This window comes from Solanum dulcamara, chromosome 7 (assembly GCF_947179165.1).
Source record: "Solanum dulcamara chromosome 7, daSolDulc1.2, whole genome shotgun sequence".
NCBI classification, from domain to species: Eukaryota; Viridiplantae; Streptophyta; class Magnoliopsida; order Solanales; family Solanaceae; genus Solanum; species Solanum dulcamara.
Window position 1 is genome coordinate 59443028 of NC_077243.1, and position 144179 is coordinate 59587206.

The 144179-nt window shown below is 36.5% G+C and overlaps 1 protein-coding gene and 1 long non-coding RNA gene across 2 annotated transcripts; both read right to left on the minus strand.

The window, feature by feature from the left end:
- Nucleotides 1–57199: 57199 nt before the first annotated feature.
- Nucleotides 57200–73613, minus strand: LOC129894708 (universal stress protein A-like protein). Its single transcript, XM_055970367.1, has 4 exons — nt 73314–73613; nt 72341–72462; nt 72056–72174; nt 57200–57452 (listed from the first exon to the last, which is right to left on the minus strand). Exons 1-4 carry the CDS (start codon nt 73489–73491, stop codon nt 57344–57346), a joined length of 528 nt encoding a protein of 175 aa, XP_055826342.1. The 5' UTR covers nt 73492–73613; the 3' UTR covers nt 57200–57343.
- Nucleotides 73614–96895: 23282 nt separating this feature from the next.
- Nucleotides 96896–99309, minus strand: LOC129895243 (uncharacterized). Its single transcript, XR_008767730.1, has 3 exons — nt 99134–99309; nt 98153–98211; nt 96896–97225 (listed from the first exon to the last, which is right to left on the minus strand). It is a non-coding gene; the product is annotated as an uncharacterized LOC129895243 (long non-coding RNA).
- Between the last annotated feature and the right edge of the window lie 44870 nt (nt 99310–144179).

Below are 144179 nucleotides of genomic sequence, written 5' to 3' on the forward strand. Positions count from 1 at the left end.
AGACTTTCATAACGACTTAGTGTCGGTATAACTATAGAAAAAACTTTTACTCCTTGAATGTTAGTGCTGAAGAAGAAGGAAAAATCAAACACAATAACAAATTAAAAAAAAAATATATGAAACTGATTATGGTGAATTTTCTCTACTGCTCCAGACTCCAAGATTATAATTTAATATGTAGATTCTTAAGCTTGTTTAAACACTGATCATTCCATGGTTCTTTGCCGTTAGAATAAAATCAAGACTTATCAGATTTGATTTTAGTGTAGACGTTTCACATGATTTTGATGGATAACTTTTTCAAAGAGATGTATGAAATCTTGTAGAGATGCGTCTTCTTCCTAACGTTGAGGAAATTGACTATTCATTGATCATTTATTCCCATGAGAAATAGATGTGTGTGAGATCGCGCAATGGATAATGGGGAATGTGAACGACGTGTAGATGTAGGGTAGTTTAAGTAAGTTATTCTCATTTTTAGGTAGTTTTAGATTTCTCTTTCTTTTTTTAAAATATTGATTTATAGATTTTTGTTTTTTTAAAAAAAATATTTAAAATTTAAAAAATTGAATTTGTAACCGTAGATAACTTATTGTTTGTTTGAAATATATTTAAAATTTAAATGTAATAGATAACCATCTATGACGTAAAAACTGTCACAATTTGAATTTTGTATAAAAATTGTAAAAATTTAACTGACTGTAAAAAAAAATATAATATAAAATAACTACCTGAATTAATTTATAAAAAAAATATAAAAATTAAAGACAAACAATAACTAATTACTATCTAACTTAATTAATTTGTCATTAAATTACCGCATGTCTTGATATTACCCTATTACTTGGCATGATCCTAGGCTAGACTTATATATATATATATATATATATATATATATATATATATATATATATATATATATAATACGTAGATCCTTATTATTGTAGGTATTTAAAATGCCAAGTGACATCTTATTAATTATCCATTTGGCTAACTATGGAAATTTGTTTTTATCGTAAAAAATAACTGCAGAAATATAATTTTAAAATTTTAAAATGTAACTAATACCAAGTGGTGCTTAAGTAATTTTTTTGAACGTAAATTTCAAATACATATACATATTTAATTAATTTTAGAATGTTTACATTTTAGATTTTAAAAAGTATATTGTAACCATTTTAAAAACTATTTTCAAATTAAATTTTAAAATCAATATCTTTTAAAACTGATCAAGCACTCTAAATTCAAAACTGTAAACAATTAATATAAGCAATCTATAAAAAAAAATTGATATAAAAAAGAATTACAGAATTAGAAACGGGCTTAATAGATTATTAAATTAAAAAAATTATGTAAACAATGACATGTGTCTATTTTATTAATTTTTTTTTCTTGCAAAAATAGAAATTTTTAATTTTCAATAATTTTTTTAAAACTGAAAATATCTTTTAAAACTGATCAAGCACTCTGAATTCAAAATTGTAAACAATCAATATAAGCAATCTATAAAAAAAAAATTGATATAAAAAAGAATTACAGAAGTAAAAACGGGCTTAGTAGATTATTAAATTAAAAAATAATGTAAAAAATGACATATGTCTATTTTATTTTATATTTTGCAAAAATTGAAATTTTTAATATTCAATACTTTATTTTTAAAATTTTGAAAATTCAAGGATTTTTGTGGTGCGTGACACTTTTGTCTCTCCTATTCTATATTGATAGATTTTACTTGCAAGAGATCTAGATTTCTAATCTTCTTATTCACAATTTTTTACAATAAATTCTCTACCGATGTCTTGCATGATAATTTTTTTTAAAAGAAAATACACCCACAACAAAGTTTGAACTTGCATCCATACGGTGGTAAATCTGAGCTTTAACCATTGAGATCACGTTTAATATTTATACTTTTTTTATAAATATATATACAAATATATATGTATATACAAATTTTCACCCAAGATTAGCGGGTGGCGTGGCACCCCTCCGAGCCAGTGGCGGATCCAGGATTTTAAATAAGGGGGTTCAAAATTTAAATAACTAGACACACAAACTAGTCGAAGGGGGTTCGACATCTACTTTATATACATAAAAAATTATTTTAACCATCTATAAATAGTATAATTTTCCGCCGAAGGGGGTTCGGATGAACCCCCTCGACATAAGGTAGGTCCGCCCCTGTAAATCCGCCCTGCATGCAAGTCTTTTGGTGGCTCCAAACAGCAGCTTGATCAAATATTTGAGCTGACATGCATGCCAAGGGAGAGTTGCCCTGTCACTGTCTCTGCTTAATGTAGCGTAATTACGCACACATCGCACTTGATACTGTGACACAGAAGGCATTGTATACTTGCGTTGAGTATACATTGGTTCAAGGCCAAAAGTATTAATTCTAACAAAATTCAACATTGAAAAAAACTATCATTCGGAACAAAATCATGAACAACGACTCTTCTCGTAAAAGCTCTAGTTTTACTTGATAATCTTTGTCAGGTGCTATGAATAAGTGAAATATCCGTAGTCATAGCAGGGAAGGCACCAGCTTCATAATCTGTTACGTACCTTACCTAGTGTACTGCAATTGGGAAAATATTTTGAACTCATAGCTGATTTGAGGTGGCCATAGTCCATGACTCGATCAAATTAATTCGGTTCTTCGATTTCCCATCCGGTTCTTCCATTTTCAGTTTTAATATCAAATGAAATAATTTATTTTATTGTGTTATAATTAGTTTTCCAAACATCAACTCAAATAGAACTCCATTTTTAAACTAGGAAAATTACGCTCAATAACCTTGAAAATGGATAATTTTAAAGTTTTAACCCCGCTTATTCCATGAACAAACCTTTAAGATCAAAAGTTAAAAGAACAAAATCCTAATTATAGTTGGGCATTTGGTATTATATAGATCATTATTGAAATATTTTAGTTTTACAGTATTTTGTAGACTTCATATTGGCTTATTTTGAGTTCAACTACCAAGTCACTAACAAAATATCTATAAACAACAAATTTTCGAGCCGAGAAAAATAAATAATCAAGACCGAAAAATTGAAGTAACAAAGTGTAATATTTGATTTCAAAATGTAGTGCGTGTTACAATCTCTATGATAATCCTCTGATTCTTCAAATAATATGAAATATGTTGAACTTGAATTTGATTTAGAGTCAAGGGCTTGAATAGCTTGATCTTGAATCTTCGTCTTCAAATTTGGATTTGAATTATTCTTCATGAACACTTGTACGGTTATGACGAATAATAAATATGAACAAGTAACTTGATCTCGAACTTTTTGATATTTGCCTTTATTTTTGATCTTGAACTTGAACTTGAATTTGATTACTTGAACTTTGTAGTTTTGTAGAGAATTTGCGACCTTTGATCCACAAGCTCTCTTCTTGCTTCTTGTTCTTCAAAAACCTCCTCTCTGAGAATAATGAAGACCTCTATTTATAGTTATAGGGAGTAGTATGCTGATGTGATTTGATTGGTCGGTTTGAACTGGCCAATCAGATTCTTTTGGTGAATAACTTTAATTTGATTGGTCAGAACATGTCACTTATACATGTGACATTATTCTAGTGGCTCATTTAATTTGACTTAGATTGCGATATAACTTCGACACGTGACATGATTTTAGTGGCTTATTTAATTTGACTTGGATTGCCACATAATTTTGGCACATGACATGATTCTAATGACTCATTTAATTTGACTTGGATTGCCATATAACTTTGACACTTTGTGTAATTTTAGTAGCTCATTTAATTTGACTTGGATTGCCATATAACTTTGACACGTGGTGTGCTTTTAGTGGCTCATTTAATTTGACATGAATTGCCATATCATTTGGATTATTTTCTTGAATTTAATATAGTCCAATTTAATTTACGAATTTAAATCCAATAAAATTTTAATGCTTACAAATGCGCCCTAATTCAAGTCTTGTCGAAGTATTTTATACAAAGACTAGCTTTGAAGTATTAACTAAACGATAATTGTATGTCGTGCAATTTAATATGCACAATGAACATATTAAATTAATACGTTTCTCCAATTAGAGTGACATAGTTGGAATAAATAATGAGACTCCAATTGGAACTTGATCACGTGGCTAATGCAAATTCTTTTTACTAGATTTGAACAATTAGAATAGGATAGAGATCAACAAAATAAAGGGTAGGCATTTGCTAACCAAAAGTAATAATAATAATAATAATAATTCAATTAGAATTCAGAAAGGACTCACTCCTTTTAGAATACGGATAACCCAATTTTTTACAATTCCACAACCAATTAGGATTTGGAGAGAATAAATTTGTACCATTCCACTAGAGTCCTAACCCAAAAAGTAATTATAGTCACTTTGGGAGAAGGACTCTCTCACCGTCACTATTTGTCTATAAATAGACTATATCCTTTTATTTATTTTAATCATTGGCATTGACAATTTTGATGCTCCTTTTTGCATACACTCTTGAGTTCATCGTGCAGAATCAAGATATGAGGTACATTTTTTTTTGTTTTCTTCTTTTTATTTCTTTGTTCTTTTGTGTGTCTTTTTTTAATCAATAGAAGCAATAGTTGTATCTTATGGAGCCAATAATTTTACATCATCCTTGGCGAATACTTTACACCATCTGACTCGAAGGTGTCGCATTGTTCGAGCCAAAGACTTTATACTGTCTAAGGCAAAGATTTTACATAATTTGTGGCAAAGATTTTACACTGTCTGAGTCAAAAGACACCACATAATCCAAGCCAAAGACTTACACCATCTAAGGCAAAGACTTTACATGATTTATCGCAAAAACTTTACACCATTTGAGTCAATGACATGACATAGTCCAAGCCAAAGACTTTACACCGTCTAAGGCAAAAACTTTACATGATTTGAATTGAAGGTATCACATCGTCCAAGCCAAAAAATTTACACCATCTAAGGCAAAGACTTTACATAATTTGTGGCAAAGACTTTACACTGTCTGAGTCAAAGGCATTCCATAGTCCAAGCCAAAGACTTTACACCATCTAAGGCAAAGACTTTACATGATTTGTGAAAAAGACTTTACACCGTCTGAGTCAAAGACATCCCATAGTCCAAGCCAAAGACTTTACACCATCTAAGGCAAAGACTTAAAATGATTTGTGGCAAAGACTTTACACTGTATATGTCAAAGGCATCTCTTAGTCCAAGCCCAAAGACTTTATACCGTCAAAGGCAAAGACTTTACGCAATTTGTAAAGACTTTCCACCATCTAGATTAGGCATAGTTATTGATCAAAGAATATAATCATTCATTATTGAGATTCATGACCATGATTATTGAATTACTAATTTAAGAGATAATATATATATATATATATATATATATAGTTTTCACTCTTTTAAAAATCCTTTTGATTGTATTATATTGCACATTTCTTTAAGTATTTCTTTTACGTTTCAGCTTCAAGAGTTATTTACTCATATTGATACATTGACGTAATCGCATTAAGCTTGGATTTTTCCCTAAACATCGATGTTTATCACCTTGTGTATTTCGATAGTACGAGATATATATCATTGTATGAGAGAACCAAAACCAGGAGAGACTTAGTTTATCAGAAACCAAACTTCTTAATCTAAAACATATCCAAAATTTATAGCTCAAGTCCCTCAGGATCGTTCTAAACAAACTTCAAAAATAAATTTCACATGCAGAAAAGATGACAAATTCATATTTGCATGATCTTATTAAAATACTCATATCTCAGCGTAGAGAATCTGAAAAGAAGATTCATAGAACTAAAACATGTACAATAATTACATCTAATAGCTTTACGGATTTGTACGAATATTTCTTTGAAGTCAATTCAAATTCTGTCTTGATTGGCCATCTCTAATTCACACATTATATATGACAATCTACAAGAATATTGTGTTTCTCAAATAATAGTGTGCCCCATTTCTTTTGAACTTATGATACTAAACTTAGGATATAACTCTAAGCACCACGGACCTCGGCAAAGAGGGTCAAATGAGTCTATGTGTTTTTTGGATACTCATGCGACTGAACTCAGAATGTAATTCCAAGCGCCTACGTACCTCAGTAAAGAGGATCAAGTCATAATGTAGTTCTGAAAGAGTGATTTTTTATTTTTTATTTATTTTTTTGTGTCCTAACTTTTGCCTAGGCCGTCTCTTTCGAGATTTTCAACCTAGCGAACATTTTTTTTGATGTCGTGCATAATTTATACTCTTGTAGTCCAGGAGTAACATGTAGTTTATGCTCGTACCTTAAGGAGTGTGTTTCTTTTCTTCAAGGATAGTAGCTCTTTATGAATTTTCTATTAATGGGGCCAATGCACAATCCTTCTGAATCAACAGTTTGTAAGCGCCACTTGAGTATACTTCTTATACTACATATGGTCCATCCATTTAGCGTAGAACTTGCTTCCAGATTGACGAGAAGTAATAATGGGCCTTCTTACAACAAGAACTTGATCACCCACTAGGAAGCATATAAGACGAACCTTCTTATTAAAAGATCGAGCTAGACGTTCTTGATAACATTCCAGACTTTGTTGGGCCCCTAGTCTTTTTCCATTAAGATCCTCCAATTCTTCAAGGCGTAACCGAGCATTTTCTTCATCAGTGATTCCTTCTTGAATGGCAAGGCGTAATGATGGGATTTGACGCTCAAGTGGAAGGGCTACTTAACCTCCATAAACAAGAGAATAGGGAGTCTCTTATGTTGGCGTGCGATACATAGTCCTATATGCCCAAAGAGCCTCTTCCATTCTTTCATGCCAATCTCTCTTAGACTTGGAAATGACTTTATTCAATAAGTTGCAGAGTGTCTTGTTAAATGCTTCAATGAGACCATTAGCAGCCACATAATACATAGAGGAATTGCGGTGCTTGAAGACAAAAAGATCACATATCTTCGTTATTAACTTTTTATCAAATGGCTTGCCATTATCTATCAATATGTATCGAGGAATACCAAAATGGTAGATAATATTTACTCGAATGAAGTTAGAGACATTCTCTTTCATCACTTCTCTAAGAGAAACAACTTCTGCCCATTTTTGAGAAGTAGTCAGTTGCAACTAGGATGTACAATCCACTAGAGGACTTAGGCAATGGTCCAACAACATACAAACCCCAAGCTTCAAATGGTCATGAGGCAATAGTTTGGTGCAATACTTCTAGGGGTTGATGTATGAAATTCGCATGGAATTGACAAGATTTACATCTTCAGACATAATCCAAATAATCTTTCACCATCGTTTGCCAGTAATATCCCATCCTTTTATGTGAAAATGAAGTTTTGTCCCAGATTGATGCGCTCCACATACTCCAGAATGTGCTTCTTGCATAGCTTGAGTAGATTCATCTGCCCCTAAACATCATAAGAGAACTCCATCGAATGACCATCTGTAAAGTATATTTTTATAATAAAGAAAACAAGAAGCACATCATCGGATTTCTGTCCTTCTTCGAAAATTTTCTGGTAATATTCCATAACACAAATAATCTATTATTGGTTGTCGCCAATCTTCAATTTCAGCCTCCGAAGTGGCGATAACTTATCAAAATTCTTCTTCATGCTCATCTGGAGGTGGAGTTATCCATCTTTGGCAAATCATAACTTGTATTTCATCAGGAGATACTAATGCAGAAGCTAAAGCTGTCAATGCATCAACCTTCTTATTTTCCTTTCTTGGGACATGTTGAATAGTCACCTCTCCAAGCCATCCTATCATCTTTTGAGCATAATTTCAGTATGAGAGTAACTCAGGCTTCTTTACTTCATAATTACCCGAGACTTGATCGATCACCAACTTGAAATACCCAAAAACTTGTAGTTGTAATTGTTTCATATCAACGGCCATTTCAAGCCCAAGTAAGAGTGCTTCATATTCAGCAACATTATTGGAGTAGTGTTGTGTTAGAGTGAAGGAGTACAACAAAACTTCTCCATGGTAAGTGAAAAATACCACTCCAGCACTGGCTCCTTCACAATGTGAAGCACCATCAAAATACATCTTCTAAGGTGGATGAATTTCCACTAGCATTGCGTCTTTATCAGGTAATTCATCAGATAACTTCCAATCATTCGGAATTAGATGATTGAACAAGAATTTTACTAGAACTTGTCCTTTTACTGCCTTTTGAGATATATACACAATTTCAAATTATTGAAATTGGAGGTACCACCTTGATAGTCAATCACTTAAGAAAGGCTTAGACATGACAAACTTGATAGGATTCGCTTTAGAGACAAGTTGTACAATATGAGCTTGGAAGTAATACTTCATCTTCTGAATTGAGAATACGAGTGCCAGACATAACTTCTCAATAGGTGAATACTTGATCTCATTTTGTGTCATCATCCTACTCAAGTAATACAAGGCATTTTCTTTCCCTTCATTATTTTCTTGTGCGAGAAGTGCTCCTATAGACCTTTCTTGTGCTACAATGTATAAGATCAATGATTTTCTAGGTATAGGAGCTACAAGTACTAGAGGCTTCATCAGATAAGACTTTATGTTCTCGAAAGCATTGGTACAAGTATGGTTCCATTCAAAAGGAACATATTTCTTCATAAGGCAACTAAATGGTTGATATCTCCCAACCAGATTTGAGATAAACCTCCTTATATATGCTAATTTTCCCTATAAGCTTTTTAACTCATGAATATTTTTTGGCTCAGGCATATTCAAAATAACATCTATCTTATCTTGGGTCAATCTTGATTCCTTGATGCAGAACAATAAAACTAAGAAACTTTCCCGAAGTAACTCTGAAGACACATTTTAAAGGGTTCATTTTAAGTTGGTATCTTCGAAGTCGTTCGAATACCATTCTCAAATCTTGTAAGTGGTCATCACTCTTCCTTGATTTCACCACTAAGTCATCGATATAGCACTCAATATTTTTATGAAGCATGTCATCAAAAATATTCTTCATGGCTCATTGATAAGTAGACTATTTTTTAAACCAAAAGGCATTACTTTGTAGTAATATATACCTTTAGGAGTGCAAAATGCAGTAAGTTCTTCATCCCTTAGTGCCATACGAATTTGATTATATCCAGATGAACCATTCATGAAAGACATTGTCTCGTATCCAGTCGTGACATCAATCATAAGCTCAGGGATTGGAAGAGGAAATTCATCCTTAGGGCATGCATTATTAAGATCTCTAAAGTCGACACAAACTCGAATTTGGCCATTCTTCTTTCTTACAGGTACAATGCTTGAAATCCATGTAGGATATTTGACTTCACAAATCAAATCTGCTTTAATGAGCTTGTTAACTTCATTTTTTATCCAAGGAACTAGTTCAGGTCTAAAGCGATGTTAACTTGTTTAACAGAACGAGTGCCTCATTTCACAACAAGACGATGAACTGCAACTTTAAGGTCTAATACTGACATCTCTTTGTAACTCTAAGAAAATACATCCCTTAATTCCTTAAGCAGCTCAATATATTTCTTTTCTTCATTGTCATCCAATGAAGCACTTACATATGTGGGCCTTATATCATCATCAACCCAAAGATTTACTTCCTTTAATACATCAACAATATTCTTTACCCCTTCCTCGAGTTCAGGTGGCGCATCTTCACCATCTTTATCTTCTTGAGGATCACCATCATTAAAAGATATGTGATGGCATGCATGAATATCAACAAACCCATCCTCAATTTTGCATATAGTGAAGTACTTTCCTCGTTACAAATTATGATGTGATTTGATGATCCCACGCTTTCTTCATCTTCATCTCACTCCCTAGTGTGAACTATGGTATGAGTTCTTGCTCTCAGGACATCTTCACATGAAACTACAAGTTTTGTTTCTCGCCTCATTCTAGAAGGAATCAAACTGGGGTAATTCTTGGGTGAATTATGTTCTCGAGCATGTACCCGTTCTTTCATTGTTCTATAATTTCCTTGGCACTTGTATTTCTTCTTCATTGGTCCCAATGATCAAACAGTGAAGTTTTTGGAAATAATTCGATAAGCCGATCAAATGCAGAAACATTAGGAGTCATGCCACTAAGTCAATCAAACACATCAGGTTTCTTGTTGAACATCATAGGTTCTTCCACAGGGGTAATGTAGTTGATGCTCATCCTTTTTATAGAGATACGAACTGGCGAAGGTAGTTTGTAACCCAAGCTTTTGTGCGATTGCTTGACAACATACCCTTTCTCTATCATCATTCTTTGAGTTGGATTTAGGCCATGATTTTCCTTTTCAATAACTTCATTTGGAAGCTTTCCTACTTTAAAAGCTTCATTGGGATTGTACCTTGATTTCACCAACAACTTATACGCATTTGGGTCAAAATCCTTATTTGTACGCTTTTTAGGAAGTGATTCATATGAATCATAATTTAATGGCCTGACAAATCCTTCTATCATTTTTGAAGGTGATTTGATTGCATCAATTTGCTTGATAGGAAATGTTAACTTGCTACTCTACAACTCAGAGAGTGGGATCTTGACCTTTTTTGTCTTTGGGACATAGTGAGAAACAGGAATCACTCTCTTACTTGAAGATACCTCACTTATCTTAGGTACTTTACTCATATCTGAAAGCGTTTTATTCCTTTCAATCATGACCCTCACATTATCAGGTGCTACATCAACCTTTTTTGTGATATCAGCCTTTCTGATTGATATCGCGTTATCAACTTTGACTTTTTTAGAGACATGATTCTTTAAGTAGAATTTTGCATCAGCAAAGTGCGCTTCTGTCTCGGTGAAAGGTTCATCATCAGCAACTACCTTCTTTTGAACCCCATCTTCAAAGTATTTGAAACATTGATGGTAGATGGATGGTACCACTTTGTTCTCATGTATCTATGGCCTTCCTAACAAGATATTATACGAGGTATTTGAGTCAATAACATGCATCCATGCACTCGAACGCATATCTCCCATTGTTATATCTAATTTGACAACGCCAATGGCTCTCTGCCCCCTTGGTTAAATCCCTGAATCATCAGACGACTTTCAAACAGTTCATTTATCAAGATTTCAAATTCCTTCATAGTGCGAATAGGGAGAATATTGACCCCAGATCCATCATCTATTATGATCCTATTTACTTTAAGTTCACGTACAAAACCTACCATATATAAAGACGATTATGCAATACTTCACCCAATAAAAGATCCTCATTCGTGAATGTAAACTTCGCATCACAAGTGTCCACTTCTTCAGAGTGAGACTTGATAGTACCTTCATATGATGGAAGTAATGATGACAATGAGTCTTCTCCCGTTGTCTCTTGTTTATTAATGTTACAACACAAGGCCTTGGTGTCATAATAAAAAATCTTTTTACGGAATCAACTTGGCAAGAATTCCTCTAATGTCACCGGAGAACGTTGCTTTTGATAGTAATTCCCACCAACTCTTTACTTCTTCACATTTTTCTTTACCCTTTGAGTTTTAGGTAGTTTCTTCATCTTTGCTCTTATCACTTGCTTACTTGACTCTCTTTGCAAGCTTGTTTTACAACGTCTTCGTCGTTTCACTAAAATCCATCCTTTATCATCAGTATAAGCACCGCAAGATTGATTTTCCTCTAGAGGTTTATCTTCCCCTATTACTTCATTCATCAAAGGAATGAGCGATGATATGTTAACATCTATCGGTTTTAAGTTACCAAATTTAATCATTTTTTGTGGTGATGTGACTAGGACATCACCACCATCATGTATTTCAACAAAGTTGCAAACAACTATGGGATCGAGTGAACCAAAAGTGACAGAGACTTGATTTGAACTCTCCTTCTCGTCTTCAAGCAATATCTTTCCTTCACGGGCCAAGTCCATGATCTTTTCCTTAAAGATAAAATACTTTTCAATAGGATGTCCCATCAAACGATGATATTTGCAGTAATTTGGATAATTAGTCCTCCCAGCCTCATTTGGACGCTTCATTTCAGGTAGCTCAAAGAGTTTTAATGCTAGAAGCTCTTCAAATATTGCTGGAACATTTGAGTCCAACAATGGATACTCTTTTGCCTGCATTTCCTTCAAAGTTTGCTTTCTACCAGCATTATTCTGAAAAGTCGTGGTCTTCACCCTTTGATTCTTTCTTAGATTTGTATCCACTTTCAAAGGTACAGTATTAACATTCATCGAATCCTTATTTTCAAACTTAGGTGTCGATTTTCCTCCTTTCTTTACCTCCATTTTGTCTTTTTCCTTGCAAAGCTCATAAATAAGTGGTCCTTCAATTATGCTTGCAGACATGCTCAACTCCATATCATGAGCATGTGTGGATAGTTCCTCAAATGATTTGGGTTTAATACCTTGTAGGATATAACGAAGTCCCCAACACATTCCTTGAATACACATTTCTATTCTAAAAGTTTCACTAAGCCTATCCTTACAATTGAGGATTGCATTTCTCCATTGGTTGATGAACTCGATGACATGTTCATTTTACCATTGACATGTATTTGTGAGTTCAACCATACTCAAAGTACGCCTTGTGCTATAGAAACAATTGAGAAATTCATGCTCAAGTTGTTTCCAACTATCAATAGAGCTAGCCTCGAGATACGTATACCAGTCAAAGGCATTTCCTTGTAAGGAGAGCACAAATTGTTTGACCATATAATCTCCATATGTTCCAGCATTATTGCAAGTTTCAACAAAATGGGAAATGTGTTGCTTTGGATTTCCCTTTCTATCAAATTGTTGAAATTTTAGAGGTTGATAACCTGCAGACATCTTCAAAACATCGATTCTTGAAGTGTAAGGATTTGCATACGTAAATGATGACTTTGAAGACACGTCATACTTATCTTTGATGGTTCCCATAATGAAGTTCTTCAATTAATGAATGAGAATTTCTCCTTCAGCGGATACTTGCAGCTCATCACCCATATTTATTTGCTTTGTAACTGAATCTCCCTTTTCTTGTATCATGGGACATTTTCCAGGTGCATGACTTGATTCCCCCTCTATAATATTTTCAACTCTATCCGTCAACTTGACAATTCGATTATCCTGATCTTGCACATATTTTGTTAGACCTTCAATTGTATTTGTCAAACTCGCCAGTTGTTCTTCAATGGTTGAGGCGTTAGTCATCATCTCTTGGATGGCCGTTATGGATGATGGAGTAAAGCACAAATTTTTCCTCAAACTGAAATTTGTTTGAAATAAGTTACGTGGAGTGACTGGGGCATATCTAGTGATTAAGACATCATCTTCATCTTGAATAGTGCAATTCCTTGTGTTAAAAGGACTAAGTCGAGCCAACGTCTTTTCAACAATATCATCTATATTTTCTCTTTTTTCCAATTCATTCAGAAAGAATCATGCCCCTTTTGAAGATGGAAGATCAAAAATAGGAACTGATGCGGACGACACTTGAAGTGCTTGTTGTCCTAACAAGTTTGCTCTATTCTTAGTGATGGGTTCCAAACTTCCCATACTATTATCCAATATGTTCTCCACCTCAGAGGAAAACTTGGAATCAGTAGTCTTAGCAACAATAGTCCTGGAGTCAAACTTCTTAGATGTCATTTAAGTATTCTTGAAGTTTGATGATCGATGTAAAGAGATGAGAGGTAGAGATTGTCTCACTGGGTGTGCCAAAATTTGTAAACAACAAATTTTTGAGCCGAAAAAAATAAATAATCAAGACCAAAAAATTGGAGTAACAAAGTGTAATATTTGATTTCAAAATATTGTGCGTGTTACAATCTTTATGATAATCCTCTGATTCTTCAAATAATATGGAATATGTTGAACTTAAATTTGATTTAGAGTCAATGGCTTGAATAGCTTGATCTTGAATCTTCTTCTTCAAATTTGGATTTGAATTATTCGTCACGAACACTTGTACGGTTATGACGAATAATAAATATGAACAAGTAACTTGATCTCAAATATTTTGATATTTGTCTTTGTTCTTGATCTTGAGCTTGAACTTGAATTTGATTACTTGAACTTTGTAACTTTGTAGAGAATTTACGGCCTTTGATCCACGAGCTTTCTTCTTGCTTCTTGTTCTTCAAAACCTCCTCTTTGAGAATAATGAGGACCTCTATTTATAATTGTAGGGAGTAGTATGCTGATGTAATTTGATTGGTCAGTTTGAACTGACCAATCAGATTCTTTTGGTGAAGAACTTTAATTTGATTGGTTAGAACATGTCACATATACACGTGACATTATTCTAGTGGCTCATTTAATTTGACTTAGATTGCGATATAACTTCGACACGTGGCATGATTTTAGTGGCTTATTTAATTTGACTTGGATTGCCACATAATTTTGGCACATGGCATGATTCTAATGACTCATTTAATTTGACTTGGATTGCCATATAACTTTGACACTTTGTGTAATTTTAGTAGCTCATTTAATTTGACTTGGATTGCCACATAACTTTGACACGTGGTGTGCTTTTAGTGGCTCATTTAATTTGACATGGATTGCCACATCATTTGAATTATTTTCTTGAATTTAATATATTTCAATTTAATTTACGGATTTAAATCCAATAAAATTTTAATGCTTACAATATCATATTCGAAAATTTTAATCTTACTAATTTAACATTAGTTACAACGTCAAATATACATTTAATAATTTCATGTTATTATTAGAAATCATAATGTATTTAAAATCAGGATTTAAATAACTTGAAATACACTTTCTACGTGCAACATAGATTTCAAAAATCAGTTCATTATATGTACTTATAGTCTTATTTAAATATCATATATCTATGGTTTATATTTTTGATTTCTTAATGGATTTAAATCAACATATATCTAGTTCATTAATTGTTCATGCGGATCTTCTTAATCACTTCCGAAATATCTCCGATAAAGTGTTATACTATTTAACACCAATGAAAATAGTATCTCATTTTAGGTAAAACATTTGATGTATGCCTTTGTAGACTTGAAAAAATGAATAGCATGAATCAAGGGCAAGACAAATGGTAACCTAGAAGAGGAACACACTGGTATATTAGTGAGTATGGAATTGCATGATGATATAGTCAGGGGGATCGTTTCCCACATGCCCTTGAAGTTTGAAGATAAATGTAAAGTTCTATACAAGAATCTTAAAGGTAGGATTTTTAATCCTAAATTTTCTCAAAAATTGCAATTCATCTATCCATCAAATTGTTTATTCAGAAAATTCCATAAAATCTCATTAAACTTTATACATCCAATCATTCAATATCTGACGACTTTATCCTATGACATTCAGGGGCGGAGCTAGGTGATGGTCAGAAAGTTCCGTCGAAAAATTACATTATATATAAAAAGTTACATCTATATATTAAAGTTATATGCTATAAAACACAATCTTGAAGCGTAGTTCCATTCCTAATCATGGTATTTTATAAAGACTTTTTTCCCTTTTTACATATGGTCATTGCCCAGGGGCCACAACTATCTTAAATAGGATAAAAGTAAGCCACTTCACATATTTTTGTCTTCTTTGTTTTATGCTTAATTATAGTAAAGTTTTTTTTATTTATTAATTTGAACATATCTAATTTAATCGTCATTATGTATTTGAATTTATAAAAAAATTCTTTACACAATGTTCCCAATAACAATAAAGTTTATAAAATGAAAGGAAATGAGTCACGTGGTTATGAGTAATTTTTGAATAACATAAACAATATATACAATATCCATATAGTTACCTTATAATATTGACAAAATCCAAGTTAGTTACAATAAAAGGAGAGGCGACGTGAGCCTTGAGAGGCAGCAACCCTAATAAGTTCCGACTGATTCCCTCCGGTATGGACGCTATGGCCGCCGGCCAACCTTCTAGGGAAAGTCTGGCAATTCCACTTTCTTCTAATATTTCGTTCCCCATACTTCAGCAACCCAACATCCCAAGCCATACGAATTTACCTCTTACAAACCCTGTTGAGGGTAACATGCCTATAAGTTTGCCTATCGATGTGAGCAAGTCGAGTACATTTGGAGGGGTATAGTATTCTGATATTCTAAAAGCTAAAAGTGATGAGAAAAAACCCCATGATACAATTGAAATTATTCCTATCAAGAAGGTCTGTTATAACGATGGAGTCCCAAGAGTGGTATGGACTGAGGAGGAGGTTGACAGAATAAATGCAATAGAGAATCTTCAATATGCTATTGTGGGAATGTTTTTCTATGGATGGCCAGAAATTGATGACTTCAGAATTCAGGTTCAGAAACACTGTAACATCAAAGGAGAGTGCAAAATTGGGTTGTTAAGAAGTAGACATATTTTAATGAGATTTAATTGACAGGAGGATTTCATTAATATGATGTCTAAGCCTAGTTACTACACATTGTCTAAGGACGATTATTCTTACATGATGAGGCCTCTCCTATATGATGCAAAATTAAATATAGAGGAAGAGACAACTCAGGCGATGGCATGAGTTTCCTTTCCATATTTAAAACCTACTTATTTTGTTAAGGAATTCATATTCTCACTAGCATTAGAAATTGAAAAACTGTTACATCTAGACATGGACACAATAAATAAGACTCGACCTAGTTGTGCTAGAGTCAAGATACAAGTGAATTTACTTGAAGAATTTCCTAAATTTATAGAGTTGGAAGTGGTTAATATATAAATGAAGGTCTCCAGGGCGGAGAGAGTTAACATTCTATATGATATGTTGCCAAAGTATTGTAAACAATGCAAATTACAAGGTCAAGAAGAAACTGATTGCAGGGTTCTTCACCCTAAACTTCAAAAGTCTAAGCCAGTGAGTTAGGGGGGAGAAGATTCAAAGGTGACCGAAGTGACTTCCCCTTATCATGAGATACCTTTGATAAGGGTGGAAATACATCTAAAAAAATGGCATCCTACAATTATAAGAAGCAGGGGGTAAACATGAATAAGGATGAAAATGTAGAGGTACATACTGATAATTCTTTTACAGTACTAATGGATATGGGTACAAATAAGAAAAATTAATTATCACATGTAAAGAGTTCTTCAAATAATACATTGGGTACACAAGTAGATTATAGTAAAGTAGTAACACATGATGTGAACTTGAATGATGTGGAAATAATGAAAGGGAATGCAAAGAACACATCTAATATTTAACCAAAAACAATTGAATACCAAAGACTAGGTTACAAAGGCATTTGCCAAGATCAACAACAAAAATAGCTCCATTGAAGATGATTCTGATGACTATAACCAGGGTAAGAATAGAGATTTGACAAAGGTTGGTGGAGAGAATACTGAGGGTATGCAGGCAATGATAGATATTGTGGACAGAAACAAACTCCTATTGAATTATTGCAAGGAATATTGATGGAGATCAATTGAGGGAACAAGATAAGAATTATAGTATTGAAAGAAAAGAACAAGAAGAGCTTATTTATGATGTTTGTACCTAGGAGTTGAGAAGTGTACCTGATGGATAAAAGAATACGGTGGATCCAGCCGCTACAAATAATAATGATGAATAAGGTAATACATAACAAGAGGTGAAACATGTAGATAAGCAAAAGTAGCTCGTCAAGGCTTTAGCAATAATACCTGAAAGCAAGGAGTTGATGTTAATGAATGAGTTGGCTAATGCTACCTATCAAATACCACTACAAGCGGTCACTCTAAGTGAAAGGAGGTTTGCTCCTATACAATGTGAAAATCAACATATATTAGGGGAAGTTGACAAGCAAGAGGTTAAAGGAGTAATAATTACTACATTTGTTGGAAAGTCTATCCCAATGGAAATACTGCATGTACTGGTTTCTCATAAAAATACCACAAAAATCTTGCAGAGATTATAAAGGATAACATGTTCTCTGCTGAGGTAATAGAAGATATAAAAGAAGGGAGAAATGATAGTAATATGCAGAATGTTTGTAGAGAAGATGGAATATCTCCCGTGGTGGTTTCAAAAAGCAAGAAAGGCAAACAAAAAAGGAGATAATAGCAGTACTGTACCTACAAGGATTCAAGAAAAAAGGGTGGTTAAAGCAAGTTCTAAATGAGTTACAAAGCATTATTTTGGAATATTAGGTCTGTTAAGTCTCAACAGGGTTTCCATAGAGTTTAAATGCTACATAGACATCATAAATTTGGCTAATTGCCTTATTCGAACCATTTCAAGATACTTGGCATATTCAAAAATTTAAAAGAAGGTTAGGGATGCAATATGTGAATTATAATACGAATGTCCTAATTTGGGTAATTGTTAATCAACATATTTAGGTTAGTGTTATCTCAGATTCTAAGTAGCAATTGACACTACTTTAGCTTTAGAGGGTGACTCTCAAGTTTTGTCCATTATTGTGTATGCTAAATGTTCAGTTATGGAGAGATTAAGTCTTTGGGATGATCTGTATTCCTTAAGTCGTAATTATTCTTTTCCATGGACAGTGGAAGGTGACTTCAATGTCATTCTAGGCGATGAAGAAAATATTCGAAGGTTACCTATCTATCCTTATGAATATGAGGATTTTGCTTTCTGCATTAATTCCTATGATTTATCTGATATTAATTTTTTTGGAAATCCTTTTACATGGTGGAATGAAAGGGTGAATGAAGAGTGTATTTTTAAGAGGCTTGATAAAGGTGTTGTTAATCAACAATTACTTGACATTTATGACAGTATTGGTTTACAACACTTATCTAGAATTGGTTCTGATCATTCTCATTTATTACCATCTTCCAGGTTTAGTAATGTTCCTGTTGCTAAGACTTTCAAATTTTTAAAGTTTTCGATCAAGACAAATGACTTTAAAGAGGTAGTATTTCAAAACTGGTTTGCTGAAGATAATGATAATATTTTTGTCGAAGTGAAACACAAACAGAAGAGAACTAAAATGGCTTTGTCTAAATGGAGTAAAGAGTAGTTTGGTGATATTTTCAAGCAACTGTCTATAAGAGAAGAAATTGTAAGGATTAAAGAGGATTTATTTCATCAACATCCTTCTTGGTAATAGAACTATTCTTCAAAAGGCTCATGCTAAATTAAAACTATATCTTCATTATGAAGAGGAGTTTTAGAGGCAAAGAGCCAGTGCTCAATGGTTTGTTGAAGGGCATAAGAATAGAAGGTTCTTTCATTGTCTTGTAAAAGGGAGAAAAAAGATTGAAACTTAACAAAATAAGGAAGGCTGATGGATCTTAGGCTGAATTTGATGGTGATTGCTAATGAAGGTGTCTGTTTTTTTAATGGGCAATTATCTGTAAGAAGTTCCACTGATAATTTGCCATTGCTACAGTTCATTCATCCTCAAATTACTCAAGAATACAATGACTCTTTAATAGCACTGCTAGATGAAGTTGAGATTAAAAAAGTGGCGTTTGAACTTAACACTAACAGTGCATGTTGTCCTAGAGATTTTACTGGTTGTTTTTATTAGACTTGTTGGGATATAGTTTTCCTTGATATTAGCCTGTACCTTAACAAAGTCCATTACACATATTAATTTGGTCCTAATACAAAAAAAAGGATGTGATTCAAACCTTTGCTAATGTTAGGCCAATTAGTCTAAGCAACTTTTTGAACAAAGTTGTTTCTAGGCTTATTCATGATAGAATGGAAGGTTTACTGCCAAGGTTGGTCTCTCAAAATCAGTCTGGCTTTATGAAGGGTAGAAACATTACTGAGAATGTGTTACTTTCTTAAGAAATTGTGATTGACATTAGAAAAAGAGACAAACCAGATAATGTGGTCATCAAATTAGATATGGCCAAAGCATATAATAGGGTAGATTGGAGATTCCAGATCAAGGTTTTAGAAAAAATGGGTTTTGATTCTAAAATACTTGATGTGATTTGGAGAATTATTGCTAATAATTAGTACTCTGTATTGAAAGATGGTCAAGCTTATGTTTTTTTCATTCTACAGAGGGGGTTAAACAAGGAGATCATTATCACCTACCTTGTTTATTCTATTTGCTGAAGTCCTTTCTAGGGCCCTAAATCAGTTATTCCACAACCATGAATTTAAGGGATTTGGATGACCTAAGTGGAGTGATCCATTGAATCATCATGCTTATGCATATGATATAATTATTTTTCCTTCTGCTTACAAAAGATCTTTGCAGCTTATTATGGAAACTTTTTACCTCTATGAAGAACAATCAGGGCAACTTATTAACAAAGGAAAGTGACTTTTCTATTTGTATAGTAAGGCAACTCAGACTTCTATATAGGTGGTTGAAGAGGTTACTGGATTTGAAAAGGGAAACTTTCCTTTAATGTATTTGGGTCGTCCTATTGGTCGTGGAAAGAAGAAGAAAGTGTATTTCTCAGAGTTGATCAAAAAAATTCAGAATAAGCTTCAATTGTGGAAGGGAACACTTTTGTCATTTTGGGAAAAAATGGTCTTGAGTATTCATATATTGCAAAGTATTCCTATTTATTTACTCTTGTTACTAATCCTTCTAATTCTGTGATTCATGATATTCATAAGATGTTTGTAAAATTCCTATGAAACTTCAAGGAGTAGGGTAAAGCTACTCACTGGATAGCTTAGAATGATATATGTCTTCCTAAAATTGAAGGAGGTTTGGGTTTGAGATCTTTATTTGATATTTCTAAGTCTCTTTTTGCTAAGTTGTGGTAGAAATTTAAAACCTCTAATACTCTGTGGTCCAATTATATATGGAACAAGTATCGTAGGAGATATAGGCCACAAGTAGTGGAATGGAAAGGAAGGTCACAAGTTTGTATGATTATGATTCAGGCTAGAAATGTATTATATCAAAAGATTTGGTGGGAAATTAAAAGGGGTCACACTGAGTACCAGTTATTGCTAACAATCTTATAGATTATGTTTATACTCTTTTTTGAAAATTCCATCTGTCTAAGTACTTTAGTTAAGAAAATCCAAGATACCCTGTCATAGGCTTTTGCCATATCCAACTTCATTATAACATTTGCATCTTTAGTTCTTAGCCTTATGTCAGAGATAATTTCTTGGGTTAGTAGAATATTCTCCACTATACTTCTGTTTTTAATAAAACCAGCTTGATTGAGAGATATATTATCCATTATTTTGGAAACCAATCTCTCATGGATCAATCTTTAAAAGATTTTGTTCACAAAATTGCTCAAACTAATTGGTCTCATATCAGAGAAAGTGTTAACCATATCTTTCTTTGGTATTAAGATTAAATTAGTATGAGTGACAAACCAGGGCAATTCTACACCACAAAAGAAAGCTTTTATCATATTGGTGACATCTTCTTCAATGATTTCCCAGCAAGCTTGATAGAAAACACCAGTAAATCCATCAGGTCCTCCTGCACTTTCACTATTTAATTGGAAGACCACTGCCTTAACCTCTTCTTTGGTAGGTTCTGCTTCAAAACACAGGTTGTCTTCCTCAGAGATCATTTTGGGTAAGTGGTTAAGGATTTCATAGTCTTTTGGGTCTTCTTCCTTTGTGAACTGATCAGTGTAAAAATTGATGGCTTCTGTGATTATTCCCTCTTCCTCTTCTATCCAGTTCCCATCTTCTCCTTGAATTCTTCTTATCTGTATCCTTTTCCTTCTCCCTTGTACATGTGCATGAAAGAATTTTGTATTTCTGTCCCCATCATGAAACCACTACATCCCAGCTTTCTGTTTCCAGAATTCTTCCTCTAGATGCAAAAATTTGTTTAAGTCAGCCTGTACTTTATGCAAGTCCTGTCTATTGGTAGGTATTGGACAGTTCTGAAATTGGGTTTCCTTCACTTTGATAATCTCTTTAAGGGTTTCAATTTCATGAAATATATTCCCAAAGGTTGCTTTACTCCATTGTGACAAAGCTGCTTTCACCTTCTTCAGTTTATGGTGAAAAAGTATGAAAGGGTTTGCCATAAACTCAGCTGTCTAATTTTGTCTAATTAGTTCCATGAATCCTTCTTGTTTTACCCAAAAGTTTAAGAACTTGAAAGGTTTTTTGATGTTTCTATTGTCTCCTGTGTAAGAGATTAACATAGGAGCATGATCTGAACCATTTCTAATCAAATGTTTGATATCAACACTAGAATATTTTATTTGTAGTAGTTGGTTACCCAAACATCTATCCAGTCTCTTGAAGATACAGTCATCCCCATTTTTACCATTCCACCAAGTATATTTGTTGCCACTAAACCCCAAATCTGATACTCCACAATTTTGGATACATCCTCTGAAATCCATAATTTTATTAATGGTTACTAGTAGACCTCCAAGTTTCTCCTCTTGTGATGTTATTGTATTAAAATCACCCCCAATCATCCATGGTATGCTGACTGAGGTAGCTAAATCTTTCATAGAGTCCCATAACTCCATTCTTTCATTTTGAGTACATTTAGCATACACCAGGGTTACTAGTATCTCCTCTTGACTACCTCTAATCTTTAAATTTATGGTTAAATGTTGTTGATGATCCATTATTATGTGATAGTCCAAAATATCATCCACAAAAGCCCATATTTTACCAGATATATTGGCCATTGCATGCTCCATGCCAAATCTTCTTCTATATTCTTCTATCTTGTCCGAGTCTTGAAAAGGTTCCATTAAACCTATGAATCCAAAATGGTGTTTTTGATTAAGCTTTATCAACCTTGTGAAGGCTTTCATGGTATTGACTGACCTAATATTCCATATAAGAGCATTTATCATGATTTATTAAATTTATTAATCTGCCTTCTTGTATGTACTCCATTTCCAGGTGGTACACTTGCTTCCCTTGATATTTGTTTTCTTTCCTTCCCTCCTTTTTGAATATATTTGGTGATATATCTCCTGCTCTCAAAGCTGCTTCAAGATTGTGTTCTAAGGTATGTTCATCTAAATCTCTACTACTCCTTTCTATGTTTATTTTTGGTTTTATTGATATTTCTTGTTTCTGCTGTTCCTTATTAAGATCTTGGATTTTCTCTGTTCCTTCTACATTTATTTGACTGGTTTCCTCAGTTTCCATGTTGTTTGTAATATTGGTTCTCTCTTGCTGATTTTCCTTCTGTCTCTCCCCTTCCCACTAGTTGTGAATTTTTTTTGAATGCAAATCTTTGTTTTGACTATTGTTTTCCTTTTCTTGCTCTATTTGATTTAGATCAGGGGTCTGAAATTTTACCATGTTTGCATGTGCATCAGATGATTGTTCCCCTCTGCTTGTGGCTGTGGTCTTGCTGTTGTTCACACTGGACTGATTGGTGCTCTTGTTGTTCTGTTCATTCTCCTCATCTTGAAGACTTGATGTTGCATTTTCTGTTTGGAGAGTTCTTTTTGGTGTCTGTGTTTGTGGTTCCTCAGGTAAGATATCCTCCACAATGTCATTTACTATTTGTTGATCAGTTGATGATTCTAAGTGATTGTTGTGGTTTTCATGACCATTTTTGAAGCTGTCTCCTTGTGATACTTCTGTATCATTAGTAATATTGTCTGTTTCCTTTGTTTGGTTTTTGTGGGTATAGAAACTCTTCTCAATCCATGTTCTAGAATCTTCTTGTGGTACTTGTTCTTTATTCATATTATCTTGGTTTTCTGGGATCTCTTCTAGTGCTGCAAATGGATTGGTATTTGTCATGGTTGCCTCCTTAATTGGACTCATTTCCCCAATTATAATCCCTGATTTATCCTTTTTGTATTTGCTCCTTCTTTGCATCCATTCTTGTTTACCAGTAAAGTACCCTCCCCTTCTTCCATGAATGCCTTCTTTATTTTGTGTTTCTGTATCAATTCCTTGTGCATTTTCATTTCGGAAATCTTCTTTAAACTGTTTTTTCAATTCAGGGTTAAGACTTCTACATTCCTTCTCCTCATGACCTTGAAGTCTACAGTGCTTGCAATATTTTGGTAGGTAATCATAATTTATCCTTACCCATTTTGATTTTAGTATTCCTGATTCGCCCTCTTCCGCAATGTTAATCCTTTTTGGTAATGTTGCTAATAAGTCGACCTCAACTTTGATTTTTGTGCAGCTTGGTCTTGTCTTATTTGTTGTAGCCAGATCTACCGTTAGTGGTTTTCCAACTGCAGTTGCTATGGAGAAGACTGCCTCTTTAACAAAATAATTTGGTGGTAGTTCAGGGAAGCTTATCCAAGCTACAGCCTTTGATGTCTCCTCCTTTGGGTTTAACCATGGATTCCATATAAAAGATCTCATTTGGCAATACCTATCATGCACCTTTAGGTAATATATAGGGGTTGACATCATTTTAACATAGTCTTCCAGAAAATTTAGTCGGATCAGAATATGTCTTTCATCAAGTAGTCCTATAATTGGTACTCTTTTAATTCCACATTGTGTTGGAATTACCTTTCTTAATTCTTTAATATCAATGTTGTCATATGAAAACTTACCAATTACTGCATACTGTAGTTTCTCCTTCTCTATCATCTGCTGAATCTCATTGGATTTCCAAGCAATAAATGGTTCCCCGTTGATGTATGAGATCTGCTTTGGTGGTATTTTGACACTATCTGTTTCTGAGCTTGTGGGTTTGAAAAGATTGGCATAGGTTTGATTTTGATTGTTGATCTTTGACACTTCGGATTGTAGTATAGTAGGTTGTGTGATCAAAGTATTGTTCTGTGTTACCAGAGGAGGTCATCCCCCAGTTGATTCGTCCATTCCGGCCAGTGACTGCCTGAGTTTTGAAAGACCTCAAAGCGAGAGAAAAAAAGCATGAAATCTACATTCAAATAGAGAAAGCATCCAACTTTGTCCATAAGCTTAAATGGACAACAACATAACTACATTCAAATAGAGAGAAAAAAAGCATGAAATCTATAATGACCTTGAGGGTCATTTTTGAAATATTTGTGTGAAATTACCATTTTACCTCTATCATTAGTGCTTCAAGTTTTATTTATTCAGTTTGTGTGGTTGAATGTGTGAAAGTCCTAATAGTTAGTGAATTTGGTAAATTCTTAAGTTTTATAGAGTTAAGAGGTACAAAATGGTTTTCAGGACCAATCGAAGCTACGAGTCTCAAAATGAAATTTCGTCAGTTCCATCAGCCCCGAAATGTGGAAATTGGACTAGGGAGTCATCAGAATTAGATTTCAAGTTAATATGTGAATTTGAGGTTTGAAGTTGAAATATAAGGTTTTAAATGAGTTGGTTTAACTTCGGTCAACATTTTGAGATTCGAGCGTCAGATGAGAATTCTGTCAGTTTTGTTGCATAAGGAACGTTGAGTTTGGTCTAGTTGAACAATGACTTAGAGCCCCAGGACCTTAAACGTCATTTTGAGTTTTAGGGCCAAAAGTTGAATTTTAGGCCAATAAGAGGACCGGGAGGGTATTTTGATCAAAACAACTTTTTTTCAGAAATTTGATGATTTTATTGAGTTTGAATTGTCAAATTGTGTAGAGTAATTCGATTTATTTTTATTGGAATCCGAATAATTTCCGAGGGTTCAACCAATAGCATTTTGGATTGTGTTTCAGCTGTTGTTTCTGGTTTTGGTGTAGCTCTCCATTGTTCATCACGATCACGTCCCTAGGACACGCGATCGGAATGTGTCAAGGCCTTTGTTTTTACAATCACGAGAAGGGATTTTGCAATCACGATGGGTTGTATCTTTCCATGCCTTTTGCGATCGTGAGGTTTAATGGATCGCGATCGCAAAGGTCATTTTTTATCTGAACAATTTTAATTGGGAAAACCCCAATTTCCACCATTTTGGAGTTTCTTAGGCTTCTTGGGAGGATTTTGGAGAGAATTCTTCTGATAAATTCGTGGGTAAGTATAATTTCACTAAAATCTTTCATATTCCATTATTTATATCATGATTTCAACTCCTAAATGTTAGATTCAAACCCCAAAACTTCTTGTTTCTTCCCTAATCCTAATTTAAGGAAATTGGGGATTTCTAACTCATTTTTTACTCTATTTTATGGGCTTCTCAACCATGAGTTCCTTATTACTAGTAGAACATTTTTTTCAATCAAATTTTAGATTTGACCCTTTTCAAAATTTATCAATTTTTGGACTGTTTTACCCTCGATTTTGAAACCTATCAATATGGGTGTCATTGCACTCCTTATGATATGTTTTTTTCATTCTTGATAGTGGTTATCATTTTGGGTGTTAAATTCAAAGGTTGTTCATCCGATAGAGTGTTCGAGTGCAGTTTCGGCAATTGAGGTAGGTGTGGCTATCTTTCTTGGGGCTAAGTTGGGGTGATTAGTTAAATTCTATGTTGTAGACTTTGGGATGGGATTGTAGTATAGTTTGGGACTGATAAGTTATATTGTGATGCCCGCATGGGGACTTATATTTGTTGTGTAGCCCGTGTGAGGACCTTATTTGATATTCTATCTGTGATTGCGACTGTATAACTTATGACTTAACTGAGTAGAGGTGTGAAGAGGTTATTTGACTTGTAATGCCTGTCTGAGGGGTTGAGTTGAGGGTTTTGAGCTTGCCTGAGTATTGAGTTATTGTTGAGAAAGGGGTAAACACTTAATTTGATGTATTTCCTTCCCATTACTGTCCATTGAGGGCGAATATCATATTTGTATTAAGTTTTGAGAACTTTGAACCTTGTTCTACATATTGAGTTGAATATTACCTCCATGTATTATTTTATTATGATTGCATTCATCCTCATTCATACTATCATTGACCATTGGGAAGTTGAGAACTGTGGAAATCCTTTTGAGAAAGAAAATGTGACATATTTTGTATCCTTGCCCACAAGTAGGTGGCAAGCAGATGAGATATTAGTATCATGAGTCCTTGGCCACTAGATGGGTGGTGAGGTAGTTGATACATTGAGATTGTGATGAGGTATATGGTCTGTAAAACCCTCATGGGTCCTACCTGGTTGCACAGCTTGGTAGGTGTATACAACAGGTTGTGCGACATCCTTGATCACACCTCACCATTATATCATTACATCATCATAATGCATTGCATAGCATTGATACCTGTGATATTTGATCTATCTATTTTACTATGATATCAAACTGTATTTATGTATTTACTTTAATCAGGTTGTTTTATATAAATTGGCAGCAACTTAGCTAGAGTGGGACTTTTCTACGTGTAGATGAAAGTGTTCCTTAGTTTATTTCATAAATATTGATTAATTTCTTATACTCAGTCGGTTAATCCTACTGAGTACATGTGGATTGTAGTCACCCCTACTTTTGTGTCCCTTTTTGATGCAGATCCTAGTACGGATATCCGGTGTGGTAGTTGACCTTCTTCTCTCACAGATATTTTATCATTTAGAGTAGTGGTGAGGTCTTGGAATTTAGACCGCCATTATTTCTAGGTTTTATCTCTAGTTTTTATTATTATTCAAAAACTTATGGAGTATATCAGATTTGACCATTTTATTAGATGTTCTTTACACTCAGGTTTGGAGAATAATTTCATTGTTGTTGTCCTTTTGTTGTATTTAATTGTGGCCATAATTCCCTTTGGGTGTATGGTTTTACTTTTTGGATTACACATTGGGATAGAGTTTGGGATGTGTATCATCATGACCCCGACTTTTTGATCGTGATAAATCGGTATCAGAGTACTAGGTTCACCGGTCTTATAAGTTAAAGACAAGGGTGTCTAGTAGATTCTTGTGGATCAGTAGGTAGACTTTCGTACATATCTTTAAGAGGCTACAAGATACTTGTTAGGATAAATTTCTTCGTTTGATTCCTTTCGTGCAAGTTATCCATATCAATTATTGTATACCTCTAGTCTATTCCTTCTATGTAGATGGTAAGGACTAGAGCCAGAGTCAACGAGAGTGAGGCTGCACTTACTACACGAGCCCCAGTTCATGGGCGAGAAAGAGGACGTGGTAGAGTTAGGGAATAAGGACAAGTTAGAGGAGAGGCAGCTTCTCTGGATGAGCTAGAGATCCATCGCTTGAGCCGATATATAAGCACGAGGAGGATCTTGAGCAGCATACTAAGGAGTAGAGGCCAGCCCAGCCTCCTACGGTCCCCGATAGTGCTCCGATGCTTCAGGAGTTATTGATCAGATTTGATGGAACGATCGAGGAGAAGGCCTATGATTTTCTGACTAAGTGCCAAGATAGGTTGTTCAACCTGGTGTAAGACCCCAGAAATGTTAAAGGTCCTAAACTAGGAACCAAGGAAGAATTCCCTGAAAGTTGTAGAAAAATGGCTAAGAAGCTGACCACGAAATCCCTCACGGACCATGGTAAGCACCACGGACCATGGTGTGCAACTATGGTAAAGATTTAGAGACTCAAACTGCAGGGGATGAACCAGGATGGAGGACTACAGACCATGGTGAGCACCACAGGACGTGAAGCCCACCATGGTGATACCTCCTGAAAGTCCTCAGGAATTTTCCCAATTGAGGGCCCACGGCCACCCTTCATGGCCATTATGCGTTTCACGGATAGTCAAGGTGTTCGTGAAGAAAATTCAGAGACTACCCTAAAGGGTCCCTATGAAGTCCAGTTCCAGACAGTTTTTTTAAAAGAGGCATTCTAGTCTATCCCTATATTTTAAATCAAAATGATGTCGTTTTGAGGAATGAATTTCCTTATCCAAAGACTCTAAATCCTTCAAAGCCCTCACTTCTTTCACTCTAACTTCTGCAACACAAATCCTCTCCTCTCAAGTTCTTCAAAGGGCTTCAAGCCAAGACTAGGGTTTCCAAATTAAAGGCATTCAAGTCTCCTTTCTTCCTCAAGTATTCTTAGGGATTTTATTTCCCTCAAAAAATGTGGGTTTTCATCCATGGGTCCTTCCATCTATGGAGCCCAAATATTTTCTCAACCTTGCATTTCAATTCAAAATGATAAAATCTTATGAGCTTTTACATGATGACTTTAAATGCATAGATTATGATATATTTGAAGTTTTTTTTACATATATTGATAGATATTGACTCTTGATTTCATGAAGTTATGATATTATTAAAGTGCCTATATGAAGGCTTGAAAAGGGTTTTAAGACATATATGGTGAGTTTCTTTAAGAATGTGTAATTTATGCATTTCCATTACTCTCATGCATGCAAGAATTCTTTAAAGGCATTGAAATGTTTTTACAAAATGAACCCACCTAGTTTATTATAATTAAGCAAAGTTGAAATGAAGTTTGACTCCAAATGAATGTTATGAAGTAAATGCTTATGAAAGGGGGTCTTTATGAAATGATTGATTGATGAAAAGGTTTCTTAGCCAAAGTAATGTTTCAATATGAAAGGACGATCCTCACATTGAATCAAATGAAATGTTTAAGATTATGATATGATATGTATGATATCCCTATATGCCATCAATGCTTTTGAACATGTTTCCAAAAGGTATATCCAATTAGCATGGTACCCGAAATACCATCACTGATTATAGACCTAATTTTCTTATAAATCAAGTTTCATTAGTAGGATGGTAAATGGGGTGTGGCAGCTATGATGATTTTATAAACCAAAGGTTTTAATGAGTTATTCTACCAATTGATGTTTTAATGTTAAAGTTATATAATTCTTATGCTCTATTGATGTTCGAACTTTATTCTGTGGGATTTAACCTAGCATCGAATGTAGCATATAGATGGGGACTCGATCGAAAGGGTTCTTAAGTAAAGTCTCATGTTGCATTAACTATGTGCCACCATAGGAGCCCGTGTCGGCTAGGACTTTATGGCCATCAGATGTTAAAGTTAAAGTTAAAGAATGTTTAAAGTTGATCGAAGTTATACCTGGCAAGTAGTGTCCCCATGCCAACATAGAGGGATATGTTGGATTCCATGTAATAGCTCACATGGTCTTAAATGTCGGTTATGGCCACTTTACCATAAAATGAATGTTTTAAGGTTTCATATGATGATGTCTTATGCATGTATTCACTTATGCATATTGCTTACTCATGTCTCTCTCTTATGTTCTTTACTTCATAGCATATTCACATATTTAGTACATTCAAAGTACTAACGCATACTTTTGCCTATATAATATCACCATATAGGGACCGGCGTCACTTCTCACCCTCCTTCTCGTGGCTATGTTGATCATTGAAGGCTACCACTTTGGTGAGTTCCCATGATCTGGGAATGGAACTCCTACCTTATCTAGCTTATGTTATGTTTATACTCTTACGTTGAGTTTTGATATTTTTGACTAAATCTTGAGGGTGAGCTAGGGACATGTCTTAGCCTTTGTCAAGTCTTTAATGTAGAAGGTATGGTTGGACATAGAAAAAGATGTTATGTTGTCTTTGAGTCTTATTAAATGTGAATCCCCTTAGTCCCTATATCCTTTATGTTTTCGCTTGATTTGTTTATCCTTACTAATAAAATGATTAATGAATGCTAAGAAGCTTGGGTAAGGTCCCTCCGGGTGTCTTATTTACCATATCATGTCTAGTCCCTAGGCTTGGGTCGTGACAAACTTGGTATCTTGTTCATGGTTGTGAAATATTCCACAACTATGAATTGGAGATTATGGAACATTTAGGAAAGTCTTCACTTCTTTCAATTCATGTCATGCCCTAGAGTGTCCTAAGTTTTCCTCTAACTAACAATTGATTTTATGTACTTTAGATAATGACTCGTTGAAAAGCACCTCCAAAGTCAAGGGTTGACAATGAGGACCAAGCTCCTTTGGTTCCGGATAACCCACATCATAAGGAAAGGGTAACTAATGCTGAGTTCTACAATATTGTTATATTATTGGCTCAAGATGTATCCCACCAAAGGTATCAAGGTGTCCCTCATCCTCGAGTGCAAAATTTGGCCTCTTAAATTTTGGATTTTCAAAGGATGAATCTGCCTGAGTTTGATGGTTCTAAGCTAGATGAGGACCCTATGGAGTTTGTCGATGAGGTGTAACAAATTGTGTCTATCATGGGTGTGCCTTCAAATGAAAAGGTCAAACTAGTGACTTACCAACTAAAAGGCATGGCTCGAGTGTGGTATGAATAATGGATTGTTGAGAGTATTGAAGAAAGGGGACCGATTGAATGGGAAGAGTTCAAAAGTGTCTTTCTAGACCATTTCTTCCCCGTTGGAGCTTGGAGAGGACAAAATCCAAGAGTTCATCAACCTCCGTCAAGGGAGTATGAGTGTGAGGGAGTATGCCCTAAAGTTAAAAAAATTGTCGAAGTATGCTCCCTTCATGGTTTTCGACCCTTGGGCAAGGATGAGTAAGTATATTTCTGACATCTCAAGCTTGATGTCCAAGGAGTGCAAAATGGCCATGTTGGTCAAGGAGATGGACATCTCTCGATTAATAACTTATGCCGAACAAAATGAAGATGAGAAGTTGAGGGAGAGGTCTAGAGGGTTCAAGAAAGCTAGAGTAGATGGTGGAGGGTCCAACCATTAAAGATCCGATTATGGTAGCAATGGAAAAGGTCAAGGTGGGAAACGGTTTATGGGACAAGGTTCCACAAATACTCCTCCTTCCAAGTTCAAAATGGATAAGGGTCCTAATCAAATGGTTCCAAGAGATAATGTTGGCACCCAGCTTTTCCCCATGTAAGAAGTGTGGGAGAACCCACAAAGGGGAGTGTTTGGTGGGCTCAAATGCGTGCTTCAAGTGTGGCAAACCGGGTTATAATGCTTGGGATTGTAGAGGTAGTGGTGGTGGTAGGACTCAAGGCCAAGTTGCTCATAGCTAAAAAACTCAGGGAGGTGTCCAACGCCCCAACCATTTCTATGCTTTGCAGAGAGGCAAAAGGTTGAGGAAGCACCTAATGTTGTTACCGGTATGTTGAAGATCTTTACTTTTGATGTGTATGCATTGTTGGACCCTGGTGAAAACTTGTCATTTGTTACTCCATTCTTAGATAATAGGTTTGATATATTGCCCGAAATATTAGTAAAGCCTTATTTAGTGTCTACCCCGTGGGTGAGTCAGTTGTGTCTAGAAAGGTCTATAGGGGTTTTCCCATGTCCATCTCGCATAAATTCATTCCTTATGATCTTATAGAGCTTGACATAGTAGATTTTGATTCATCCTTGGGATGGATTGGTTACATGCATCTCATGCTTCCATAGATTGTAGGACTCCTCGAGTTAAGTTTTTATTCCCAAATGAGTCTGTTTTTAAATGGTAGGGTCGTGATTCGATAGTGAAGGGTAGGTTCATTTTGTTTCTTAAGGCCCGAAAATTAATTGCTAAGGGTTGTATTTACCATATAGTGAGAGTTAGGGATGTCAACTATAAAAGTCCTCTTCTTGAGTCAGTCCCCATTGTCAATGAGTTTCCCGATGTCTTTCCCAATGACTTACCCGATGAACCTCCCGAAAGAGAAGTTGATTTTGGTATCAATCTCCTCCTCAATACCCAACCTATCTTTATCCATCCTTACCGAATAGCCCCAAAATAATTGAAAGAGTTGAAGAAACAATTAAAGGACGGTAGAAAAGGGGTTCGTAAGGCCTAATATTTTGCCATGGGTGCTCCTGTGCTATTCGTAATAAAGAAGGATGGGTCACTTCGAATGTGCATAGACTACCGACAATTGAATAAGGTAACTATTAACAACAAGTATCCACTCCCTAGGATAGATGACTTGTTTGATCAATTGCAAGGGGCAAGTCACTTCTCCAAGATCGACCTTCAGCCCGGCCATCACCAACTAAAGGTGAGGGAGTGTGACATTCCCAAGATGGTATTCCGAATAAGGTATGGTCACTTCGAATTTGTGGTAATGAGTTTTGCATTGATGAATGCGCTGGTGATGTTCATGGACATAATGAATAGGGTGTTCAAACCTTACCTTGATACTTTTGTTGTGGTGTTCATTGATGATGTTTTGACATACTCTCGGAGGAAGGAAGAACATAAAGATCATATGGGAATTGTGCTCCAAACGTTAAGAGATAGGCAATTGTTTGCAAAATTTAGCAAGTGGGAGTTTTGGTTGAAGGAGGTGGTCTTTCTTGGTCACATAGTGTCCGGCGAGGGGATAAAGGTTGATCCTAAGAAAATGGAGTCGGTCAAGAATTGGCCTAGACCATTGTCTCCTTTGGACATTAGGAGCTTCTTGGTTTTATCCGGTTACTATAGAAGATTCGTTGAAGGATTTTCTTCCATATCTTCTCCTATGACAAAGTTGACTCAAAAAAGGCAAAATTCATATGGAAGAATGAATGTGAAAGGATTTTCCAAACTTGGAAAGATCGACTTACCTCCGCTCCTATTTCGACTCTACCGGAAGGATTAGAATAGTCGATGGACTAGATCGTTATAATAAATACCAATTTACCCTTTGTTCATTCCTAAACAGCAATACGGAGGATAGGGCACGACCTAATCTAAGAGTTTTTCCAAACCAATGATGAGACATCATTACAACTTAGGGAAAATCACATCCAGACTAACCCTTTTTTTACGTCAATGCTATATCTCGAGTTCTACTAACCCGAGTAAAATTTTCTATGGGATACTATGTTTCTCACATATCATGATATCACCTTTATCTTCTCAACTCTACACCTAAGACATCAAATACCTCTAAACTATATGGAATCTATTCTAACTTAAATCTTGTCAACTCTCACACTAAGGTGAACTTTACCTGGGCATTTACACCCTAAAAAATGCTACAACGAGCACATCATCCCCACTCAAAGAGAATTAACCACAAACTATCTCACGAATCAAACACAAGAATCAAAACACCCCAAATAAGTATGCAAGGATGCTCAGTTAAAATCAATAATTGAGCATCAGTCACATTTGCCGTCAATGATCTCGGCATCACACTCTCATCAAAAATGACCTTGGTAGCACACTTTCTACCTCATCACAGTATCTAGGAACAAACTGTAATCTGGCATGTTCACATAATTATGAAAAACCGATAAGTTCAAGCAATTCACAATCACAATGGAACTATTAAGGCCTATCATAAGAATCACATCAATGTCAATATCAAGCCTTTTCACATAAGGGCCTCTCATGGGACCTACAAGTACTTAACTTATGTCAGAATATGACATCCGATCCAATGTTTGTGTCGAAATATGACACCTGATCTAAATGTGTATCAGAACGTGACACCCGATCTAATTATGTGTCGAAATATAACACCCAATGTAATGACTTCCAAGGTCATTTTTGTGATTTTGCATGTTTTTACCATTTTACCCCTTCTCTTAGATTCTTTATAGATTATATGTGATATTGGGGTAAGAGGAACGCTTCCCAAGGTGCCCTAATTGAATTTTGAGGTGGTTTGGCCATTTTTTAGGCTTAAAGTTTGAAAGAGTTAATTTTAGTTAGCATCTGGAAATTCGGGCATCATATAAAAATTTTGATGGTTCCATCAGCTCCGTAAGGTCCATTTTGGTCTAGAAAGAAGATTGGTTTGGATTTTAGAGTATTCATTTTAATTTTATGCGATAGGTGTTTTAACTTTAAAATTTTGGCCAAGTTTGACGTTGGTCAACTTTTTGAGTTAACGTACTCGGATGAAACTTTTGTTAGCATAGTTAGCTCCGGAATGCCGATTTTTTACTAGAACGACCTTTGGTTAAGTTTCCAAATTACTCGGATTGAGTTTTTGGCTGATTGTGCATTTTGGAAGCTTTCTTTGGAAAGTATTGACTTTGTTTAACATTTCAATGAAACGACCTCCGTTGGAAAATTTATTGATTCTATTGAGTTTGGAATGCCATTTTTAATTGGGTAGCATAGTCTGTTTGCATTCGCAGAGTTCTGAATGAATTTCGAACCCCATCGGAGAAAAACTCCTTTCTCCAGAGTTCAGCACTAGCTGAACTGCTGGTGCGAGGATTTTTACTCTTCGCATTCGCGACCCAGGGGTCCACGATCGCGAAGGTCTAAGGCCCTAGGCATCAAAATTATGTGATTGATCATTGTGATAATGATGGGTTAGCTGGAGCAGACCTTGTGATCGCGAGGCCCAGCTCGCGATCGTGATGAGTAAATTTACTGATTTCAGTGAATTAAAGAGCCCATTTCCAACAGCTAAGTCCCATTTTGAGACATAGCCTTTTTGGGATTTTGAGAGCATTTCTTGACCATTTTTGATCATTTTTGTTTTGGTGCATTGGGGATTCTTGTAGGAACGTTTTGAGACCTTTTTTATCCTAAAAAGCTTGTAAGTTTCGCGTAAATTCATTATTTCTTGCCTTTTAACACTATTCTAGGGCTTAAAATTTGTTGGGTTGTTTAATCTCTTCCGGTGCTCGAAATTTGCCTATGTTGGGGGCAAGAGTTCCTTGAGTTATTTAGAACCTTGTGACAGAGTTGGTTTTTTAATTTCGTGCGCAGGTCTTAATGCCAAATTTTGACCCAATTTTAGTTTCATTTGTAATTATTGCAACATGGGTATCGTTGGCCTTGTTTTGATATGTTCTTCGCTAATTTAATAGAGTAGCATCATTTTAAGGCAGACCAGAAAGGAAAGACTCAAATTTAGTGGTTCGGGTGCAGTTTCAACTTTGAGGTAGGCTATGGCTTACTCTTTTTTAGACTTGGCTTGGCTAGAATTTGTATATTTTTAGTAATAATACATAATTAGGTTGGTGATTTAGGTGTTGATAGTCTATTGCAAAGTTAGGAGTTGATGATCATCGTTAGTGATTAGTTGGGGCTTTAGTCGTTGGATCCTTATTCTAGGTGATTTCTTTGCTTGTTTATATCGCTTAGAATCCTTAGAGCTTTCTCCTAAGTGATTTGAACATAGTATGTTGTTTGTTTGACTTATTTGGTTTTGGTTGCCGGTTGGTGTGACTTTGGTGTATGCTTATATCTTGCTAGCTTTAAATATTAAAATATTGGGCCCGAGGTCGTATTTTTGGTACACCGGAGTCTTGGGTTAGTGATTTGACACCTCTGACGGGACTTTTACTCAACTTGAGTGATATATATTTTTGACTTACTACTTTTATTGATTTGCCTTGCCGATGTTAAAAAACCTTTTTTAAAAAAGAATAAAATGAAAATTTTAAGATTTTTGATTTATAAATAAGTTTAATAATTTTAAGAATATACCGGTGATATTTTAATTATAGAAATTCTATTCAAAAGCTCGAGGCGTGAATTCTGGGTGGACCATTTATACATATTTTGGGTTATTATTATTATTATTATTATTGAGAAACTCGAGGTGTGAATTTTGGGTGGCCCATTGATACATATTTTAGGTATTATTATTATTATTATTATTGAGAAACTCGAGGTATGAATTCTAAGTGGCCTATTGGTACATAGATTGGGTATTATTATTAATATTATTCAGAAACTCGAGGTGTGAATTCTGGTTTGCCCGTGATTCGGGTCATGATTGAGTGGTATCAGAGCTTAGGTTCACCGATCCCACCATTATAGGAGCAAGTGTCTAGTAAGTCCCATGGATTGGTATGATTACATTCGTATCCAATCTTCGGGAGGATAGAGTGGACAAGATCTAGTCAGAGTGGACGAGGACCCCCTATGCCTATTGATAGAGCCCCAGCTAGGGGTAGAGATCGAGACCGACACAGAGGTCGGGGCAGATCTCAGACCACAGCACTAGTGCTGGAACCTAATATAGAGGTTGAGCAGTTCGAGCCTCAACCAGCGAAGGAGCATCCAACCCATCCTCCACCCGGATACATAGTTACACCAGTGTTACAGGATACTCTGGCCTGGATCCTCAGCTTCATAGAGGGCATGTCTCAAGCAGGGAAACTACCCAGCATATCTACTAGACCCTAGGTTCGAGGGGAGGCTCAGACTTTAGGGCAGCCAGGGGTATAGTATGATCCGGCCCCAGTTCTACAGCTTACTACTATAGCTCCTCATCTAGTGATTCAGCCTACACCTACAATTGTTCAGCACATGGTAGCTAGGTAGGTTATGACTGCAAAGGAGCAAAAGATGTAGGGAGGTTTACAGATTGGCCCCTCCTAGGTTTCTAGGTACCGCGGGCGAGAATTCCCATGAGTTTCTGGTTAGTTGCTAGGAGAGGTTGCATAACCTCGGGTTTTTAGAGTCTTACGGGGTCAATTACATTTCTTTTAAGTAGGATGGACTAGCAAATCAATGGTGGAGGTCTTATCTTAACTGCAGACCTGGGAGATTACCACCGATGTCATGGACTTAGTTCTCGGAGGCTTTCTTAGAGAAGTATGTACCCCGCAATTTGAGGGAGAGGTTGAGAGATGAGTTCACATCGCTGGTACAGGGATCGATGATGTTCACAGAATATGAGTCTCAATTTCATGAGCTCTCCAGACAGGCTACCATGATTATACCGACAGAAGAGGAGCGGGTACACCGATTTGTTAGAGGGTTAATGTTCACTTAAGGTTGGATAAAGAGTAGATGGTTGCAGCGGGCTATTTATTCTTGAAGATAGTAGACCATGCCCATACTATTGAGGCTATACATCATGAGGCCTTTGGAGGCAGCGACAAGAGGCCTTGCCACCAGGGCAGTTTCAGTGGATACCAGTCACACGGTAAGGGTTCCTTTAGCGAAGGCCATTCACAACGATATCCATCTAGTAGATCGGTACAAGCAGTGTTACATCTTATTGATGGTGGATCAGCAGGTGTCGGTGGTCAAAGTGGCCAGACTTCTGGTTAGTCTTCTTGGGGTCAGACTTTTGGGTATTTGGGCTATGATGGCCATTAAAATTTAGTTGGGACATCACAGAAAGGTTTATTTAGAGAGTCGTGCTATGAGTATGGTGTGATAGGTCAATTTTCCAGTGAGTGTCCTACTATTAGCCATCATAGATGCCAGATATGCTAGAGTCAACAGGATCAGCAGGTTCAAGCCCACATGGCCCAGTTCAACATCCCAAAAAGATTATGCAGGGTGGTAGAGGCGAGTCTCGGGGTACTAGGGGTAGTCCCCAGGCAGGACGGGCAGATGGTAGAGGTGGACATAATCATATGTATGCCTTTTTTAGTAGGACGAGGGTGGAGACATCATATGCCATCATCACAGGTATAATCTCGGTCTCTTAGCAGTCTGCCTATGCCTTATTTGATCTAGGGTCCACTTACTCATATGTGTCTGCCGATTATGCTACTCGATAGGATGTTTTATGTGAGCCATTGCTTATGCCTATGTGTGTAGCTACCCACTCGGGTGATTCTTTAGTTATGGATTGAGTATATTGATCCTGTGTAGTGACTATTATGGGGTATGATACTAGAGTGGACCTGATTGTGCTAGGTATGGTAGAGTTTAACTTGATTCTAGGCATGGATTAGTTGTCTACTCATCACGTAATTTTGGATTACTTCTCCAAAACCGTTACTTTATGTATCCCTGGTATTTCTTCGATCGTGTGGACAGGTGAAGTTAGTCATGTGTCGTGTGGTATGATTTCCTTCCTTAGATCTCAATAGTTAGTGGGGAAGGGATGTTTGGCCTATCTTGCTTGTGTTTGTAATACTAGTGCTGACACTCCTTCTATTGATTCTATTCCGATGGTCCGAGAGTTCCCTAATGTATTTCCGACTAATTTGTATGGTCTTCCTCCTGAGCGTGATATTGATTTTGGCATTGATGTTGAGTTGGGTACACAACCAATCTCCATTCCACCGTATCAGATGGCTCCAGTTAAGTTAAGGGAGCTTAAGGTGCAGCTGCGGGACCTCTTGAGTAAGGAGTTTATGAATCCCAGTGTGTCTCATTGGGATGCTCTTGTTGTATTTGTAAAAAAGAAGGATGGTACCTTGAATATATTTATTGATTACAAACAGTTAAATAACCTAACCATTAAGAATAGGTACCAGATATAGTAGATTAATAATTTATTTGACCATCTCTAGGGTGCAGCAGTATTCTCTAAGATAGACTTAAGGTCAGGGTATCACTAAGTGAGGATTAGGGAGTCAGATGTCACTAAGACTACTATCAAGACTCAATATGGGCACTGTGAGTTCTTAGTCATATCTTTCGTGTTGACTAATGTGCATGCCGCATTCATGGATTTGATAAACCATGTGTTCAGGTCCTACATGGACTGCTTTATCAATGTGTTTATTGATGATATTCTAGTCTACTCCGGGAGTAAAGAGCAGCACTAGTAGCACTTGAGGATAGTACTTCAGACCTTGCAAGATCAGTAATTATATGCAAAATTTACTAAGTGTAAATTTTAGCTTGAGTCTGCAGCATTCCTCAGGAACGTGGTCTCTAAGGATAGGATTATGGTAGATCCAGTGAAGATAGAGATAGTTCGTGATTGGGCTAGGCCCACTTCTCCTACCAAGGTTCATAGTTTCATCGGGTTAGCAGATTATTACAGATGATTTTTGCAGGATTCTCTTCTATTGCAGCGCCTTTGACCAGATTGACTTAGAAGAATATTCCTTTTTAGTGGTCTAACGAGTGTGAGGTGAGCTTCCTGAAGCTCAAAGCCTTGTTGACTTAAACTTTGATTCTTACTCTTCGTGTCGAGGGTCAGGGATTTATAGTGTACTGTGATGCTTCAGGTGTTGACTTGGGTTACTTTCTGATAGAGCAAGGTAGAGTTATTGCATATTCTTTAAGGCAGCTGAAGGTGCATAAGCGGAACTATCCCACGCGTGATATGGAGTTGGCGGTGGCAGTCTTCGCCTATCTTGCTTATGTCTGTAATACTATTGCTGACACTCTTTCTATTGAGTCTATTCTGATGGTCCGAGAGTTCCCTAATATATTTCTGACTAATTTTTCTGGTCTTTCTCCTGAGCGTGATATTTAGTTTGGCATTGATGTTGAGTTGGATACACAGCCAGTCTCCATTCCATCATATCGGATGGCTCCAGTTAAGTTGAGGAAGCTTAAGGTACAGCTGCAGGACCTCTTGAGTAAGGGGTTTATCAAGCCCAGTGTGTCTTATTGGGATGCTCTTGTTGTATTCGTGAAGAAGAAGAACGGTACCTTGAATATGTGTATTGATTACAGACAGCTAAATAAGCTAACCATCAAGAATAGATACCAGATATAGTGGATTGATAATTTATTTGACCAGCTCTAGGGTGCAGCTGTGTTCTCTAAGATAGACTTAAGGTCAGGGTATCACTAGGTGAAGATTAGGGAATCAGATGTCACTAAGACTACTATCAGGACTCGATATGGGCACTATGAGTTCTTAGTCATATCTTTCGTGTTGACTAATGTGCATACCGCATTCATGGATTTGATAAACCATGTGTTCAGGTCCTACTTGGACTCTTTTATCAATGTATTTATTGATGATATTCTAGTCTACTCCGGGAGTAAAGAGCAGCACTAGTAGCACTTGAGGATAGTACTTCAGACCTTGCGAGATTAGTAATTATATGCAAAATTTACTAAGTGTAAATTTTGGCTTGATTCTGCAGCATTCCTCAGGAACGTGGTGTCCAAGGATGGTATTATGGTAGATCCAACAAAGATAGATACAGTTCATGATTAGGCTAGGCCCACTTCTCCTACCGAGGTTCGTAGTTTCATCGGGTTAGCAGGATATTATAGATGATTTATGGAGGGTTCTCTTCTATTGCAGCGCCTTTGACCAGATTGACTTAGAAGAATGTTCCTTTCCAGTGGTCTAATAAGTATTAGGCGAGCTTCCTGAAGCTCAAAGCCTTATTGACTTCAGCTTCGATTCTTACTCTTCGTGTCGAGGGTCAGGGATTTATAGTGTACTGTGATGCTTCAGGTGTTGACTTGGGTTACGTTCTGATAGAGCAAGGTAGAGTTATTCATATTTTTCCAGGCAGCTGAAGGTGCATAAGCAGAACTACCCCATACATGATGTAGAGTTGGCGGTGGCAGTCTTTGCCTATCTTGCTTATGTCTGTAATACTAGTGCTGACACTTCTTCTATTGATTTTATTCCGATGGTCCGAGATTTCCCTAATGTATTTCTAACTAATTTGTCTAGTGTTCCTCCTGAGCATGATATTGATTTTGGTATTGATGTTGAGTTAGGTACACAGCCAGTCTCTATTCCACCCTATCGGATGGCTCCAATTAAGTTGAGGGAGCTTAAGGTGCAGCTGCAGGACCTTTTGAGTAAGGGGTTTATCAAGCCTAGTGTGTCTCATTGAGATGCTCTTGTTGTATTCGTGAAGAAGAAGGATGGTACCTTAAATATGTGTTTTGATTACAGACAGCTAAATAAGCTAACCATTAAGAATAGGTACTAGATATAGAAGATTGATAATTTATTTGACCAGCTCTAGGGTGCAACAGTGTTCTCTAAGAAATACTTAAGGTCAGGGTATCACTAGGTGAGGATTAGGGAGTCAGATGTCACTAAGACTACTATCAGGACTCAATATGGGCACTGTGAGTTCTTAGTCATATCTTTCGTGTTGACTAATGTGCATGCTGCATTCATGGATTTGATAAACCCTGTGTTCAGGTCCTACTTCGACTCCTTTATTAATGTGTTTATTGATAATATTCTAGTCTACTCCAGGAGTAAAGACAAGCACTAGTAGAACTTGAGGATAGTACTTCAGACCTTGCGAGATCAATAATTGTATGCAAAATTTACTAAGTGTGAATTTTGGCTTGAGTCTACAACATTCCTCAGGAACGTTGTGTCTAAGGATGGGATTATGGTAGATCCAGCAAAGATAAAGATAGTTTGTGATTGGACTAGGCCCATTTCTCCTACCGAGGTTCATAGTTTCATCGGGTTAGCAGGATATTACAGATGATTTATGGAGGAATCTCTTCTATTGCAGCGCCTTTGACCAGATTGACTTAGAAGAATGTTCCTTTCCAGTGGTCTAACGAGTGTGAGGCGAGCTTCCTGAAGCTCAAAGCGTTGTTGACTTCAGCTTTGATTTTTACTCTTTGTGTCGAGGGTCAGGGATTTATAGTGTACTGTGATTCTTCAGGTGTTGACTTGGGTTACTTTCTGATAGATCAAGGTAGAGTTATTGCATATTCTTCCAGGCAGCCAAAGGTGTATAAGCGGAACTACCCCATACGTGATGTAGAGTTGGCGGTGGCAGTCTTCGCCTATCTTGCTTATGTTTGTAATACTAGTGCTGACACTCCTTCTATTGATTTTATTCCAACGGTCCGAGAGTTCCCTAATGTATTTCTGACTAATTTGTCTAGTCTTCCTCCTGAGCATGATATTGATTTTGGTATTGATGTTGAGTTAGGTACACAGCCAGTCTCCATTCCACCCTATCGGATGGCTCTAATTAAGTTGAGGGAGCTTAAGGTGCAGCTGCAGGACCTTTTGAGTAAGGGGTTTATCAAGCCTAGTATGTCTCATTGAGATGCTCTTGTTGTATTCGTGAAGAAGAAGGATGGTACCTTAAATATGTTTTTTGATTACAGATAGCTAAATAAGCTAACCATCAAGAATAGGTACCAGATATAGTGGATTGATAATTTATTTGACTAGCTCTAGGATGCAGCAGTGTTCTCTAAGATAGACTTAAGGTCAGGGTATCACTAGGTGAGGATTAGGGAGTCAGATGTCACTAAGACTACTATCAGAACTCGATATGGGCACTATGAGTTCTTAGTCATATCTTTCGTGTTGACTAATGTGCTTGCCGCATTCATGGATTTGATAAACCATGTGTTCAGGTCCTACTTGGACTCCTTTATCAATGTGTTTATTGATGACATTCTAGTCTACTCTGGGAGTAAAGAACGGTACTAGAAGCAGTTGAGGATAGTACTTCATACATTGCGAGAACAGTAATTGTATGCAAAATTTATTAAGTGTGAATTTTGGCTTCAGTCTGCAGCATTTCTCAGGAACGTGGTGTCCAAGGATGGGATTATGGTAGATCCAGCGAAGATAGAGATAGTTCATGATTGGTCTAGGCCCATTTCTCCTACCGAGGTTCGTAGTTTCATCGTGTTAGCAGGATATTACAGATGATTTATGGAGGGTTCTCTTCTATTGAAGCGCCTTTGACCAGATTGACTTAGAAGAATGTTCCTTTCCAGTGGTCTAACAAGTGTGAGGCGAGCTTCTTGAAGCTCAAAGCCTTGTTGACTTCAGCTTCGATTCTTACTCTTTGTGTCGAGCGTCAGGGATTTATAGTGTACTGTGATGCTTCAGGTGTTGACTTGGGTTACGTTCTGATAGAGCAAGGTAGATTTATTGCATATGCTTTCAAGCAGCTGAAGGTACATAAGCGGAACTACCCCACACTTGATGTAGAGTTGGCGGTGGCAGTCTTCGCATTGAAGATTTGGAGGCATTACTTATATGTAGCCCATTGTGAGATATACATTGACCATTGTAGTCTTTATTACATATTCATCCCGAAGGACCTTAATTTGAGATAGCGCAGGTGGTTGGAGTTACTGAACGACTATGATATCACTATTCTCTATCACCCGAGCAAGGCAAATATGGTAGCAGATGCCTTGAACTGGAAGGCGGTGAGTTTGGGGAGTTTTGAATTCTTATTAGTTTAGGAGCGGCCTCTAGCTTCGAACATTCAATCCTTAGCTAACCAGATGGTTTGCCTTGATATTTTTGAGCCGGGCAGGGTACTTTCTTGTGTAGAGGCTAGGTTTTCCTTGATGGAGCAGATTTAGGCACAACAATTTGAGAACCCACAACTGAGGGTGATTCGGGATAAGGTACTCAGTGTAGAGGCTAGGAAAGCGACCTTAGATCAAGAGGGTATTTTGAGGATTGAGGGTCGTATATATGTTCCTAGAGTTGGAGATCTAGTTAGGCTCATCCTTGAGGAGGACCATTCTTCCAGATATTCCATTCATCCCGGTGCGGCAAAGATGTATCATGGCCTATGACAGCATTACTAGTGGTGTGGGATGAAGTGGGACATTGTAGCTTTTATGTCTAGGAGCTTGAACTGTCAACAGGTCAAGTTCAAGCATTAGAGGGCGGGTGGTTTGACCTAGCGACTACCCATTCCAAAGTGGAAGTTGGAGCAGATAGCTATGGAATTTGTAGTAGGGTTACCACGTACCTCCCGATGTTTTGATTCTTTTTGGGTTATCGTAGATCGATTAACCAAGTCTGCTCACTTCTTACTGGTCCTGACTACCTATACTTCACAGAAGTTGGCTCAGATTTACATTCGAGAGGTGGTCCAATTTCATGGGGTGCCGGTATCTATCATTTCAGACAGTCATACTTAGTGCACTTCACACTTCTGGGTCTATTTAGAAAGATTTGGGCACCCAAGTTGATCTCAGCACAGCTTTCCACCCCCAGACCGATGGGCCAGTCAGAAAGGACTATTTAGGTCTTAGAGGACATGCTACAAGCCTGTGTTATCAATTTTGGAGGTCAGTGGGATCAGTCTTTGGACTTGGTAGAGTTTGCCTATAGTAACAGCTATCATTTGAGCATCGAGATGACACTGTTTGAGGTATTATATGGTAGGAGATGTCGTTCCCCAGTAGGTTGGTTTGATGCATTTAAGGTTAGGCCTTGGGGAACCGATTTGCTGCTTGAGTTGATGGACAGAGTTCATATGATTCAGGAGAGTCTCTGTACTATCCAGTGTAGGAAGAAGAGTTATGCTGATTAGAAGGTGCGGCCCTTAGAGTTTATGGTTGTAGACCGAGTATTCCTGCGAGTGTCACCCATAAAGGGCATGATGAGATTCAGGAGGAGGGGTAAGCGAATCCCCAGGTTTATTGGCCCATTCGACATCTTAATATGGGTAGGGGAGGTAGCTTATGAGTTGGCCTTACCCCACCATTATTAGGTGTTCACCTTGTATTCCATATTTCTATGCTACGGTGGAAGATTCCAGATAAGTCTCATGTGCTTCAGTGGGATTCGGTTTAATTTGATAAGTCCTTGGCCTTTGAGGAGGATTCTATCGCTATTTTGGATAGGCAGGTCCATTAGTGAAGGTCCAGTAGAGGAATCATCCAATTAAGGAGGCTACTTGGGAGATCGAGAAGGACATGCAAACCCGATATCCTCATCTTTTCAGGCCACTAGGTACCTTTCTTCCTTGACTCTCGAGGACGAAAGTCCTTTTAGTAGTGGATGTTGTAATGACCTCCAAGGTCATTTTCGCATTTATGCATATTTTTACCATTTTACCCATTCTCGTAGCTTCTTTATAGCTTATATGTGATATTGGGGTGGGTGGCATGCTTCCCAAGGTGCCCAATTGAGTTTTGAGGTAGTTTGGCCATTTTTTAGGCTTAAAGTTTGAAAGAGTTGATTTTAGTCAGCATCTGGAGATTCTGGCATCATATGAAAATTCCAACAGTTCCATCAGCTCTGAAAGGTCCATTTGGGTCTAGTATGAAGGTTGGTTTGGGTTTTGAAATCTTCATTTTGAGTTTATGCGATTACGCATTTTAACTTTAAAGCTTTGTCCAAGTTTAACTTTGTTCAACTTTTTGAGTTTACGCGCTTGGATGAAAATTCTATCAGCGTGGTTAACTCTAGAATGCCGAGTTTGGTCTAGAACAATCTTTGGTTCGGTTCTGCAGGTGCTCGGAATCAGCTTTTGGCTGATTGTTCATTTTGAAAGCTTTCTTTGGAAAGTGTTGACTTTTTTCAACCTTTCAATGAAACGACCTCCGTTGGAAAAATCATAGATTCTATTGAGTCTGAAATGCCATTTTTAATTGGGTAGCATAGTTTGTTTGTGTTCATGGGATTTTGAATGAATTCTGGACCTCCATCGGAGAAAGACTCCTTTCTCCAAAGTTCAGCACCAGCTGAATTGGTGGTGTAGGGCTTTTTACTCTTCGTGTTTGCGACCCAGGGGTCTGTGATCGAGAAGGTCTGAAACCCTGGGCATCGCAATCACACAATTGACCATCACGATCGCGATGGTTTAGTTGGAGAAAACCTCATGATCGCAAGGCCTAGGTCGCGATAAGTAAATTCATTGTTTTTAGGGAATTAAAGAGCTCATTTCCAGCAGCTAAGTCCCATTTTGGGAGTTAGCATTTTTGGAAATTTTGAGAACATTTCTTGACCATTTTCGATCATTTTCATTTCAGTGCGTTGGGGATTCTTCTGGGAACATTTCTAAACCTTTTTCCGTCTAAAACCTAGTAAGTTTTGCGTAAATTTTATTATTTCTTGCATTTTAACACTATTCTAGGACTTGAAATAGGTTGGGTTATTTGAGCTCTTTCGGTGGTCAGAATGTGCCCATTTTTGGGGCACAAGTTCCTTAATTTATTTGGGACCTTGAGATAAAGTTGGATTTTCTATTTTGTGCGTGGGTCCTAATGCCGAATTTTGACTTGATTTTAGTTTCGTCTGTAATTATAGAAATATGGGTATCGTTGGCCTTATTTTGATATGTTCTTTGATAATTTGATAGATTAACATCATTTAAAGGTGTCTCAGAAAGGAAAGAGTCGAATTTAGCCATTTGGGTGAGGTAGGCTATGGAATCCTCTTTTGTAGACTTGGCTTGGCTTGAATTTGTATATTTTGAGTAGTAATGCATGATTAGGTTGGTGATTTAGGTATTAATAGTCCATTGGGAAGTTGGGAGTCGATTATCATCGTTAGTGATTAGTTGGGGCTTTAGTTGTAAGATCCTTATTCTAGGTGATTTCTTGGCTTGTTTATATCGCTTAGAATCCTTAGAGCTTGCTCCTAAGTGATTTTAACATAGGATGTCGTTTGTTTGACTTATTTGGTTTTGGTTGCCAGTTGGTGTGATTTCGGTGTATGCCTATATCTTGCTAGCTTTTAATATTGAAATGTTGGGCCCGAGGCCGTGTTTTTGTATACCAGAGTCTCGAGTTAGTGATTTGACATCTCTGATGGGATTTTTACTCAACTCGAGTGATATAAGACTTTGACTTACTACTTTTATTGATTTGCCTCGACGGTGTTAAAAACCCTTTTTTTTAAAGAATAAAATGGAAATTTTAAGATTTTTGATTTATAAATAACTGTAATGATTTAAAGGAAATACCAGTGATATTTTAATTATGGCAATCCTATTGAGACGCTCGAGGCGTGAATTCCGGGCGGCCCATTGATACATAATTTGGGTTGTTGTTATTATTATTATTATTATTATTATTATTATTATTATTGAGAAACTCGAGGTGTGAATTTTGGGTGGCCCTTTGATACATAACTCGGGTATTATTATTATTATTATTATTATTATTATTATTATTATTATTGAGAAACTCGAGGTGTGAATTTTGGGTGGCCCGTTGATACATATCTCGGGTATTATTATTATTATTATTGAGAAACTCGAGGTGTGAATTTCGTGTGGCCCGTTGATACATATCTCGAGTTATTATTACTACTATTATTGAGAAACTCAAGGTCTGAATTTCGGGCGGCCTATAATACATATTCGGGTTACTGTTACTATTACTATTACCATTATTGGGAAGCTCGAGGCATAAATTTCGGGCGCTTCATGATATTGTTGAGGATATTGAGCCTTAGCTACGAGTTTACATTCAGTATTCTTTCGATATTTTTATAAGATGAGATTATTGATGTGCTTACTTGATTGGTTGGACTTGGTTGACTGTCGTATGATTTTTCTCGTGCCCCTTTTCCTGTATTTGTAGTTTGTATTCTTCTCTTATTGTTATTAGTATCATCGTGCTGCTTATTATATATTTTATTCTTTTTGAGCTCGGTCGGCCTATGATGCCTATTGGGTACCCCATGTTTTGGTACTCCTACTACACTTTTGCATCTTTTTGATACAGTCCCCAGTTCGATCAACCCTCAGCTCGCGCCTGATCATCCGTAGCAGTGCCATTTTTGGATTGTGGTGAGCTTCCGGCATTCAAAGACTTGCTATATTCCCTCTTTTGCTCTGACTTGCATTTTGTATTTTAGACAGACAGATCTGTATTGTATATTTATATATATTGTCAGCTTTTGTACTTAGTAGCTCCTGTATATGTGACAACAGGTCCGGGGTTTGGTCTAGTGTGAGTTCATCATTTCTTTTGGTCACTATCAGACCTTTTGTATATTTTGTATCGTATTTATATATTTATGCCTTGGCCTGACTTTTCTTGGGTTATATTCCTTTGTTTCCTCCTTCTTATGTTATTAATTATTTAGTTAGATTGAGATTTGTCTTTCGTTTGTCTTGGATTTGGCATGCCTACTCAGGGGTTATGGTAGGCGTCATCATGACCTGAATTCGGATCGTGACACCTAATCCAAACATACTAGCCATCACTATTTCAAAACCATAGTCACATTTATTCCACCAAGAATAGGTTCATCACAAAACAGGCCAATAAGTGATCATTTCACATAAAATCTAGCATATTTTCTTTCATATACACGTATGCATACCATGAAGTAATTTAACAAGTACATGAAACATATATGGAAAACAAAACCATTACCTAACCCAGTAACATTACCCATATCAAATCAATAAACTTTATGCCCATTACCAAATAGGTTCTAAAAATACTAGACAACCATGACCTGTCACACACTTAAGAATTTTCTCCATTATCTTAGCATAAATAAACATGCACACTACATGGATCTATTGATCACCCATCTTAAATCAATAACATCATGATAACTAGAAATACCGTTTTAGAAACAACTAAAACATTAAGTTTCCATAAACTCAATCCAATAGATTATGAAAGATAGACATACAATTTAGCAACAACTAAAGTATTGAGTCCCCATAAACTCAATACAATAGTTAAAACAATCATGACCACAAATACAAAATGGCCTGGACTCTCAGTCTTAAGTCTTGACTTAATAAATACATTACATCGCATTAAGACCCTTAACATAATTTCAAAATCAACCCTAATAATGCATAGGCAAAATTTCAGCATCACATTGTTTAAAACCAGTTATGAACCATGTTAAAGAAAATATTTCATGACAACAAATTTGCTATTATGAAACAATAGCCCTTTTCTCACATAGTTCCCAGTCAATCCTGACTGTCCTGAAATCAGAGTTTCTCTACAGTCATAAATCATTCTTTCCCCTTACCATCTTTACCAGTGGTAAGTCCGCGCACAATTAAGATTTATATTTCCTCACATAAGTATATAATTTAACACGTCAGAAATTCATTTGTTAATCACATTAAAGTTTATCACTAGACCATTACACATAACCAAGTAATGACCCTTTTTCAGAAAATAAGTTCACAGAAACTTAAACAATCATATCCCAAAGAATTTCAACCATTTAGGCTAGAACCTTTACACAGAGATTTTTATCTTAGGCAACATAAAATTCACAACACATCGTACTATCCGTGCAAGGAAAATTCACACATCATATGATTCATGTAAGCATAATTCACACATCATCCATCATGCAAATATCACTATGCACAGTATCACAAACTCTGGAACCACATCACAAAAGCAAGTCAAACTCATTAAATTAATTTGCTTCATAGATGACCATTCATTGATCATCCATGCACTTACATAGCCTCTATGGCCAGATACCAATTGAAACCTTCTTGGTTTCAATTTTTCTTTCTTGTGTCCCTTTAGCCTCAATAACGACATAAAGTTTACTTTATTGAGATACCAATTAGACTCAACATATACCACAAGTGACAAACTACAATAAAGGAGAGAAGAAATGGAATGACTTCCTAGAATACTTCATACCTTCCCAAAGATTAGATGTGGATGTCACCACACTAATCCGTAAGAGTCTATTCCACACTTGCTCTTATACGAAGAGACCGATAAATTGGGTTCTGATACCAACTTGTCACGACCCAACCCATTGGGCCGTGCAGACACCTACTCTAACACCTAAATAGGAAAACCCTTACAATATATCATGCATAAGTTTAACAAAATACTATTAATAGTCCTAAAAGAGTAGTAAAGACACCATAAATTAATTTAACTATCCAAGGTTTATAACAAGAAACACTTAACACCCCTAAGGTACTAGTCTAAATAGGTACAAGAGTTTCTAAAGATATAAAGTATACATAGAGTAATGACACAGCTCCCACCATAAAGAAGGAAGAGTAGAAGTTGTTGGAGAATCATCTTCATTATCACCTAAGAAACATCACTGACCCTTTCGTGAATAGCCGGGACATTAAGGAACATCCAGAAAGCCATTTTGGAAATCGATCTGATTCTATCTCTTTTCGTTCCGTTTGAAGAAAGGAAGGATCCCAAGAATCGATCATGCCAAGTGGCATAGCAAGAGTAGAATTAGTATAAACAACATGTATTCGTAGGCTTATCGGTCAACCCGATACCCACCAAAAAATATAAAGAAATTAACAAGAAGAAAGCATGCTCTTAAGGGCATACACTCGTCAAACCTTTATTACTACTCTAATCATTCTCGATAACCTTATTAAAGTCGCTCAAGACTAAATCTCATCTCTTATAGTTGATCCGCTGCAAACTCTAATATAGATCAAGGCCTAGCAAACTCTAATATAGATCAAGCCTAAATCCCTTCTAATTGATCCGCTGAAAACTCTAATATAGATCAAGCCTAAATCCCAAGATTAGGATTATGAATTTCACAGTATTGGGATTGTAGGCCCATCACAACAACATATCAATCATCCAACCACAACAATTAAATGCATGGTAAATATCACAACATTACTCAGTCACTATTAAGGGTCTCTATATGATATAGACTAAACTATAACTTAAAGCGATAGGCAATCAAATCGGTTCATGGCATGAGATATTTCAACACTAAATCATTCACATTACTCAAGTAATTCACAAGAAATAATCAGCATAAACACACATAATTATCGATATAATCATTCACTAATAAGGAAGATAGCATTGGGGTAGAGGTCTACAATGTAATACTAAAGTATGACCGGGGGAGATATATGCTAACTATGGGTAGGAAGCAGGAACCATTATATAAAAAATTACATCCCTTTATATACATTATAAATCATAACCCACAGGTCTCAAAGATCTCCTAACAATCTAGCAATAGTCTATATTTAATACCGCAAGGGTCATTTGGCCTTCTAAATAGTTTTCACCAAGATTAACATTCAAGTATTGAACCTTTATCACTAGTTACATAATAATCATGATCCACAACATACATTCTCACTCTAAATATCAATTGACAATCTTTTAACCATCTAGACTCCATGCCCAAAGGCCTAGGCATTAAATCTCCCGTCAATCTATAATATATTAAGATATGGGAATGAATTTATAACTACTCAATTGAGAAAACTTATCCTACCTGGGCGCCAATTAATTTTAGAAGGCTTATAGTATTATCCTTGACTTTCGTAAGGAGAATCTATGAAGACGACCTGAAATCCATGGGTTGTAGCCTTCCTTGTGCTAGGAATCTCTTCTTCCCTTTTCTCCAATCCTGGAGAAGCTTATTGGGGGTTTCTAGGGTAAACCTTATCTATTTCGGCACTTAGGGGAAGAATGAGATAATAAAAAGATGCCTCCCTTTCATTCTGTCCCATCAAATCCTGCACTAGCGGCCCTAATCTAGTTTTGGCGGCCCAGCATGGACAGTGCTCATTAAAATAGGCATAATATTTTAGTCTGAACTCCAAATAAGGAAAATGTAGTGGAATTGGAAAGAAGACTCATAGATGTTTAATTTTATAGGTCATGGACTACCTAATTCATTATAAAATAAGATACATAGTCATTTGAAGTTAGCCCTAGTTTGAACTCAAGTCCAAAACTAAATTAGAAAGACACTTTCAACTCAACTTTGCGATAGGAGCATAGTACGACCTTAATTCAAAGATAATGCACTCGCATACTAAGAAATTGTTCCTAATATTATGACAAAAGATATTCGTATACATTTATCATATATATTTTTAGTAACGATGGGCTAGTTCATTACAGTATGGGTATCCCAAAACAAAACCAATCAAAATTACAAACCAAATAATTACAATGGTGGCCAAAGTTATAGACAAAATAACTAAGACTTAAGGGAAAGAAAGTTGTGGCTAATATACATGGTGTCCTATGATATGGTATCTACTCATGGAGAAGAACAGTCACAAGGCAGCAACTTCCAAAATGCACCTATCAGTAGCCTCTAAAATGCTAACATTACAAAGGAACAATGTAGACAAATTATAGATCTATTGCAATACTTTCAAATTGAGAATGTTGGGGGGGTCCAAATTCCCCAAGTATCAATGCTGTCTTTATGAATTTTGTAGGTATTGTGGTCTGTTCCTCCTCTATTAATTTTGATAGTCCTTCATGTAAATATTTTGAATCAAGTGCTGACTTGTGGATCATAGACTCAAGGGCATCAAATCACATGACCTTTAATAGAACTTCCCTAACCAACATTACTACTCTACCATATCCTATATTAGTCTCACTCCCTAGTGGATACAAAGTTAAAGTAACAGAATTTGGTGATGTATCAATCACATCTAAGATCATTTTGCATAGAGTATTATTTATGTCTTCTTTAAATATAATCTTGTATCAGTCCATTCCCTATCCCTTTCCATTAAATGCATAGTATTGGTCACTAATGCATTTTGTCTAATACAGGCCCCTTCAATGAAGAGGCCTCAGGTGATTGGTAATATCAAAGATGGGATCTACTTCATGTGTTCAAAACGTATGAAGAACACTGATAGTGTTGCTATGAATTCACTATGTTGTTGTCTTTGTGACAATAGTTCTCCTTTTGTTTCTAATGAAAGTAAGACACACAATTCTTCAATTAGTAAACCATGTCCTGTAAACAAGTCTAAGTTGTTCACTACTGATAAGAACAACAGTCCTTTTGTATGTACTTCTGCTTCAGATAATAAATATGTCTTTCTTGATAATGATTCTTGTATGACTGGCAGAGACAGTGTAGACTTATTTTGGCATAAAACACTAGGTCATGTACTTTTTGTTAAAATGAGGAATATCCCCACACTTCCAGCCACCTTTTCTCCAAAACAACTCTTCTTATGTACTTTTTGTCCCATGGCAAGGCAAGAAAGGTTGTCATTTAGCCAAAGTACCAGCAAAACCAAATTCAAATTTGAGTTACTTCATGTTGACTTATGGGGACCATATCAAGTACCCACATATGATAACTACAAATACTTCATAACCTTGGTAGATGATTATAGCAGATCTACCTAGACACATTTTCTGAGTACCAAAAGCAATGTCTTGCATGTTCTAAAAGTTTTCACAAACATGGTAGAAAACCATTTCACCACCACAGTTAAAAGCATTAGGCCTGATAATGGCCTGGAATTTGCCAATAATAAATCAACCCAATTATTCCAAACCAAAGGCATTATTCTCCAGAAAAGATGTCCTTATACACCACAACAAAACAGTGTGGTGGAAAGAAAATACAAATACCTACAAGAGACAGCCAGAGCCATTTTGTTTCAGTCAAAATTACCCTTGAGATAATAGAAAGAATGTATCCTAACAGCTACTCATCTTATAAATAAACTCCCTTCAAGCCAACATAAAAACAAACCCCCATTTGAGCTGTTGTACAATAGAAAACCAAACTACAATCAACTTAGATTCTTTGGATGTCTTTGTTATCCCACTGTACCAAAAGTGCTTAGAGATAAATTTGGACCAAGAACCACTCCTCACATCTTTTTGAGATATACCTTTAGAACAAAAGGTTACAAGGTAATGAGTCTTGCTACAAAAAGAATACATATTTCTAGAGATGTAGTATTTCATGAGGATGTCTTTCCTTTTACTCAATCCACTGAAAAATATATTTTTCCTTCTATTCTCCAATCTATTTCTGCTGATTATACTGAATTAAGACCATATAATAGTTTTATGAATGATCACATAAATGAAATTGATCAGGGCACTAACTCTTTACTTTACGCCAACTTTCCAACTAGAATCACCTACCATTAAGCACCAACCTCTGCATCCTCCCATTAACTATTATGTACCACTTCCACAAGTTGCTCCCCCTATAGTATCACAAAGGAGATCCACAGACTAAATAAATTTCCCCAACACTTGAAAGATTACATTATTTCCATTCTTTATTTAAAACCTACCGCACAACCTAATCCCAACCCCAACTTTTCCCTCAATGCTCTATTCACCAAGCACCACCACATATCTCCCAATGTCATTACATCCAACATTCAAGCACTTGTTGAAAATGTTTTTCATGACAGTGAACCATCATCATATGAAAAGGCATCCTTAAGCCCTGCTTGGCAAAAAGCCATGACACAAGAGTTTGAGGCACTCTATAATAACAACAATTTGGATCTTATGAGATTATCTAAAGACAAGCAAGTAATTGGGTGTATATGGGTGTACAAAGTCAAACACAAAGTAGATGAGAGTATAGAAAGATTTAAGGCCAGATTAGTAGTGAAAGTTTACACTCAACAAGTTGGAATAGATTATACATAAACATGCTCACCTGTAGTCAAGATGACCACTGTGAGAACTGTGTTGGCATGTGTTGTCAAGAGGGGATGGGACATGTTTCAAATTGATGTCAATAATGCATTTCTTCATGGTGATCTCTATGAAGAAGTGTACATGAAAGTGCCTCAGGGTCTTGATGTGCAGGATCCATGATTGGTTTGCAAACTCAATAAATCCCTTCATGGACTCAAGCAGGCTAGTAGACAATGCTATGCCAAGTTGACTGATGACTTATCTCTTCAAGGATACACACACTCACATCATTACTTCTCTTTATTTTACAAGAAATCAGGTCTTTTGGTGGTTTTTGTGGCAGTGTATGTAGATGATGTTATTCTGACAGGCACAGACACCACTGAGATTGCACAACTCAAGACTTATTTGGATAACACATTCAAGATCAAGGACCCTGGCAAGTTACACGATTTCCTAGGCCTGGAGATACTTGACACAGTAGGAGAGGTCCTCATTTTCGAGAAGAAATTTGTTCTGGATTTGTTAAAAGAATATAACTTCTTCAATTATAGTCCTATATCATCTCCACTTGATCCTACTGTTAAGCTCAAAGCCAAAAAGGGGACCCCCCTACCTGATCCTATCTATTATAGAAAGTTGATTGGGAAACTGAACTTCCTTACCAATACTAGATTGGACATAGCCTACAGTGTCCAACAACTCAGTTACTTTATGCAAGACCCTGGAGCACCACACTTACAGGAAGATTTTTATCTCCTCGGATATTTAAAGAAGGATCCCACCTTGGGAATTTGCCTATCCAATGATCATGATTGCATAGTCACATCATTTTGTGATTCTGACTGGGCTTTATGTCCAGATGGTCAGTGAGTGGCTATTTGGTTCCACTTGGCAATAGTCCTATCAGCTGAAAATCCAAGAAACAAGAGACCATTTTTTTCTCATCAGCTGTAACTGAATATAGGTCACTTAGAAAGGTGGTAGGAGAATTGAGTTGGTTTCAAGGGTTGCTCACTAAATTGACTATCCCTAATCCATCTCCAATTATTGTTTACTGTGATAGTCAATCTGCCATGCATATAGCCCACAACCCTGTGTTCCATGAGAGAACTAAACACAATTGAAGTTGTTTGCCATTTGGTGAGGAATAAACTTCAGGAGGGGCTCATTTCCCTTCATCATGTCTCCACTACTGAGCATCTTGCTGACATACTTACAAAGGCCTTAACTGGTGTCAAACACACTGCTATCTTAGACAAGTTGATTGTAAAATCATCACCACCAACTTGAGGAGGGGTATTGAAGAACATAATTAACATCTAGCCTAATTATCCTATATTAGCACTCATTAGCTAGTTAGTTAGAGTTAGTTAGTCAGTAGCCTGATTAGTCAGATAGTTGTTAGTTGTTAAAACTAATCCTGATCGTTGGTAAACAGAAGAGAAGTTAGTTAGAATCTTTTACTAGTTGTACTGCTAGCAATCCTACAAACCTGCATATATACTTCACTGTTAATTGAATGAGAGTTTGAGCTCTCATTTTCTCAAAATGGAGAAAGGATCAATTGAAATCCTCGAATTGTTTCTGCTAGACCAATATATTTCTCTGGAGAATCGGTAAATATTTCTGCTACGAAAAAGGGTTGTAATAAGAAACACTCAATTTTTGCGCTTTTGCTACGAGTAAACGATCCTTTTCAGATAATTCGTCCAATCCAAGGATAGTTATAATGTCCTGAAATTCTTTGTAACGTTGTAAAGTTTGCTTAATTCTTTGGGCGGTGAGCAGCAATGAAGACAATAATAAATACAGAAGTTGTCGTCAATAAGGTAGGAATCACCAAAACACCAAACCATCCAATGTAAAGACGATTTTTAGTGCTAGTTATCCAGTTACAGAAGCGACCCCATAGGCTTTCGCTTTCGCGTCTCTCTAAAATTGCAGTCATGATAAAATCTTGGTTTATTTAATCATTAGGGACTCCCAAGCACACGAGTTTTCTACAAATCAAAATAGAAAATGGAAGGCTTGTTCAATTCACGAGAGTTGCTTTCTTCTTCAATTGCCAGCTATGGCTTCCTCATTTTCATTTGTTTGAGTTCTCACCATTGATGGGAAGTTTAATAGAGATATATAAAAAAATGGACGTATAATGAAATAAATAAATAAATAAAAGGTAGAAGAAAGAAAAAATGGAATAAGTTTAGACAAAATACTGTGAGTGAAAACATCAAATCAAGACAATGTGATAGAATTGTCAGTTATCCAATAAAATATCCAAATTGAATATAGCATGTCTGTTGGTCATGATTTGTATGTCACAATTCTAAATACTTTTTTTTTTTGTTCTATAGCTTTGAAATCGTAAAAGTGAGGTATCACGAGAAAAATAGAATAAATAAAGGAGAGATATAATATGAGTACGAAAGATAAATAAAAGAAGGCAGGGTGATAATAATTCTTTGAACAAGCTAACTTATTTAAACTTAATATTAAGAATAAACAATTCATTAAAAAAATTCGTTAGGTAAGATTACTTGTATTTTATATTTATATTTATTTACGTTTGAATTCTTAATCATTGTCATTGAGATACATGTAAATTAAAAAAAAATCCATATATTAGTAAAGTAAGGTGATTGTTTGTTTGACAAAATTGAGGCGTAGCTAAATAACCATTGGGATCCCTTTGACTTTAAAAGTGAAACAAAAATAAAGAAGAGGTAGATAAGAAAATATTGGAATAAGTTTAGATGAGGTACCACAAATAAAAAAAATTAATTCATGACAATTCAACAGGATAGTTAGGTTAAATATAAGATGAAGTCCCGCCACTTTGTTGTCACCATTGTGAAATGCATTTTTTTCCTCTCTTTTTTTCCTTTTACTCGCTCTCTACGAGCTTTTCACCTTTTTGCACTCTTGTTGATCAAATTAACAATTTTAACGAGGAGCACTCGAAGCTCAGACACATGTGCTCAACAACCATGTGCGATCACGAATCCCACAACAAAGCAGGCATATATAGGCTATAGAATAAGCACCTATGAATATCCCCACAATCTTTCCACACCGTCACAAATAGACAGCTAATATGTATGCATCTTTGATCATTAAGCGGTCAAATACACCAAATGAATTAGTCATCTATTGGGTCCTGAGGAGTCTCAGCTGCACTGCGCTTAATTGTGACAACAGGACACTCAGCATGCTTGACACAGAACTCACTTACAGTTCCCACGAAAACCCTGCAAGGAAATATTTACCTCTCAATTAATTAGAGACAACAATTAGTATAAAACTAATTACCTTCTTTGATTTACTTTAATAGAAACCAAAAATATCAAGTTAAACAATCGTTCTTATAAGGTTGTAAGTTAAATTCATAGTCACCACACACGTGTAAAGAACAGAAACCTGTCAAATAATATTGATTATCCCTTTTGAAAAAAAAAACACTCACTTATATGGGAAAACATATCTCAAATAGCATGGGATTCAAATTCTATTTTTTATGAAAATAATAACTAGAAAACATTAAACTAGAAAACTATTAAACTAGGAAACTTTTAAACTAGAAAATATTAAACTAGAAAAGCATATAAAAATAATGTCAAAGTTTCTCTTAAAATTAGTTGTCAAGAAAAGGGGAAGAAGTGGCAAATTTCCACCATAACCTCCACGTGATTCAACAGATTTGGCATGAAATTTCAGCATATTTTGGCCTTGAACATTCAGCTTGTTGGGGCCTTGCCTCAATTTTTTTCCTTTTGGGCTTGAATTTGGACACTTTTTTCATGATAAATATTTTCTTGATTTTCTATTGAAGCCCATCAATTTTAATGAAGGTATGCCAATGTGGATGTAATCATATCACTTAGGGGTCGTTTGGTGTGATGGATAAAAGGAATTAATTCCGGGATAATTTTTAAGTGGCCTTTAATCCCTTGTTTGGTTGCAAAAGCTGAGATAACTTATCCCACGATTAACAATTAGTAATGGGATAAGTTATCCCTTCCTGGGGGTGGAATACTAATAGCAGAATAACTTATCCTGGGATAAAAATGTAAAATAACAAAAATACCCCCTTAAACTCTCTTTGATACACCACTTTTACATTCATATGTATTTATATAATTTTTAAATACACTTATAATAACATTCATAACTTTAATTAATTATTTTTTTATGATAATATATTTTTTTATTAAAAAATTATATTTTACATATACAATTTCTATTTATGAATATATTATAAGTTGAATTTATTTGTCTAATTCTTATGTTTATTTATATTTTGATTTCTCTTAAAATGTTCACTCCACTACTAAATTACATATTTTTAATTAAATAGTTTATTACTAACTTAAAAATTATATTTTATATATCAATTAAAATGTAGATAACTTTAAAATGTAGATAATTTTAATAACAAAATTTCTTTTACTTTAATAAACTTAAAATGAAAGTTTTATTTTTAAGCTAAACAAGATGGAAGTTTTATTTTTAAGTTAAATAAGAGGAAAGTTTTATATTTAAGTTAAATAAGATGAAAATTTTATTTAAAGCTAAATAAGATGAAAGCTTTATTTTTAAGTTAAATAAGATTAAAGTTTAATTTGAAAAACACGTGGCACAATCATGGAAATGCATAAATAAAAATATTTAAATTAAAAAAGATGAAAATTTTATTTTTAGGAATGAATAACTAAAGCTCGCAAAGAAAACGTAAAAAAAAATAAGGAGGGTATTTTTGTAAACAAGCAACTTATTTCTAGAAATTATACAATAAATATAACTTTAAATATGACCAGTCAAACGACCCCTTAAGTGTTTTTGGTCTCTTTTGAAATTTGAACCTGAGACTTGATGATTTTCAACCCAATTGTTGTGAAAAGTATAATAGTCGTAAACATTTTGAGTTTTCAAGAAAGGTTCTATTCTTCTGGGATGGCAAAAAAAGAGTGTTAAATAAATCAGAAACAACAGAGTATCTTAGGCTATAGATGTTCATTAGGGTCCATCCGGATATCCTTACAAAAACTTAGACCACTCATATACATATATATACATGGGCGACATCAAAATTACTTTAAAAACACCTTTCAAATTCTAGGAAAATATTTACACTAATGTGAGTTCAATATAAGTGGCATTCTTTTTGTACTAAATAATGTGTATCCTAATTTCCTTATGCCTTTTTAATTTTCACGGTGAGCAAAGCTAAATTGAAGCATTAACTTTCCTTCTCGCTAAATAGATGCTTATGTTCAAGTTAGGGCATAAGTAATGTTTCCAAACAACATTCATTCAGATAATCCATAACATAATATTTTCTCGAAATGTAACATTTATATTGCCCATAAAACCATTAATAGGTATGAGATAAATAATGTTAAGTCTAACTCAATAGCCAACTACCATCAAGTCAATAAAAGAGACTTGTGTTCTTTCCATGGACATTCAAACAGTGTTCAACACAAGTGTTCCATGTTGACAAATAAATGTATTAAGTTTTTTGGACCACACTGGACTCTAAATCATCTCCTCCACTACTTTTCAAGTCTCACTCCCTAGAATAGGTGGCATAGTTGAAAGGCAATTGACAAAGTGATCGATCTCACTTCTCAACAACGCACCCATGTCTGCAAGATAGTGTTGTTTAAATTTTTTACTCCTATTAAATCAAGTGTCTTGATGCCGTGAATTTATGACACTATTGACGCTCAAAACAAAGAATTATCGCAAGCTCCCGAACATGTTTAAGTTGATATGATGTGTTTTTGTGTAAATGTGCAAGAAAAGTAAGTTACAGCACTGGGAGAACAAAAGTGGAAAAAAACTGAAGTTGTGGCAGTCCACGAGACCCTATACAGACGGTAAAAGTATGTACGGTCCATGGACTTGCCCGTGAAAGGTGTGCTAAGAAGATAAAGAGAAAGGCTAAGGCAGGCATCACGACACCCTATACGGACCGTGAAAACTTATACGGCCCGTAGAGTTGTCCGTGAAAGAAAGCGAAGGAAAAAGTGAAGGAATGTATATGAGACCCTTCATGGACCAGGAAGATCTATACGACTCGTGGAAATGCCCATGGAGAGGAAATGCCAAAGCTAGTTATGAAACCAAGTCAAAGTTCACGAGCCCTTATACAGGCCATGAACATCTATACGGACTGTGAAGATTGAGCGTGCACAAGTGCCAACTTAAGTTTTCCTATTTTGTTTAGGATTCGTTTTATGTCTATAAATAGCCCATGTTAGGATTTATTATTTCTTTTACGCACTGGAACGCAGACTTGGAGCATTTGCTAAGGATATTTTAAGGATTTTGACGTGATTAATATTATTACTCACTTCTTGATTCATCGTTCTTCCATTACTTCGAGATTTTATTAAATTATTGTAAGTATCAGTCATATGAATTCTACACAAATTTTTGATATTGTTCTTGCAATCGTGAGTAGTTAAACACCGTAATTAGAGTTGTGGGAACCACGACTAAGTAATAACGTAGGACCCGTATGTGATTCTCGATCAATGTATTAGCATGCAGTGTTGTTGTCTTCGGTTTAATTGATTTTTAACAAGTCACGCGTTAGAACTCACTTATATTCAATACTTGCTCGAGAGAGGGGCAGTGATTAGGAAAAGATAACAACAACAAAGATTTGAAGCCACAAACCTTCGTCTAAGGACTTGAGCCCAGAAGGGGATAGTCTTTTGAGATCAAAATCAAGAGTTAATTGGTAATACATTCTAAGACCGGAAGGTGATGAGTGAAATTCATCTAATAGGGCCAAAAGTCGTTTAGGTGTCATTAACTTGCTAGAATTTGCACACTACACATTGAGAAAGAATTACTAATACGATATGTCTACTGAGTTACGACGTCATGGGGAACACAGTCCTAGCTACTTCCATACATTATTCACAACTCTAAGTCTGTTTTGTTTAGCTACTGTGAACATTGTTACTAAATTACTAAATTAATCCAAAACCCGAATTTACTTTATGCATTTTTATTTTCTGGAAATATTGACTACAACTAAATATAAGTGCTAGTAGACGTATTTCCTCCGCATTCCCTGTGGGATTGACCCCAACCTAGTTGGATTCTATATTTGACAGCAACTGATTTATACTTCTTAATAGAGGTGTAAGTTGGGGCGTATCATGTCTTTGATTTAGGTGCATAAGGAGTTCATTGATCTAAGAGAAAATACATAAAGCCCCCCCCCCAAAAAAAAAACTTATTTTTAAGTAAACATCTAAAGTTTGCAGGGGTCCTATTACCCCCACAAAACCATTTCCAACCACAATAAATAGATGTTATTGACCCATTTTCAGAGCAAGTGTGATCTTACATTTAAGGGCGCATGAATAAGTAAAAATTCACCCCCAAAACCAGTGTTTTAGTCCCACGTGGCATTATCAATTTAATACTTCTCTTCTTTATTAAATAGATCCACTTCCCATCTTCCTCAAAATTTCTATTGATAGCAATTACAGAGCTTTCCATCAACAACCAAAAAACAATTCTCTCCGTCCTCAACGAAATCGAATTTAAAATATTGTTTGGCTCAGTGAACTTTTCCCTCCTAAAGATTCAATGTTGATATCATCCAAGCCGACAAACCCAACTACACTCTGAGTAGCCGTTGACGGAGCAAAGAGAAATAGAACAAACTACAAAATCAATGGTGTTTTTTCATGAGTAATTATTATTGGGCTTTTGAGAGAGGAAGTCTGCCTTGTGACACACTTTTTAAATCTTGGAATTAATGACAATAGCTAGAACCTTATAAAAAATTGATGGTTGTTGTAGAGGGTATGATGGTGGTGGTTACATTGAAGGAATTTTTGCATAGGCTGAGGTGAAGAAGAAAGGGAGAAAAGAAAAGGAAAGAATAGGAATCAAATAGAAAAAATAAAAAGTAAAAGGTTTTAAAATTAATATAACATGTGGTAAATGATGAGTGATGCGTGGTTTGCACATAGTTTCTTACAACTATGAATGACCCAAAAAAGAGGTATGTATGCTACTTTAAAATGGTTTCATGGGGTAACAGGACCCCACAAAATTTAGGTGTTTACTTGAAATGGTATAAGTTAAGGGAGGACTTTATGTATTTTCTCTTGATCTTACTCAGATTGTTCATATTCATGGGCATTCTCCAAATAGGCAGCATTCATAAAAACCATTTATCTACCTCATCAAAGGTCCCAAAAGCCATTTCATCAACCTCATCATTGACCTTTGATGAGGTAGATGAAATGATTTCTATGAATGTTGCATCATTCAAAAATGTTCAGGAATTATATCGACAATTTGAGGTAGGTCAACCAACTCCAAATGCACCTACTCGAGTGCCTATTCGGAGGCACCGTCTTCTAATAGGAGTAAAAAGTCTAAATAAGATCATCCTTAGGACATGACTGACTTGTTGAGAGGTGGGATGTATCATTTAGCCAATGGGAACTATGTTTACCCATTCCAGAGACTGAGATACGAAAAATGGTACAGAAGATGAATTTGGAACAAAGTTTGGTCTCAAAAACTTGTATATTTATTTGCCAACATGCAGATTTGTACAAGCACGACTTGTTTGGGACTGAGGCATAGTTAGAGCCCGTTTGGATGGGCTTAAAAAAAGTAACTTTTACGTATGAAGTGTTTTTAGAACTTTGAAGTGCTGAAAGTTATTTTTATAAATATGCAATTGAGTGTTTGGATAAAAGTGCTTAAATGAGGAAAATGATGTGAATTTTAGGGTTAAAAGAATAAAAAGGGTAGTTTGGGAATTTAGTTAAAATATAAGGGATATAAAAGTAATTTTCATGGTCAAAGAAAATGACTTTAAGCACTTAGAAAAAAAAAGGTAGGAATCCTAACTTTTCATTTTTGACGGACTTTAAGAACTTTATGGCTTAAAGTTAGCATTAGACAAACACATCCAAAAGCTTAAAAGGGGCTTTAAGTTGGTCAACCAAACGGGCTCTTAGTGTTGTTGTTTGTAGACTTGTGCCTAATGTTGATTAGATGTCATGGGGTGAATGCAAATATCTTTTATTAACCACGATGTCGGCGGGAAATTGAAAAAACTAATATTATTTATCTTATACCTATTGAGGATTTTATGGATAATATCAACGTTTAGTCATAGAAATACTATTTTATGGATTGCATGAATGCATGTTGGGCCTGCTGGGTTTACTATGGCATTTTATCAGAAATCCTGGGACTTTATCAAGACAGACTTGTTAGCAGCCTTGCAACATTATCACCAACACTGTTGGTAGGTAAAATCTTGCAATGCTTCTTTCATAGCACTCATCCCCAAGAAGAGAGGAGCAATAGAGCTGAGAGACTACAGGCCAATTAGTTTAATTGGCAGCACTTAGCAGATTGTTGCAAAGATCCTAGCAGGAAGATTAAAGAAAAAGATTGGGAAGTTGATCTCAAATCATCAGAATGCATTTATTCAAGGGAGGCAAATTACAGATGCTTCCCTCATAGCTAATGAGGTCCTAGACTGGCAGCAAAAACAGGGTAATGCTGGTTTGTTATGCAAGTTAGACATTGAGAAGGCATTTGACCAGTTGAATTGGTCCTACCTCATTTCTATCCTCCAGCAAATGGAATTTGGTGAAAGGTGGATCAAGTGGATAACATTCAACATATCTACAGTTAAGTACTCAGTCCTCATCAATAGAAGCCCAGTAGGATTCTTCTCCCTCAAAGAGGATTAAGGCAAGGTGATCTCTCTCTGCTTTCCTGTTCATAATAGCAATGGAGGGACTGAGCATAACGCTGGACAAAGACAAGCAAATGCAGTGGATAAATGGTTTTGATGTAGGGAGGGATATAGAAGTTTACATCCCCCATTTGTTATACGCAGATGACACACTGATTTTCTGTGGGGCTGAAAGGAGTCAGATCCTATATTTAAACCTAACTTTTTGGTTTTTGAAGCTATTTCAGGTCTCCACATTAACATGCTGAAAAGTGTATCTACCCTGTTAATGAAGTGCTTAATCTAGAGGAACTAGTAGCCATCTTATAATGACCCTCAAGGTCATTTTCGACTTTTTCCAATCTTTTTAGTGTTTAGAGCTTTCCTGTAGCGATCCCAAGCCATTTATGACTTGCTGGCACTGATAGTTCGGTTCCTGGTCGCTCGTTTGGGTTTTATGCATGTTTCCCTGTTTTGGAGCTCTTAGAGTTTGAATGGTTGACTTCGGTCAAATCTCCATGAAAACGACCTCAGAATGGAATTCTGATGGTTCCATCAGCTCCGGAATGGCTAAATTAGGCTAGTAGCATGGTCGGTACGAGTATTGGGGCAATTGATGCGAGTTTGGGGCCATTTGGCGCTTTAGTCTTTGAAATTTGGCCTAAGATTGACTTTGATCAGCATTCTTGGTAAACATGCTTGGATTGAAATTTCGTCAACACGGTTTGCTCCGGAGTGTGGAGTTTGGTCTAGAATGACCATTCGTGCATTTCCCGAGGCTTCCAATCTCATTTCGAGTCTCCTTGTAGAATTGGCCAAAAATAGTGCATGGGTGTGGAACTCACTTTTTGTCGAGACGACCTCGAATGGAAATTTCGACTTCGCCATTGAGTCCGGAACGTCGAATTTAGTAGGGTAGCATAGTCGTGTGCGCGCACGAAATTCCGAACGAATCCCAAGCACCCCATCGGAGGCTTGGCCTTTTCCAAAACTCAATCGGTATGGCTGAGTCTGGTGCCATTGCTAAAGCGGCCCTTGGTCGCTTTGCAGGGCATCGCTAAAGCGATGGCCGGCCATAGGCGGTTGTCGCTTAAGCAACATGGCCTTTGCTAAAGTGACCCGTCGCTTTAGCAACATAGGTCTCGCTTTAGCGAGGCCCACCTTTTTGGTGAGGTTCGCTTTTGCGAACATCAGAGGGTCATTTTAAGACCTGTTTTCAGCATATTCCTCAAAACTTCAAAATACAATTTCTTTAGAGTGGGAGCTTTGATTGAGGCGATTTCAAGTCCTGAGTGTTCGTGGTGATCTTGGCTATGCGTGGGAGTGTTCGGGGAGCTTCGGAAAGCGTTGTAGTGAGGCAATTTCTTTTCCAAAGGGGCTACCAAAGCTTAGTTAGGGCTGTAATGGTGAAATTTATTGTTGGGCTAATTTAGGTCGTATTGGGCATCAGTTTGTGCCCTATTTTGGTGTACAAGCTCAATAATGCGTTTAGAACGTTTTCACACAGTCATTTTTGGGCTTCCCATTGCGGGTCCGACAACCCCGTTTTAGACCCAATTTTGGGTCCGTCTCCTAAAAATACATTTTTGGTGTCAACGTCTATATTGATGAGGTGATCAACATTTTGATAGGGTGGAGGCATTTGGAGTCGTTTTTGGAGCGAAAAGCAATCGAGGAGAGGACTTGGAGCACGCGTGTTCTTCTTTGAGGTAGGCTACGGTCTCCTTTTTTTTGATTGAGCTTTATAAGGCATTGTGTAGTATAATTTACTTGTGGTTTGAAGTGTATGTGACGAGTTAGGCTTGATTCCTAGATTTTTGGTTTTTTGTTGCGGTGTGATCCTTAGGCTAGGTTGCCTTTATGAGATTTCCCATCTAGTTGGTAAGCTTATTAATTATGCCTTAGTTTGGCCCTGATCAGCCTATTTTAGGTGAATTGATTGATGTTTAGGTGGATGGCGGATTAGCGCCTTAGAATTGGATTCGAGTTGATCCTTAGTTGATGTAGTTGTTGTTGGCCGGAAGTTATGAGACTTAGTATCCTTCACTATTATAACACCTCTCTTGAAGCCTTGGTGTAGAGATTTCCACCCGGTTAGGCTGGTGAATTACTGTTGGGCCTCATTTCTGAACTTAGAGTTAGAATCCTCTATGCTTTACTTTTTGCCGATTGACGGGGCTAGTTGTGTTTATACTCTCGAGATTGTGCTTTAGATGGATTTGGGGTTATTGATTGACTAGTTGAGCACCTATTTCCTCCTCCTTGTTACCCAGTTAGGGTTGATTTCCCTGTTGGGCCTTGTGTTAAGTTAGAGGAGTAGAGTTGAGCTTTAGGCCTTAATTTGAGGTCGGTTGTATTTGTGAGCCCTATTGTATGCCCTAGAGGGTAGGGTGCTTGTGGAGTCATTATTGTATGTGATTGTGCGTGTTGTTTGGGTGTTGGTGATGACATGCATTACATTGGATCATTGTTTTCTCATGGATGTAGTCAACCTTGGTGCATGCATTGGTTCTAGCATTGATTTGAGAAAGCTGGGTTGTAACCCAAACTATTTTATACTGATTTTCGAATGGGGGGTCGTACTACCTATTTACTACTATTTCAGTGGACTGGAGGCATCGAGGATGCGCTCATTTTTATACTGATTTGAGGCATCGAGAATGCGCTCATTTTATACTGATTCGAAGCATCGAGGATGCACTCATTTTATGATATTGATTCGAGGAATCGAGGATGCGTTCATGTTACAGATTGAGATAAGACCTGGATCGGGACCAGGTAGTATATAGGGACGTTCCCGAGCCCCCATGGCGATCCCATAGAGACGCATGAGTCCTACTTCCTAGACGAAACTGGAAGTAGGTGTATATATCTTGGTATGAGGTGTTGGGCATCGATGGTACTACTAGTTTTGCTGCATTACTTTCATGCATCTATGCATTGTCTATCACCAGCATAGTTGTTTGTACCTGTCGATAGTATGGGATGCCGTACGGATTTACCTATTTGTGAGTGAGCTTCCCAGGTAGACAGGGGCTTGGGAGGTATTGTCTTACTATTTGCAAACTTGTGGCGGTATAAAGGGTGGTCTCTGGTTTGAAGGTAGTTATTGCTCTTGTTCTTACTTATCTATCTTTTGTGCAGGGATTTAGTTGATATGGTCCTTTGGGCCTTTATGTGATATTTGTGCTTACTTTTGTTAGTAGGTTGTCATTTAGTTGTCTCCCTTTCATAGTGTGTTGTCGTGTTTAGGTCTTGGGCTGGCCCCACCAGGTACGTCCTTTGTTTCCTTGATTGTTTCCTATCTCCCCCCCCCCCCCCTTATCAAATGTTCTTATTGCAGGATTCTCTATTATTCTTGTTAGTTACTTGTGATATACACTCCTTGCTTATATGTTCTTTATACTTGCTTTATCTTTGGAGCTCAGTCGGCCAATGCCTACTGAGTGTCACTTGTTGGTACTCATACTACACTTCTGCACTCTGTAGATCATAGTACAGGTTTTCACTACTGATTTGGATATCATACGAAGCAGCTCTTGAATTTTGGAGACTTGGGTGAGCTCTTGGCATTCAGAGTTGCCTATCTCCTTCTATGATGGACTTGGAACAGTCTTTATTTCGTATTCGGAGACAGTCTGTATTACTATTATTATTATTGTATATATGTATAACCTTGTACTTTCTTATTTGGTCTAGTGGCTCGACTACCAACTGATACCAGATCTTGGGGGTTATCTTGTTGTATTGTTATTATTCTTCTTTTCTCATTATTATTATTATTATTATTCGGTTCTTTTCTTTTGAACGTGAGAGAAGGGGACAGAGAGATTGTGTTGGGAGATTTGAAACATACAGGGAGGCGTCACGATTTTGGGTGTTGCAGGAGTATTACGGTTGAAGAGGTTAAGAGCGCTGTGCGTAGGATGCGCTAGGGAAGAGAGAGACCGGACCTGACGAGATTCTTGGGAAATTTTGGAAGAGCGCCAGCTTGGCAGGTTTGGAGTGGCTGACCAGGTTATTTAATGTCATCTTTAAGACGGCAACAATGCCCGAAGAATAGAGATCGAGCGTAATGATCCCTCAATACAAAAACAAGGGTGGGAAAGAGTGGTGGAGATAAGGGTGAGGAGAGGCATGTCTATTTCAGAAAACCAGTTTGAATTTATGCCGGAACGGTCAACTACAGAAGTCATCCACCTTATGAGAAAACTGGTGGAGCAGTATAGGGAGAGGAAGAGGGACTTGCATATGGTATTCATCGACCTAGAAAAGGCTTACCATAAAGTTCCAAGAGAGATACTATGGAGATGTTTGGAGGCTAAAGGTGTACCTGTGGCGTACATTAGGGTGATTAAGGACATGTATGAGGGTGCCAAAACCAGGGTAAGGACGGTAAGAGGGGACTCAGAGCACTTCCTAGTTGTGATGGGGTTGCATCAAGGTTCAGCTCTTAGTCCGTTCCTATTTGCCTTGGTGATGGATGGACTGACGCCACAAATTCAAGGTGAGGTGCCATGGTGTATGCTTTTTGCAAACGACATAGTCCTGATCGATGAGACTTATAGCGGAGTTAACGCTAAGCTGGAGGATTGGAGACATACCTTGGAGTCTAAAGGGTTTAAGCTGAGTAGGACCAAGACAGAGTATTTAGAGTGCAAGTTCAGTGAGATACCTCAGGAGATGGCGCGGAAGTTAGGCTTGGTGACCAGGCCATCCAAAAGAAAAGTAGTTTCAAGTACCTTGAGTCTATCATGCAAGGCAGCGGAGAGATGGACGATGATGTTGCACATTGTATTGGGGCAGGGTGGATGAAATGAAGGCTCGCTTCCGGTGTGCTATGTGACAAGAAGGTGTCACCACAACTAAAGGGCAAGTTCTACAAAGTGGTGGTTACACCGGCTATGTTATATGGGGTGGAGTGTTGGCCAGTTAAGGTCTCACGTTCAAAAGATGAAAGTTGCCGAGATGAGAATGTTGCGATGGATGTGTGGGCATACCAGGAGCGACAGGATTAGAAATGAAGATATCCGGGACAAGGTAGGAGTGGCCTCGGTGGAAGACAAGATGCGGGAAATGCATCTGAGATGGTTTGGGCATGTGAAGAGGAGAGACACAGATGCCTCAGTGCGGAGGTGTGAGAGGTTGGCCATGGATGGTTTCAGAAGAGGTAGGAGTAGGCCGAAGAAATATTGGGGAGAGGTGATTAGACAGGACATGGCGCAGTTACAGCTTACCGAGGACATGACCTTAGATAGGAGAGTGTGGAGGACCTATATTAGGGTAGAAGGCTAGTACATAGTCTCGTTATTCTTTCGTATTAGAAGGTGCATTAGCGCACTATAATTTCTTGTGCTCTGATTTCTGTTATTATCTATTATTTTCTGTACTTTTATTAATCTATCGCTTTCGTTATTTGCTTTGTCTTATCGCTCTGAACTTCTCAGCCTTATCTGACCTCTTTTATGCTTTTATGCTTCTATTGAGCCGAGGGTCTCCCGGAAACAGCCGTCCTACCTTGGTAGGAGTAAGGTCTGCGTACACTTTACCCTCCCCAGACTCCACGTTGTGGAATTTCACTTGGTTGTTGTTGTTGTTCTTGTTGTATTCGGTTCTTTTCTTCCGCTTGTGATGGTCCGTTGCCTATGATTTCAGACTGTGGGGTTAGACTTACTTACTGGTGGGTTGATAGTAGGTGTCATCATGACTTAAGAAATTGGATCGTGACACATCCTGGGGTGTAGCATTGGAGCATTTCCAACGACCTATTTAGGACTTCCCCTTGGAGCTCAGTTCAAAATAGAAGGCATCTCGAGTGGAGTCACAGAGAAATTTGAAAAGAGACTGACTTCTTGGCGAATGCAGTATTTATCTATGGGAGGCAGACTTATTCTGATCAATAGTGTGCTAGATAGCATTCCAACTTATAATATGTCTCTCCACCCCATTCCTTGCAAGGTCTTGGAAAAATGGGATTGGAGTATGGAAGTATATGTGCAAGCTATAGGAAGAGTTCTCACAGGTCCACCATCTTGTAGCAGGAAATGGCTAGAGCATCAATTTTTGGAAAGACAAATGGCTTGGGAATTCTCCACTAATGTCCAACTTTCCCAATATTTTTCAGATAGCCAGTGACCCTGAGTCAACAGTCCAACAGAACAGGGAAGGAAATGCTTGGAACCTAATCCTCAGAAGGAACCTGCAAGACTGGGAGTTAGAGGAAATAATAAATCTGCTAGCAGCACTTCACCATGCAAACATCAACCCCCTAATCCCAGACCAATTCAATGGGGAGTTGGTCATGGAATCTTATTTGGAAAAGCAGATCCTCCCACCCCACCCCACCCCAAGATAAGCTGCTTCAGTTGGACTGCCATGCATGAAGCATGTTTGACACAAGATAACCTAGCAAAGAGGAAGTTTCAGATGGTCAACAGATGCTATATGTGCCTGAGGGAAACAGAAACACATAACCACCTTTTTCTACAGTGCCCTGTGGAATAGGATCTATGGAGCATGTTTATAACACTTTTTGGGTTCAGATGGGTCATGCCACAAAACATCAAAAATACATTTGAAAGCTGGAGCAAATGGAAAGTTGATAGCCCCATCAAGATAATATGGAAGATGTTACCAGCAGCTATTTGTTGGGGTATATGGAATGAGAGAAATAAAAGATACTTTGATGGGATATCAACTACCTACGATCTCTAAGAGCTAAATGCCTTATGTATCTATATAGCTGGGTTTATTTGTCCCCTATAGATTCCCCAGCTACACTTTTGTACGTTGCTAGCTCCTTGTCTTTAGTATAATGTATGTAATGTCTGTAATGGAGCTTCTTAGTTAATTTTTGCTACTACTCTTTTGTAACTTATATGCATCTCCTTGATGCCAGCAATGAAAACCTTTACTTCATCAAAAAAAAAATGTTGGGTGATGCTGGAAGGTTGGCAACAAAAGCTAATACAAAAAGAGATAAAATAAATATGGAGAACAATTCCATTCTGCATCTTATGGACAATTTGGCTAGATAGGAACACAAGGGCAGAGAACTCACATTTCTAGAATTAAGGATACATGTTTATAAAATTTGTACTTCTGGTCTGAAGGTAGTTCAATAGATACATTGAACCAGTATATCTATTTATTGGATATGCTAGGAAGAAGAGTGTAGTAGGCTTCTTTTTGTTTTATGGTGTTTTTGTTTCTTTTCCTGTACAATCTTTAAACTATTTAGTAAAATATCTACCTTATCCAAAAAAAAAAAAGGATTACATGAATGCATGTTATTAGGAAACACTATGTATGATCCAAATTATGGAAGGCTCACACTTATTATTGTTGTTAATATCATTTACTTATTTTTGACCAATTTCATTAGGAGTTGCATAATTTAAAACTCAGTACATTTACAAGGCATTATTTGTGATAAATCAATAAAAAATAAATGGTCTTAAATTATTTTATGACTTACCGTTGATAAATCTAATATTTACAATAGCTGTTTAGTAAGCTTATCAATTAACGTACAATATGTACAGCCAAACCGAAACAATAATTATGTCTTAAACCACACCAAACGATACAATTGATCCCAACTTTCTATCCACAAAACAAAACAATACCATACAATACAATATACTACAAAACTATACCGTACGAAACGATGGGAAACAACCACCCGAAAGGGTGTTAAGAATTTCTAACTATGCATAGAGCGTGTAGTGGTTGGAATCATGGGCTTAATGAGATTGATTTGCTACTTCCATATGACCTCAAAGATGGTTTAATGTGAATATTACTTGCTGCAATGCCCTCAAAGATGGCTTAATGTGAATAGAACTTGCTGCAATTTTCCATTTCTAAGGCACAAATGGACAGTACATCATTTTGTTTATGAAAATTTTGAATGGTTATTGACTCAGTTGCTAAGTGGAAGAAGATAAAGAACACGACTTGGGGCATTAGATACTTTATGATGTTTCCAGAAGCATGTTCTTGCTAGGGAGACCAGGTGGAGAGCAAACACACTCAATAAGACGGAGGGACATGTACATAGAAACATAAAAATAAAATAAAAAAAGATGTAACTGCTACTACAATCATGCATACCTCTGAAAAGGACCAAGACCACGGCATCCAACCACAAGAAGATCGGGTTGTACACGTTTGACTTCATGGCAGATGACTTCCTTGGGATCACCTTTCTTTGTCCATGCTTCACAAGGAACCTACAGATAAAGTTGCATGCAGTAAATTTCGAAGTGTTTGTACTTGAGAGATTTTGAAGGCAACAGACTTCAAAAAGTGTATTCCTCAACCAGTAAAGCTCAAATACTAGTTAGTAATTTAAGCTTAAATTTTCATGCCAAAATTCATCGAAGGAAATCCTGATACCCCAATTTCATGACAGCGGTTAACAAAGTACTCCAGCAGATGGAGCCCTCTAATCTTGTCCCTGTTTTTCATGACCTTGAAATCCTCAGGTGATGCAAATATGCTATCCATATCTTCAAAACCTAGTAATCAGATGACCAACAAGATAAAATATAAGTTACTGAGCTCTGAATAAACCAAACACAGCAGATTGCATTAAACTGATAAACATTTCTGGCCAAATATACAAGATTGACGAGAAAACATTGAAACCAGAATGACATTTACACACTGAAGCCCAATGGTACTCGGATTTTGTTAGACGCATCATGTATGTGAGGATGGCAACCCATAGAAAAACATGGCTAAAGCAAATGCTCCAGAACCAGAGAAAACAACTGACCTCTGCATTTGCCCAACTAAATCCAGAGCACGGGAATGATTTCCGAAGGCAACTTGATATTTCCGCATATTTAAAATCTGACCTCAAAATGATATAAATAGAAGCACAAAATATTAAAGAAAAAGGAATACACAAAATTGAACTTTGCTGGTATTGAACCTTTTTGTTCCTATCAAGGAGAAGAGTAAACTTCATCTTTTCTCTTCCAGAATAGCCTACTAAGATTTAACAGCTTTCCGCCCCACCCCAATCCTATTAATAAGAGCTCATTTGGATTGGATTATAAGTTACTTATAAAATATTTTCAGGCTTTTTTTTATTGTTTGACCAACTTAAAAGTACTTTGTTTGGATGGACTTATTTTAATAGGATTAGTAAAAAATCATGGCGAAAAACTGGAAACAGGGAATTCCGACATCTAGGTCAAATACCAGAACTAAAGCCTTTAGAACCAAATAAAATTACACAGAAACAACAACTACTACTACACCTAAACATCAAATTTGTTGCGGTATTTCGCCTTACAAATCACAAGAGGTCATTTATTGTTGGAACGATTAGTGTATAGAGAGAGAAAGAGAGAAAGAAAACCATCTTCATCGGGAACTTGGACATGGAGGAAGAGGAGTTTGAAACCAGAAGTGTTGGAACGAACGATCTTGTTGAGAGTCCACTCGAATGCTCCTTTACTGCTAATGGAAGCATGTGGATAACCCTTGATCGTCGACTCGTTCACTGCTACCATCACCCGAGTTGCCTCGCCTTCCATACCTCGCTTTCAATCAGTCAGATACAGTGGATTTATTAGGGGCTTCTCTTCGCCAAAGTTCTCGATTAACTACTCTTCTGATGTTCTGTGATGTTCTATTTTAACACCTTACGGGCTCTAACTTCATTTTATAACTTTATTTTGAAACCAACCCACGCAATCCTTTTTAACTTGTTATTAAATTTCATTTTGACAATCTAACTTTATTTTATTTTATTTTAATTCGCCTACTCTATTTTTTATATACTATTTAAATATAAAATATTAATTGAACAAATTATTAAGATTCGACGATCAAGGGTTATCCACATGCTTCCATTAGCAGTAAAGGAGCATTCGAGTGGACTCTCAACAAGATCGTTCGTTCCAACACTTCTGGTTTCAAACTCCTCTTCCTCCATGTCCAAGTTCCCGATGAAGATGGTTTTCTTTCTCTCTTTCTCTCTCTATACACTAATCGTTCCAACAATAAATGACCTCTTGTGATTTGTAAAGCGAAATACCGCAACAAATTTGATGTTTAGGTATAGTAGTAGTTGTTGTTTCTGTGTAATTTTATTTGGTTCTAAAGGCTTTAGTTCTGGTATTTGACCTAGATATCGGAATTTCATGTTTTCAGTGTTTTGCCATGATTTCTTATTAATCCTATTAAAATAAGTATATCCAAACAAACGCAACTATTTATTGTGGCTTATTTTAAGCACAAAATCACTTTTAAGTTGGTCAAACAATAAAAAAAAGCTAAAAATATTTTATAAGTAACTTATAATCCAATTCAAACGAGCTCTCGTGCAAGAGAATTTTCAGAATTTTTATCGTTAATAACTTTTTCTCCTGTATGTTTTCTCTTTTTTCTCTTCAACTCCATTCTTCCCTTCATCTTCTTTACTTATTTGTTTATGGGAAAAGGCTCAAATATATCATCGAACTTTGAAAAAAGGCTTATTTATGTCATTCGTTAAAAGTTTAGCTCATTTATACATTTTCGTTTGAGAAAAAGCTCATCCATGCTATTATTTGTAAACTAAAAATATTTTTCATTTTGTAAAACTATTTTATACACGTGGTCAATTATGATTCGTCTACGTCATTAACTAAATTATTATTTAAAAGAAAAAAGGTTCAAATATGTTATCGAACTTTGAGAAAAGACTCATTTATACCATCCGTTAAAAGTTTGTCTCATCTATGTCATTTCATTTAACAAATAATGGCATGGATGAACCTTTTCTCAAACGGAAATGAGATAAATGAGCCATTTTTTAACGGATGGCATAGATGAGTCTTTTATCAAAGTTCGATGGCATATTTGAACATTTTTTCTTTATTTATTTTCATCATCTACCTCATTATCTATTTAACTCTTTCTATGTTAAATTCTTTTTATTTAATTTTTATAATTCATTTTGTCTATATAAAATTTAAAATATCAATTATATTCTACATTATAAAGAATTAGAAAATATTAAAATAATAAGTGAAGAGCTAAATTGAGGGCATCTCCAATCCTATTTTCTATTTTATTCGTCAACTATAGAGAGATCTCTATTTTTGGAGACAACCAACTCCAACTCAATTGTCTATTTACTTTCTAAAAAGGAATCTTTTTCTCTCTCCTTAATATTATATTATTATTTCTATTTCATTTTTATTTTCTTATCTCTTAATGTAAATCCTTTCTCTTTCTTTTTTTCTAAATAATCACCCTATATAATCTTCATGTAATATAAAATTTTATTCTTTTCAAATTTTTTATTTAATATAAAGTTATATTTTATTCTAAATTTTTAAATAACATAAATTGCAAGTATTATATAATATAAATATTAATAGACAATTCAAATAAAAGTGAAATCATTAATGAAATACAATTGCATAAACATTCCATAAATACTCAACTTTCAAGATTATTACGCTGCTCTCATAAATGCTCTATTAATGCATTATGGAGCTCAAAATGAGCATACACTAACTTTTTTCGAATATTGGTGAATCTGAAAACCACCTACCAGATTACTAAATTATTGTTGTGATTTTTAAAATCATTATGTTATGCATTGTATTGGTATCTTGTATTTAAATTATTATGTTATGTCTTGTAGTTTTAAAATTAAAAAATTCATCTTATCATTTACATTTTATGCATTCTTCATAGTAAAAAATAATAATTTTAAATTATATCACTTAAACTGACGAAAATTTTAAAAAAATTAAATTGATATTAATTCGGGGTGAAAGTAAGTACATATTAAATAATATATTTTTTAAAATGCTATATTACATTAAAATATTTTTTACGAATATTAGAGATTTAATTAGTGGTCTTATGATTGATTATGTTAACTACAAATATTATATAAGAGAAATAATAATATAATAATCAAAAAGTGAAATAGAGAGTATGAATAATAGTTCCCCAAATTTGGAGAACTACTATTCACCTCTTTATAATTGGAGAATAAAGAGTGAACCAGAGAGTGGTATGTTGGAGAACACATTCTCTATTTTACTCACCAAATATAGAGAATAAAGAGTAAAATAAAGAGAGATTAGAGATGGTCTGAGGATTAAAATAAAATAAGATTAAGTTGAAGTGCCAAAATAAAATTTAGGGGAAAATTAAAAAGGTTGTGTATGTGTTCAGTCTTATTTTGATGTTGATTTACTATGGTGTATAATCTTTTTCACCCTATATTAAAATGATTGAGACGATTTCAAAAAGTTTAATTTTGGTTATATACAATAGATTAATTGAATTTTTTTGGTATAATATTTTTTTTAAAAAAAATAAATCCATCAAACTGTATCATTGACATATATTGTATAGGCAAATACTGCAATCCAATAATATATTATGTAAGTGTACAGTCGGATCTAATAATTTAGTGTGTAGGCGTGCACTCCGATCCCAATGAAATACAATGCAAACGTGCAATACCTATCCTAGAGTATGAAATACACATTTCAAGACAATGCAAGTTTTACCAACTCAATGTACAACTATGGCAACAATTATCATATAACTTACCATAAATGCAACTCTGTATCCATAAAGAAGTAGACATCATAAACTAGCATGTATAATAATCAAAGAAAGTCACAAGTCATATAAATCATGTTCACAAAGCAAGTAATCACTTCAAACAGGTAAAATAACCACACAAACCCTTAACATGACATTAATACCCACATAAATACTCATTACCTAATTTATATGAAACCCTTATCACCCATTACTTCTTTAATTAGTCAAGAAAATATACTAACACCTCACAAGAGTAAAAGAAAGTCTCAATTTTCCTTAACCAAAGTCTGAACAAGTCAAATTATTACTTTGTCATATCATAAAGCTTTCGAACGATCCCAATGATGAAATATGCAATTTAGGTAAGTAAATGAGTCTGTAGATACTCATATTTCTATTTGAAAAATATTGGATCAAAAAGGTAATCTCAACCATGGTGTCAGAATTGGAAATTTCTTTAAAAAATGATTCACCCATAACTTGGAGAACTCTTAAGTCAAAAATCAACTAAATCTGTTTACTAATAGACTTTCATCATTCCCCGACACTTAGGGCAAAAAATCTCAATTCCCAAACACCAAGCATCATTAAATCACTAATTACATGATAATTTAATGGGAAAAAATGCAAACTAATATAATCTTACACCACAAAGAAATCTAGCAAAATCTTTTGATTTCACCTTAAAATGTGCTCCTAAACTCTCCAAATTATATTTTGAAAAGTTAAATCGAGTTTAGAAAGAAACCACTATTAATGAACAGTGATTCTACAGAAGCAGAAATATGATCGCAGCCGCGAGGTCGTAGGTACGTACGGAAAAAACTTTGTAGTGGTGAAAGTCTTTTGATACGAATGTGTTCATAGAGGTGGACCTCCTTCGCAAATGTGACTCCACTAGCAATGCGAATGAGTCTCACTGTTGCGTCCAAACGCACGCACAAATGTACGCGGTCGTGCAAGTAATAGAGTGACTCTTTTTAGGAGCTAGACATCGAACCCAGAGGTATTTGTCGATTAACTATTTTACTAAATTATATTAAGTCTAACTATTTATTTAAGCATGCCTAAAGAGTGTGATTGGTATTTATACGCTAAAAGTTGCAAGAAATAAACAATGAGATTGACTTATAATGATTTGGAAAATTCAAGGGATACAGCTTAAGCAAGAATTCACATGTAATATCCTTCACTTTAGAATTTGATAGGTTATCAAGTTATTGATTTACAAGATTAATAATACGATCATGATCTCTCGACCTCTAATCGCCTACCACAATTGACAATCTAACTACATCATTGAGCAGGGATAGATTGAACCAATCATAAAGCATTAAGCTATCATCCTGTTTCCTAACCAAGCATGGTATACTAGGTATATCTCTATCCTAGATACAAATCAATCTAAGTTCTGACCTAGAAAGAACACGTTCCTTGCATTTCACGTTCTATCCCTCTTATTCCTCTCTTGAGTTCAAGAGTAGACAATAAATATCTTCTAATTGTGATCAAGCATTAAAAAAGTAAAATCAAGAACACAATAACAACTTTGAACGATAATTCATCTCCTTCTAAAGAGTTGATATTACACAATCACTCATATCCACAACCCTAGAACAAAGGGATTTAGCCGCTAATGATTCCAATCATACTTATATGGATTGAAGAATTCATATACAAATTAAAGTAATAAAAAGAGGTAAGAAAGAACCCTAAAAAGAGCCTTCCAAGTTGTACAAGAAGTATCCCTAAAAATATTAGAAAAAGAACTCCTTAGAATAATAAAAACAAGTCTGTTTATAAGCTTGGGAAAACGCAGTAAAATTCTGACACGCATGTCCGCGACATGGACTTAATACGGACCTGCATATTTTCTTAGCAAGGCCTTCGCCGTGATACAGAGACAATAGGTACTTCTGTCTCAAAATCTTTCGGAGCCCATTTTTAACTCCGAGCTCTACGACACGGAGAAAATTCAGAGTTGGGTTCTTTTCTTTCTGCTCTTTCCTTTATTTCTTCAAGGTTCGCGTCATTTCCTTCTTCACTTCCGTTTCACCTCTAATACATACTTGCCATTTTGTTCTTATTTTATGTGCTTTTCAATGTACAAACACTTAATTATATTGGTTAGTTAAAATGCATAAACACGACTCAAATACTCTCAACATAATGGAATTTGCTCTCAAAATTAGCTTAAAACATGTGTTTCACTTGGCTTTTAAGCGTAATCACCACCCCATACTTAAAGTTTTGTTCGTCCACGAATAAATCCTCATATTTGCACACAAGACTTCAACTCCTGACTTAACAAACAAAAAACATTCGCGCTTTGGCTACAAAACTCATAAATCCTTTAGTTTTTAAAATCAAGCAAGGTATAACTTCATATTTATCGCATAACAAACTACATTGAGGCCTCTTAACCTCAAGCATCAACTCACAACTTTTTGTAAACTCACGGATCTTCTTGATCACCTATTCTTCATTAAACATGCAGCATCACCACAAAAGAAACTCCTAATTTCACTCATATTAAAGCAATATATATTCAAGAAAGGGCGTAAATATAGAAGCACACCCACTCTCACAAATGAATTCACATATTATACATAACGAATCATAGGCTTGCCTTTTGTGTGATGCTCCACTAACTTAGTATACTCGACTAGAATTTAATAGGACTTTTTGGGCTATAATGTGGACTAAGGGATGGGTATATAAACTATATAATAGTGACTTACACTTCCTTAAGCACTTTTCACTTTTTGATTTCATTGCCCATTATTCTCTTCTTTTTAATTTCAGCCCCCTTCTTAACAATCATATCTTCACTAGTAACCTCCCTCTAATCTAGAATGAATTATCTTATTTATTTATTTCAACTTAGGTGCCATTTGGCCCCAAGTTCCCAAATATTTTTGGCAAGTTATTTTTGGGAGAAATTTTGATGAAATTTCACCATGCGTTTGACTACAAATTTTCTCAAGTTTTGGTGAAATTTCAAAAAATATTATTTTATACCTGTAAGTTCTAAAAATTATTAAAAATACTTATAAGTTTGTGTTAATTTTATATTGAACAAGTTTCGTTAAAAAAATCTTATAGCATAATTGATAACAATCAACAACAATAAAATAACAATATAGGCAAGAACAATACATTAATCGAATTAAAAAGAGTTATTCTTTTTTTCCAATCTTTTCACTCAAGCTATTCTTTTATAAAATCTTCCACATTCTACGAACAATTTCTTTTCGGCAAGCTTTCATTTCTAGATCAGATGACCGAGAAGACGAAACAATATTGTTACTCAGAGTCAATTGTTCATTATTTTTATCAATGATCATATCATCACTTTCATATTCAATGAATAATCCATTACTGCTTTGATTTTCACGTAAAAAATTATGTAATACGACACAAGCAACTACAATTTTCACTTGCATGTCTAAGTCATAGTTGTTAATGCCTTATCATAGTATTCTGAATCTGCCTTTTCATGCACCAAATGTTCTATCAATTACATTACGCAAAGGGGCATATCTATAGTTAAATAGTTCTCTGCCATTCTAAGGCTCTCTTTCACTTCCCATGTAGTCTTGCAAATAATATCGCATTCCTTTTATAGAATTGTGGTTGTTGGCTTATTGAGAGAAGTTTCATTAAACAGGGTCAGTGGACATTTTTATAAATAAGTTTTATTTAAGAGGAATTAATGGTATTGGTTGATCATATTAATGGAGTAAGTTGGTAGATAGATATTTAGTTGGAACTAATAAATGATTGATGTTTTTATAAAATATAAAAGTTTGGGGTTATTTTTAAATTTTTAAAACTTTTCAAGTTTCCAAGTTCTAATTTTTTTTAGAACTTGGAAACTCGGGGATTTTATCAAATAATATTTGCCAAGTAATGACAAATTGTATGGACAAACACAAGTTCCCAAATATTTTTCAAGTTTTTCCCAAAAACTACTTGGGGCCAAATGCTCATTTATTCTTCTTTTTCTATCTTTTTTTCAAAGAGGGCTTTTTCATCACTTTGTAGCTTTTAATATTCTCTTTCACACTCAACCACTCCCTTTTCTTCTGATGAACAATTAGAATATGTCTATGCTACAGTGCTTAAGGAAATAGGATGCAAAAATTAGGAATTTAAGAAAAAGGTTAAGGCGAATTACACGAGTATCAATAGAAGGCTACAAGTTCATAACTAGTGATACTCTATATTGAAAAGGTTATTTTTTAAAGACATTGTCACGCCCCGGGAGGGTACCCTAGACGTGACCGGCACTTGAAAGTCATTTCTGATCTTCAAGCGAACCACCTAACTCAATCATTCCGTCATTCAGTCATATACGCTCAAAGGAAGGCTCAATTATAACATGCTATTTACAATATGGGGGCCGAAGGCCAAACATGTTTAACTCAACAAAATAAGTATAATAGGACTCCTCAAAATAACAGTCCAACCTCCCCACACTCTAGTTTATGAAGCCTCTATCAAAGTCTGAACGGTGCCAATGACAAGCCCATGGCTACCAACAATCAAAATACAGAGACAAAATGAAACTATGCAAGGAGCTCAAGATCCTCCGAAAATTAGGAGGACTCACCAACTAGCTGAGAGTGTATGTGGATCTTCAACGGAGCGCCGGTCGATGATCTCTAGTACCTGTCTCTACATCATGAAACGATGCAGGCCAAATGACGTCAGTACATGGAATGTACGAGTATGTAAAATGGCCGGATGAAACAAACATCAAGAAGACATCAATATCAACTCAGGACCTCAACTCATATATATGTACAAGACAACTCACTCAAATGTCCTAAGTCTAACAAGAATAGTTTAGACGGGACTAACTCATAAACCACTCAACTCAACTGACTCGTAGCACTATCAAGACCTAAATGAGAGTTTCTCTTATTCGAAAACCATCACCTATGAGCCGGTGATAGTACAACAATCAGACGTTGTTGCCACGTCCGTCCATACCTTGCCAAGGCATGAACGCCTCTCTAATCATGGATACCATCGATTAGTCAAGTTCTATCATTTCAGGACAATAAAATGGGAAACATCCGACTTTAATGGTTTGATCCCATGGGAAGCATACGACTTTAACGGTTCGATCCCATGGGAAGCATCTGACTTTAACGGTTCCATCCCTACCTACGTTGGCGGTGTAGTTTCTGGGGTTCGAGTATGGACTATACTCTTACCCGCTTCGGTGCTCGATACTCCTCCCATGACTCCATGCTCATAAGACTCCCTCCAATCATCTCAAACAAGCCCTCACGGCTAGTTTCATGTTGGACATTGCCAACTCATCAACTCTATTCTCATTTCAACTCAATTAAGTCATAATGGCAAGTTCCATTTAGGACCTCGTCCACTCGTCAATTCTATCCTCCAATTAACTCAATCAAGCCTCATTTAGATAAGCATTTATGACATCTCCTCAAGACTCATCACAACTCTATGACTTTAGCTCAACAATTCAAGTAGAATAACACGTTTAAGGAAATTGACTTAAGCAACATAATCACATGGCTAAAGAGATCAACAAAACATAATAACAAGTCATCTCCATCAACTCATACTAACATGAAGGTTTTAGGAACTTCTTAGCTCAACAACATCAACACATATAGCATCAAATAAATAGGGGACAAAACTCATTCAAACATAAACCATACCAAGAAACTCCATTTTCATGGACATCTAACCTCAAAGCAAGAGTAGGGCACATGGGTGGACTTAACCCATGTTTTGGATAGCCTTACATACCTTAGTGAAGACTTGAAGAAAACCTTGGTGTTGGGTCTTCAATGGAGAACTCGAATCTTGAAGCTCTTGGAACTCTTCTTGTTGGAAATGGAGAAGAAGAAGAAGAAGAAGAGAGAGAGAGAGAGTGGCTGCAAAATATGATCCCAAAATGGTCTAGGGTGATACATATATAATTTGGGACAATTCCCAAATTGCTCCTTCTCAAAAGTTCTGAAACAAATAAGCAAAAATGCTCCTGGCGCGATAGTGGCGCATCACGCCATTGCAGCGCCAGGTCGATTACGCCTAAAACCTGCACACCTCGTAGTGGCGCGCCGCGCTAGAGACCAAACTACTGAGGCATGTTTCTGGCGCGATAGTGGCGCATCGCGCCCTTACAGCGCCAAGGCCATTGTTCCTGAGTTCTGGAAATTAGGCTTGAAAAACCATGCACAACTTTTAGTGGCGCGTCGCACCAAGGACCAAACTACTGAGGCATGTTCCTGGCGCGATAGTGGCGCGTCGCGCCCTTACAACGCCAAGGCTATTTCTCCAGCAGTTGCAACCCAAGCCCAAAAATAAAATTCCTGCCGTGCTAGTTCATCTTAGGATCGTCATATCTTTTGACTCCAAACTCCAAAATGTACACTCTTGGTGGCGTTGGAAAGAAGATCCGACGACCTTTAATTTAATAGGTCGTGGGCCACCCAGATTGTCGTCTTTCAAAAGATAGGGTCGTTAGAAGTCGACCCCTTATACGAACTCATCCCAAGACTTAGCCACGACGAATTTCTTGGATTTAATTTGGTCCTAGGGGCCCCAGCTGACCCCACATCACCTCCAACATCCTTAAATTTCTCGGGGACTCATCCTAGCTCATGCGTACGCCCCTCAATACTCGAGTTTGACCCTACCCGTATACAAAAAGGGTCCGAATCTTAGGGAAATTTTTTGAGGGGTGTTACATTATCAAGAAATTCTTATTTTCACATTCTAACAGAGCAAGACTTTGCATTTCTCTTCACACACACACCAAACAGGTTCTAGACATCATGTTGTAACATTGAATATAAAAATCTTACCATACATTGGCACATGTTCAGATCAAGAAGGATCACTATAGATTTCACAGCTCATCAGATGCAAAAATTCATATTAAGCTTAAGTCGATTTTGAGTAAACAAAAGAGCCAAAGGCCTCATTTGTTTGCACTTAATGGAGGTATGAATCTTAATCATTTAGTTTCAACTCATTAAGTGTGTTTGGTTTTTAGGTCTGAATCTGAACCATTTAAATTCAGCCCATTAAGTCCATTTATTTCTTTTTTTAAAAATCCTCTTAATAGATCTGAAAAGATCTGAATAAATTAAATCTATTGGAGAGTCTTAACAACATTAGGACTTATTAAATACACTACAAAATAATTATGCATCGCCTCTCTCACACTTTGCACGACTCTGATGTCATTGCTACAAACTTTCTTTCTCTCTTTTCTCAATAAAACATCATTTTTTTCCTCTTGAATGGCAATTTTTTTTAGTCTTTACAAATATTTTTTTTATATTAACAATTTTTTTGTGGTGTATTGATGTTTTCCAAGAACTCTTGTTGCAATAATATTTTTGGTGTATTGATGTTTATCAAGGTTTTTGAGGGAAAAAAATACTAGCTATGATTAAAAATGATAACTATGTATACATATTTGAGGTTTCTTATTAGAATTTGGTCTAGACCATTAATTTTATCGAGACTCTTTGATCATCAAATCCATTTGTGAACACTAAATATATTATTATTGTTGAACTATGTACATACTTGAGGTGTTTTATTAAAATTTTATTTAGACCACTAATTTTATTGAGACTTTGTATGATAAAACCTTCTGTGAGATTACACTAGATATATTATTATTTTTGAACTATGTATATACTTGAGGACTTTTATTAAAATTTTATTTTATTCCACTAATTTTATTGAGACTCTTTGATCTTCAAACTCTCAAACTCGCTTGTATGATCAAATTTGCTTGTGAAATTACCTAGATATATTATTATTGTTGAACTAGGTATATACTTGAGGTCTCTTATTAAAATTTTGATTTAGACCACCATTAATATTTAAAAATATTCATTATTTCCTAGTACATAGTTTTGACATTAGTTCTATAGTAACTTGTCTTTCCATTTTTTTTTAAGTTTTTAGTAAAATAACTATGGAACTTTGTCTAATATTTTTAAATTTTAAATTAAACTATTTAAAGTTAATAAACTAGTAATATTTTTGAGAACTACTGTAACATCCTGTGTTATCCTAACCTAAAACAAAACTCGAGACCATGAGAAAAATTGATGAAATGGACTAACCAATGGACCACGAGGCTATCTACGATTCGTAGATTGTTCTACAAGTCATCGGAACGACTTGTAGACCTCCCCAACACTTAGAAAAAAGTTTGGATTCTGAGAAGCCTTCCTCGACTCACCTTATGATTCGTAAGGGATTCTATGAGTCGTAGAAGTCAAATCCTCAGAAAAATCCTACACGTCCTCCAGGGCTATTTTGGTCCTTTCCCAAGCTTTTTAGCCATATTCTATTCTATATCATTTTTGAGTGTTTTAACTAAGTATATCATCCAACTAACTAGTTTTCCTCTCATAATCATAAATCTAAACCATCTAGTCTCAGGAAACTCTCTTAAAACTAACCTAGGGTTCCTCTTCTTCATCAAGAACTCTAATGCTTTCAAGTAAAAAATTCAGGAATCATAAAGAAACCGTTCACCCAAGGTTTTCCCAAGTTCTTCCACTCTAATAACTTCATAAAAGAGTTTCTTTTTCTCGAGATCAAACATTGAGGTTCTAAGATCAAATGTTTCCTCCAAGAAAGCTATTGTTTTTCAAGTTTCGATTGTAATATCAATCTTTCAGGTATGTAAGGCTAATCGCAATGTTGGACTGAGTTCGTCCACGTGCCCTACATCTAATTCTATCGATTATTGAAAATAAGTTGAGTCTAACCTAGTTTTTTGAATTCTGAATGAGTTAATTCTTCTTCTATTGAGTTTCGTATAATTATGTATTGAAATTATCGTTATTTTCTATCTCTCACTTGATTGAAATTGTTGTTCATGGCTACTTTCCCGTGAACCCTAATTGATTTGATAATCATGATTTTTTACATGTATATTTTATTGCGTCTAAATGAGTATGAGAGTCAAGCATGATTGATTGAAATTGAGAAAGAGTTTTGATGAGATGTGAATGATCTTAAAATTATATTTTACCAAAAGAACTTGATGATTTGAGCATGAGCATTGATTTTACTTGATTTTGAGTTTTCATATGAGTTGAGTCTGAGAAGTCTCTAAAATTATTATTATTTAAACATGAGTATTTTGAGTATAAATGATTATTTGAGATAGAGTTTTGAGGAGATCTAATTGAGTTTGAAAGCATATTTTTAAATGAAAAAGCATGATGATTCCAAATAAGATTGAGTTTTGAAAAGTGTCCATGAGACCAGATGAGATAATTTGAATATTTTACCTAATTGATATGAGCATCATATATTTTGAGAGTAGTATTGAGCACCGATTTGGGTAAGAGTATACATAACTCGAACCCCATAAACTATGTAGCCAATGTAGGATAGAGGCCTAGCCTCTCTTGTCCCGAAAGAGGACTTTTATATTGGTTTCATAAGGTTGAGCGTCCTTTTCCCTAAAAAGATATTGGAAGGCTGTGACAACGACAGTTTTAAGCGTTGTATCATCACTCATTCATAAGTGGTGGTTGTCGGTTAGAGAAACTTTTAAGAGTAAAAATATTATATTTTTATATACCAAGTTGCATTTATTATTGCATATCATTTTAAAGTACTGTGTTATTCTACTTCATGATTTATTTAGTTGAGTCATTTCAAAGTAAGTCCCTTGAGTTCAGTTGCATGAAATTGAGTATTTTGATTTTATCCCTTCTAGCCATTTTATATTTTCATACATTCCATGTACTGACGCCATTTGTCCTGCATCATGTTATGATGCAGATACAGGTGATAGACGTCCTCAACATGCGCATCGTTGAAGACTAGATCTAGTTCAGCTTTTGATGAGACCTCCTTGCATTTGGAAGACTTCATTTTATTTCCTTCATATGTCATTCTTTTGATATTCAGTTGAGGTAGCATTGGACTTGTCTTGGTACCTTTCTAGTATTGAATTAGAAGCTTCATGGACCGAGTATGAGTTGAGTTAGTTGTTTTCTTCAGAGTCTATTTTAAAGCCATAATTTAATTATAGAGTTTATGACGGTGAGTTACATTATACTTTGAGTATTTTTAATCTATCATTTATTTATTAATGATGATATTTTTAAATGTCCACTTGAGTTAATTATCTAATGAGTCGAGTCTTCCACTGAGTGATCGAATAAGTGATCAGACCAAGTGTTCGCTTAGGACCAACAATGGTTTCCGAGTGCCGGCCACACCTAGAGTATTCTCTTGGGGCGTGATAAAGGCACTTGGGATGCCTCAATAGACCTTGCAGGTCAGCCCCTAGTTCTTGGCGGGGGCACCTCTGACTATAGATTCTCGGTGCTGTCAGCGTTCCTTTAGCTAGGGTATATTTTAGAGGCATTATCTGCAAGCGTGTAACACACGAATTAGGAATGAACTTTTAGAGTTAAACTTTTTAGCATGAACTAAGAATGTGAAGAAGTAGAATAATTCTTAATGTCCTATAGCCTCCTGATTATAAATGAGTTTTCTGAAGTGTTTCTTGAGGATCTGCTCGGAGTCCCTCCTGATAGAGAGATAGACTTTTAGATTGATGTCCTTTCTGATATGCAACATATCTCTATTCCTCCATATAGAATGGCTTCTACTGAGTTGAAACAATTAAAAAAATAACTGAAATATCTACTAGATAAGGGATTTATTAGGCCGAGTGTCTCACCTTGGGGCACTCTTGTCCTATTCGTGTGAAAGAAAGATGGATCATTGAGAATACGCAATTACTATCGTCAATTGAACAAAGTCACTATTAAAAATAAGTATCCTCTTCCCAGAATAGATGACCTGTTTGACCAGCTTCAGGGTGCTACTTGGATCTCAAAGATAGACCTCAGATCACGTTACCACCAATTGAAAGTGAGAGAATGTGACATTTCAAAGATCGTCTTTCGGACCCGATATGGTCACTTCGAGTTTCTTTTATGTCCTTCAGTTTGACTAATGTACCTACAACATTTATGAACTTGATGAACAAAGTGTTCAAACAGTATTTGGATATGTTCATGATTGTATTTATAGACGATATGTTGGTCTATTCGAGGAGTAAGGAGGAGCATGCTAATCATCTCAGAATTGTTCTTCAGACTCTCAAGGATAGGAAACTATATGCTAATTTTACAAATTGCAAATTTTGGCTTGCTTCTATGGCATTCCTAGGCCATGTTGTATCTAGAGAGGGTATATGAGTTGATTCACAAAAGATTGAAGAGGTTAAGAACTGGCCAAGGCTCACATCCCCAACTGACATAAGAAGTTTCTTGGGTTGGTCGACTACTACCGTAGATTTGTTGAAGGGTTCTCATCCATATCTTCACCATTGACTAAGTTAACTCAAAAGAAGGCTAAGTTTCAATGGTCAGATGCTTTTGAGAAGAGTTTTCAAGAGTTGAAAACAAAATTAACTACTGCTCCAGTGTATCCCTACCTAAGGGAATAGATGATTTTGTTATCTATTGCGATGCATCCAGAGTTGGATCGGGTTGTGTGTTAATATAGAATGGCAAGGTTATTGGATATGCTTCCAGACAACTTAAGATTAATGAGAGAAACTACCCGACTCATGACTTTGAGTTGGCAGCCATAGTATTCTCTCTCAAGATTTGGCGTCATTATCTATATGAGTGCATGTTGATGTGTTCACTGACCACAAGAGCCTGCAATATATGTTTACTCAAAAGGAGCTGAACCTGAGGCAGATAAGATGACTTGAGCTGCTCAAGGACTATGATATGAGCATTCTCTATCACCTAAGTAAAGCTAATGTTATTGCTGATACTCTTAGTAGGTTATCTATGGGGAGCATTGCCCATGTAGAAGAGGGAAGAAATAGTTGGCTAAAGAGGTGCATAGGCTTGCACATTTGGGAATTCAACTTATTGACTCTAGTGATGGTGGTACCATTGTTCGGAATGAGGCTAAATCATCTTTAGTTGTAAAGGTGAAAGAAAAGCAAGATCAAGATCCCATTTTTCTCCAACTGAAAGATGATGTTCACAAGCAGAAGTTAATGGCTTTTGCAAAAGGGGGAGATGGAGTGTTGAGGTATCAAGGAAGATTGTGTGTTCCAAGTATTGATGGCATTCGAGAGAGAATCATGGTAGAAGCCCATAACTCCAGGTATTCCGTTCATCCAAGTTCTACAAAGATATATCATAACTTGAGAGAAGTATATTGGTGGAGTAGAATGAATAGAGATATAACAGGGTTTGTATCAAAGTGCCTGAACTGCCAACAAGTCAAAGTTGAGCACCAAATGCCTTGTGGAGTGGCTTAGAATATAGAAATTCCAAAATAGAAGTGGGAGATGATCAACATGGACTTTATAACGGGTTTACCGCAGACAGCATGACTGTATTTAGGTGATTGTGGATAGGATGCCCAAATCAATGCATTTCTTGCCGGTTAAGACTACGAACACCATAGAGAATTATGCCAGACTGTATCTTCGTGAGATTGTTAGACTGCATGGAGTTCCTTTGTCTATCATCTCATATAGGGGAGCTCAGTTTACTGCCTAGTTTTGGAAGTCAATCAAAAAAGGTTTGGGTTCAAGAATGAACCTTAGCACTGCCTTTCATCCGTATATAGATGGCCAGGCAGAGCACACAATTCACACTTTGGAGGATATGTTGAGAGCCTATGTCATCGACTTCAAAGGTAATTGGGATGATCATTTACCTCTAATTGAGTTTGCATACAATAATAGCTTCCATTCGAGCATTCAAATGGCCCTTTATGAAGCTTTATATGGGAGGAGATGTAGATCACCAATCGGTTGGTTCGAAGTTAGTGAAGCTGAGTTGATTGGGTCAGACTTGGTTCACCAAGCTATGGAGAATGTGAAAACCATACAAGAGAGGTTGAGGACTTCTCAAAGTCACTAGAAATCCTACATTGATGTTAAGATAAGAGATTTAGAGTTCAAAGTGAATGATTGGGTGTACTTGAAGGTCTCACCCATGATGGGTGTGATGAGATTCAGAAAGAAAGAAGCTTAGTCACCGATATATTGGTCCTTATCAGATTGTGAAGAGGGTGGGTAATGTAGCTTATGAGTTGGAGTTGCCATTAGAGTTAGCAGCTATTCAGCCGATGTTTCATATCTCTATGCTTAAGAAGTTCTAGAGAGATTCTTCATTTGTTTTCCCGACTGAGAGCATTGGGGTGAAAAAGAGTTTGAGTTATGAAGAGATTCCGGCTCAGATTCTTGATCAACAAGTTCATAAATTGAGAACCAAGGAGGTAGCATCCGTCAAAGTTCTATGGCAGAATCAATTTGTTGAAGAGGCTACATGGGTGGTTGAAGACGATATGAAAGCTAGATACCCCAATCTATTCGTGCCTCTTAATGATGATGTCGATGGTACTATTCCTTTTTCCTATCTTTGATTTGAAGTTCATTTCGAGTTTGAGTATTTGAGTCTTGATTATATTCGTTCTTTGAGTAAACCCTTAGCTTGGTCTTCATTTGAGGACGAATGATCCCAAAGGGGAGATATTTTAACACCCTGTGTTATCCTAGCCTAAAACTAAACTCGATACCATGAGAAAAATTAATGAAATGGACTAACCAATAGACCACGAGGCTGATTCGTAGACTATTCTACGAGTCGTAGGAACGACTTGTAGACTCCCCAACACTTAGAAAAAAATTAGATTCTGAGAAGTCTTCCTTGATTGACCTTACTATTTGTAAGGGATTCTACGAGCTTTGGAAGGGAATCGTAGAACCCCTTATGACTTAGCCAAAACTTAGAAACTCGAAGTCATTTCTACAAGTGTAGTCGACGACTCGTCAAGAAGTCTACTAGTCGTAACAACGACTCGTAGGAAAAGTTCAGACACTCAGAGAATGCAGGGTCTAAGAAATTGCCAAGACGAGGTCTACGGCCCGTAACACTTTCTACGACTTGTATACTCGACTTGTATAATAGTGTAGTCATTACATTCCAAGTCTAAGAGTTGATTTATATGACTCGTAGAAGTTTTTACGAGTCATAGAATGACCCGTAGACGGCCAGACTCAGTTTTTAGTGAAGGGTAGTTTGGTCTTTTCCCACCCTTCCCATACTAAACCCTTACATTTTGGGATTATTTTGAGTCCCTTATTAGTACCCTATACACTTATGCCCTCATAAACACTTAAAATATTTGAGAGTAAGGATTGGAGAGGAGAAAGAGCTAGTGTTCAAGGTTTCAAACAAAGTCTTCATGTTTCAATCGTTTCTTCGATTTCCAGGTATGTAAGGCTACCCATAACATGGATTGAGTTCATCCACGTGCCCTGCATCTTCAGTTTCTTGAGTTGAGCTGAGCTGAGTTTCAAAATCCCACGAATTGAGTTCTCGAATTATTTATTATTCCAATTGAGCTTGTATATGAATTTCATTGCGTTATTGTGTTTGTATTATAATATTCCTTGATGAGTTTCTTGAGTTGGGTCTTGTTGAGAGTATAGATTCGTGTTTGTATCACAAGAGCCCTAAGTGAGATTTCACTTGTACTTTATGCATTGATGGAGTTTAAAGAATGATTTGTGAATATTTTTGCATGTATTATTTTATGTATTATTATGAGTATAGAGAATGACTATTTTCATCTTTGATTGAGAAAGGGTTTGAGTATGAGTTGAGAAATCTCTTGATTCTTATATTGAGCATGAGTATTTTAAGTATAAACAAGTTGAGCATTATTACACTAAAACATCAATTTGGAGATTGAGTTGAGAAGTTGAATTATAATTTTATTTCAAATGCATTCTTTGAGTAGAGACGAGTTGAGTTTTGAGCTAAAGTCCAAAAGATACTAAATGAGTTAATTGAGTAATTTTCTCGCTTAATGTATATGAGCATAATAGAGTATTTTGAGAGTAGTATTGAGCACCGATATGGGGTAAGAGTAGAGGCAACTCCAATCCCATAAACTATGTAGCCAACATAGGATAGAGGTCAAGCCTCTCTTATCCAAAAGAGGACTTTTATATTGGTTCCATAAGGTTGAGCGTCCTTTGTCCTGGCAAGGTATTGGATGGCTATGACAACGATAGTTTTAAGCATTGTATCATCACTAGCTCATAAGTGGTGTTTGTCAGTTAGAGAAACTCTTAAGAGTAAAAAAGTTATATTATTATTTACCGAGTTGCATTTATTATTGCATATCATTTTAAAGCACTGTGTTATTCTACTTTATGCTTTATTGAGTTGAGTCATTTCAGAGTAAGTCCCTTGAGTTAAGTTGCATGAAATAGAACATTTTAATTTCGCCCCTTCCAGCCATTTTACTTACTCGTACATTTCATGTACTAGCGTCATTTGGCCTACATCGTGTTATGATGCAGATACAGGTGATAGAGGTCCTCAACATGCGCATTGTTGAAGACTAGATCTAGTTCATCTTTTGGTGAGACCTCCTTGCATTTGGAGGACTTTATTTTATTTTCTTCATATGTCAATCTTTTAATAGTCAATTGAGGTAGCCTTGGACTTGTCTTGGTACCTTTCTAGTATTGAGTTAGAGGCTTCATGGACCGAGTATGAGTTGAGTTAGATGTTTTCTTTAGAGTCTATTTTAAAACCATAATTTCATTATTGAGTTTATGACATTGAGTTACATTATACTTTGAGTATATTTAATCTATCATTTATTTATTGATGATGATGTTTTTAAATGCCCACTAGAGTTTATTATATAATGAGTCGAGTCTTCCTCTGAGTGATTAAATGAGTGATCAGACCAAGTGGTTCGCTTGGGGCCAGTGATGGCCTCCGAGTGCGGCCATGCCTAGGGTACCCTCTCGGGGCATGACAAATACAACCAGTGTATCATATTGCAACAAATTACTAACATTTTTTTAACTTAAAAGAATTTTTTACAACTTATATATTTATGGTTGAACTATGTATATTCTTTTCTTAAAATTTAATTTTAGGAAACTAATTTTATTGAGACTTTTTGATCATCAAACTCGTTGGTATGATCAAACTCACTTGTGAGACTACGCTAGATATATTATTATTGTTGTTGTTATATTAAATGTATGATCTCTTATATTTAAAAATAGCTCGTATGAAGATTCAAATATTGAAAACAAACATTCTTAATCATTTAGTGTTCAGATATAGAGACCACATCTTAATATAGTCACGTCCTGATTTCTCAGCCGTGATGGCACCTGCTAACAACCCCAGTAGGTAAGCCTTAGCCCAGAACCAAAGGCAACAGGCTATCAAACAAAAAATGAATAAATAAAGTGGAAATCAAGTAATAATGAGAGGAAGGAGAACAACTAAAACAACACAAGAAATCACCCCAAGACCTAGCATCATTCAGTAATCGAGCATCTAAATCAAAATAGGAGTACAAGCCTTTTAAAATACAAATTAAGTACAGAAGGTCTTCGAAAGTAAGTAAAGACTAGTCCTAGTCCATTATAGATGGAAATCATCAACTCCGAACGCCAGAAGCTCACCAAATCTCCTAACTAAAAGTTCCTCCGTATCAGTCCAAATCAACGGTGAAAACCCATACTATGATCTGTAGGGGGCAAAAGTGTAGTATGACTACCAAATGAATGGTACTCAGTAGGCATAGGCCGACTGAGCTCCACAGATAAATCAAGTATAAATGACATATAATCAAGTAAATACTGTACAAGTACAAATAAGGAATTATCACAATAATGACAGGAAATAAGACAAAGAGACTGGAGACATAGATAAAGGAGCAGAGCCAAAGAATGCACCTGAACGCAATACAACAACCTATTAACAAGAAGGAGGCATCATAGAATTCTACTAAACATGATACAGTACCAATGAGCAACACTAACCATGTAATCACCTAAGAACTAATTTGACTGAACCTAGCAAGAAGTACCAACCACAATCCAACTAAAATACCCCATAGACCAACTACAAATACAATCAAGGTAAGTACAAGTAAGATCAAATAATAACCGATCAGATGTCCATACCCCCGAAAGGTACAAACAATGGAAAACATACCCCTGGCCCGCATAAACTGGGGGACCACACCATACAAGTATACTAGTGATAGGGGACCACACCATACAAGTATACTAGTGATAGGCGATGCTAATAAATGAAGTCTATAGTAAAACCCATAGTGTCTTTTGTAACTAGGGCCTTTAACCCAAAGTGTCATCTGTAATCATGGCCTTTAAACCAAAGTGTCATCTGTAATCAGGGCCTTTAACCCAAAGTGTATAGACCCAGTCCGGCCCTCTGCCTGCCAGGTGGAACTCATGCAGCTCCCTCATCCGATACAAGTACTCACGACCAGAAGGACTCATAGGGGATGCAGAAAATCTGTATACACTGCTTGAGCCCAGCCAGCTAGTAAACTTCCAGGGGCATGGCCCAGCTAGCAAGAGTAAACCCAGGGGCATCCGTGAGTCAAGAGAGGGCGTCGACGCGCCGAATAGCGAAGTAAAACTGAGCACATCCCATATGCCTCTAATGTCTCAAGTAGAAAAAAGAGTACGTCCTCGACGCCTCATAAGTATCAAAACTAGTGACTAAGTAATCCAAGTGATATGACTCCCGTTAAAACCAGTTTCAAAAATGGTAAAAGCGTGAGAAAGTCTTCTCAAAAATAGAAGTGAAAATCCATAAGTAACCCCGGTATCTTACCACAAAATGAGTGAATGCTTAAACAATGCAAGCATGCACCAGCATCCAACCAAGACACACATAGTCCAAAGAGTAACATAAAGTCAAACCAAACTATCAAGTCAAAGGAACTAACCTGGGATCCAATCGCTCCTCGAATATGACCTCAAGCCCAATAATGAATAACAAGTAAGGTGGCATCATAAGCCAAATGCTATCCAAAAACGCACAATCGAGAAATGGCTAAGAATCAGATAGGGGGAGAAATATCTCTAGTATCGATGCCTTACCCAAAATTATGCCACCTCAGCTCCCAACGAGCACACTAAGCCAAACCTATTGCTACGATGAGCCCAGAGTCTCAGGCACTAGCATAAAGGGTATATTATCTATAATAAGCCCTACCGAAGTTATGCCTGGCTAAGAGGGAAATAAATACCTGACAAAGCACCTAAGGCTCAAACCTAGACTAAGGCCATCAATAGCAATCCTAACCAAGATAATAATGCTAAGTCAACACCACAATCAAGGCCCACGACCTAATCTAAAGATTTCACGGGACTATTCTAGCCTAAAGCTCATCCGAAAATAAGAAAACGAAGTAGGATGAGGAGAACGCTCATCTCAAAAAATACTCACCTAAGTCATATATAAAATATACTAAACAATATCTAATAGAGTCTTGTCAAAAAAGGGGGAGACTGTAGCCTACCTCGAACTCGATCATGCGCGTTTTGAATCCATCAAAATGAAGCTCTCGACATCCAAATTTTCTCCAATTACTGCCACGCTAAAAAATTATTAATCACAATGTCAGTACAAACGTTTTGCCACCTAATTCACATTTTTCAGAGACGGACCCAAATTCGAGTCTAAAATGCGATCGTGGGACCCGCACCATAAATCCCGAATTCGAATCCATGAAAAGATGTATTTGAGATTAAAGAACTTGTGTTCCAACTTTTAGCACAATTCCAGGCTCGAAAAATATGAAAATCAGCCCATGTATAATTTCACCATTAAAGGATAATGCACTACAAGAAAAACAATCATTATCGACAGGAAAAATGGTCCCTAAAAATGAGATTCTGATCCTTAAAGGTCACTAGCGACCATTAAAATCTGCTTATCGATCTTCGCTATAGTCTCCGTCTCTAAAGGTCATTAGAGACGAGATCATCACTGGTCCTTAAAGAGATTTAAGAAAGGGAAAATTTCCGGTCTCTAAAATACTTTTAGGGACTATAAATCTTGTCCCTAAACACTTCTTTCCTGGTCACTAAGTATAGATCAAGTGGTGCCTACGATATTTTAGTTACCAATTTTACTGGTCCTTAAAGAATCATTCCTATTATATTTATTTAAAAATTATATAGTTGTTAATATAGAAAATCACAGGTATTTAGATAAAAACATCAATCAAAATTATACTTTCATATACCAATAAAATGGATTAGCATCCCACTAGTAATGATATAACCATGATGCATATTGTTATGGTACTATTTACACAACCTCCTAGCAAAAATATTATTTGTTTTCCCAACTTTCCTAAGAAAATGATAACAAATTCATCGAATTGTGTGAAGTCTTCAAATTGCAGTTTGACTTGTAAATTCAAATCATTAAATCCTTTAAAAAATACGGAGAACTTTCTTTAGAAAATTATAAAGATCATATCAAGTATCTGAAAGATAATAATAATAATGAGAGAAACAACTGAATATTACATTCAAATACAGATTAATGTAAAATTACCTATTCTTATGAAATACACCATCCAAGTAACAATACTTTCACAAATTTTAATAATGTACACTCACATAAACAATCTACATTGAACTTTCTTTCCTCTGGTAAAGCACAATGTTCTAGTAACCAAATATAGTTGATATCTTGACAATCAATTCATACTCAATACAGAAAACATAAGCCAACACAAATAATAAAAAATTACTAAAGCCAACGATTCTTCTTCTTTATCTATATTTAAATAAAATAATGGATGACTATAGCTAACATTATTCTTAACCTAGGAACTTCAATGAAAAATGTTCCTCGAGAAACATTTATTTGAAAATATCAAAGTAGATGCTGAAAATTACAGTTAATTTTTTTAATTACATACCACACATATTGATATGCCCACCAAAGCTTGACTATAATAAAAGACATCATGAAAGTTTCATTCACCACACATCTCATGATCATAACATATTTAACTTATGAAATTGGACACAAAGATTAGGTAAACTATGTGAAAAATTATACTAAGACTAAAAGGTTTTTCAAGAATGAATCATGAGAATCAAATTAATCAATAAACAACATATATCAATGCTAGAACTCAACCATGTAATACAAATACTAAAAGAAGCTCATACATATCATAAGAGTTCAAGGCTGGTGAAATTAATTATATCGTGCATTTCAATGAAGGTCACAGTTGTGTGATGCTGATCTTTTGTGCTTAATTTCACACAGGAAGCAAGAAAAATATTTCATGTTGGCATCAACAATGAATTTCAAATATGGAAATGAACTTGGAAAAAAGGCACTGTAGATATGTGTTGAAGGATGATTTTTTTGTGCATCTCAAGGGAGTTTTCAGCCAGGAATTGATTATATTTTGAGGGAGCACACTCAAAGGCACAAAAGAGTTTTGCTAGAGAAAAGCCTCAAAATAAATCCTCAACTATGTATCTAAACACAAAATCATTCCTTATCAATGATGTAGAGCACTATTAGTCTTTCAGCTATTCGAAACAGGTGCACTTCTAATTTAGGGCTAATGATTCTATTAAGTATAAATATAAATAATAATATGACCCCACTTATTTTTCTACCAATTTACTACTTTTATCCTTGCTAAAAAAATAAAATCAGTAAAAGAAATAAATTTCAACACTCTTGTACATATAATAAGTCAGTTGGTTCTATGTTCCAACAAGCTTAACTATTTGTACTTCCACCTAAATAACGATATGCTTCTTGAGAGGCATGGATCACCGACAACCTGATCGAAAAAACAAAGATGACAATGAGAATGTAAAGCTTGGACTGTAGACGAGTGAGATTTTAGAACTTCAAATTTAGTAGGCCAAGACATATTTTCCCATCAATATTGTGTTACCTTATCCAAAGCATGAACATATATAAACATTCTTCTTCAATGGAAAAATAAATCAACCCTTGTAGAAAGGATAATGACAAGGACCACCACAAAGCAAATAAATGAGAAATAACATTCAAAAGTATTTGAAATTTTGGTACATTTAGTACTATTTTCTAGACACAAGAAGTTTTTTGTAAGGTTCAGATAAATCAAGTCTACAAGAGTATAATAAAGAAAATTCAGTAAATGTGGTTAACCATATAAATGACATGGGAACATAAATAAAGTTGAACTTGTTACACTCCTAATATTATATATGAATCTAAAGTCTTGATGTAGCTTTTGGGTTAAAATGAATTCTAATTCCATGTTGGATCACAATTATTGTAGTTTAGTCCTTACAAGCTCACTATTAAAGATAGAATTAGAGAACAAAGCAAATTTACAGCTTTTTGCCTTTTATTTTCTCAATGATAAGTGGAAGCATGAGAGGAAAGAATATAGTATTATTTTTATATGTGTCCAATTCTAAGACAAAAATATACCCATATTCTTTCATGACCAACTAAAGCATCAAAATGTTATAGCATAACATAAAGCATCAAAGTGTTTAGCATAATCTAATGTGCCTGAGAAAGAATATCACATCAATTGAGACCCCAAGCAAATTTAATAAGTTAGCATAGTTTAAACCAGACAATAGATCTTGATTCAACCTATATGCTAATATTGAGCTCAAGTATTTAGGTCAGAGTGTATTGGAACCATAACTTCGTGACACTCTGATACAAGGGCAAGTCTTTTATAAATATCCAAAATCAAACTTACCTACATATTGGATGATCTTTTTGTCAATCTTCCGCAATTAGGTGACTTGATTCCATATGCTTCTCTTGAAAAAAAGATGAAAGATGATATTTAAGATGATGTTAGAATAGATGATGATTAGGTGCCAATGGACGAGCAACTAGTTGTGCAAGAAGTAAAAGAAGCACACTCCTTATCAATAGTAGTTGAAAGTTTAGGAGACATTCCTAATGTTGAGATGAAGCTCCTTGATAATGTGCTCTCTGTAGTAATTTGAATTCAAAAACTGAAGAAAAAGACCTATGTACGATCTTGTCATACTTTGGAATCATGAAATCTGTTAAAAGTACTAGAGATAAAAAAAATTGGGGATACAAACTGAAAAAAAATAGGAAGTGGTTGGTTATGATTCTCTTGAATTAGACCACAAGCAACACAGCGGAGATGGTAACTTAAGGTATTCAAAAATTTCGAGACGAACAAGAAGTAAAGAGAGAAGAAATCACAAAGGGAGAACCCCCCAAAAAATAAAAAATCCACGCGAAGGCTGGTAAAATAGGCTTAAATACTACATGTTAAGCCCCTTATTCTAGATTCATTTATCATTACTATGAGATTCACACTTTTCACCCTTGTCATTTAATATATAATAATGTGTAATCAGTTGAAAATAGATGAATAAAGATTCCTACCAAAAAATATATTTGTCTCCTCTACCAAATCTATCAATAAAAGTAACTCTTTAACTCAAAAAATAAAAATCCTCTTCCTCGAATGTGAACATCAACAGGAAAGCAAAATAAGTCAAAGTAGGTTAAAAAAATAACTAAGACAATTACGTAAGCTATAAACCTAGAAAAAAATATTCTTTTGCAGTAGTATATGATTGTTGAGCCCTAAAATTGAAATTTCAAAATCAGATTTTCAGTTAGCTAATGAGTAATGAGAATTAACGACATAATTTCTAATCAGTTACAGAGAAACAAAAGAGAGAAAACGAACCTTAGCAATCGATGGACCCCTATAATAGAGATCTAGGTTATTAGGTTTATGAACAATGGAGTTCCATGGAGAAGGTATCTGAACTATTAATGTCAAATAATGAATTAAAGCTTAGGGTTTGGAAAAAGAGCAATTTTGAATCTTACTTGAGAGAAGATGAAAGAAATTTCCTTAGATCAGTGTTTAATTAAAATGTTTTCACTTTTATAAATTTTATAGTGTTTAATTATTATTTTTTTAGTTTTTTTTTAAGAAAAAGTTGGGTGGCACGAATTTGTCCCCTCATTAAGAGAACTAGGGACCGCATATTAATAATTTAATGGATCAAACACAAAATAATTAGGGATAAAAAAAATATCCCATCCCTATATGTATATTTTTAGAACCAGATTTTCAACTCATCCCTAACTGTTCGCCTCTAATAAGACTTTTTCTTGTAGTGATTCAAGAAGGAGGGCAGTCCCTTAGGGATGAAATTTACCTCAAACAATTTTCGACGGATGAAACTACTCATACCACGATATTTTTTGCGGAAAACCCCACAACTTGGAGCTTTGAATCACCTAATTTGGATCTATATTGACCAAGATATTATTTTTCAAAAATCCCTTAGATTCCAATTCGAAAATGGACAATGCAGCAACTAAAATTGAAAAATTCACCCCAACGAAGCTCCTAAGTCATTTTCCGATCCTACCAACACGTTTCTCATGGCAAATCCTATAATTTAAACCCAAGAACCGCTGAAAACCGAGCTACAATGGTCAAGAAACAGGACCTTGAAATTCAGCATACTTTCAACTCGAAAATGTCAAATACAACAACTAATTTTGTAGTCTTACCTCACACGAAGCCTTCCCTCAAGATTTCAAACTCACCAACGAATTCTTCACGACATATTCTTGAAGTTAGATCTCTGAATCACCAAAATTGGGTTTATATAGATCAAGAAATTAATTTCCAAAGTTCTTCAAAATTTCACTCTGAGAATTATTCAATATAGAAGCTAAAATAATATTTTATGTCAGTCGAATATCCCAAATTAGTTTCCGAGCTCACCAATGCATTCTCCTTGAAATATCTCACAAGTTTGCCTTTGAACCACTCAATTTAGAGCTCTAGAACTCAAGTTATGGGGTTTTGAAGTTGGAGAAAAAGATCAAAAATGGGTTGCACCGGCACTGGTGAAACACCTCTTTTTGGCACAGTCAAAAATCTCCGACGGGATACTCGGTGTTCATTTAAAATCTTGTGCGCGTAAATGAGATATGCTACCCCACCAAATTTGATATTATGGACTCAATGACGCATTCAAAATTTCCATACGAGATCATTTTTATAAAAGTTGGGTCCCACACCCAAATGTCATTTTGAGGCTAATTCCACAACAGACCTCAGAATTAAATCGAAAGCCTCGAGAAGCGAAGAAAGAATCGTTCTAGAACAAACTCGATATTTTGGAACTAACTGCATTGTTAAAATTTTCATTCGAGCGTATTTTCCTAGAATGTTGACCAAAGTCAACCACATACTAACTTTCAAAGGTAAAAACGTCAAATGACCCCAAACTCATACCAATTGCCTCGATACTCATGCCGACCATTTCACTAGCCTAATTTGGTCATTCTGGAGCTGATGGAACCGTCAGAATTCAATTCTGAGGTTGTTTTCCTTAAGTTATGACCAAAGTGTGTGTATATATATATATATATATATATATATATATATATATATATATATACTTTTCAAGTTATAACAGCTACAAAATAGAAAAATAGGCCTAAAACCCAAACGAACGACTAGGCGACTGAGCTACCGGCGTCAGTAAGTCATAAATAACCTGGGGTTGCTATAGGAATGCTCCAAAAGCTAAAATGGTCGAAAGATGAAAGAAATGACCTACAGGATCATTACAACATCTACTACTAAAAGAACTTTCATCCGTGAAAGTAAAAGTACAATCACAGCCTGGAGGAACAAAAAGACGAGGGTACCAGACCCGCACACTTCGCTTGACCTTCAGACATCCTCTCGGGTCGAACAATGCCAACACAGAACTCAGGCTAAGAGTAAAATCCTCAAATTCACTTCCAATCCCAAAAACTCCTCCATTCCTTTCTTAGGCTCCTACTATCACTCTCTTAGCTCGAACTTGACCAAAAACACTTAATTTCAACTAAGGACGATCAAAATAAACCATAACCATCAAAATGAGAAATACAGGTTCATGGCAGATACAACTCACTCAAAATTCTAAATACTTTTCTTATGCTTCCAAATCTTTTCCTCTAAGCCACTAAGGGTGTTCTTCTGGTCCTTAGCTATCTTAAAAACCTCTAGCATCATCTAAAACTTTCCTACATAATCCCGCAACACCAGTCCTCAAAGTAGTTACTTACTCTATCTGAACATCGGGAGATGACAACAACCAAAACAAGGAGACAACCCATGGAAAATCCCAAAACTCTAATCTTAACTTCAAATCCCACAATTCAAGCAAAAAACACAATTTTCTGAAACTGGATACTCCACTCCAAGGGACTGTTACCCCGCAGATGACAATACCGCACTGATCCTAGCCTAGTGATTACTTCACCATAGGAACTTATGAAAAACTAGCATCATGTGCGCACAAATCACTCTGCTGCCTTAAGTTTGAGCCAACCATCCTAGTCCAAGAGAAACCTAGTCGGTAGGTGATGCATAAACATGAAAAACTAATTGGTAATAGTCCAAGGGCACCAACTCCCACTCATAACACCGTAAGCTACCAAATATGATAATGGCAGACCTCACATCCTAAACAAATTCAGAATCACGGATTCCACAAATTACTTTGACCCCATCCTGTAGATGAAATTTCTAACCAATTTCCCATCTTCCAGCTTAGGCTACATATGGAGCCAATCACAAACACCACTACTCCAACTCTATCTGAAACTCAAGTCTCGAGAGCTACCAACACAATCGGAGGGAACTAATAACAACAGTAACAAAGTACACAGGAGATCACACATCCCAAATTCTCAACTTACCGCAACCAAGCACAAAACCTTCAGAAGAGATCGCTCTTAGAATATTGAACGAATGAACCATAACTTTGCAACTGAGAACAAGACTAAGGAAAATGGGAAGAGACAACCAACTGGATTACTATAAAGAATCCACCCCGTAGGCTAACAGAGAAAACCTCAACCCACAATCTAGAACCGAACCAAAAAATACCCATCAACGAAGATAGTTGTCTAAGCCAAGAAACTAGAATGGCTGAAGAGAAATACTAGTCAAGACAACTCTAGCTATGCATAAGGATGTGAGGAATCATTCAACTACTAACATATAGGAAAACACATAACTAAGGCGACCTTCAAAGCCAACTAGATCCTTCAGTATCACAACTACCAGAACTAACACAACTGGTCTAGCCACCTATCTACCAAGGGTCGACACCAAAGCAAAATCAATGGTGAGGGAGGAAAAAGGGAAAGCTAACTATCCCGGCCGCAAACTCGAAACAAAACCACCAAGACAAGACACGGGGAGTTACTCAATCACTACTATCCAATATAGGAACTTGACCTAGTCGATTCACTACTAAAAAAAATCAACTACGGAGCTAAAACACATACACATGAGTCCAGATAAGGTAGCCACAATAGTTGAGAGGTAACTAACAAGCCAAATAGACTCGTATAGGTATGAAAATCCCAAAACAACACAAAATGAGCAATATAGAGTGAAACAAGAAAATTAAGCAAATACAATAGATACTTGGATCCTCGACCTCAGACTGACTCATAGATGCATGGAATATATCATGACCGACCTCGGACTGAGCACATGAAGCATCACTAGCAACCCTCTAAGCACTACCTCTAATTGGAGGCGGCATAAAACCATAATATGGACCTGGATAAGCAAACTATGCACAGGTCCTACACCAGGGTCACTGTCTAGACCAATGACCACTCTCTCCACAGGTACGACAAGGTCCAAAGGCTCTAGACTGGTGAGTAGGAAGAGTCTAAAATGTCTGAGATGTCAACTCTCTTCTGGGGTATTTCCAAGACTAGTGGTCAAACTTCCCCACAGTCATAGCATCCTCTGAAGTCTGAAGCCCAGCGTGAAGAACTATAACACCCCCTAAAAATATTATATATGGTGTTCTAATTCTTGATAAAAATGATACTTCTTCAGTATTTTAGGCATAAATTTTCATAGGGTGGTCTAGATTAGGTGATTCAAATTTTTGAGTAACTCAACATCATTAGCTACAACTTTTGTGAAGACCATATATTAAAATTTGGAGGCTAAGTAGGTCAAATAAATTAATTTTTGCAAGACCTGGTGTTGTGACAAAATAGAGTATTTGTAGAAGAAAAATCATATCTCACAGTAGGATGCTTCAAATCAGTTGATTCTTAAACAAAATGGAAGGAAGCTTCTAGATCTACAATTCATATGAAGACACCAAATCCTAATTAGAAAGTTATCTTATTCAAACGTAGCTCTAAAAAAGAGTATTCCGTAAAAAGAAGATTCATCTCACCAACCATAGAAGATCTAGATCCATTTGACATCACCCATGACATCAATAGTCCTCTATTTGACATCACCCATGACATCACAATCCTCCATTAAATTTTTAGATTTTTCTCTATAATTATTTTAATTATTGTTAGGTCCCTCCTTCACACCTATAAATACCCACCTTATTTCATCATTTTGTTCATCAAGCTTTCTCAAGCAACTCTTCTCTCTATACACTTCTTTACTCATTCTCAAAATATAGTATAGAAATACTATTTTGGTGATTCATATACTCCGGTTAGTACACAAAACGCTTCGGCTAGGAGAAAAAGCTAGGTTTCAAGAGTGTTCATTAAGTTCTTCGATTTTGAGTAAAGCTTCGGATCAAGGTATGTGGTTATTGATTCATGGATTCTTTCATTCATGAAACCCAAATGAATTATCAAAGTCTTCTATTTAATTCAAGTATGAAACTTTATGGGTTTTCGTATCATGATTCCAAATGCATAGATTATTAAGTATTTGAAATTTAATTACCTATCTTATATTAGCGTATGTAAGGCTTCAATGAGAGTATTCCTTTCACTCTCATGCCTAAAGTATTTTAATTATATGATAAATTATGTTTATTTACCCAATTATTTTTAAGATGTACTCTAAGGTATGTGGGTATAGATTCATGGATTCTTTCATCCATGAAGCCCAAATGAATTATCAAAGTCTTCTATTTAATTCAAGTATGAAACTTTATGGGTTTTCATATCATGATTCCAAATGCATAGATTATTAAGTATTTGAAGTTTAATTACTTATCTTATATTAGCGTATGTAAGGCTTCAATGAGAGTATTTCTTTTACTCTCATGCCTAAAGTATTTTGATTATATTATAAATTATGTTTATTTTCTTTAAGCTTTACTCTAAGTTATATGGGTGTTTATCCATGGGTTCTTCCATCAATGTAGTCCCAAACTCTTTCAACTAAATCTTTAGATTTCAATTAAGATTTTCTTATGAGTAATTCTTATTTCTACTTAATAGCATAAATCATGGTTAAACTAATGATTATTAGTCTATTTTAATGCAAAATGATTTTATATGTATGGATTGATGGTGTCACGACCCAACCCCGTAGGTCGCGACTGGGGTCCGACCTGGACCCCCCGTACACATATCTATCAGCTGTGGTCACATTGAACCATAAATAAACAGTATCATGTAACAAAGCCCTATTGGGCGATTACATTTACATATACCTGTAGCCCTTTTTGTTTGTATCACAACATGACAAGGCACGCAAGCCGACAAGGCTTCCATAACATAACAACATGTACAATATATCATATAGACCCAGCTGAACCAAACTAACATATACAACCCACATATACATGTCTGCAGACCTCTAAACATATAAATGACAACATATGGCGGGACAGGGCTCCCGCCGTACCCCTGAATGGATAAAACAATTTCTATACATCCATGGACAGTATCGAAAACTAGGCTCCGATACAATGGAGCTTCTTCCAGCTGAGCTACATGGAATCCTAAGCTGACGGACTCCCAAAATCTGTATTTGTACCTGCGGGCATGAACGCAGCCCCCCGAAAAAGGGGGTCAGTACGATATATGTACTGAGTATGTAAAACGTAACATAGTACAACTGGAGGTATATCCAAAATAGAGAAGCATGGGATAAAATGTCAAATCAGAAACCTGTACCTGTACTTTGTGAATTACAAAAACATGCATGTTGGAGTCATATCATATAGTCGGCCCTTTCAGGGGTCCGGTGAATCATCTCTATAAAATCATCTCTGTAAAACCATCATGGCCCCAGTGCCATCACCACCTTATTACAACACATCATCATATATTTATACACGTATCCTGGCCCTCTATTGAGGTACTCAGGGAATGATGCAGTGAACTGTGCACGAGAACATATCCTGGCCCGGAACTCAAGGAAAGAATTGTTACAATATACACGAGTAGAGTAGTGAGTAACTATATGCAATTTAAATCATTATTAGAGACTTGACCGTATAAGAAGATTAAAATTTTGTTGGAGGACTTGAATAGTAGTGTAGTCATCTCGAGTGACTTCTAAATGCCATTATGGGCAATATCAATTATAATCTCGGGGCTCCTAGACATGTGCTAAAGTAAAGCCAAATCGCTTATGGAACCAGAAATATTTGTTAACAAATAGTCTGTAAGACTTGGAGCCTGTACATTTGTTACCTTTTTAACATATAAAAGTTTCCAGGGAAATAGTTCGACTACTGTAGGAGTTCTATATTCAGAAGTAAATAAGAGATATTTGAGGATGGAGTTACCCCAGAGCTCAGATCATATTCAACTTACAACTAAGACAAAGATATGCCCAAAAGAAGAAAGAGAATAAGCTTTATGTAGTCTGTACCTTGTTTTAGATGACCTTCATACACATATTTCATACCCGGCCCATTATAGGGCTCGGTGAGCCACTATGGCATTCAAATCTCACTTTCGTACCAAATACATATCAAGAGAAGGGAAAGATAGTTTCCCATACACTATTCTTTAGCACGTAGAAGCCTTAACAGGTAATACTCAATCCTTGTAGGGGTGTTAACACTTAACTGTAGTTAGGGATTATGGGGCATACCTGGAGTTTTGGGAATGGAATTATTCCAACATTCCACATACAATTCACTTAAGGCTAAAACTTTCCAAAAGGAAAGAAAGATAATTGTACGTGCTTATACCAAAACATGCCAAAAGAAAGCTTTACATACCTCTGGTCGACTGCTTTTAGCCCGACATGTCTCATCGTTCTCTGAACCTATTTAACACGAAAGTAGTACTAATATTAGTAACCTTCAACTTTCCAGCTTCCAAATCCACAACCAAGCACCCACAGGAACCAACTCCTTATTCTCCTTTCTCGACTAGTCTCGACTAGTTTATTAACTAGTTAAGAAGTTAACGGAATTCGGGCAGCATCTCCTCTATAACTTGCCCTATCCGAATTCCCAATTCTATCCCTAATCACTACAGCCAACCAACAACAATAACCTGCAACTCATATACACATAAAACATGTTAACATTACATAACATAGGCTCCAAACAACTTTCTTAACATTACGATATTAAAATAGGGTCTTTAGCCTTTATTTCGTAAAAGCGTTAAATCGTGCGGAGAGGAGGGTCATGTGGATGAAACCAGCAGCTCCCCCACCTTATTTAGAACATATTTAGACCCTGAAACACGGACCACACAACCAGAAGCAACCTCCACACACATAACGCCTCATTTCGATTACAATTCCACTATGACAACTTCAATTTTACATTGTCTTCAACGTCAAACATTTCTATCGTGTTTTTACATTTTCAGCAACTTAAACGACATATAATACCCTTCTTAAAAACACCATAAACTCCAAATTGAAAGGAGAAACCTTACCTTACCCGAAATTGGCCAAAACTCGCCAAAGTTGTCAAAACGTGAATTCTGCGCAGCTTACTGTCTCGTATTGTCTCTTAGTTTCGAAGGAGTAATTGACGGAAACATGATTTGTGGACTCAAGGAAAGTTGTAGACATGTGTCTCAAGGTCGCATACCATTTAGAATCATCCCTACAACAATTTTGTACAAAGAGATATGCCCAAAATACCAACAGTAGTCTGTGTAGGATTTCCAAAATGAAATCTGGGCAGCACCTCCCCCATACTTCATCACCATTTTTCGAGATGATAAAAGAAAAACTGGGTTTTATAGGATAAACAAAAGTTATAGACCTATGCAATATATTTCCAAAACATCTTGAATCACTCGAAACGGAGCTATACAGAGGGAGTTATGCTAATATTACTAACAGAAGTACCTTTTCTTTTGGACCAACCCGTAGCTCCTCCTCTTTGTTCTCTCAAGTTTTCTCTCAACTCTCTCTTATTTTTTTCTAAGTGTAAAAGGATAATAAGATGACTTAGTCATCAAAACTAACATATATATATCCTTATTAGAAGTGACACATGTCATCCCCTAAGGGTGACATGTGTCAAACTCTCATTGGGCCACTTCATCCATGCAACCTATCCATGGTTTCCACGTGGCAGGTGGGGTCCACCCCAGGGTGTGTCACCTGCTTCCACGTGTCACTTTCATATGCTTCCACGTGTACCTATCACGTGCTGCCATGTGTCAAGTAGGTGAGTTACCTACTTGCTTCAAGTAGGTGCGTCGTTTCCTTATTTCCCTTCCGTGGGTTCGTAATCTCGTTCGTAATCTTGTCTCACTTTAAGAGCCTATGAAACCCTTGCAACCCAAGCTTGGTATGTAATCAAGTAACTCATGTATGTAAGATTTCTAAATTAGTAGCTTACGTAGATAAGTCGAGTCTTACGACTCGTTGCTTGGCCTCCTATTCCTTCCGGATTCTTATGATTCCCCTTCCAACCTTCTCTACCACGGGGTATCACATCCTCCCTTCGTTGGAGTCATTTGATAGTGTCGTAGCATATCCAGTTTATATGGTAATGTCCAAGGAACTTATGAGACATTTTGAGTTTAAAAGGGTGAGGTGTAACATCCTTCCCCCCTTTAGAACATTCGTCCCCGAATGTTAAACAAAACTTCCCTTAGAACTTATACAGACCATCGGGGGATTCGTTTCTATTTCCTTACACATATTTCTATCGAAGTACTTAGTATACGAGTTTCAGGAGTTTGGGTTACCTGTTTACCTGGTGTTTTATGTCCTCTTTCTAATTTCTTAGTTCATCTCCTTTTCTGGTTTTAATTTTGCCACAGTTCCTTGACGGAAGGCACGTCCTCAGTTCGCAACCTTCTAATTTGCCAAGAGAAGATGGCAATAAATTTCTCCTCATAGGATAACTCTTTCATCTCATGGACTTCATTTATAAGACATACTATGGGTGGATCGCTAGTACATTCGCAAAATATTTATATCTGATAGGCTGGGCGTATGGTCTCCAAATCAAGTGGTAAGCTCAACTCACCAGCCGCGTTGCCCACCTTACACGCAACCTGATACAGTCTAACATATTCTGGGTCAAGTTCCTTTTCTAGGTGACCCCATTATGAACATCCAATCATCAACTTGAACTCTGCATGTCGATGTCGATTATCTGTATATCATTCCTGCCGACTCTAGTCTTTTAGTCAATAGTTTGCTTAATCCTGTTTGGCCTACCAGCTTAGTCTTTTCCCCATTAGGGGGACCTATAGGCGCTTCCTTACAATATCTTGTAGGGGGTCATTTGGACACTGAAATGGTAGCCCTTCTCGTAGGCAAACCTACCTCATAAGCTCGCAATATATTTTCTAGCAGTTGATAGTATGCTCAGTCTATTCAGAAGCCCGAGGTAAATGCGGTATGAAGGTCTGTCTGTGCTCCCAACCTCTTCTTGGACTGAGGTCCAAACGTTAACCATATTTGAAGTTCCTCTATCTGAGATATTATCTGGGGAACTTCACGGAATCTTACTACTTCCTTGTTGTATAACTTCACCTCATTCAAGTTGCATATGTGGTCTTGCTTGAAAGCAAATGGGCTGATTCGTTAGCCTTCTCGCAATAACCCGTATAACACCCTACTCTTGAAGGGTTTAGAATAGGTGCGTGGTGACGTTGATAATTTGGGAATCCTTAGCTTCGTATAGTTCTTCTCGGCTTTCTTTAGAACTTTAACTGGCCTATATAGTTATTCTGTGGTTTTCCACTCGTTAACTGGTTCTATGTTGAAGAACTGTGGCATTCAAGTGCATCGTCAATTAGCAATTAGCTAATCCTTCTTGTTTTTCTTAAACCCTTGTTACAATTTCCTTAACGTATCTTATAATACTCTGGGTACATAATCTCATATCGTTTCTCCATCACTAGTTCAAATTCCTCCATCTCGCCCAATCACACCAGCACTAACGCATTAAGTTCCATCAGAATTTTGAAGTTAAGCGTGCTGGGGCGAGAGTAATATTGGGATGGGTGACCTTCCTGGGAAGTCTTCGTATATCGTTTCACTGTAATCCTTTCTACGATGTGCGGACACTCAATTTAGCCTAAGATTTACCTTAGTGTTGTCTCGCGAGTCTTTATGTTTTGCCCTGTCCTTCCTTTGTTATCTTGCGACCAGTATCGGCATAGACCTTTAGTTCCGCTATGACCATGTCCCTTTTTGGTCATTTTGGTTTAACTTCCCCTATTGTATCCCCCCATTTCTGTACGCACCCATTCATTAGGGTGGGCTATTGAGTAGCGCTAAAGTTCTTTCATATAGTGACCCTTGGAGCCGCTTTGACTCTTGTCTATTATTACCTGGCATAGCTTTAAAGGAATTTGACATATACGCTTCCCTATCGTCGATTCACTTTGTGTCCTTTTCATTTTCTACCACAGAAGACTTTTTATTCCTTTGTCCTTGGTTATATATCTATCGCAGCATTATTTGCGACCAACTCTATAGTTAACATTTTGGCTTTTGATCTAGCATGTTATCATTATCCTTCGTAGTGTTTCTTAATTGATTCGACATCCTTTCTTGTTTTACACCCTTTTGTTTTTATACGCAGTCGCCTTCTAGCGTTATGTTGTTTAGGGTCTCGTCACAACCTTCTCAATGCTGCCTTATGTAGCATTCTAGCTTCCGTTCAATTACTGGTGGCTTCCAGACCTTTCTAACTTGGTTCGGCAGGATATCTTATTGAAGTTTAGACGTCCATCTCAAATATATTACCATATCGATTGCCTTCACCTTACTTTTGCCATTTTCTCATTAACTTCCCCCCTTTAGAGGGTACTCGTGCTTTCCTCTGTATGTACTTGTAGTCATTCCAATTTCAATTAGGTGGTACGAGTATTCTGGGAATAACTATTCCAGGTTTTCTTAAAGTAGTGGCTTTGTCCCAACCTATATCCTTTGTTTGTTGGGATGAATGGAAGTTGTTCCAATTATTCTTTAAGTTTACCATCCTCGTCCCTTGAGGGTTCCACTATTTTTGGGGTGACGTGGTGTACCCGCGTTATTTTTTTGTATCTTAAGCTCCATACTCTTATTGCGTACTCAACGCAGACTTTTAACTTAGTTAGCCGCTATTAATGGCGCCTTATTAGCAGTCTCACTTTATCCTTGCATACTCGTATCACACTATTTAATTCATACTTATATATCCCCTTTTTTGTTCGTATTCGTATTCAGTTCCTGACATCTCTTTGAGGTGCTTCTATTCGAAGCTCTTTCCCCAATTAGTCGGTGGAAAACTATAAACTGTTATCATAAACCCTTTTCCAATCATTGCTGGAAGAAATTCGAATCTCTCCATCATCATCGTACTTCCATTTTTTTTTATACTCGACCTACCAGGTCTCCTTCTGAGTTTATCTCAAGTTAGGAACAACTTATCTAATTTATAATTAGATGTTGAGGGCTTGGTATTTCCAAAATGAGTGAAGCTCAATTATTGCGCATCTTACCTTTCCACCGGAGCTTCTCTTTTTTTTACAACATAATTACGGTTGGAGATACTACGGTCTGAACTGTACTGCTCAGATAGCCTTTTATTTCTTCGAAATGATTTCCTCGAGTAAGAAGAGTATCCCTTATTGACGACATGAAGAGTACCTCTTATAGCTTTAACTGAACATAATAGGGGTACTTAATATCAATCTCCCGGACATCTTAAAAATCTACGTTTCATTCCCTGTTCTTGTCCTCGGAAAATTTCGACAGAGTTTCCTCTATATTTCTTACTTATCCCAAACCTGCACGCAGAAAATACCAACAATGCCTCACAGGGCCAACACATATATATATTCATGTCATATCACAGCCGCACAGGGCTTTCAATGTCATGTCATATCACAGCCACACGGGGCTTTTAATATTAATAGTAATATAAAAATACTGGACTTACCTCGTATGTCCAACTTCAAACTGCATTTGTGGCATTTCCTGTTTGCCTTCCTTTCAGGTTTCAACTTTAAATTTCAATATTAGTTCAATACCTTACCAAACGGATATCTTCCGTAGCTTTACTTTATTTACCTGCATGCTTCGTAACTTTCCATGTCGTTAATTACTTCCTTCTATTGGTGCCCTCCTCCTGTTAAGATCCAAAGTTAATATAAAGAATTTTTCCTATGACTCGGATCTAAAGCACGATCTCAGATGTAGAGGAAAGGTAACATCCTAAATATCCTGTAGCTTCCTGTTTATAGATGTGGCGCGCAACACACCGATAAACAAGACTCTACTAGACACGGTCTGCAGACAATCCAAGGACGAACTGCTCTGATACCACTTCTGTCATGACCCAACCCCGTAGGTCGCGACTGGGGTCCGACCTTGACCCCCCGTACACATATCTATCAGCTGTGGTCACATTGAACCGTAAATAAACAGTATCATGTAACAAAGCCCTATTGGGCGATAACATTTACATATACCTGTAGCCCTTTTTGTTTGTATCACAACATGACAAGGCACGCAAGCCGACAAGGCTTCCATAACATAACAACATGTACAATATATCATATAGACCCAGCTGAACCAAACTGACATATACAACCCACATATACATGTCTGCAGACCTCTAAACATATAAATGACAACATATGGCGGGACAGGGCCCCCGCCGTACCCCTGAATGGATAAAATAATTTCTATACATCCATGGACAGTATCGAAAACTAGGCCCCGATACAATGGAGCCTCTTCCAGCTGAGCTACATGGAATCCTAAGCTGACGGACTCCCAAAATCTGTATTTGTACCTGCGGGCATGAACGCAGCCCCCCGAGAAAGGGGGTCAGTACGATATATGTACTGAGTATGTAAAACGTAACATAGTACAACTGGAGGTATATCCAAAATAGAGAAGCATGGGATAAAATGTCAAATCAGAAACCTGTACCTATACTTTGTGAATTACAAAAACATGCATGTTGGAGTCATATCATATAGTCGGCCCTTTCAGGGGTCCGGTGAATCATCTCTGTATCATCTCTGTAAAACCATCATGGCCCCAGTGCCATCACCACCTTATTACAACACATCATCATATATTTATACACGTATCCTGGCCCTCTATTGAGGTACTCAGGGAATGATGCAGTGAACTGTGCACGAGAACATATCCTGGCCCGGAACTCAAGAAAAGAATTGTTACAATATACACGAGTAGAGTAGTGAGTAACTATATGCAATTTAAATCATTATTAGAGACTTGACCGTATAAGAAGATTAAAATTTTGTTGGAGGACTTGAATAGTAGTGTAGTCATCTCGAGTGACTTCTAAATGCCATTATGGGCAATATCAATTATAATCTCGGGGCTCCTAGACATGTGCTAAAGTAAAGCCAAATCGCTTATGGAACCAGAAATATTTGTTAACAAATAGTCTGTAAGACTTGGAGCCTGTACATTTGTTACCTTTTTAACATATAAAAGTTTCCAGGGAAATAGTTCGACTACTGTAGGAGTTCTATATTCAGAAGTAAATAAGAGATATTTGAGGATGGAGTTACCCCAGAGCTCAGATCATATTCAACTTACAACTAAGACAAAGATATGCCCAAAAGAAGAAAGAGAATAAGCTTTATGTAGTCTGTACCTTGTTTTAGATGACCTTCATACACATATTTCATACCCGGCCCATTATAGGGCTCGGTGAGCCACTATGGCATTCAAATCTCACTTTCGTACCAAATACATATCAAGAGAAGGGAAAAATAGTTTCCCATACACTATTCTTTAGCACGTAGAAGCCTTAACAGGTAATACTCAATCCTTGTAGGGGTGTTAACACTTAACTGTAGTTAGGGATTATGGGGCGTACCTGGAGTTCTGGGAATGGAATTATTCCAACATTCCACATACAATTCACTTAAGGCTAAAACTTGCCAAAAGGAAAGAAAGATAATTGTACGTGCTTATACCAAAACATGCCACAAGAAAGCTTTACATACCTCTGGTCGACTGCTTTTAGCCCGGCATGTCTCATCGTCCTCTGAACCTATTTAACACGAAGGTAATACTAATATTAGTAACCTTCAACTTTCCAGCTTCCAAATCCACAACCAACCACCCACAGGAACCAACTCCTTATTCTCCTTTCTCGACTAGTCTCGACTAGTTTATTAACTAGTTAAGAAGTTAACGGAATTCGGGCAGCATCTCCTCTATAACTTGCCCTATCTGAATTCCCAATTCTATCCCTAATCACTACAGCCAACCAACAACAATAACCTGCAACTCATATACACATAAAACATGTTAACATTACATAACATAGGCTCCAAACAACTTTCTTAACATTACGATATTAAAATAGGGTCTTTAGTCTTTATTTCGTAAAAGCTTTAAATCATGCGGAGAGGAGGGTCGTGTGGCTGAAACCAGCAGCTCCCCCACCTTATTTAGAACATATTTAGACCCTGAAACACGCACCACACAACCAGAAGCAACCTCCACACACATAACGCCTCATTTCGATTACAATTCCACTATGACAACTTCAATTTTACATTGTCTTCAACGTCAAACATTTCTATCGTGTTTTTACATTTTCAGCAACTTAAACGACATATAATACCCTTCTTAAAAACACCATAAACTCCAAATTGAAAGGAGAAACCTTACCTTACCCGAAATTGGCCAAAACTCGCCAAAGTTGTCAAAACGTGAATTCTGCGCAGCTTACTATCTCGTATTGTCTCTTAGTTTCGAAGGGGTAATTGACGGAAACATGATTTGTGGCCTCAAGGAAAGTTGTAGACATGTGTCTCAGGGTCGCATACCATTTAGAATCATCCCTACAACAATTTTGTACAAAGAGATATGCCCAAAATACCAACAGCAGTCTGTGTAGGATTTCCAAAATGAAATCTGGGCAGCACCTCCCCCATACTTCATCACCATTTTTCGAGATGATAAAAGAAAAACTGGGTTTTATAGGATAAACAAAAGGTATAGACCTATGCAATATATTTCCAAAACATCTTGAATCACTCGAAACGGAGCTATACAGAGGGAGTTATGCTAATATTACTAATAGAAGTACCTTTTCTTTTGGACCAACCCGTAGCTCCTCCTCTTTGTTCTCTCAAGTTTTCTCTCAACTCTCTCTTATTTTTTTCTAAGTGTAAAAGGATAATAAGATGACTTAGTCATCAAAACTAACATATATATATCCTTATTAGAAGTGACACATGTCATCCCCTAAGGGTGACATGTGTCAAACTCTCATTGGGCCACTTCATCCATGCAACCTATCCATGGTTTCCACGTGGCAGGTGGGGTCCACCCCAGGGTGTGTCACCTGCTGCCACGTGTCACTTTCATATGCTTCCATGTGTACCTATCACGTGCTGCCATGTGTCAAGTAGGTGAGTTACCTACTTGCTTCAAGTAGGTGCGTCGTTTCCTTATTTCCCTTCCGTGGGTTCGTAATCTCGTTCGTAATCTTGTCTCACTTTAAGAGCCTATGAAACCCTTGCAACCCAAGATTGGTATGTAATCAAGTAACTCACGTATGTAAGATTTCTAAATTAGTAGCTTACGTAGATAAGTCGAGTCCTACGACTCGTTGCTTGGCCTCCTATTCCTTCCGGATTCTTATGATTCCCCTTCCAACCTTCTCTACCACAGGGTATCACATCCTCCCTTCGTTGGAGTCATTTGATAGTGTCGTAGCATATCCGGTTCATATGGTAATGTCCAAGGAACTTATGAGACATTCTGAGTTTAAAAGGGTGAGGTGTAACAAATGGTTTGTAAGTATTTTCTCTATTTAGCACTTTAAAGGTTCTTGAAATTTATGGTGGGTTGTTTAAAGCATAATTTTTGATTAATGAATTTCAAAGTATTTATGCATATTCATTTACATACATGTTTGAAAGTTGAACCCACCTAGTTTTACTATATTTTTAATGAAGCTTAACCTGAAAGCTTTGACTCCAAATGAATATTTTATGAAAGCAATGTCTATAATTAAAAGGGAGTCTTATGAAATAAAAAAAATGATGAAATGATATGAATGATGGATTCTTTATGCAATAAGAATAATTCTTGCATATTTGAATAACCAAATGTTTTGATGAGCTATTCCATTGAATATGATGTTTTGAAATCTCAAGCTTTATGCTATGAATATTTTGAAGTATTAAACTATTCTGTGGGATTGACTTAGCACCGAATGGGGCATTGAGGTGGGATTCCGTAAGGAAATCCTAGTAGCAACCCCTTGTCTCATTAACTATGTGCCAACATAGGAGCCCTTGTAGGCTTAGTCTAATGGATCCATGAAAGCCCTTAAAGTTAAAGTTAAAAAATTAAATGAAGTTGACGGAGTTCTGCCCAGCAAGTAGTCTCTTCGGACAACGTAAGGGGTTATGTTGGATTCCATATAATAGCTCGCATGGTTTTAAATGCCGGTTATGGTAATCTTTCTTCAAAATGAATGTTTTAAAGGATATCTATACGATTGATTATGCATGCATTTCATTATGTTTCATATTACATAAATATTTTAATGTTTCCTCAATGTTCATGCATGCCTACACACTTATTACATTTAAAGTACTAACGCATACTCTTTTGCCTACATGATATCACCATGTAGGAACTGGTGCTCTTCCTCATTTTTCTCAACATGGGTTGTTGAGATTTCATTTGAAAGCTACTTTTGATGAGTTTCCATATTCCGTGAATAATACTCCTTTATCTTTCTAGCGTATGATATGTTGTGGTCTTTAGACACTTACTAATACATTTTTCTTTCTATTATGATTGAGGGTGAGATAGAGACTTGTCTTAACTCCATTAATTCTAAAAGTTAGAGGTATTGTTGGACATATATAAGTTGAAGATTTACTATTACGATTTCTGCTTGTTTATTTATTGTCATTACTTATGAAAGGCTAAAGAAATGCTAAGAGGCTTGTTTGAGGTACTTTTGGGTTCCTCATTCGCCATGTCACATCTAGGCCCTTGGCTTGGATCGTGACAAGAACATGGCGAACTCCTCGGGCAGCCCCTAACAAAATGTGGTCCATCTCTAATGCCCAAAGAACCACCCCGTTGCATGTCACCACTGTGCGGATGAAGAGGCCCTTTGCCACTATCTCTGTGAGCCCCAAGACATTCATGCTCCATGGATCTCAAATGACCAACCACCTGAGGGAAGGTATACCCAGCCTCTATCAAATGCTCTGATGCCAGTCGGAAGGGCAAAGGCAATCCCCTAATAATCTCCTAACTCATATCCAGATCCGTCTTGGATGATGTAGGGTTATTCCCATCCCACTTAAGAAATTTCATGACATACTCCAATACTGATTATGAACCCTATTGGGGAACCACGAGTTATTCCCAACCCATTCAAGAAATTCCGTGACATACTCCGATACTGATGATAAACCCTACTAGAGAACCACCAACCTACTTCTAGCCTGAGAACCATCCACCGAAACTCTGGTAGAACCTGCTGACATGTCCACCGTAAAATTCATGTTATCCATCTAAGAAGGAATGGATTCCAAATGATCATTTTAGAGGTTATTCAAAGAAAGGACACATGATAAGGAGTCAAGAGCAGAATTCCCTAAAAATGATCTATAGCCTTCCAAAGATAGGATACGAACATCTCTGCATCGATCTACAGGACTTTACTAGACATTGCCCTCGTACCAATGATGCTGATTAACTTAGAGCTCTGATACCAACTTATCACTCCCTGATTTCTCAGGCTGTGATGGCACCTACTAACATCCCCCAGTAGGTAAGCCTAACCTTTAAGCCTTAGACCGAAACCAAAGGCAATGGGCTATCAAACAAAAAATGAATAGATAAAGCGAAAAGAAACTAATAATGAGAGGAAGAAGAACAACTGAACAAGCACAAGAAACCACACCAAGACCTGATATCAATCAGTAATCGAGCATCTAAATCAAAACAGGAGTAAAAAGCTTTTAAAATACAAATTAAGTGCAGACAGTCTTCGAAAGCAAGTAAAGACTAGTCCTAGCATGTTATAGATGGAAATCGACAACTCCAAATGCTATGAGATCGCCAAATCTTGAAACCAAAAGCTGCTCCACAACAGTCCAAATCAACGGCGAAAACCCATACTATGATCTGCAGGGGGCAAAAAGTGTAGTATGAGTACCAAACGAATGGTACTCAGTAGGCATAGGCCGACTGAGCTCCACAAATAAAGCAAACATAAATGATATATAATCAGGTAAATACTGCATAAGTACAAATAAGAATTATCATGATAATAACAAGAAATAAGACAAAGAAACTGGAGACATAGATAAAGAAGAAGAGTCAAAGAACGTACCTAAACGCAATCCAATAACCTATTAACAGGAAAGAGGCATCATAGGTGTTTACTAAACAAGGATACAGTACCAACGGGCAATGCTACCACGTAATCACCTAAGAACTAATCCGACTGAACCTAGCAAGAAGTACCAATCACAATCCAACTAAAATACCTTATAGACCAACTACAAATACAACCAAGTTAAGTACAAGTAAGATAAAATAATAATCGACTGGAAGCTCATACCCTCAGAAGGTACAAACAATGGCAAACATACCCCTGGCCACCATAAATTAGAGGATCATACTATACAAGTATACTGGTGATAGGAGATGCTAATAAATGCAAGTCTGTAGTAAAACCCATAGTGTCGTCCGTAATCAGGGACTTTAACCCAAAGTGTCATCTGTAAGCAGAGCCTTTAACCCAAAGTGTCATCTGTAATCAGGGCCTTTAACCCAAAGTATATAGACCCACCCTGGACATCCTCCTTCTAGGTGAGACCCATGCATCTCCCTCATCCAATACAAGTACTCATGGCCAGAGGGACCCCTAGGGGATGTAAGAAGTCCGTATACACTACCTTGGCCCGAACTAGTCTTATATAAGTCAACTCCGTCTATGTTACTTGAGGAATATGTAACCAAACCGATATAGAAAATGTGACACCAATCAGGATATCAGTAAACCAGTAACCTCAAATCATGAGCATCCTAAGAAGGGGCCACCCAGCCAGCCAGTAAACTCCCAAGGGCATGGCCCAGCTAGGAAGAGTAAACCCGAGAGTGTCGGTGAGTCAGGAAAAGGTATCGATACACCAAAAAGCCAAGTAAAATTGAGCACATCCCAGATGCCTCTAATGTTTCAAGTAGAAAAAAGGACTACGTCCTCGATGCCTCATAAGCTTTAAAATTAGTGACCAAGTAATCCAAGTGGTATGACTCCCGTTAAAATCAGTTTTGAAAATGATAAAAACATGAGAAAGCTTGCTCAAAAATAGAAGTGAAAATCCATAAATAACCCTGGCATCGTACCACAAAATAAGTGAATGCTCAAACAGTGCAAGCATGTCATCACTAGTATCTAACCAAAACACACATAGTCCAAAGAGTAACATAGAATCAAATCAAACTATCAAGGCAAAAGAACTAACCTTTGATCCAATCGTTCCTCAATACGGCCTCTAGCCCATCAATAAATTATAGGTAAGGTGACATCATAAGCCTAACGCTATCTAAAAGCGCACAATTGAGAAATGGCTCAGAATTAGATAAGGGAAAAAATATCTCTAGGTTCGATGCCTTACCCCAAAATATGACACCTTGGCTCCCAACGAGTATAGATAATCCAAACCTACTTCTACAGCGACCCCAGAGGTCTCAACCACTAGCATAAAGGGTATCCTATCCAAAATAAGCCATACCGAAGCTATGCCTAGCTAAGAGGGCAATAAATACTTGATAAAGCACGTAAGTCTCAAACCTAGCCTAAGGCCATCAATAAGAATCCTAACTAGAATAATAATACTAAGTCAACACTACAATCAAGGCCCACAACCTAATCTAAGGATTTCACGGGACTATTATAGCCTAAAGCTCACCTAGGATCAAGAAAATGAAATAGGATAAGGAGAACGCTAGTATCAATAAATACTCACCTAAGTTATATGTAAAATATACTAAACTATATCTAATAGAGTCTAGTCAAAAAAGAAGAGACCGTAGCCTACCAGAAGTCGATTAGGCACGCTTTGAATCTACTAAAATGAAGTTCTCGGCCTTCAAATTACATCTAATCACTGCCACACTTAAAAAATATCGATCATGATGTCAGTACAAATGTTTTGAAACCTAATTCACATTTTCAGAGACTGTCCTAAGATAGGGTCTAAAGGGAATCGTGGGACCCATACTGAAAATCCTAAATTTGACTTCATGAAAAGGTATATTTGAGCTTAAAGAACTTGTGTTCCAACTTTTAGCATAATTCAATGCTCAAAAAATATGGAAATCAGCCCTTACGGATGGAATTTACCTCAAACAATGCTTCAATGGATGGAACAATGCACACCACAATATTTCTTGCTGAAAACCCCACAACTTGGAGCTTTGAATCACCTAATTTGGTCCTATATTGACCAAGATATTATTTTCCAAAACTTCCTCAAATTCCAATCCGAAAATGGATAATGCATCAACTAGAATTGAAAAACTCACCACCAACAAAAGCTCCTAAGTCATTTTCCGATCTTACTAGTGCGTTTCTTGTAAAAAATTCCACAATTTAGACCCAAGAACCACTGGAAACGGAGCTACAATGGTCAAGAAATAGGACCTCAAAATTCAATACACTTCCAACTCAAAAATATCAAAGACAATATCTAATTTCGTTATCTTACCTCACATGAAGCCTCTCCTTAAGATTCCAAGCTCACCAACAAATTCTTCACAAAATTTCCTTGAAGTTAGATTATTGAATCACCAAAATCAGATTTATATAGACCAAGAAATTAATTCTCAAAATTCTTCAAAAATTCTCTCCAAGAATTAGCCAATGCAGCAGCTAAAATCAAGCTTTTACCTTAATCGAATGCCCCAAATGAGTTTCCGAGCTCACCAATATTCTTCTCGAAAAATCTCATAAGTTTGCCTTTTGAACCACCCAATTTGGAGCTCTATAACTCAAGTCATGGTGTTTTGAAGTTGGAGCGAAAGACCAAAAACAGGTTGCACCGATACTACTGCAACGCCTCTTTTTGGTACAGTCAAAAATCTTTGACGGGGTGTTCGGGATTCGTTCAGAACTTCGTGCGTGCAAATGAGATATGCTACCCCACCAAATTCGATGTTACGAACTCAATGACGCATTCAAAATTTCCATACGAGGTTATTTTAATGAAAAGTGGATCCTACACCCAAGTGTCATTTGAGCCTAATTCCACAATGGACCTCAGGATCAAACTCAACATTTCGAAAATAACCATGCTATCAAAATTTTCATCTAAGCGTGTTTTCCTAGAATATTGACCAAAGTCAACCATAGGCTAACTTTTAAAGACAAAAGCTCCAAATGCCCCCAAACTCATACCGATTACCTCGATTCTCATGCTGATTATGCTACTAACCTAATTTGGCCATTTCAAAGCTGATGAACCAGTCAAAATTCTGTTCTGAGGTTGTTTTCCTGATGTTATGACCAAAGTCAGCTTTTCAAATTATAATAGCTCCAAAATAGGGAAACGGGCCTAAAACCCAAACGAACAATAAGGCGACCGAGCCAGCAGGTCATAAATGACCTAGGATCGCTATAGGAGTGCTCTAAAAGCTGAAAAAGTCAGAAGATTAAAGAAATGAACTAGAGGTTCATTACAAATATCCAGATGTGTATTTAGATCTAGATGTGTCTAGATCTTAATGCACATCTTAATATTCAGATGCTTATTCAGATTCAAGCATCTGAATCTTAATGGAAACAAATGAGGCCTAACAGTATCTAAACATAGTTTACCTTAAGCTTTCACAATTTTTTCATTATATAGTCATGTAACCTTCACACAAATAATTTAACACAATAGATACTTTGACAAAAGTACAACTAAAATGGTCGTCATTCATCCATCATAGGGCGGCATCACTTAACTAAGACTACGATTCAATCCTACAAAGAAAATCTTTATTTTTGTACCTTTCAAACGGACTATCCTTGGACATAGAATCGGAAATAAACTCCAAGGAACCCAAAACAAAAACAAAGCACACATCAAAAATATTTACGGGGAGCCTTCATAGCCCACCCCAAAAGATGTTATATCCCAAAAAACATTAATTAAAATTTAAAACAAGGTTTAGAAAAACTCCTTGAGGCCTCTAGACCTAGTGAACAACATGTAAATATCCCATTTTTATCAAGAGGTGTGTTACCCCACACTCATTCTTCACCATGCTCCTTAGCTGTGAATTTCGAGTACTCAAACTTCCTCTAATCTCCAAACACAAAAATAACACTAAAAAAGAATATATATATATATATATATATATATATATATATATATATATATATATTATAATAATAATAATAAAAAAAATAAAAAAAAAATAAGAAGTTACAATACTAATTGAGTTGCCTCCAAATAAGCCTCTAATTTAATATCGCGACACAACTTAAGTAACCACTTCTCTTTCCACTTTAAGCTTATAAATTGCACCACTAATTTTGCATTAATTTTTCTGCTCCGCTCAAGAAGCGGTGGTACAAAAATAAAAGAACCAAGTAATAGATGTCGCATCTTTCTCTTCTTGGCCCTTATGTGAAGAATGTCGTTTTGTCTATGTGAACTGGAAAACTTTAGGATGTAGTGCCTTGTTCCTAATCTAGAAACTCCTCCACTAGCTCGCGTGACTTGAAATTTCATGTCCTCCTCTAAGCATAATGTAGAAAAACATTTTGAATTAAGGTCAAAGATGCCTCAAATCCAAAGCAACATATTCACAACATTCTCACTTTTGTACTCCTTCTCAAAATCGACACTCAAGAATAAGGTATAGTTGAATGGTTGGAATTCCTCTTTTTGCTCCACCAGTTGGTCATCACTCATAAAAATTGTTGATTGGGCATTAGATGCCTCTACCATTTTTTTCAAGTGCACCTCTAAGTCATAAATATCTGAGTCAAAATGGTCTATCTCTCGTATGAGTTCAACTCTTTTTTCTGTCAGTTGGGTATACATGTATGTGAGACTCTCATAGAGAGACTCTAGAAACTTTAGAAGTTGATTGTCTCACTATCTCTACTTCGTAGGTTTTTTCTTGTCGGGATTCACTCTCTTCTTCTAAATGAATATTAGCTAGGCCAGTCACTTACAGATTTCAAGTGTCAATCATAGCCTGTATTTTCGTGAGTTTTTAATGAGTTATTTTCATGGCTTCCCTTGTTTTATTTTGTTGCTCTATTTTTTGCTTCAATAATTCAATAGTGTGAGCCTCTTGTTCCGCATCCTCCACTTTATTACTTCTGTCAACATCATGAATAATAGAAGAATCATAATAGAGGCTCGGGGGAGATGAATAAAAGTTAGTACAGTCATTCCAATGACCATCTAGACCATAACATATATTACATACATTCCAATCAAAAGGTTGGATAGGTGTGCACAACCCACTCTTTTGAATAGTATAACAATTGACATCCAAGTGGGGTCCTCCACTGTATTGACAAGAGTACCCATCATCCAACCAATATCTATCCCAAGCTTCCTTCTCAATAAAAGTACAAAAATATTCAAAGGAAAAAATATTTGTATTATAAAGAAATTTTTTAAAAAAACTTAAATAAATAAAAAGAAAAATATAACCTAGCAAAATAGTTAATTTCTAAGTCCCCAAAAATGACGCCAAAAACTTATTGCGTCTAAAAGCACACACAAGTGTATGAGGTCGTGCAAGTAATATAGTGAATCATTTTATGAGCCAGATGTCAAACTCACAAGGACTTGCCGATTAACTAGTTTAAATTATACTAAGTCCAACTATTTCTTTAAGTGCGCCTAAATAGTGTGTATTTATACACTAAAATTGCAATAAATAAATAATGAGATTGACTTACAATGATTGGGAAAAATCTAAGGTTGCAGCTTAAGCAAGAAATCACGTGTAATATCCTTCACTTTAGAATCCGATAGGTTATCAAGTTATTGATTTAAAGCTAGATAGCTCGCAACAACACAACTTCCTATATCCACTTATCTTTCAGGAATGTATTTATGCACTTGCTCAGGATCATGGTTTAAATAAAAATAGGTCGATTTTATTGGAAAATTCAGGTTATAATTCTTATGTATATGAATACGAATCCACTTTCGTCTTTCTACGGATCCAATCTTCTCATTTAGGATCAACATCTTTTGGAGCCCTTCTTGAAGGAATATATTTTTATGAAAAATAGAACGTCTTGTAGAAGTCTTTGCTAAGAATTTTTACGTGACCCTATGGTTATTAAAGGAACCTTTCATCCATTACGTTAGGTATGAAGGAAAATCAATTCTTGCTTCAAAAGGGACGTTACTTTTAATGAATAAATGGAAATTTTACGTTGTCAATTTTTGGCAATGTCATTTTTCTATGTACTTCAACATAGGAAGGATCCATATAAACCAATTATCCAATCATTCCCGCGACTTTATGGGCTATCTTTCAAGTGTGCGACTAAATCATTCAATGGTACGTAGTCAAATGTTAGAAAATTCATTTCTAATTAATAATCCAATTAAGATATTCGATACCTTGTTCCAATTATTCCTTTGATCGGATCATTAGCTAAAGCACACTTTTGTACCGTATTAGGGCATCCCATTAGTAAACCGGTTTGGTACGATTTATCAAATTTTGATATTACTGACCGATTTGGGCGTCTATGCAGAAATCTTTTTCAATCCTTCCCTGTGCTCACTCTTTTGCGACTTTTGCTTGTAGGTCAGTCTATTCGAATTTTTCTTGCAAATCCTCTCTTTTTCGCTTTCTAAGGAATGTCAAGCCTATCTATTTATGAATCCTCTGTTCATGAATCGGATGTGCGATGGGACCCCTTCCTTGATGAGGATTGCTAAATTAATAATACACTCATGATCTCTCGATCTCTGATCGCCTAGCTTAATTAACAATCTAACTACATCGTTGAGCATGGATAGATTGAATCAATCGTACAAAATTAAGCTAGTATCTTGTTTTGTAACCAAGCATGGTATACTAGGTATATCTCTATCCTAGATATAAATTACTCTAATTTCTGACCTAGAAAGAACACGTTCCTTGTATTCCACATTCTATACCTCTATTCCTCCCTCGAGTTAAAGAATAGATAATAAATATATTCTAATGGTGTTCAAGAATTAAAATAGTAAAAATCAAGAACACAAGAAAAACTTTGAAAGATAATCTTGTCACGACCCAAAATCTGTGTGTGATGGCACTTATTCTTTTCCACCGGAAAAGTCAGCCTATCCCAATAAATGCGTAAGTAAAATCGAAAATAGTTCAAAATAGGTAATATAAAGACAAAAGTGGAAATCTAAGTCAACTACCATATTTTCCCATGGACTGGTTATCACATGTACAAGCCACTAAATATAAAGATACTGAAATAAATACAAGTCTCAAAACTCTGTCTCTAGAATAGAACAAAGTAAAAGTTAAGAGGAACAAGAAGGATCGCCGGCATCAATAGCTATCTCTCGAATCTCCTTTGAAAGCCTTAGATGGAAAGAAAGAGAACTGAGTCACTGTCTGAGCTCAAAACCCACACAAGTTTAGATAGAAATGGTGAGTACCACCGACATGGTACCCAATAAACGAACAACTAAGACTAGGCTAAGCTGGTAAAATACATGTACTCTTGCCATACCAACCAACCCCTCAAACTACAACCTGCATAGAAATCAGCCCAGTCTAACAACTCTAATAGCATAAGTACATATATCTCAACAACAGTACAACTCAAGTCTCAGTCAAATCACAACAATCAACAATATAGAATGGGGGGAAAATAGTCCACAATGGCAAAGATGTATGATGAAATAAAATGGAATGCAATGTCACATATTGCGATGCATATCTGTCCTAAATGAAACACATTCGCTGACTAGCAAGCCAAACCCATGGGGTCGCATATGAACCCTTTATCCCCCGAAACCATTTCCCTTTGGTATTGTCGGAACCATTTCCCTTCGGCATAATCATCTCTCACCAGAACCATTTTCCTTCGGCATAATCCTCAAATCAAATTTCATCTTAAGTATTAGAACCAATGCAAATAGGCAATGTCCATATAAAATACAATGATGAAATGATATAATCAACAAGTCACAACTCATATCAGAGTACCATATCCAAGTATTCATAATAAACCATGGATCAATTCACATCGAACACAACATACTAAATTATCTCATTTGACATTTATTAACCCATTCTTAATTATCAAGTCCAATTGAATATCAAATAATCTCCAAAATCACTTCCCATTACTTTCCAACACATAAAATACGAATACATGATCCTACAAGCTTAAGCAAAGGTTTAGAAATTCACTTGCCTCGATTTCAACTCCGAACTACTCTGAAATCTGAGCTTTACCCATACACTGACATTCCGAATTAATATAATCTATTCAAATATGCAATCTCAATGAGAACACAAATCTAACAATACCCAAATCAATATTTTTGAAAGTCTGGCTGAAACTGACTCGAAAAACCTGAAAAAACCCAATTTTGAAAATGAATAGAAAATCCAGAAATTTTTACATGAAAAGGATCCTTGAAGTATTTGGAAACTATTATTGAAAATAAAAATGGATTTGGATTTAAAAATGAGGTCACAATCCTCAAAACATTAAAATTTTGGTTTCTTGAAACCCCCCATAATCTGAGTTCAAAATTCATGATTTAAAGACTAAAAACAAAATATAATTGATGGGTAATAATGAAATTGAATAGAAATTACATACCCAATTGATTTGACTCAAAAACCCTAAAAACTTTGCCTCTACCGAGCTCTCAAACTCACAAATAGGGGGAAAGGGGCTAATTCTTGACCTTTGGGGAAGAACACTGTTCAGGCATACATTGCCCATCGCGATCGTGATGCCTAACCACGTGATCGCGATGAGTCACAGGTCAACTTATTAAAGTTGACCATCGCAATCACAAAAAAGTCCACACGATAGCAAAGTACAAGGTTTAACACCTACGTAATCTCGAGATATGGTCTCGCGGTCGAAAAGGGTAATTATACCTACACCAACAACTCAAAAACCAACAAAACACCTTAATCTCAAATTCACGGATTGAACCCTCGAGATACATTCAGAATCCCGTGGACACAAATATTATATGCTACCACACTACTTTTGACGTTCCGAACTCAAAGCCATCATCGAAATTCAAATTTGAGGTTTCTTTGACCCGAAACTCAAAAAATTGCAACTAAACTAACTAAGGTTTCCAAAATACAAAAAAAGGCTCGAGACCTCCAAAAATTCAACCAATGCAACTCCTAGACCTAAAACCATCCCTCAAATCCAACGGAGTTGCCAAAATTCCATTCCGAGCATCAAAACTCCGAAAGTTGACCAAAGTCAAACTTTGGCTTAAAATTCATCAAATTTCCAACTCAAGACCTTAAATCTTTGTTATAACTCCAATTCTGATCCCCTAAACTCGCTTAGACCAATTTCCATATTTCGGAGCTACTGAAATCAACAGAACTCCGTTCTAAGACTCGTAGCTCTGGTTGGTTCCAAATACCACTTTTGAACAGTTAAAGCTTATGAAAACTCAACATTTCCAAAACCCACTTTTTCATAGAATTTTCTCAAAACCAACATTCGATACTAATCAGAAATGACTTGAGGCAACTAAAGAGAGGGGTAAAATAGTCAGTATATAAAGAATTTCATAAAATGACCTTCAAGTTCATTACATCATCCACCACTAAAAATAATGTTCATCATTAAATATAAAGTACAACAAAGTACCTGAAGTCTCAAATAGGTGAGGATATCGAGCACGCATATCGGACTCCACCTCTCAAGTAGCCTTTCCAACTGTGCGGTGTTTCCACTAGACCTTCACTGAAGTTATCCCTTGGTCCAAAGCTTATGGACCTGCCTGTCCAAAATAGTTATGAGCTCTTTCTCAAATCTCAAGTCTGGACCCAACTCTACCAAGTCAAGGGAGATCACATGAGACTCATCCGAAACATACTTTCAGAGCATAAAAACATGGAATACCGGATGCACAACTGACAAGCTAGGTGGAAAGGACAATCTATAAGCCACTTCTCCCTCTCGCCCCAAAATCTCATATGGCCAATGAACCGAGGGCTAAGCTTGCCCTTCTTACCAAATCGTATCACGCCCTTCGTAGGTGTCACTTGGACCAAAACATGGTCACCCTCCATGAAGTCCAAAGGTCAAACTCCCTTATCTGTATAGCTTTTTTGCCTACTCTAGGAAGTCAAGATCCTACCCTGAAACATAGAACCTGCTCCATAACATCTCTAAGTAAATTCGTGTCTAGAGAAACCATCTCAGCTGAATAAAACCACCCTATAGGAGACCGACACTTCCTAACATACAATGCCTAGAATGGGGCCATCTGAATACTGGAGCAATAACTGTTGTTGTAGGTGAACTCCCCTAAGGGTAGATGTTGATCCCATCTAGCACCAAAGTCAATAACACAGGCTCGAAGCATATCCTCCAACACTTAAATCATCCGCTTAGACTGCCCATCAGTTTGTGGGTGAAAAATTGTACTCATATCAAGCCTAGTACCCAAACCATGCTATAATGCCTACTAGAAATACGAATAAAACAATGAACCCCGATTCAAAATAATAGATATCGGGACACCATAAAGCAAAATGATCTGACTAATATACAACTGAGCTAGCTTTTTCGTTGTGTACTTCATCCAAACTAGAATAAAATAGGCAGACTTGGTCAGTTTGTTAACAAATACCCATATAAAATCATAACCACCTACGGTGGAAGGTAAACCCAAAGTGAAATCCATGGTGATTCGCTCGCACTTCCAAGTAGGAATGTCCATCCTCTGAGTCATGCCTCCAGGTCATTGGTGCTTATACTTGACCTGCTGACAGGTTAGACACTTAGACACAAACTCGGTTATATCCTTCTTCATTCCACATCACTAGTAGTGCTGGCTAAGGTCATGATACATCTTCGCCGCACCTGGGTGAATAGAATATCTAGAACATTGAACCTCTTCTAAAATCAATATGATCAAATCACCTACCTTGGGCACACAAATCCTACCCCCAATCCTCAAAAAACCACCTGAATTGAGTTATTTCTTAGCCCTACCACTTATCACATTGTTTCGAATGAGACATAATTTCTCATCATCAACTTTCATTCTCAAATCTGCTCAACTAGTAAAGAGCGAGCCTCTATGAAATGAATCCTTCACTCTTCTCAGAAACCCGCAATTGGACTAAACTATTGGCTAAGCTCTAAACATCCCTAGCTAAGGGCCTCCTGTCAACACTAATCACTGTGAGACTCCCCATACTAGACTCAAAGCATCGACCACCACGTTGGCCTTTCTCGGATGGTATAAGATAGTCATGTCATAGTCCTTCAGTAGCTAAAGCCATCTGCGCTGTCTCAAGTTCAGATCCCTTTGACTGAAGATGTATTGAAGACTCTGGTGATTGGTGAACACCTCATAATGCACTCTATGTAAGTAATAACGTCATAGCTTCAACACAAACAACACCATCGCTAACTCGAAGTCATGAGTAGGGTAGTCAACAAAGACTTGAGCCTTTGAAAGCTTGCCTCACACTCATCAGACTAATGAAAGTCCACAACCTTCTGAGTCAGTCTAGTCAAAGAAGCTGCGATGATTTAGAAACCTTGTACAAAACATCAATAATAACCAATCAATCCTATAAAACTCTGAATCTCAGCAGGAGAAGTAGGTCTAGTCCAGCCTATAAGTGCCTCAATCTTGGCCGAATCCATCCTAATACCCTTCTTGGACACCACATGCCCCAAAAATGCCATAAAATCAAACTAAAACTCACATTTAGAGAACTTTGCATACAACTTTTGCTCTCTTAACTTCTGAAGCACCGACCTCAAATAACTGGCATGATCCTTCTTTTTCTTGGAATATACCAAGATATCATCAATGAAAACAATCACAAAGGAGTCTAAATATGGCCAAAACATTCAATTTATTAACTCTATGAACGTTGTCGGGGTATTAGTTAGCCCAAAGTACATAACAAGAAACTCATAATGAGCATAATGGGTCAGGAAAGCTGTATTAAGAATATCTGACGGTTTAATCCTCAACTGATGATACCCAGATCTCAAATCAATCTTAGAGAACAAAGCCGCTCCCTGAAGTTGATCAAACAAATCATCAATACGAGGAAGATGATACTTATTCTTAACAGTCACTTTGTTCAACTTCCAATAATCGATGCACATCCTAATAGACCCATCCTTTTTCTTTACAAATAGAACTAGGGTACCCCAAGGTGACATACTAGGGCAAATATATCCCTTAATCAACAAATCCTTCAACTGGTCCTTCAATTCCTTTAACTCTACCAGAGCCGTGCAATAATGTATAATAGAAATAGGCTTAGCGTCCGGCTCTAAGTCAGTGGCAAAGTCAATATCCCTATCCGGAGGACTCCCAGAAGATCAGTAGGGATAACATCAGCAAACTCCTTAACCACTGGAATAGACTCTATAGAAGGTGACTCAATGCTAATATCTCAAATAAAGTCCAAATAAGATATACACCCTGATCAATCAATCTTTGAGAATGAAGATAGGAGATAACCCTACTAGGATAGGAACCACTAGTACCGTTCAACTCAACTCTCAGGGCACCAAGTATCGCTAAGGTAGCAATCTTAGCATAGCAATCAAGAATAACACAATAAGGAGAAAGTCAATTCATACCCAATATCATATCAAAGTCTACCATCCCCAAAATGATCATGTCTACCTAAGTATCATACCCGGCTAAAGAATCAAGACAAGATCAATACACTCGATCCACCATTAAGGGATCACCCATAGGTGTAGAAACATGGATAGGCATGGGTATGGGATCACAAATCAAATCAAAACCAGATGCAAAATAGGTAGAAACATAGGAGAATGTAGACCCAAGATCAAATAACACAAATGCAGGTCGATGGAAAATTGGGATGATACCAGTAATAACTGAATCGGAAGCCTCAGCCTCGAGTCTCCCTGGAAAAGCATAGCACTGAGCTCCCCTATCACCGCAAGCCTGCACTGTACCTCTACCTCCTCTTTGTGGCACTATAGCTCCACAAGTACCCAACATCCCTACCTAGAATGTGACCATCTCTATCCGTCTGAGCTCTACGTAATCCTTGGGGCTGAAGGTGTTGGTGCTCTTGATAGGGTAGAAGAAGTGTGTTGGAGACCGATATGAACCTATTGTGGGTAATAATGGATCAGATGTCCAGGATCCCCAGAACTATAGCAAGATCTCGGAACCGAATATTGCTAGGCTAGACCAGATGAACTCATTTGACCACCCCGACCTGTCGGCCTTTATTGTGATCCTTGGTGACCCTGACCCGCACTATATGATCCATGCGGTGTCTGACCACCCTCAGAATCTAGCATAGAAGCATGAAATGGCCCTATATACTGAAAGGAACCACCTTATCTATAAAATCCTCTACCTTTAGATGAGATACTCGAACACTGACTAGAAGCGCGAGCACTCTTGGGGTTCCTAAAAACCTCTCTCTTCATCAACTCTGCCTCTTTAGAGGCACCCACGATGGACCAGAAGGAATCCCCCTCTTGGGAAGCTCGAAACACTATTGTACAGATAGAATAAGTCAGTCCTTGCATAAATCTATGAACCCACTCTGTCTCATTAGGATAGACGGCTATAGCATGTCTCAACAATTGGCAAAAATGGGTCTCATACTCAGTAAATATGAGGCTATCCTGCCTCAAATTCTTAAACCATACCCGACTCTCCTCCCTCACACTCCAAGGGATAAAACGATTATAAAAGGCGGTAGCAAACTCATCCTAAGTAACCTATTGTGACCCCACTAGCATGGAACTCAAATACACCCTCCACCACTCTCGAGCTAGCCCACGTAACTAAAGGGTAGCATAGCGAACTTCATAGGTCTCAGCTAACCCCCTTGTCTCTAATAACTCTCGGCATATGGTTAGAAACTCATGTGCATCCTCAACCTTCCCATCTTGATACTATGGTGGGTCCATCTTCCAGAACCTCTTATATCGACGATGCCCATCATTTATCATCATAATTGCATGGCCATCCTGAGCCCTCTCTTGCTGTACTCCACCCTTATCAACCATGGGACCTGTAAGTGGCTGACCCACTAGACCCTAAACCACTGAAGCCTGAGGCTTCTCCAGAGTTTATTCTCCAACTCTAGTTGTGAGCCTTGTGGCACGACTGCATCACCTTGAGTAAGGCCCTCTAGCATATCCAACTTCCTCAACAAAGTATCTTGAAACAATGGCACCGCTACTTTGGGAAGAACCTGGTCCCCACCAACCTCAACACGTGGCTCTAGAAAAGCCTCTCTAGCCTAACCTTGGGCTGGTGCCGCTCCTCAGGCGCGACCCCTACATGCAACCCGCCCATGCCCATGGACTCTACCTCTACCCCTAGCTGGGGTCCCAACATCAGTCTCTGGAATAGCCTCCCCTCTACCCACAACTATAGATCTGGTCCTCGATATTTTCCAAAATAATAGGTGTTACTCTGTACTAATGATAACAACCTCGCACTATAAGAAGAATGAATAACAAAGTTTCCTAACAGTTTTCATATCCACTCGAAGATAAGTACAAATGTCTCTATACCGATCCTCGATACTCTACCTAGGCTTCTCTTGTACAAGTAAGACCTATGAACCTGGGCTCTAATACCATTTGTCATGACCCGAAATCCGAGTGTGATTTCACTTATCCTTTTCCACCAGACAAGTCAGCCCATCCCAATAAATGCAGAAGTAAAAATGGAAAAAATTCAAAATATGTAATTTAAAGACAAAAGCAAAAATGTTAGTCAACTAAAAAATCCCCCACGTACTGGTTGTCACATGTACAAGCCGCTAAATATAAAGATACTGAAATAAATACAAGTCTCAAAACTCTGCCTCTCAAGTAAAACAAAGTAAAAGAAAAGAGGAACAAGAAGAATCGTCGGCATCAAAAGCTACCTCTCAAAATGCCTCTGAAAGCCTTAGATGGAAAGAAAGAGAACTGGGTCACTGTTTGGGATCAAAACCCTAACAAGTTTAGATAGAAAGGGTGAGTACCACCGACACGATACCCAATAAGCGAAGACCTAAAACTAGGCTAAGCTATTAAAATATACATACTCATCTCATACCAACCAACCCCTCAAACTACAACCTGCATCGAAATCAGTCCAGTCTAACAGTTCTAACAACATAAGTACGTATATCTCAACAACAATACGACTCAAGTCTCAATCAAATCACAACAATCAACAATATAAAATAGGGGGAAAGTCAGGGGTAAAACAATCCACAATGGAAAAGATGTATGATGCAATGAAGTGCAATGTAATATCACATATAGTGATGCATGTCTGTCCTAAATGATACACATCCACTGACTAGCAGGTCAGAACCCATGCGGGCCACACATGGACCATGTATCCACCAGAACCATTTTCCTTCGACATAAATATCATTTTTTGAACCATTTCTCTTTGGCATTGCTGGAACTATTTCTCTTCAGCATAATTATGTCTTGCCAGAACTATTTCCCTTCGGCATAATCATCAAATCAAATTTCATCTCAAGTATCAGAATCAATGCAAATAGTCAATGTACATGTAAGATACAATGATGGCATGATATAATCAACAAGTTAAAACTCATATCACAACAACATATTCAAGTGTTCATAATAAACAATGGATCGATTCATATCAAACACAACATACTAAATTATCTCATTTGTCATTTATTACCCCATTCTTCATTATCAAGTCCAATTGAATGTCAAATAATCTCCAAAATCACTTTCCATTACTTCAAAACACATAAGACACGAATACATGATCCTACAAGCTTAAGCAAATGTTTAAAAATTCATTTGCCTCGATTTCAACCCTGAACTATTCCAAAATTTGAGCTTTACCCTTACGCCGATGTTCTGAATCAAGATAATCTAGTCAAATATGCAATCCCAATGAGAACATGAGTCTAATGATACCTAAATCCATATTTTTAAAAATCGAGTAGAAACTGACTCAAAAAAACCCAAAATACCCAATTTGGAAAATGAATAGAAAATTCAAAAATTTTACATGAAAATGTTCCTTGAAGCATTTGGAAACTATTAGTGAAAATGGAAATGGATTTGGACTTAAAATGAGGTCACGATCATCAAAACATTAAAGTTTTGGTTTCTTGAAAAACCCTATGATTTGAGTTCAAAATTCATGATTTAAAGACTAAAAACAAGATATAATTGATGGGTAATAACGAAATTGAATAGAAATCGCATACCCAATTGATTTGCCTCAAAACCCTCAACAAACCGCCTCCCCCGAGATCACAAACTCACAAATAGGGGAAAAGGGATAACTCTTAACATTTGGGGAAGAACACTCTTCAGGCATACATTGCCTATTGTGATCTCGATGCCCTGCCACACGATCGCGCTGAGTCATAGGTAAACTCATTAAAGTTGACCATCACCATACGGACAATTCCATGCAATCGAGAAGAACAAGTTTTAATACATACGAAATCGTGAGATATGTTCTCGTGGTCGCGAATGGTAATTCTACCTGCTTCAGCAACTGAAAAACTACTAAAACACCTTTAGCTCAAATTCATGGATTGAACCCACAGGATCTATTTGAAATCCTATGCACACAAACTTTATATGCTACCACACTAATTTCAATATTTCAGATTCAAAGGAACCATCGAAATTTGAAGAGAGATATCCTTGCGCAAGGCGAAAGATCTATGTCTTTCAGAATTTTAAAAGAAACCACTAGTTTTACTTGGTGGGATGGGAATGCCTGACTTATCAATCTATCCGGTAAACTACTAGAGGCTCATGTAGCCCATCTTGGTCTAGTCTTTTGAAAAGATCAAAATGCAAGGGGTAAGCATCGGGTCTTGGAGAAGAATAAGATCACAGAGCATAGCAAACCACTAAACCATGTGTGCATGATTGCTCGCCTATCATGAGTTTGACTATCGGGAAGCTCACTCTCGGTCGGGCTCGAAGCAGAGGGTAGAACGTAATATCTCTTGTTGGTTTAGCTCATCAAGCTATTTGAGGTCTCCTTGACACAAAACTCAAAAAGTCGCAACTAAACTAACTAAGGTTCCCAAAATACCAAAATGGGCTCGTGACCTCCAAAAATTCAACCAATGCCACTCCTAGACTTAAAACCATCCTCTGAATCCAATAAAATCATCGAAATTCCATTTCAAGCATCGAAACTCAGAAAGTTGACCAAAGTCAAACCTTAGCCTAAAATTTATTAAATTTCCAATTCAAGACCGCAAATCTTTGTTACAACTCCAATTTTGATCCCATAAACTCTCCTAGACCAATTGCCACATTCCGGAGTTACTAGAATTGACGAAACTCCGTTCCAAGACTCGTAGCTCCAGTTGGTCCCAAATACCACTTTTAAAAACTTAAAGCTTATGAAAACTAAAATTTTCAAAATCCACTTTTTCATAGAATTTTCTCAAAACCAACACTCAATACCATTTAGAAACGACTTGGGACAACTAAAGGGAGGGGTAAAATGGTCATTTTATAAAAATTCCAAAAATGACCTTCAGGGTCATTACAAACTTGTCTTCATCTAAAGATTTGATATTACATAATCACTCATAGTCACAACCCTAAAACAAATGGATTTAGCCGCAAATGATTCCAACTATCCTTGTATGGATTGAAGAATTCATACACAAATTCAAGTAATGAAAAGAGGCAAGAAAGAATACTAAAAATAGCTTCCCAAGTCATCCAAGACGTATCCTTAAAAATAGTAGAAAAAGATATGCTAATTAGAATAATGAAAAAAAGTCTATTTATAAGCATGGAAAAATACGGCAAAATTCTGGCACATAGGTCCGTGACACGGAGTCAATACAAAACTATCTATTTTCTCAGCAAAGCCTTCTCTACGACATGGAGACAATACATACTTATCTGTCTCAAAATCTTCCTGAGCCTATTTTTAACTCCCAGCTCTGTGACATTGAGATAATACGGAGTTGGGTTCTTTTCTTTCTACTCTTACCTTTATTTCTTCAAGGCTCGCATTATTTGCTTCTTCACTTCTGTTTCACCTCTGATTTAGTACTTGCTATTTTGTGCTCATTTTACGTGTTTTGCAACCTACAAACTCCTAATCATATTGGTTAGTTAAAATGCAAAAACACAGCTCAAATAATCTCAACATAATAGAATTTGCTCATGAAATTAGCATAAAACATGGGTTTCACTTGGCTTTTAAGTGTATAAATATGCCTAGGATTACTCACCGAATTGGATTACATCACCCCTAGTCATTTTATCAAAGTGGAACTTTTGCGTTAGAGAGGCTCCGCTGATGTAGTCTTTTTCCATAGGCTCAACATCATTGGTATGACCCCAAACTTACTATGTGATTGCACTAGGTTCAGCAACAACACAATAGTTCTAAATTGAGTTGACACCTGGAATCAACCCTCAAAAATCATTCATGTCACGCCCTAAATTCAAACGGCGTTACTGGCGCCTAATGCCAAAACTCAAGCCCGAGCTAACCCTATAAACCACTTGATACTAGAGCATAGCATCCACAAGCAATTAAGAAAACAAATAAGTATCTTTACTTAAATATAACCCCTGGACCAGCAAGTCACCTATCAACATCTCTATAAAGGAAACAACTTCTCCCAATGGTTCATATAAAGAAATACCCAACTAGCACAAATATCTTTTTTAGGCCATCGAGAACACCACTGATATCTAGGAAATGCAAATTCTATATGAGTAATCAAAGCCACCATAATCTCTATACATAAGATAAAAGCAGGTATATATCAAGACAATATATCAAACAACTATCAAACCTTAGTAAACCAACAAACTAGTCCAACATGGCCATTAACATAGCTATGCAACCCACACGCTAGTCTGCAAGCCTTTAAGAGTAGTAAAACTTGGTCGGAACAGAGCCCCAACCAACCCAAAACTATCTACAGCAAAATCCAACAAACCTCAAAACTATGGAAGCTTCAGAAGAAATGGGCTAGCCAACCTGCTAAAAGTCAATCGTACTATTAGGGAGGCCTATTAGGTCGTCTGTCAGGATCTAGAGGCATGAATGCAGCGCCTCCAGGCAATGGGGCATCACTACAAAAAAATGCACCAAGTATAAAAGGCAATAGACTAAATGAGCATGTATCATAATACACTGAAAGTTGATAAGGAAATCAAGAATAATATAAGAGTACTGACCTGCTCGTGAGTTTAAACATACCAAAAATAATCAAACAACCACCTAATCAAGACCTCATAAACTCGTAAGGTACAAACAACAAACAAAACCACTACCTAGGCCTCCATAAGCCTAAAAGGTGCCAATTCAATCTATATACTCCTATTGGTAGTCCCCTAGCCCCGTAGGCAGTCATATATCCCTCTTAGGCATCAATATAGCTCGTAGATAGAAAATAACCCTCTTAGTCATTAATATAGCCTCATAGGTAACTCATAACCCTCTTGGGCAACAACATAGCCCCATAGGCAACAGATAGCCTTCTTAGGCATCAATATAGCCCAGTAGATAACTCATAGCCCTCTGAGGAAACAACATATCCCCGTAGGCAACTCATAGCCATCTTAGCCAACAACATAGCCCCGTGGGAAACACATAGCGCTCTTAGGCATCAATATAGTCTCGTAGGTAACACATAGCCCTCTTAGATAACAATATAGCCCCGTAGGCAACTCATACCTCCTTAAGGCATCAATATAGCTCTGTAGGCAACTCATACCCTTTTAGGCAAAGATCACATTCTTGTAGTTAACCACAATATCCCCTAAGGGCAACAATAACAATTTAATAGGCTAAAGGCGAGCAATTTAGCTATAAGCAACCTGTTTAAATGGTCTCTAAGTCATGCACAATGTAGGGCCACTACTAATAGAATAAGAATCACAACAATAGAGAATTATAACAACTCGAGCAGCCAACAACCAACAATTATGGCCATGAATATATCAACGATAACAACAACCTTCTTGTATTGCTCCTACGCTTTAAGGAAATATGTCGAAAGAAGTGAATAGACTTAACATACCTTTTTGATGATTTAACGTGGCCTATTAACTTCTTTCACAACTCCCCCTGATAAAATAAAAAGGCAGGACCACAATAAATATACAAGACAATAAAGTACCACGATAATCCGATAAAAAATATAGATTTCCATTGCAAATTACTATTTGCGGCTTATTGAAGCTAGAATCAATAAAATGAGGGTCTTACCTTGATCTTAAGCTCATAATATAACTCATAACCTTAAAATATAGACAAATCCTTGCTACCCCAACACTAATGAAGATACACTACAAAATTGACAAAATAAATTAAATTGCGATGACGAGTTCTACACGTAGAACAACTCTTAGTTTCTCATCAAAAAAGGAATAAAAATACGAAGAAGAAATTAATAAAAATACGAAGAAGATGATATATATATATGTATAATGTCCTACCGACGTGGAATCCATTCACGTATGTCCTTGAATCATATCACAAAAAATGTGAATATCTCTCTATTCTAAAGCCGTATGGATGAATAGTTTGATGCATTAAAAACTAGACTCGTAGATCTTCAATTTGTAAGGTTTTGGACCAAAACGGCTTTTATGTATTGGGAGAAAAGCATCGAGATATTTGATCCAAATTTCAGAGAAATCTTTAAAACAAAATTTGCGATAACTTTTACCAACTTTTATTTTACAACCCGCTTAACTTTAAAACTTAAAATATGAACTTTGAGCACTTAAAATGTGATATAACTCATAATTTTTAATTTATTAATTCCTCTTAATCTTACCATGAAGACACGGGTTAATTTAGATATTTCAAAAAGTCAGAGTGTAGTTGTCAAAATTTTGGCAGAGTCTCCTATGTAAACATGATTATACAGGAAACTGAAACGCATAAATAACAGCCTAGGCATGTATTACCCTGTACTATTCTAACTTAGATTATTCCGAGAACTAAGAGAAAAATCTAGAAAAAACTAAATCTGGGAACCAGGTCCCCATCCAAAGTGAAAAATTTATGAAAACCCAAATTGGGGACGTTGCGGACCTGGGAGGGTAATTTTGATTCTGGAAATTTTTTAGATAGTAGATTCTACGATGTATCAACATCGTGAAGAAGAAAAATTTAGAAAATTGAATCTGGGGACCACGTCTTCTTCGCGGACCTAGAGACTTATTTTTGCCCGACTTTTGTTTTAATGAGAGATGTTTCAATCTTTTTTCAACTTTTCCCAAACTTAATCCACTTTATTTTGGGAATAAAATTATTCCCTTATCAGTACCCAAAGGAGTTTTTCTCTCATTAAACACCCAAACCTTTTGAGAGCAAGAGCTAAAGAGAAAAGGAGAAGCTAGGGTTCAACAATTTCAAGTCCGCTCTTAAATTTTTGTGTAGGAAATATTCATTTCAGGTATGTAAGGCTATCATAACGATGGAATAAGTTCGTCCTCATGCCCTGCATCTCTATATAGTCAAGTTTAGTTTCAAGATTGAGTTTTTAATTCCGATAATGCGAATTCTTGGGTTTTCAATCTAAATCCATTTTCTCCTTTGGGTATATTCAAATTTATCTTCATGAGTTTCTTGAGTTCAGATTTGGGATTCATGGTTGCAATTGCATGAACCCTAGTTTAATTTTATATTTATTATTTTATACATTGTTTGAATTAAAGAATAAAAAATTATTTTCATTATTTGATTGAAAAATAGCTTGAGCATTAGTCGAGTTTGAGAATTATTTTATGTATCGTTCTGAGCATGAGTTGAAAAGTCTCTTAATTCTATTTTGAGCATGAGAATTATTGAGTATAAATGATGTCAACATTTTTAAACACCTACTTTAAGAATAACTTGAGAAGTCAAATGTTTCTTTTAAATTCATTCATTGAGTTGAGTTTATGTCTATTTTAAAGAGAAGAGATGAGTTGAGAAGAGTTGAGTTTTGAGTTAAATCCAAAGATACTAAATGAGCTGATTGATTAAATACACTCATTTGATTATGAGCATAATAAAAAATATTTTTGGGAGTAGTATTGAGCACCTTTTGGGTAAGAGTATAGAATACCCCATAAAATATATAGCCAGCGTAGGATAGGATCGTACCGTTCATTCGGGCGACTCCTCATTATCCCAAAAGAAGACTTTAATTGAATCCAAAGATGAGTTTGCGTCTCTTACCCTAGTAAGGTATTAGACGATTGTGATAGCGATAGTAGTTCATTGTATTATCACGTAGCTAATAAGTGATGGTTGTTAGTTTGAGAAACTCCCAAGAAGTAAATTATTATATTTTATATATTGAGTTGCATTGCTATCTTTTAAAGCATTGTTTCTTATTATATTTCATGCTTATTTGAGTTGAGTTATTTTCAAAGTTAAGTTCTTGATTTAAGTATCCTGAGTAATTTTGTTTTCATTTTATATATCGTATATTCCATGTACTAATTTCATTTGACCCGCATCATTTTATGATGCAGACATGGGTGATAGAGATCCTCAACCAGTGCACAATTGAAGATCAGTTTCTACCCAGCTTTTGGTGAGACCTCTTTGAATTCAGAGGTTCTCTTGAGTCTTTATTTTTTAGTTATTAATTATTAGTTTTAGGTAGTCGTGAGCCTGCCCAAGCATCAATTTTAGAGTCAGTATTCTAGAGGCTACATAGATTAGTGGACAATTTTTAGTTTAATTCATTGAGTATATTTTTGACAACATTTAGTTAAGTCTCATACATCTTATATATTTGAGTTTCATGAATTATGCTAAAAATTATTAAGTTACATGTTTTCATTATGCCCATATGAGTTATTTATGAGTTAAAGTCTTCTGCTGAGTGAGTTAGCCAGGCCAAGTGGTTTGTTTGGGACCAACAATGGTTTTCGAGTGCTAGCCACGCCCAGGGTGTAGGTTTAGGGCATGATAAACTTGGTATCAAAATACAGAGTTCAAGAGTTCTAGCATGTCTATGAAGTCGAGTCTAGTAGAGTCCTTCTTATCGGTGTGAAGTGCACCACATCTATAATGAGGCTACAAGACTTTCAAAATTGTTTCACTTCTTTCTTACTCCATCTCGTCCTATAAAGTTTAACTCTTTGAAATATCCTTCTAATTCGTGTGTTTTATGATTTTTAGATCATGCCTTTGAAGAGAACATTGATTTAAAGAAGCGTTGCTGCGAATGAGGTTCCACAACCATCCAACATATAGACCCAAAATCAAGATAGATCAGTTGCGGATGAAGTTGAGAATAGGACTCAAGAAGTTCCACAGACCGCGTAGCGCATGATGAATTTTGAGGCTAAATTTAAGGGAGTTATCTCTATGCTCACCTAGTTGATGGATGCACAGACGGGTCGTTAGAATGCCCTAATTCCAAGTTCTGGTTCTTAAGAGCCATCTGTTTTAAATAGGATTCGTGATTTCTTGAGGATGAACCCACTAGTCTTCACCGGATCAAAGGTTGAGGAAAATTCTTAAAACTTCATTGATGACATATGGAAGATTCTGAAAGCCATGCATGCCAAAGAAATATAGGGAGTTGAACTTGTCTCTTACCACCTGAAAGATTTGCCAATGTATGGAATAATCAGTGGGAAAAAAGTAGAGGTAAGGATGTTGAGCCTGCAGTTTGGAATAAGTTTGACAATGCTTTCTTGGACCACTTCTTTCCACGAGAGTTGAGGGAGGCAAAAGTTACGAAGTTCGTGAACTTAAAGCTGGAAGGGATGATAGTTAAGGAGTATGGTCTCAAGTTCATTCAGATGTTCAGGTATACTCCTAAAATGGTTCCTAATGTGAGAGAAAAAATGAGGAAATTTGTTTAAGGTTTGGGTATGCGTGTAAAGAAGGAGTGTCATACAACACTGTTCATCTCAGATATGGACACCTCCAGACTCATGATGTATGTTCAGCAAGTTTATGAGAATAAAAAGAAGGACAAAGAGAAGCACCAAAGCAAGAGATCCAAATCTATAGGTAATGAGGGCAACCACCAGAAGGGTGGTAATGGCAATCATTCTTTCTTCCAGAAGAGGTCTTCTGGATATGCATCATCTATAGTAAGTATACCTGCAACCAACAACATGGACAACCAGACATCTTAAGGTAAACAAAATTTCAGGGCCCAAGGCCCTCAGTCCCAGGGACAAAGTATGACTCAAAGTTCAGCACACAATCTGCCTTATAGTAAGTATGGAAGACTCCAGTTAGGAGAGTGTCGATATGGAACTAATGGGTGTTATAAGTATGGCTAGATGGTTCATTTTATGAGAGATTGTCCATCATACATGCAAGATAATGGGGGCTATAGTGTTATACACCGTACTTTTGTACCTTGGAAGGTTCTCAAGCTTCTTGAAAGGCTCTTAAGTTTCTTGAAAGGTTTGTAGTCTTCTTAGAAGTTACCGTGTGAGCCGAATAATCTATAACGCTACCAAACGACTCTAAGGAAGGGAGAATGTGACACCCCATAGTAGGGAAGATTGAAAATATGGCTATAAGAATCCGGAAGAAGTTGAAGGCTAAGTAATGAGTCATAAGACTCAACTTCTTTATGTAAGCTACCAACTTGAAAATCTTACATACTTAAACTACTTGAGTACATACCAACCTTACATAGCAAGGATTATATAGGTTCGTAAACCAAGACGGGATTACGAATCCACAAGGGAAAAAAGAGGGTGACATATGGAAGCAAGAGGGAGTGCCATATTGTAACAGCTGGGAGTGCCATATGGTAGCAGCTGCAGCAAGGGGGTGGGCCCCCACCTTCCATATAGCAGCCCAAGGGTGGAGGACGGGGTGCGTTGGCCCTATGAGGACTTGACATATGTCACCACTTAGGGGTTAACACGTGTCACCCTTAAAGTAGCCTATATATATATATGTTTTATGACTTTTAGCTTCATACTTATCCCATAAGTTCCATACTTCTCTAGAAAATTCATGAGGAAAAAGGAAGAGAAGAAACCCTAGAGCTAGAGAGAAAGTAGTGGCGGCCAAGGGGAGAAAAAGGTAAGTTTTTAAATTTCATTCCGTGAATTAAGTATTTAAGGTATACCATAATGGTATGAAGGTGTTATTAATGTAAATTTATGGTTTGTAGAAACACGAAAAGGTTAACAAATAGCCACGAAGTTTTAGCCGGGCTAAAAGAACTTCCAAGGCGAGTTTTGGCGAGTTTCGGGCAAGGTAAGGTTTTCTCTTTCAAATTGGAGTTTATTATGTTGTTATGTAGTATATTACATTTCTTAAATGAGGCTGGAAGTGGAAAACTTGTATAAGTATGCTTGACATTAGAAACAAACTAAATTGAAGTTGTTATAGTTATATCGAGGTCGAGTAGTGTGTTGTGATTGTGGTGCTGCGGTTGCAGCTGGTTGGATGGAGTGTTGCAGGGATGTTAAGTGTTATAAAGTGGGTTTAGTTACTTCTGTTTTCATCCACACGATTCTTCGTTTCGTATTGTTAAAGGTTTTACGAAATAAAGGTTAAAAACTCTATTTTGGTATCGTAGTTTTGAGCTAGTTGTTTGGAGTTGTATTGAGTAATGTTGAAGTGATTTGATTTTATATATAGCTTTTGTTGTTTTTGGTAATATGGCTTCTAATATTAGAAGTTGGATAGGGCAAGTTACAGGGGAGATATTTCCCGATTTCCGGTAACTTCGGATCTAGTAATAAACTAGTCGAGGGAAAAGGACAGGGGAATGATTCCTATGAATACTTGGCTGTAGAGTTGGAAATTGGAAAATGAAAGGTTATTAACCTAAGTATTTCTTTCATGTTAAATAGGTTCAGAAGACGACAAGGCGAACGTGGTTAAGGGTAATCCATAAAAGATATGCGAAGCTACCTTCTTTCTCTTGGCATGTTTTTGGCATAAGTATGTAAAGCTACCCTTCTTCTCTCTTGATATGTATTTGACATCAGTTATGATGTTATGATGAAATATTTATGGTACCGAGTCCATTTATGGTCCAAGTAGGATATATGCTACTATCTAAGGATCGGGCCGTACGTTCCACTGCACATATGTGTATGATGACTATATGAGGGGAAGTAAAGAGTATGTAAAGCTTAGCTCTTCTTTTCTCTTGGCGTGTCTTTGTCATAAGTGGTTGGTATATGTACTGTGGGGATAATTCCATTCATAGAACCCCGAGTATGGTTCGTAAATCTTATTCACTTCTTGATGTTAGAACTCCTGCGATAGTTGAGTTATTGTCTTGTAAGTCTTCTACATAACGAAAGGTAGTACACGTAAAGCCTATC

Excerpts from the sequence above, each read along its gene's own strand:
- LOC129894708 (XM_055970367.1), bottom strand. The coding sequence starts at position 73,491 with ATGGAAGGCGAGGCAACTCGGGTGATGGTAGCAGTGAACGAGTCGACG. Across the intron at positions 72,463-73,313 it reads CCAAGTTCCCGATGAAGATG|GTTTTGAAGATATGGATAGC; the intron begins GTTTTCTTTCTC and ends TCTGATTACTAG. Across the intron at positions 57,453-72,055 it reads GGTCTTGGTCCTTTTCAGAG|GGTTTTCGTGGGAACTGTAA; the intron begins GTATGCATGATT and ends ATTTCCTTGCAG.